The sequence below is a fragment of the Rhea pennata genome, chromosome 1 (genome assembly GCF_028389875.1).
Source record: "Rhea pennata isolate bPtePen1 chromosome 1, bPtePen1.pri, whole genome shotgun sequence".
Taxonomy (NCBI): Eukaryota; Metazoa; Chordata; class Aves; order Rheiformes; family Rheidae; genus Rhea; species Rhea pennata.
Window position 1 is genome coordinate 98,986,095 of NC_084663.1, and position 143,730 is coordinate 99,129,824.

Here is a 143,730-nt window from a genome sequence, read left to right on the forward strand (position 1 = left end):
TTTCTATTTGGGAGCAACAGATAGGATCTTACCATCCTGACTGCTAAAGGAAGTCCAGGACAAGGTAGTGACTTAGTGGATTTTTACGGGAATCTGTGTGTTCACATGCCCAAAGGGCAAAACATGAGGAAAAAAAAAAAAAAAAAAAAAAGAAAGAAAAAAAAAGAAAAGTGCAGAAATGGAGCATCTGACTGATTCTGTACCGAGGATGAGGGCTGGAGCACTTGCAAAGAATGAGTCACCTGAGCATTTCTAACTTGCAGCTGCTACAGCGTGATAGGAAGGGACTGAATTGAAGTTTAAGAAGAGGAGAAAGGACTAATTTGGTGTACAGAGAAAACATAGGGTAGCTGAAGGATGCAGAGATTTGGAGTTCAGAGATCTCCCTGGGATCTATAAGATTTTCCTGCACCTCCACCCTTTTAATTAAGAGAAGTGTTCATCTCAGGATGGAGAACAAAAGAGACAGCTACATTCAGCCTTGACTCAGATTGCTACTGTAATTGGAGAATGGATATGTATTTTTTTTAAGTCAGCTTATTGAAACCAGAGTTAAAATGTCTGAATGAAAAAAAAAAAAAAAAAAGAGAGAGAGAGAGAGAGAGAGATCATTTTAGCCTGGCACTGCTTTTCCTTTTCCATTTTACCTATGCTTAAAAATGTTTTATTTTCTCCCCTAGAAATTTGATCTTCCTCAAAGTAGACTATGTAGCTATAGGAACAAGATTGCATTGCTCTTGGAAAAATCTACGTGCCTTTATGCTTAGATTTCCCTGCTTTTGCGTCTGAGCAGAGCCCCTGACAATTGAAAATATTTAAAGAAGGCAAGCTAAACCCTAATTAATGTGGAAGGCATTTGTACAAAAACACAAGCCTTTTCTCCTCTGTCTTAATTGAAATACCTTAAAAGGCTTGCCCAGGCTGTACAAATAAATACAAGCACTCATTCCAGCTGAACTCTTGTGAACCAGTTCTCAAAGTCCTTGTTTCTATTTTTGTTTTCTTATTTTTCATCCTAATAAAGCTTCGTAAGTAAGTAAAATTCCTGCCTGTATCCAAGCTCAGCAGCTATGTGGTCACATCTCTTCCATATCATTTTTCCTATGGACTTTCAGTTCCTTGTCCTTTACTTGGTTCCAAGTCAAGCACACTGTTAACAGCCAGCACTCTTGACCAGGAAGGCTATACCACATCTCATCTGGGCCTTTACGTGCAATAAGTGAAATGCTACAGTTCTAATAGAGCTGGGATAAGTATCTTAAAAGTCACTTCCCTACAATAGAAGCTTAATTTGAAAGCAGTAAAAGTGCTCGTCTGCTTTGCTACTTTTCAGGACCTGCTTTAGCCATGTAAAGGCAATTAGCTGTAAGCGCTGGTCCCAGCTTGGCGTGAGGAGTGCTTGGCTCTTCATTCACAAACTAATGCTCTCAAGAGCTGCCAAACTGGAAAGATTAGTCTGTCTCATTTTCTGGCAAGCCGGGGCTGCCTGTATCACTTCATTTATATGCTAATTGAGGCCAAGCCTCCAAATAGACTTGGTGCAATATCAGTGTGCCTTGGCTCCATCCGTACAGTTATTCTGCCTTCCAGCAGCCTCGGCGTGTGCTCTGATCCGGAGAAGGGTTTAGTATGTCTTCATAAAGGGAGGCCTGAATGCTGACCCCAGCTTTCTGAAAGCAATGATTAAACTTGAGAAGTGTGGGTGCCTCGTGTGAAGGATTACCGTATCGCTGTGAAGGTGAGCTTATGCCCTTTGTTGGCTCTGTACATTTTGGCTTTGGGATGCTGATGTTTCTGAAGTCAGCTGGTGTAATGAGAGGTTCCAGAGGGCACAGATAATTATGGGGAGACCTGGGGAGACCATGCTGACAAGTCATCTCCTTTTTTCTGCCCATTCACAGTATGATTGAATGGCTAAAACTCACTTCAGTCCAGATTACCTATTTTTAAAGTACAATAAGGATCCGTGCTTTATCAGCCATTCCTTGAGGAGCACTATATTGTTATAGGAAGAGGAGGTACAAATATATGCATTCAGGGCTGCTGTAACTTTCCAGTCAGTGGTTTAAGACTTGATAAGCTCAAAAGGCAAGAATGAACTACTCTGTAATGGGACATTTGCCTCAGGCTGAATTTCTGGAACATGTCACCAAAGGCTACTGAACTTGAGGTGGGAAATGCACATGCTTGTAAGTCAAATTCTTTGAGCCTTTTCAGAGGAAAGTGTTAGCACCTGCTGAAAGCAGAGATGTGACATTGGTTCACAAGTTTATTTTATCTTTGACTCCAGAGAATAGAGGTCTGTGCTCAGTTCTGAAGTTTCTATGTAATGTTATTTCCACATTTTAAATTTTTCTCTTAAAAACGTATCAAAGTGTATATTAAAAATCTTGTTAAAAGAAAACTGAGCACTTGAAAGTTAGAAAAATCCCAGCTGGTAGTTACCTGTACAAATCTCTTGCAGATCTTCATTACATTGCAAGCCATTACCACAGCAGCAGTTTAGGCACAGAAACACTGAGTTGCAACATGCCTAACTTGTAAGTACCCAGGCCTTGGATGCAGCCCTGGTCTATGTGCCCAAAAGGGGGCTTTGTAGCCTACTGGAGAGAGCGAGCACCTAAGGAAGGGCTGTTGACAAGATTGTGTCAAAAATTCCTGTACATCAGGCTGTGTGCATTAAATATTTGGCATGAGGTTTTATGGCCTGGGCTCAGGTACCTATGTTGTCCTTCTGTACACAGAGGACTTGCTGTGCTCTTCTGAGTTGTGGCAGTGTGCACCTCTCATCTGGGAGTTCAGCATGAGCTTCCTCCCCTGCCTGAGGTATCTCAACCTTACAGCTCTTGTGCCAGCTAATTTGCTTATCCAGTGAGCACTCACTCGTCACCTCACCTGTTCATGTGGAGTCATGATTTAGCCAGAAAAGGAAGGAAGAGTCATCAAGCCACAGAGAGAGAAAGCAAGAGGGAGCATGACCGTTTTGCCTAATGATGGGGCAATTTCCTGGGATGGACAAGTTCTGGGATCTGGTACTTCCCAGAAGTACTTACACATTTTTGCAATCTGCTTATCAGTCATCAGATAAAACTTCCCTAGAATTTCTAGAGCCTGCTCATAAGTTCCATTTTCTTTGTTAGCATGAGCAATTTACTTGTGTCTGTTCTGAACAGCGTGTTGCCTCAGGGTTATGACCTGTTGGTTGACAAAAATAGGTGCCAGGTGAGATTTCTGCCAGGCATGACTGCCATGCTGAGGACTATCAACATCCTCATGCAAGGAAGCAGCTCATTTATTCATATTGCGCCATGGTCCCTCACGTGTTCCACAAAGCAGGTCTTGGCAAGGAGCTTTCACGCAAGTCTCTTTTAAATGGAAAAGCTCCAAATGCATGTTTTAAACTTTGAAGAAGCTGATGCATTTCCTGTGCCAAATGGGTCAATGAAAGGACATCTTTGTTCTAGGTCAGACTAGTGTCATTAGGTAAACAAGGATTGTTCATTGGTTTGGGAACTGACCCAATTCTGTAGTGTTAGGAAAGAGGCATTAAAGCCCATTAAAGGGCTGTCCTGAAGGGCAGAGTCGTGTTGAGGCATCGGCCACAGTACAGACACGTGGCCCAGGGAGATGAGCTTCCTGCTGCAGTTGGAGAATCCTGCCGCACTCCACAAAGGGTAGCGTGCCTTGCTGCGTTGCTGCAGAGGAAGAACCTGAGCAAGCCGGGGAGGGCGAGGTTGGCACGAATCAGCTCCCAAAAGATTGATACTCTGAAGCATGGCCACAAGCCTGGAAATACCACATGAACGCTGAAAGCCTAAAGGTTTTCTGCCTGAACTCTGTTGCTATTAGTGCTGTGGTTTTGTTACTGCTGCAGTATGATAGTTGCTTCTCAGAAAATTTAGAGATCTTGAAATTTGTTTAGTCTAATGGGATCTTTTAATCTGTGGACATTTGTTTCATTGTACCAGAAACTGTGCTGTCATAAGATGCACCCTGCTTTAAAATGGTAGTTCTACCTAATTCAGAGCAGAGTTTTTTACCCCAGACTCTCTCAGATGGACTCAGCAGGAGCTTGAATGTGGGTGTCCCACAGCTCCTAGCTCTCTAGAATATGAAAACAGCTTCAACTCACTGCAAAAAAATACCAGCTTTGACCGAAAGGTAAAAATCCCATTTTTTTCAAAACATTCTGGCTATGCTGTGCCTGTCAAATGAGGTTAGCTGACCACACAGGTTAATTTTGAAATGTGTGGAGTTGCAGTTCACAAAGTTACATATCTACCGTAATGAAAAATCCAGCTCTGGCAGCAGAGAGATTGGCAGGCTTAACTGGAAAAGAGAATTGGCTGGAGAGAGAGGGTGATTTAAAGGGCGAGAGGAAGAGTGGAAGAGACTGTTTCTCTGTGGTACTCAGATACTACCTTTGTCAAGGAAAAAGGAACTGGTCCATTTAAATGCAGTGCTTCTTTACTGTTGGAAGATAGAGGAAGATCTGCAGCTCCAGGAGTTTTATGGGAACATGTTTGTGTGTCTGAGAACACTTGAGTTGCTGTCCGTGGTTCGTGTCCTCTTGAGTAGCTCTGAGGGACATACTTGCAATGACTTGTCTGAGCTTGTCTGAGTACTAAAAATGCACATCTAGTGCTGCTGGCAGTTGTGTGAAGTCTTGCTGAAGGTAGTGGGTGTAACAACCACCCTTCATCTGAGTCAACTGCAAAGTGCAATTAAGCTTTATGGACTAGATAGCTGAAACAATAGGAGCCACCACCCCAGAAATGAGGGTACATACAAAGTTGGGCAAGAATCTGTGTTGCGTGGGTGGTGGGTTTGATAATAGGCTGAGTTAATGTGCAGGTGGCTGACTATTGTTCATGCCGGAGAGAATCCGGAAAGACATCAGAGAAGCGCATAGATGAGGCATCAAGAAGGTCCCAGCAAAAAGAAATACTTGCAGCTTGACTCTGAATAAAACCGGAGAGTTTTTCAGGAGTGGGATTCTTGGAACTCAGTGAGCAAGTGAGGTGCTACCTGCTCTGATAGTCCCCCTGATACTGGGAAATGAGTGTTTATGGACTTGCTTTGAAATCAAAAGCACTTGTATGAGAAAAACATAGCACCAGATTCCATCACCTGTCCGTCTGCCAGAGAGAAATGACCCAGAAATATTGGCCAACTGCTCAGCTCTGAACAAGGTAATGATCATGGTTCTCCCCATTATTGTGATGACAAAATCTCTGCTTCTAGCTAGTTAAGCAAGTTATTTTTTTACAGGGAATTCTACTTCAGATTTCTATGCAAAAAATGCAAATGAACATTGTTTTAAAGAGAAAAGTCAGGTCAGAATAAAATACAAATCAAGCGCCCTAGCCTGAGGGGGCTCTACACAGACATGTTTACTTACTCCAGAGTTGAATTTGACATAGTGAGATCTGCACTTAGATTTCAAGGTTTGCCTTTTCTCTTGATTATACAGTTAGCTGGACCATAGCAAACCTTTGCATATCTTCTGATTACTACTGTCCCACTTGCTGTCTCTCTTGAATGAGCTTTACATATTATTTTTATTTATTTACTTTATTATTCACGCTTGCAAACTCATTGTGTAGAAGAGACCAGATTTTTTACATGATATTCACTTGTTGACTAGTTTTACCATGGATTGGTTAGCTGTGACAGAAAGATTGTCAGTTATGTCTTTATCTGAAAAGGAGACTTTGATAGTCTATTTGTAAGCATGATCTTAAGAGATTTCTAATATAATGAGTTTGGGCTGCAACTGAGACAAAGTTCAAGAACTGTTTTTAGTTCCTCCCATAGATAGCTTCTCTCACTTTAAAGTGTCAACAGGCTCCATGTAATGTGCTGTACAGCTGAGTCTGTCTTATTAAACCATTGTCTGATGCTAAGTTGTGTTAGTCCCGTGAATGATCCCTAAACGTTCAGTACACTGATTCTTCTTACACCTCTATCACAGGCAATATAAAGGGGATGGGCTTAAGATAAAACTGAAGCAATATTGTACATAACTCTGTTGTATTCTTCTCTAACTCAGGTCTTTGGTAATATGCAGGCCAGAGTACTGGCTTTTCAGAGCTTTCTGTAATGCATTACCTGGAGTTAAACCTCTAGACTTTTCATAGAATCATAGAATCAGTAAGGTTGGAAGGGACCTCTGGACATCATCTAGTCCAACCTCCCCGCTCAACAGGGTCACCTAGAGCATGTTAGACAGGGTTGCATCCAGGCGGGTCTTGAATATTTTGTATGAAAACATCCTTTTGTATGTAAAAAGACAATTTTTAGTCAACTTTCAAAGTGCGAATATGATGAAGGCAAACATTTATTTCACATAAAATGGTAAGCAGTATAAAATACTGCACATTGTACATGGAATAGATTGCCTGGGTTATCCAATCCAGTCCCCCACAAGCACAGGGGTAATAGCTGGTTAGTCCTCTAAGGTCCACAAATCACCCATCCTGCACATACCACAAGCCACAAAACACTCCCCAATGCTCTATAACAGCTTGAAGACCTTTAGTACAACGTATTCAAAGCCACAAACTGTTGTGTGCCACAGTTGTTCTGTTGCAACCATGGTGATCTACCATCTCTTATAACATACCACATGAGGATAGCAAAGAGCTCTAAGGCATTTTCAATATCCTAAGTACCAAGAACCCTGAGGATCTCTAAAAGAAAACATACCAAGCAATATATCCTGCCTCATTCTTTAGCTAGGCTTTAGCACTCTGCTACAATTAGGTCTGTTCAAGTACAAGGGTTTGATATAACATCCACACCTTGTATGCACATACAAAGAAACATTTCTCTATCATCCTTCAAAAATGATTTTTCTGTCTTTACAGCGTAATTATGTTGCATCTCCTACACTCTGCAGAGCCAGAGAAGAAAAGTAGCACCTCTGTCCTTTCCAAACACTTCAAAACTGTGTCAGCAAGTAGTCTCGGGTGGTGGCTCTGTAGCCTTGGCAAGCTTCCAGCCCAGAGGTTAATAGTTTACAGTTACTGAGGAAAGAAAAAAAGCTTCTAATCTGTGTTTGGGGGGTGAAACAGGTTTTGGGTCCCAGCCATCACAGCAGACACATCTCCTGGGACCTGATCAGATGCAAGTCTTAAATCCTTCCATCTATGATTTTTTTTCTCCTGTGTCCTAATAACTGTCATTTCCATAAATAATTAGGTTTTATTTGCCAGCAAGATTGTCCTTCTGTAATTTCAGAAACTGCTCCTCAGCATTTTTATACTGCTGTGTGTGGATGCTTCTAGCTGAGCTGCTCTGCACTGTTCTCTGTGCATGTGCAGAGATAGGGAGTGTTTTCCCTTGCTTTTCTCCCCTTCTCAGAGCAAAATGTCTAATACAACTACAGAAAAGATTTGTGCTACACAAGACCCTACAGAAAGTGGGATTGTTTTCAAAAATGTTTAATGTTTGATTTCATTTTGAGATTTAGTCTAATTTAGGTTTTCATGTATCTGAAAGATTAGTTATCCTAATCTAATGAATAGAAATAATGTCTCTGCTAGGGACCAGAAAGACTATGATGGAAGCATTCCATAAACCAGTCCATAAAGCTCATTTGGTAAAACTAGTCCCAAATAAAATGGGCAAGGAAAAAAAAAAGTCTTAGGACCGTAGTATTCTGATAACAGGTAGATGAAAACTTTGCCTCGCATAAAGGATAGACTCAGTCTATTGGCATCCAAACAAATCGGCAATGTGACATTTGTTTCTCACTGGAAAGTGCTTTCCCTAGGGCACAGGCAGGAAATCCAAAATAAGAGGAGGTAAACACCAAAAGGACCACTGGGGGAAGAGGAGGAGCAGAGAAAAGGGATCTCTTGTTTTGTAGGCTAGGGAAAGAAAAATGTGCGAGAAGTGCTTATCTTTACATTACATGAAGTGCTGATTGTAGAAGGAATCACTTCTCTACTGTGAAGACCTGCTGTAAATTGCTGCGCCTACTGTTGAATCCTTTATTTACTGTGATCTTTATTTTCTTGAGAAGTACCAAATTGCTTTTTGGAGAGAAAAACTAAATGATTCATCTTATCCAATGAGGGAGACCCTTAAGTTTGCTCACAGCACCTGCGGTTTCTCAAACTACTGAACAGCTTCCATGAGATGCTTGACTACTTTACATTAGAAATTTGCTACACACTCCAGAATGGGAGTAAGATTAATAGCAGCTTGCAAGTATTTGACTCAGGGCTTTTCTTGCTGAATATACCCTAAGTCCTGTTAAGTTGCTTTGCTCCTGGTATGTGCTGCCACGTGCTACAGGTGCTGTGCCACGGGCTGGGGGACACGGCAGGCAGACGGCCGCCTCCGCGCTATGTACCCAGAGCAGTTTGCGTGCCTTAGGCCTCTCTGACTCCGTGCATCGTGGGCAGCTACTCAGCTGATCACTACACAGCAAAAGCAGGATTTAAGAAGCCTGGCTTTGGGGTGGGAGAGATGGGGGTCAGCCCACCGAACCTTGGGATTGCTGCCCGGATGGGAGTTGAGGTTGGGACCTTTGCTGCCGCTCAGCACTCAGGCACTGGGCAGTGACTACCTGCGAGGGTGAGGAGAGTCATTTACCAACGTGTACCAAACCGAGGAAGGATGATCCGGCTTGCAACGAATCGAAATGGAGAGCTCTTCCGCGAGGAGCTTTCGAGTGGCTCTGTGACAGCAAGGCTGTGAAATGTGGGCTCTGGAAAGGACATTCCTCCCATTGCCTTTGCTGACTGGAAATTTTTGTCAGCTGGATCTTTGGGCTTCTTGCCAGCCCAGAAAAGCTAACAAAAGGACATTTCTTGAGTTGTATATGATCAGGAAAGAAGGAGAGGAGGGGAAAAAGTGAGGAACTCCAGTAATTTTAAAAGAGAGATTTTTTTCTCTCTTTTAGTAAAAGTGACCTATTTATATAGATACTCAGCCTCTAGTTATTGTAAGCCCCAGCATAAATCCATGTAAAGTGAGGCAGACCACATAGCCCTAACTTAGTCCAATGCTGTTTGGCATTATGTGCAAAGTTAGGACAATCTGCAGACTGAACCTGCAGTCCTACTGGGGTCGAATGCTAAAAGTAAACAGAAAAGATGCAACGTTCAGACTGAGAAGGAATTACTTGAACTGTGAGGCCCTGGATTTGTCTTTTGTCCATCAAAAGCAAATGTATCATTTGATAAATTATAAATGAAAAGGTTATTTCATATCATTCAATATTTTTTCATGCAGCTTCCTAGGTTGTGTTTGTATTATTAAGGCAATGTTTATCGGGGTAGGTGATTTCTGTGCCTTCAGACAAAGAAATGGACTACTCATATATCCTTATCTTTCAAAACACCCATTTCAGTTTCTCAGGCATTTAGAAACTATCTGCCTGAGCTTAATGATTTCCCAGTGCTCTTGTATTGCCTGGCCGTGACATTTTTGATGAAAGTTGAGCTGTTAGATATCCTTTCCTGAACAAATTCCATTATAGTTACATTTTCACATTCTCTTCCTGCACTGCTACAGGATGCAAGTGGCACCTTTATACGCACTGCTAAATTCTAGCTGGCTTCTCTCTTTTTTTTTTTTTTTTTTTTAAGATAAAAAATAAAAAAGGAAGGAGGGGGACACAACATAAAAAAAGATAAAAAATAAAAAAGGAAGGAGGGGGACACAACATTACTATAGTGAAGTATAACTAACTATTGCTGTCCTTTCTTTGTATAAGTTGTTATCAAATTTCTGAAGTTCTGCCAGCTTGTTTCCATTACAAGGAAAAGCCGATACCAGCTGGAATTTTTGGAGGACAGAGAAAGCAGTGGCAATCATCCTGTTGACTTAAAATATGTGCAGTTTATGAACACAGAATAAAGAAACTGAAAACAGTTTTCTGGTTAGACATCTCTGTCATTTCTGCAGATACTATATGCTTCAAAGCTCCATCTTTTCAAACTTTCTCCTAATGCAATATCCACTGCAACTTTTCTCGTTCGCTCACTTGTTTTCAAGGTGTTTTCTCTTTTTTTTTTTTTTTTTTTTTTTTTTTTTTTTTTTTGTCTCTCTCACCCATCAGTCCTTCAAGTTATAACTATCAAATGTTCCAGCCTTGTGTTTATCTGCCCTGAGAGAAGCCTTCCTGTTTGCATAGCATAGCTTTTACCTAGTGTTTTGGGTGTCAGGTTCTGGATTTTTTTCTGCTATCATTGCCCCTGAGAGTCTTCTAGTCTTCCATGTTGCTTAATCCAAGTCTGTGACTGGTGCAAATGATTAACACTTTGAGTGTAACAGTTGGCTGCAGCTAGTGCAATAAAAAACATCTGTCACATTCACTCCATCGATCTCACGCATCAGCGGGCAGGTAAAGCATTGTAATCAAGATTATTTGCTAAGGTGCAGAATCAGAAGCTGCAGTATAGACGCTTCCGAATACATACAGGTTTATCCCGTATAATTACGCACAAACAAACCATACCTCTGTTTTATCTACAAAACAGGGTTCAATTTAAGCACATGTACTGACTGTATTAATCTTTCTCTGCATCAAAAGAAAAAACAATTTCGACATCTGTAATACGTTGTGATTTAAGCCATATGGTGTGTGAGAAACAGGTGGAGCAAAGGCTGAGCAAAAAGCATGCAAAGAGAACATAAACTTTTTTTTTTTTTTTTTTTTAATGGTCAGGATAAAGAGCAACATTTGTGAGAATCTCCCACCCAGAAATTATTATCAGGAAAAACAGGCAAGCTCTTCCCCAAAAAAGAATTTATCCAGGTAATATAAGGCCTGAATACAAGAAGTTATCAGCAAACAGGCTGTAATCTTTAGAAAGGTACTCCTAAAAGCTATTTGACATACGATTTCTAAGGCTGTATTTCATCCTACTACTTCCTAAAGGACTGTTATGTCCAACTTTATGTCAATCTATTGACAATCTGCTGGTTGTGCTTTGCTTCTACATCTCCATTGCAGAGTTTTATTTCAGTATCTTGATATTGTATGAATCTCAAACCCGCTAAGATTCTTTTCAAAGTGGTTGCTGGAGCACTTCCCAAGTAAATATTTGCAGAAGTGCTTATTAGCAAGACTATTTCTTTGTATATTTTCTGTTTCCATGAACATTCTTATTAGTAATGTTAACAGAAATTTAAGGCAATTTGTAAAATGTGTTGATATTTCTAGCCTCTCTAGTTGAAGAGGATGGTTTAATCAGGATATTTACAATTACTAGTCTTATTTTTATTTTTCCTTTTGCTTGATGTCTGGTTTCTTGTTCTAGCCAAATAGTACGTAGTTGCATGTTCCTATGGCAAATAAAGCTAAAGCAGTCATCCAGCTGTTAAAATTAGTGTTAGATCTGTTTTTTTCTATGGATTTCCACTGCATGGCAGGAAACAAGCTTTCACTGTTTCTCCCCCTCCTCCCCATCTAGCATTATATTAGATTAATACCAGAAGCATGAAGTAACGTTTAACAGAAACTTGTTGCTTTTAGCTCTCAAAAAACTTGGCAGCCTCTCTAGAAATGAAGGGAGGAGGAGGAACCTGAAACTTCCATTTGCAAAAGAAGAGATCTGGGGCATTACGCATAAAGAAACATTTTTCTCCCATTAAACTTTTGAGGTATTACAAGTGACGAAAAGACAAACTATTCTTAAGTTTAATGAGGAGCCACTGTCAACTATTTCTTCTCTTTATGCAGTCATTGACTCACTGGTAATGGCTATTTTTGTGTCCCTTTTTCTTATTGCTACCTAATGCATGTCCTGTTAGCCAAGCGTATAACTAAGTATATTTGTTTTAAGGGGTTCTTAGATAAGTTTGTAGGATGATGTTGGGAGCTCGCAGCCAAAATGAATGGTGTTGCCTTTGAATGCTGGCATGCTGCTGTGGCTGTTTTAAGGTTTCAGTAGTACAAAAAAGAAGTAAAAAAAGGCAATGTGCAAACAAGCGATATGAAAAAGAAGAGATACCACCCTCAGATTCCTCTCTCAGATTTCACAGTGGTCTTTAAACTAGAGTACAAAACTATAATTTATTAAAACAATGTGTTAAAGACTGTCATCTGTTAATTTCCTGTGATACTCCGGGAGCAACAAACATATTTTATTGCTTCCTGTGGGCCTAAGCTTACATTGCTCAGTGTGAATTTCATTGGAAGTGTGTGGGATCGTGGTCACAGCAGTACAGACCTAGACTAGAGAGAAAGTACAGTATATGACTTCTCTGTAAAGAGCCTACCCAGGCTGTACCAAAGGGGAGCAGAAGACTGCTCTGGCTTGGCATCAGAGACAAATCACAAGGTCCCTAGACTAAGGTGTGTATGGGAACTTAAGAATCAATTCAGTGCTTGCTGGGAAAAGGATGGTCTAGAAAGGACAACCATAGGATAAAGATGCCCTTGTAGCTGACCACCGTGTACCAGATGAATTGTAGTGCTAATCTGTGCCTGTAACTGTGAACCAGTGTAACTACTGCATTTGCACCACGTCTTCTGCCAATCATTAACTTACTGGCTTAACAGCTACAGGGAAATATTGCCTGTAGAGCCTAATCCTTGGAGTTTTCAAATGTTTGCTCATAAAACTATCTAAAAACATACTTAATGTACAGAGAAGCTTTAATGCCACTGAAGTGAGTTTAGGTGCAGTATCAGAGTTGAATAGTTAAATCCTAAGCCATCCCCATTCACATAAACAGGCTGAGTCTAGCAAAGGGAAGCAATTAATCAGCTACAAACACAGATAGCTGTACACAAGTTAATAGGGTAGTGCTCCTGTGATTTGAGGCAGAGTAGTGTCTGTCCTGTGTTAGCAAAAATCCTTTTGATTACTAAAATACTCTACTTCAGTAAGAAGTAGCATGATCTTTTATTAGACCAAAAGGATATCGTATAAAAACTGTTACCTATTCCTAAAGACCTTGCCCTGTTTACATTTTTAGGCCATTATGGCTGTAACAACATTACCACTACTTGTATGAGTAATTTGGAGTTGTACAATTTATTGATAGAGACATTTTAAGGTGATTACTCATTATTAAAAAAAAATTTTGCTTAAACTAGTAAAGTTTTGCTCTTTAAAGGAAGTTCTGAAATAAAGCCATACTCTGAGCTAAGCAGTTATCATCAAAAGAAGAGCAGACCTCACTATTGCACTGCAAATTGATAAAGTCTCATGAAAGTGCAACAAAAAGCTGACACAGGACATACCACTTTGATCCTTTAAGTTCAGAATACAACCTAGTTAACTGTGGCTGTGCTAAGGAAGAGAGTGATGAAATTCCTTTCTTGACCCTTCCAGCAATTGACTTGTGCCCTGGAGCATGAAATTTGATTACTCATGTAACTTACTTTCCTTAGGCAGTTTCTTGTTGATAACTCTTGTGTGACAACTTAAGAAAGATTCAGGCCAAATCACAAGGACACTCTGCTGGTTGAACTCCAACTTATCTTATTTTCCTATTCACTTGATACTCTTCTGTATTGTAAGCTGGATTAAAAGATTTTAGATTTTAACTTGAATAACCAATGTAACTTTTGGGCACTTCTTTTTTTTACCAGAATGATGGTACTGATGAATTCAGTCATGCTCTAGGTTGCCTTTTTGTTTAGCAGGGATTCCCAACAAGCCTTAAAAATCAAGTTCTTTCAATAACTAGGATCCAGCCTACCACACTGCCTCAAAAAAGTTTTAGTGAAATTACAACAGAAGAATCTCAGCTTGCTTTGAAGCTCTAGCGGAAGTTCTGGAGGAAACAATTTTTTATCATTTTCTGAGCTATAGACAATTGTGTAGTATTATTCTGCAATGACAAACAACAGCTGTGCTTCTTCACTGAGGCAGCAGTTCAAAATGTTCTGGTTACACGCTGCAAAGCACTGAATCATTATAGCCCCACTTGTTGCCACATACTTGTTTGAAAAGGGTGAAATTTAATAATCTGTTTTTGCCTAGTGGCAAAGTAGGTTCACAGAAGATAGGCTTGGTCTCAGCCATAGCTGCTGAGCTGTTGTGTGTCACAGCTCCTCACCTCATCAGTCATACTAATACAGCTGCTTGTTGGACCTTTTTTCAGTGGGAACAGGAAAGGAAAAGTTTTCACCTGGACTATTTTGTTTATTTTCACAAATAATTGCATTAGTCCACCAAAGAAGGAAGCAAAGCACAGAGTGGGAACCAGAATGAAGAATTAAGGCAGGAAAGGGAAGAAAACAGACCAGGTTTGCCTCCAAAGAATAGACTGTGTGCAAGTAATTACACTCGAAGTATTCAATGGATAGCTTTATCTCAACAGGCTTTATGCCTGACCAGGTGTTGGCCATCCTCCTGCAGCTAGCATAAAGTCACTCCCACAAGTGGGCTGTGGCTCATTTGACAGAAAAGCAGTCATGCCCACCCCTTGTGCAGATGAAATCTACAATGCTAAATGATCGGGTAATGCAGCAACTGAGTGTGGAAGCCTGCTCTGAGAAGAATGACAGCATTTCTTAAGTGGTTTCAGAGATCTCTCCTTCCTTGTTATAGAAGCATGTCACTGATGGGGTACCAAGAAACGTTACTGCCATTTGTCAATGCTCCTGATTAAAATGCACTTTTTGCAGACGTTCCAACATTTGATTTTCACTTGTATGAATTACCATGGAAACTAAACTTTTATTGGGCATGCTTGCATACTCAGGGGTAATGAATTTTAAAAGCCCCCATGAAAATGTTCATATAGGTGCTGGTGTGTTATAATGCTTAAGCTATAATACAGTTGATGTAGAAGTACAACTGCCATGAAAGCACTTAGCGAGGCTGACTGTTGAACCATATCATACCTCTAGCTCACATGAAAGTTTCCATACCTTTCTTCCCAACTTTCCTTAATAGCAGTACTGTTGGGTTTGTTCCAACAAGAGTAGATAGACTGTTTTCAGCTCTTCAGTTTTTGCAGTTTTACTTATTTGCTAATTTTAAGTATTTCCAAATCATAAAACATCCAAATAAGTATTCTTTGTTGTTGTTTTCATTTTTAAATTCCCAGATTCTTGCCTGTTAAACATTCCAACTTACCAAGTTATTTAATGGCCTCAACGATGGTTGTTTTTGAGTACCTCCTGTTATTTTAGAAATAAACCATATTCTTTCTTTGTTCTTTCCTATCAAGACACAGATGATACTGGCTCAAGCAGGTACAATTTTCTCAGCATATATAAATGCGAGCAAAGACGTGCAAAGAGCTCTGCCTGAGCTGAGCTTTGCTAGAACCCCACTAGTGTGTATGAACTAACTGAAGGAACAATTTCACTGGCATATCTTAAATCTTTTCACAGTCATCGTTTATCCATAAGCACAAAGTTACTCCTTTCCATACTGTTAGGCTTTGTTATCTCTGGGGAGATTTTTGCAGCCTGTAACTTACGTTTTTTTCCCCCCACTTAAAAATTAAAGGGAAAAGGAAAAACACATGAGATGAAGGGAAGGCTGGCTGCTTTTGGCTCCGGCAGGGTTAAAAGTCATTCTTACTTCTTCCGGCTGTGAGAGGTCCTTAACTTTACATTCATTACATGTATATGCTTTTATCTTTTATATAGGATGTACTTTTTCCTGTTTGTTCAGCAACCAGAACAGAAGAGCCAGGTTCAACACTACTGCAGATGAGTCACTCAGACATCCATAGAGACATCACAGGAGAGCGGCTTGCTTAGAGTCTGGCTTATGAGAATTATTCATCTCAGAAGCTTTGGTTTTTATATGTAAACTGCGTTAGACATCAGGCCAGCCAAGGCCCTGTGGTTCTTCTTTGTGTTACTCTATAACCTAGACTCCGGAGCCTAACGAGCGATTACAAGTTTGTATCGTGGTAAATAAAAGCTTTAGCCAAATAGGCTATCCTCTGGGAAATGCAAGGCACGAACGAGACCGAACGAACGCAAGGAGCGGGAACGGCAGCCTGCAGAGCGTTTCGGAGGTGCGGAGCGCGGCCTGAGCTCTCCCCGACCCCCCTGGATCCCCACGTGTGTTGCAGCGCCCCGTTCGCACCCGGGCAAACGGAGGCAGAGGGGCAGGACGACGACGGCTCCTGGGGACGCGCCGGACTCGCTCCCCACCGAGCTGTCGTTGTGGGGCTGGGCAGGGTGCTGGCGCTCCGAGGAGGAGGAAGAGGAGGAGGAAGAAGGGCAGCCGCCCCTCTTGCACCCCAGGTAGCACATCCTCACCCCGGGCAAGGAAAAATTGGCCCCGCTCCTTCCCCCCGAAACCGCCCTGTTTTCGCAGCTCCTCTCGGGGGCAGGAAACGGCCTCGTGGCTCGTGCTCGCGTCCCTGCGAGGCCGGCCCAGCATGGCGGCCACGGCGCCCCGGGCACGGCAGGGCGCTCGGCTGCCCCCCGCTTCCCCTGCTTCATTTCCGCCGTTTATTCTCTTTTGTTGGTGGTGGTATTGTTGTTCGTTCCCCTCTGTCTCCCGTTCGTCTTCTTTCCTCCTCTCTCCTATCCCCCCCCCCCGGGTCCCGTTCGGCCGCCCCGCTCCCGCGCTCCCCCCGGCCTGCGGGGAGCGAACCATTCCGCCCGCGGGGGCGGCCGGTGCCCCGCCGGGGAGGGGGGACGGGCGCGCCCCTGCGCGGGGCGGTGCTGGCTCCCGCGCGGGGGGCGGCTCCCGGCTCCCGGCGGCGGGGCTGGGACGGGGCTGGCGGCGGCGGCTGGGCGGGCAGCGGGATGCGCGGCGGCTGGAGGTGGCGGTGAGTGTGGGGCCGGCGGGGCGAGCTCGGCGGCGGCGGCTGGGGGCAGAGTTGCGCCGCGGGGGTGAAAGCGGCGGGGCGGCGGCTCCGTCGCAGGGAGCGAGTTGCGAGCAGCTGTCCCCGGTGTTTGCCTACTTCCAGGGCAGTTTGTCGCCGTCCCCCCCCCCATCTCCGCGGCCGTTTCTGACCGTTGGGGGTGCGCGCGCGGGGGGGGGAGCGACCGTTGGGCGGGGGGGGGGGGGGCGCGGCGTGACAACCACGCCGCCCCTCAGCGCGGAAACCCCGCGCAGAAACTGCCGCTTGCTCGGCGCCCCCTCGGCGCGGGTCTCGCCCGCCGCCCCGTCCGGGCGCTGCTCCGCCGGTGCCGGCTGCGGGCCGAACAAAGCCCGGCGCCGCGCAGCCGGGGCGGGCTGCGATGCTTGAACCCCCCGCCGCAGCCTGCGCTGCGCGCTTGGGGGCAGAGGGAGAGGAGAGGGACAGGAGAAAGGAACTGAGTGCTTTTTTCTTTCTTTCTTTCTATTTTTTTTTCCTTCTCCCCTCTCGGTATCCTACCTGGTAGAGGAAGGAGGAGGTAGAGCCAAGGCGCTTTGTCCGTGCCCCTTTGTTAGACCGTTCGGCTTTTATAGCCTCCTGCAGCTGCTTAAAGTCATTCTGCTGGGGAAAGATGGGGGTTTCTTTCAAGACTCAGCTGCCGATTAATGCTCTCTAGGCATCGCTGGAGTTTAGCAACAGGAACCCAACGTTACATCTGATTGGGCTTGGGTGAATCAAGATTTCTTTCTTCCTTTTTTTTTTTTTTTAGCCTCAGTTTTTAGCGTTGGGAACTCGTCATTCGCCCTTTCTTGTAGCTTTGCCCGTGGTGTGGAGGCTGTGGTGTGCTTAAGTGACTCCTGGAGCTGCAGGCTGGCTGGCAAACGGTGTTTATAGATCCCATCCATCTCAGAAAGCTCCCTGTTCCCCCTCAGCCAAAGGAAGAGCAGGATAGAAACTGGTGGTCCTTACTTTGTCTCTTCCCACCCCAAAACTGTCTGAGAAATTTCCCTGTGTGGAGAAGTGTCAATAGTCTGGCTATGCTTACATAGAAGGATGAAGAGGCAGGGTTTCTGTTCCTGCCATTGAGCTCTTGTGTGATCTTAAACACATTACTTTGTCACCAATTCCTTTTCCCCGTTTGCTTGCCTTGTCTACATGTCATCTTGTCTACATGCCTTGGCTCATCACGTGTCTGAATCCTGCATGTCTGCCTCTCAAGGGCAGTTGTGTGGACATGTTGCCGGTGAGAACGTGGTGAATATTTGATCTTTGTGGAGCACATTGCTTCTTCTTCAGAGGGAGGTTGAATATAGGAGAGAGGCAATTTTGCCAGTTTTCAAATTTGGCAAATTTCTTAAATATTTCTTTTTTTCTAGGTCCTCGTTCTGCCCCAAAGATAAGGTATTACAACAGAAAATGAAGAGACATGGAGATGAAAAAAGGGCATTGTAGTGCAAAATGGAATCACAAACAAGGAAGATGGGCTTGTTTTCCCATAGTGAAAAGAAATAGTATAGGAAAAAGTTGTAACATGGAAGAGCACTTACCTGTGGTGTCAAAGGGAGGGATACATTGAACAAAGAGGGTAAGAGGGTAAGAGTTACTTTTAAGGCAGTCAAATGGTAATTGCTTACTGTTTTAAGAGTCAGTAACACCTCTTAATGATTGTTCTAAGTGCTCCCTTTTCCACACCAGAAATTCCTTCCCCTTTGATCCTGACAAACGCTAAATCGATTCTTTGGGGTATCTATGTTTTCACTGAGAGAAAGGAAATCTTTGGTGGCATCTGCTAGGACAAGAAAGGTAGTCATATTTTTTTTTTCCAAAACAGTTGCTATCCATACTTATCAGATACAGTTAGCAAAGAGTGTCTTGAAAGTATGCAAACATATTACTTGATCATTATTCAGAAGGAACAAAGGCCATCATAAAAAAAATGGAATGTTACTTAGATGAGAAGCAGAGGATGGGTCAGATAAAAATAGCAGATTCACCTTGATGTTTGAGTTGGGTCAAAGAACTAAATGATTTTGGATAGGAAGTGACAAGACCTTGTCTCTCTTTTCCACTTGAAGATCTGGAGGAGAGTTGAAATAATACTGTTAGTGCAGGAAGTACTGCTCTGTTCACTCTAAGTTCAGTATATTCTCTCCATTTTAATTTGTTAGTACAGTTAATTCTGATGTGCAGTAGCTGGCAGTATAGCAGACAGTGCTTTGCTTTCCATTCACTAGACAGCTATAAGATGATGCCCTGTTTCAGGTGTTCAGACCAGCTGCTACTCCTTTAAGTTTTGGTTTAGACTGTTGGGGCATATCAAAGGTGCCATGGAGATCCAGGAGAAGTTCTTCTGTCTGTGAGGTTCTTTAAAGACCTTGATATAGGAATGAATGTGTCCAGGCTTATTTTTTCATACCTGTATCTCTTGCAGATGCACTCAGATATTAATTGAACTGTTTTTATTTATCTGTGTTAATCATTTTAAATGATGTCACTGCAAGTATAACACCTGAATTTCTCACTCGAGGGAACTGAGTGTTTTACTGTATTTATGTAGGCAGGCGTGCAGCATGGTCACAACAGCCGCAGAGAACACGTCTAGCCAAGTCCAAGCCACTTTAGCTGTCACTGTCATGATGGGGTTTGCCAAGCACTTGTGATGAGAAGCATTTTGTTTGGGAGCATGCTCACTGCCACAAAGTGCTGGAAAATGAAGAAATATTAGAGAGCTGGAGGGGATATTTAGAAATATGGAGCAAGTGTCTCAGGAAGGGAGGCAAACTGAGGAGAAAAGGACAAAGGAAATAAGAGACAGAACCTGTCAGAGTGAGTGGGCACTGAAGGAAGCCGATTAATGAAACAAACTGACAGACTCAAAGTGGCAGTGAAGGAAATCAGAGCAAAGCAAAGTGGATCATGGGCAAAGGTTGCCTGAGAGAGAAGGAAACCGTAATAGACAAATAGATAGCAAAAAATGGCAAGGACATTCAAGGAGGGGGGAAAAAGGGGCAGAAGATCTTTACGGCTGCTTTATTAGTCTTTATTTTCTGAGATTTGCTCATCTGCTGCTGGTAGTAAGCTCTCACTGAACATGGTAAGGGCAGCCTAAAGGCAAATTTATGGTGTCAAGTAGTATGTGAAAGGAAGAACCTTTCCATAGGGTCTTTCTGCTCCTGTGCAGTGTATGAAGTCAGATTCATAATTGTTTTTGAATCAACATCGCTTCTGAAATTTTAGCTGAAGATGCAAGAAAGTCTGTATTTCCTGAGCTTCAGGAATGAAAATTATATTGGTTTAGTGTATTGCTGTGCTTTTATAACCACACTAGATATGTTTGTTTCTCTTAGTCTGCACAATTAGATTTAAGCAATCATCAGCCACCAGCAGAGCTTTCTGTTTACCATGTCTGTTTGTATTTTTTTTAATCCTGATTTGCAAATCTTTTAAGCATAGTCAAATTTTTAGTAGTAAAGTAGTTAATGAAATAGTGCTAGGAAAATACCTGGGAGCTCATTGTTACTGAAGTGAGATGAATTAGCCACTGGGTTAGATAACTGACTTTAAGCTCAGCTACTGGAAAGGTACCGAGGTTGAGAAAACTAATACAGCTTTTTGAGGTTGGGTTGTTCTCTATTAACCCTGTTTTGCTGCATGAAAAAAAAATGAGTTCATTGTTTTAATATAAATCTCTTCTAAAACTTTTTTTCCTGTTGATGGATTTTGTTTTGGCAGAAAGAATCAACTTCCATATTAGAAAAGTACTTTTAGCCTCAGCTTAGTTTCATTTGAACTAGTCCAGGTGAAACAATAGTTGATGTGAGTACAAATTTAAGAGGAGGCTAAATACCTGCTAAAATAATGCAGTCTGAATGAGTGTTTTAATCTCTTGTCCTGCCAAATTGAGCAGGAATGGGATTAGAGTTATTGAAATATGTACTTTAACAATTACAACTTCAGCTAAGAATAGCTATTATTGAACAAAAGTTACAGAGCTTCAACATTTCTACTGTAATTTTCTTTTGGATTTACTCAGCAGTCAGTGTCTCTTATGTCAACTTTTTAAGATCTCAAGTTATAATCACTGAGCTACAGTAGTTACACAGTAATGAATATTTTCATTTTTGATGCATATTTAAAATCATTATTATTCATGACCTGATCAAATACATGGTTTCATCCTACTGGAAAGGAACTGGTGGAGAGCATCCATCCTTATGAAGTAGGATAGAATCATATTTGTAAAGTAGGACAGAATAATTAAAAAAAAAATGTATTTAGGTGCAATTTTGGCTATTTACTTGGAATAGCTAGGGTAATTACTCCAGTAAAACAGGTGTGATTTGTTAAGGACAGTAAGTTATTTGTGGTGTGTTTTGCTGTTGCAGTGCCTTTCTTTTTTTTTCTTTTAACTACTGAGCTCTTTCTCCAATATCCAACCAACATGATCTTTTCTTAGAGGAAAAGATAAACTGTTAGAGCAGCTTCCTCTGCCTCTCCCTTTTCCACATCGGAAACCTGCCGGATTACAAGGGAGGGACTTAATCAAATCTGATTCACAGATGTTTGATTTTTAATTTATTTAGTGTTGGTGCAATTGCCAAGCTGTGCGCTTTGGGAATCAGAACTCCCTATATCTGTAACCAGACCTTGTGGTTGTTTGCAGCATAGGGACCAATGTTTTGCAGGATCTGTAACATGAAAGGCTGGGGACTGAGCAGTTTTCAAGGCTGTACTGGCAGGGAATTAGATGTATCTCAGGATCTAGTATATTGTGTTGCAGGGGAGGGAGGAGTAGGAGGACAGGGAGAAGAATGTAAGTGGATCGGTAGATAACAGCCTTGCTGAGTTCCCCAATATGATCCCCATTAAGTGATGTGTCCATTCACTAGTTTATGGGTGTAGAATCTCAACTGAATTATGCAGGTGGCTTTCTGTGGATATATTGCTTTAGTTTGACAGGACGTTTTAAGAGGTTGAGGGAAGACTAATTTAAACATGAATATTTTTGAAGGTAAATTATAGAGCCCCCTGAGTTTTACTTCAGTAAGTTAATTCAAACTTCAATAAATTTGAATTTATCAGCACTTTTTCTTCTGTAAAAATAAGCAAAGTTAAGGAAAAAATACAGTCTTGATTTAATCAGGAGCAAGTGTATTGTCTTAAGATTATGCAGGAAAGAAGTAAATCAGTTTGGTAATGGAGTAGTCCATGTTTGGACTTAGGTGTGGTAAACCCTGGGAAAGTTAAATCTCCAGGCATTGAAGCCATTAGCACTCATTCATCACACGTTGTTCAGGGTGGAAAAATTAAGGAGGCTTGCTTTTCTCATGAACCCTATGTGTTTTATTGGAATAGATGAAAGGGACAGTAATCATTTAAGAACCTTCTTGTTTCTGAACAAATGAAACTCTTAAGGATGTTGTGTGGATTGTAACAGGGATGATTTTCTGTTATCTCTGTCTGCTGTCACTTGGAGTATCATGTGCTTCCCATGAATGGCTGTACTCAGCTCCACGAGCTTCTGAAGACAGAGAACACAGTGTGGCAAGAATTGCTGGGAACGACTTCTTGTAATGTTTTCTAAGAAATTGCAGAAGAAGAAATGATAAAATGCATAAAAACTTTAGAGGAGAGACAGTTCAAATTTAAGAGAGCTGAATTTAAGAACTTTCTTTAAAAAAGACTTTATTTTCAGTTAGAGGAACACCTCAGCTTTTTCTGAGGATTGTGACAGACTTGGTTGGTACTGTAACAGCAAGTTGTATGCCATGAAGGTCTTTTCTGAAGGGAGGTGGATATTAGCTGAGGTAGAAGTAAAGGAATGGGAAAGAGTTGGATATGGTGAGAAAATATCACTGAGATCTGTGAAATAAATGTTGGGCAGAGTTGTACCTGTGGCTTGGTAGAGCTGCAGCTCTATGCTTCTGAACTGCATGAAAGGAATTTTATTATAAAGTAAGCTTGTGTTATAATATCTTTAAACTGGAATCCTTTGTTTGTCTCACAGCCTGTTTGAGTCATGAATCACTGTTTCTTCTTAATTTGGCCTGGGCACTGTACAGATGAAACATGATTGGTAATGCTGTATACATTCACTTCTGATGACTTTATAAATACCAGATGAAATCATTTTGCTTCCTTCCAGACAAGGCAGAGTGCCGTGTATGCTCTTTAATGAAAATCATTCTAGCTGGATGTTGGGTGAGGCGCAATATAATCCTAGTCTCAAACAATATGGTTTCATGTGAGCAGATAAAGCTGTTCATTGTGAGCTGTTTATTTGTTTAATTCATTAATTCATTAGTTGTTTGTTCACAGGAGAGATCTGTAGGAAGAAGATTCTTTTCCAAAAAAAGAAAAATCCGGTTATGTTCACATGATGACTTCTCTGATCTCTAATTCTCTAAGAAGAGAGATGTGTAATGAGTTCTCAAACTTCAGCTGAAACTGTATAATATTTAATCTTTTAAAGATATTCTCCATCTTGTCTACTAGCAAACCCAAGTATTCTTTAAAATGAACAAACGATTGGATTTTCAGTTAGTTAGAAACCCTTCTCCATCAGTTGTTCTCTTTTTAATGTCTGTCATATTGAATATGTGGCAGCCATGGCCTTGTGAGATAGACAAGATGCATAAATATATGAGGAATGAACAGCTGTTTTTTTTCCTTTGTTTTTACTAGCGGTTTCACCAAGTATTTTAAACAAAAAGCATCAAAAGTAGAGATGCAAGATATCTACTTATTTCCTTTCTTCCCAAGCAACCCTTCCTTTTGTCTTTTGATTCAGATTGTCTATATTTTAAGTTTCTGATTGATAATATAATTATACTTTTTGGTATAGAGTAGTATGAAATTTCGTGAGATGCTAGTTCTCTATGTGAAGTTGAACATGTCCTGAGAAGTTACAGCATTTTCAGTTGTCTTCTGGGGAGCACTGAGCTTGAATTGTAGTTTTAATAGCACCTTTCATGCAAGCAATATGCCAAGATGGTAACATAGCAGCAGTTTTAACAGAATTTCTCTATCATTTCTTAATACTTTGTGGGCAGGCAAAAGGCAGAATGCCAGTTCTAAAGGATGGGAGAACCACTTTTAACTCTTATTAGCACTCAATGCAGGAACCAGTTTAATTAAGAGATCTGCATGTTGACTGTGTGTCTCTAACTGCCTCCAGCAAGCAGAGTGCTGAGGTCCAGGGGTAGTCCTCTTAGCTGCATTCCCAGCAGTAAAGGAGCCTCTAATGCTGTAGAGATTTTTGAGTTGGGAGGATTAGTGGTAGCAGGCAGTTAGTAAGAGAAGGCAAAGCAAGCTGGAAGGAATTAGGGAAAGAATCTCCCTGTGGGGCCGAAGGCCCAGCAGGGTGAAAAGAACAGTAAATGTTTAATGGCAATAAAATAATCTGTTGAGCATGAAACTCGGGTTTAAGGGCTATTTGCTATCCAGGCTGTTTCCCACAATTTGTTCTGGAAAACTTCAGGCCTGTGGTGCTGGAGAAGGCAGGTGTGGAGCCCAAGTCGCCCTAAAGAGGTAGGGGGTGTGAGGGGCTCTTAGCTCTGCTTTACCCCTTGAAGGGCAGAGCTGTTGCCAGAGAAGGGTGAAGTTCGTGTTCTTAGAGACGACTGTTGGAGTGAAGCCCACTGCTTACTGTGAAGAGAGGTGCCTGGCAGAGGGGAAACTCTCTCCTTAGAAGGAGTGAGAAATGACCTCTGTAGAGAGGGACGAGAGAGAGAAAAGGCATTATAAAGTGAGATCAGCGTAGATATGATTCATGCAGTAACAGAGGGGAGGGAAAGGACCTGGCTAGCACAGCAGGAGAGTGCTTTCCAAGGGAAGAAAGCAAGGAGATAAGAGAAGAGCCAGAGCTGCTGCAAAGAAGTCTCTCTCCATAGAGATTTAGTGGTCAGCTTGCTGCTTTGGGGGCTGTCCTCCCAGGAGAATAATGCGAAAAAGCATGCCAAGAAAATTTTGTGCAGCAGAGACCTGAAATTTTGAGGTTGAGAATACTGAGGCTAAATGGGTGGCTCATCTCTAGACAGCTTAAGCCATCTGTCTCCACTGATTCTTTTTTTTGCCATGTTTCTATTTGCTTTTGCAGAATTGAAGTGCAGAGAGCCTGCAGATGGTCACCATTAATTTTGTCACTTGATGCATTTTTTAAAAGCTTTTTTGTCAACCTTTTAAAAACAGATGTGTGTGTGTGTGTGAGAAACAAAAAACAAAAAGCCCTAAAAAACTCAACCTTTTCTTTTGATAGAGGAACCCGCTGGAGATCTTCTATTTGGATTTTGATTTAATTTAGTGTTTAGTGACTGAGATTGAATTTTGGTATTTCTTTTAAGCTAAGTCTCTTTTTTCATAGACTTTGAAGAATCACTTTGCCTTTGCAGTCTGTTTTCTTTGGAAATTTAGAAATTGTTTCATGCCAAAATATTTTTTATGCATGCCTGTTGTTAGGTGGGTTTCTTTGTGATTGCAAGATGCTGGCATTAGGTGAGATGAATTTGAACTGTTTGGGCTTCTTCTGCAGAAAAGCCCAGCCTTCTTAATGATTTTTTTTTTTTAAGGAAGCCACAGAGATGCAAATAGAACTCAGGAGCTATGACTGATAACTACCTGCACAGATTTGAGATCTTAGATAATATCAAATTATCAAATCAAGGTATATGGCCTTTTAAACTGATAGAAAAAAATGCAGTCAGGCTTTTTACAGCTTTCACATTAAACTTGGAATGTCCTTTCCAAGTATTTTTTAACATATTTCTTTGTGAATTGTCTCTGGCAATTCTTGAACAAGAAAAGTAAGTTTTGGTCTGTACTGCATATTTTTAAAAATGTTCTCAGAATGTATTTCTTAAAACAATATTTTTTTTCTTCGGTTACTTTATTTGCAGGTCAAGATTTATCTGGTTCACTCAAATTAGCTTTGTCTTAACCATCTTGTAAAGACAAATATGATGCCAAACAGAAGTAACATCTCCTCCTTCCAGAATGTTGGATCAGGTAATCAGTTAATAAAGATGAAGTTTGTTTGTCATTTTACTTAGATGTTTCTGAATGTGGTGTTGTCTTGGTCCTTTAGTTCTGCTGACACTTAGATAAGATCAGTGCTCTGCTGTTATTCCATGTCCAACTCATTTTACCAGCCAAAACTGAGGCCACAGTTGTGGTATCTGGATACACTGAGCACAGTAAAGCTGTCCATCCCCTATCAGTTTAATATTTGGCTGGAGTACATATCGATAACACTTAGCTAAAGAATTCAGGGAAGTAAGAAAAGAAATGAAGAACAAGAACTGGGGGATAAAGAATGGGAAGGGAAGAATTTGCTTCCGTGTAGCAAATGTTTCCAGGCAGCAAATGCTTTGCCAAAGAGATGAGTCTTAAACTGTGCACTGAGGGTTGCTGAGGGAGAGCTGTGACTGACCTTGAGGTGAGATGGCTCCTATACACACCACCTGGAGCTCCCGGCCCAGCCTCTGTAACTGCACATGAAGGCAGCATCAGCAGGAATGTGTAATGAATCCTGCTATATTCGTAAAATTACATCCCACACATTACTTAAAAATAAACAAAGCAAACAAGCTCTGGTTTGTGGGAAGAAGTTAAGGTTCAGTTAAACATGTGCTGTAGTCCAGTTAGGGTTTAACCTTATGATTGTGGACACTGTGGCATTGGAACCAGAAACACAGAGGAATTGGCATAAGGTGTATGTAGAAGAGTTGAGTTTGAGTGGCTACATGAAGGTATTGTGACCTTTTTTTTGCTGTACTTGGTTGGATTTAAAGTGCACTGAACCCTTCGTTGCTGTGGTGAACAGGCCTGAAAGTTTCTATGAGTTAACTTGGTGTTTGGCAAAAGCATTTAGTTTTCACAGGAGTAAATGTATACTGCTAGCGTTGCAAGGGAGTGATAAACAATTATTAAGGTTCTATTAATATGTCTGCTGAACTATTAATATAGGAGTCAGTGGAATGCAAGAACATTTGAACCTCAGCTGTGTTCAAATTATGATATGAGATTAACTTTCATATTTAAGAGAGATTTGGAAAAGGGAAGACAAAAGAAAGTAGAGGTTATGTTCTGTTGCAGAACGGAAGTATACAAGGCGTATAGACTGTGTTTTAATATTTGTGCTGTTGTAGAATAACAGAATTGCAGAATGGTTGAGGGTGGAAGTCACCTCTGGAGATCATTTGGTCCAACCCCTTGCTCAAGTAGGGTCACCTAGAGGATGTTAGCCAAGGTTGCATCCAAGTGGGTTTTGAATATCTCCAGAGAAGGAGACTCCACAACCTCTCTGGGCAGCCTGCGCCAGTGCTCAGTCACTCTCACAGTGAAGAAATTCCTGCTCATATTTAGGCAAATAACTTTCACATCTTGTTGTTCTTCTTTATAACACCACTAATATGATGAGTCCTTGATCTTTCTCAGATGTCTCGACAGTGTTATGATGAACATGGGTCACATTCTTCCTTTTGTTCATTTGAACTTTATCATTGCTATTCATCAAAAGTTGTGAAAGTAATTAAAAATATCAAATAAAGTGTCGTATTATAAGAAAATGTTTTGCTTACAGCAGTGATAGTCTGATAGAGAGTCCTGTAAACTTAGTGCTTCAAATGCAACTTAGGTAGTTGTATCATCATAACAAATAAAATCATGGTCTATATAAAAATACTGAATTCTGTGCAGAAGCAAACCCAAGGCTTGAGTCTGAAGCTACAGTAAATGTTTTCAGCCGTTAGTAGAGCTTGTAATTAGCATACACTTAGCCAAGTCCACTGTGCTCAAAAAGGTGTTTACTTCAGTATTGCTCATTCGTTTTATCCTTTGTCTGTTTAACTCCATTATTTATGACAGTTACCTTTATTCTTAAATTATTTTTTTTCCCTTAAGAATTAAGGAGAATGTGTTATTATACACTTAGACTTAATGTAATTTGCATAAGTTAGAGATCATTTTCACAAGCCTGTGAAACAGATGGGTATTGAATGATACTCTGGACAGTAATGAATTCCAATTTATTTTTTGCCTTGTGTTAACAAGGCAGGTCCCATAACAAAGACCTTCCTCAAAGGATGCATTGCCCCCTTCCACCAGATGTGTTAGCCTGGTGATCCTCAATGAAACTAATTGCCTCAGCTCTGCTCTGAACATGTGGTATGGGGATAAGGCGAAATACAAATTGTGTGTCTAAATTGATATAATTGCCTGAAATGGTATTCGGAAGAGGATTGAAGCATCACATCTGAGAATTTTCAAAGCGCTTTCTGTGTTAAGATGCTAGGTTTTCCTGTAGAGTGGCAGTCTGAGACTAGGTTTCCCATGAGCTGGTTGAAGTCATAGGGGAAATGTGACTGAGCCCAGAAATGATCCTTATTTTCAGAAGTAACACCTTATTTTCAGAAGTAACACTTGGTTTCATTTCTGGAACTGACACTGAAGAGTGTCTGCCTTATTAATTTGAGGAAGCCTAGCGCATCCAAGAAACTGCTCTAAAGGTTAATAATGCCATTTCTATATCAGCTGAGGTCTGAGTGCAAGCCTGCTCAAGGCCTCTTATATGCCACAGCAAATGATGCTGTCACTAGCTGGACTCCTTTCTCTGCTTTCTGGAAAGTGGAACTCAGGACTTTAGGCTGGAATTTGTCATGTAGTTGAATGATAATATTTGCCACAACAAAAGCTTTTTTTAGTGTATGTTCCCTTCCAGAATGTAATTTATAATTCTGAACATGTGTTAGGGACCTGGGAGCTTAAACTGCTGCCAGTATTTTTAATGGTCACGTGAGTTTATTTTGTTTTATTTTATTTTTGAATTAAGGCTAGTATTATACTTCCTTAACACGATCTTTTAACTAAAATGCTGTTTGCAGATGTAGTTATGCAGCTTTATGTTTTAAAAACTTTAGAGCACTGAGCTAAAATCCTTGAAAACTGGACCTCAGTATTATACCTGCCTGCAAATCTTTACATTACAATCCACAAAGTGGAAACATTAATAATAATAATAAAAACTCTTTGTGAGCTTTGAAATTGGGTTCATTAGTCTATTGGAAGGCAGAGCGCATTAGCTGTTCAGGTTGAAAGAAAAGGTGGTCTAGAACAGTATCTTAAGTTCTGTATCCTGAACTTTGAGACATATATTCAGTTCTTCTCTCCCATCAGCTTTACCTCTTGTCTCTGTATCTCAGTTCATCAGCTGTAAAAGACAGTAAAGGACAATACTTATCTCATGGACATCTCAGGAGGCTCAGGATTATAATGGCTGTGTTCTCCAATGGATAGGACACCAAAGGAAGAATCTAGTCTCTTCCCAGCTGTGTTCTTGATTTGTAGTATAAATTTGGTGATGTTCCTTTCCCTCTTTTTCTCAGTCTTTAGCTGCAAAAAATGGGTATTAGAAGGTTGCATATGCTTTCCTTTGTCTAATGATCTGAGATACATTGATAACAAGCACAACAATTACTAGTGTTTTTTAAAGTTAACATGCAGGCATGTGCATGTAAGAGGTTCTTAACTTATTTACTTTTTTTTTCTATTGCTTACAGATTCCAGTAAGATTATGGCAGAGTATAGCCATACACAAAACCAGATGGAATTACAAAATGCTGGTTTGGGAAAGGGTTCTGTGGTGAATTCACTTGAAAATGGTCTGCAGGATATTATGGAAAACCTCAACCCGAAGAAATATTCATCAAGTCTCAAATTTAAAACGAACGGGGACTATGCTGGTTCTTATTTAACCCTTTCACAGCCTATGCCTGCTAAACTCAATCCTTCTTCCAATGTTAAAAATACACACTCAGTTACCAAAATTCAAGGAGGTAAGCTATTCCCTTGCGAGAGCCCGTATCTTTCAGATAAAAGCATCTCTGTAAAGCATTTGAGTTCTGTATCTGGCAGTTCTCCATCCTTCAGCGGGTACGGTTTGGGAAGGACAGAGTTTGATATCCAGGCCAACAGAGAAAATGAAAAATCCCTTGGACATGTGGATAAATTTCTCTACTCAAAGTACAGTCAGAAAAACAAATCTTATGACAATGTCTACTTCCCAGGAATGCTGGACACAAAGAAGATCTCAGGCTCTCTTCTTACAATGTGGAATGGAAGCTCAGGGAGTGAACTGATGCTTTCACCTGTAAGCAATTCAGGGGCAGCCAGCATGCCTTCAAGCCCAAAGCAGGGCAGGCGGATGAATGTTCAGGACAGCCTAGCTCTTCAAGCGAGACCAGTTAAACACAAGGATGTGGTGACAGAGCCTCTGGGTTCACGACCTAGGAAATACTCTGGCGGATCTCTAAGTCATATGGGAATGTACAGTCGTTCCCTACCCAGACTTCATAAATCAACAGAAAGCCAGCTGATGCCATTAAGTTTGCCCCCGAGAAACTCTCTGGGTAATACTAAAAGGAAAAAACTTGGTGAAAAAGATCTACCTCAGAATGCTTTAGATGCTGATAATTACCTGAATTTTTCTTCTTGCAACTCAGGGGTTTTGGCGCATGCAAATTCTGTGTCTGAGAATAATCCCTATGTTAGTTCGGCTCTTAACGTTCCTCCAAGCCCTCGAATTGCTAGAAAAATGCTTTTAGCTTCTTCCTCTTCCTTTCTTTCTGATGATTTTGATAGATTTGGGCTCTCAGGAACAAGTCCCAGTAATTCTTTCTCCCCTGTGGATTTTGACAGAACATTCTCTGTCAGAAGAAACCTATCCACTAGTTCCATAGAATTTGATGAAATGGATTTGGAAAGTTTCAGACAAACACCAAACTCACTGCAAACTTCTGTAAGAGAGCGGAAGAACAGCATTAGTTCCATTTCTGGAAGAGATGACCTCATGGACTATCACAGAAGACAGAGGGAAGAGAGACTTAGGGAGCAAGAGATGGAACGTCTGGTAATTTTTCATTTTCCTTTTAGTTTTTCCTGACGGTTAATGTTTGCAAAATGACCTTTCCAAATCTAGCCATTGGAAAGGTATAGTAAAACACAAGCTGTTGTGTTTAGAAATTCAGATTCTGTCTACTTGAGATGTACTGCTTATTATGGCAGTCTCTGAAACTAATACTTATATAGTAGGCTGCTTTAATGGCTCAGATTGTATTATACAGCCATCTTTAAAAAAATGTTGGGACCCACATAAGCTGCGATCATTCATCCTGTGGGCTCCGCTAAAATGTCTACGTACATAAAACCCACAAATTGCACTGAAGGGATGCAACGCTTCTGTTTAGTTCATGGCTGTTTGTTTGTAGTAACTGGGTTAAAAAAAAATCTGTGTCTTCATTGTAAGCTGTTTGGAGTCATGCTTGTACATGTGCTGTGCTGTGTATTCAAGTATACATTGGTGTGGGTTCATCATAAAATTCTCTACTTGGTTGCAGCTTTTCCTTCTGAATATTTTCAATAGAACATAGACTTCCCTGCTTCTCCCCAAAATGGACAGTAGCAGGAGGGGACATAACTTCTTCCCTTCTGTCAACTAGCAAAAATCTGAAGCAAAACAGCACATACTGCTTCAGCACTGAATTAAACATCATAGTAAAATGAAACTTGTATGTTTTAATAACTTAAGTTATTAAAACAACTTTTGGGGAAAAAAGTCTTCAGAATGTACAGAGAGAGTAGAAACAGTTTCATATCAGAATTTTCCCCTAAGACCTAGTGTTTCTTTGAAAGTTTTTGCAGCGATTGCAGAGTCTAGCTGACCCTGTTTACATGTATTCAGGATTTCAAATTATACAGATTTGATTGCTTACCAAGAACCTGAGGTCATTAAATGAGCAAATTTTTATTAGTGAGCACTCATCTTAGATTTGTGACAGTAACTTTGTATTTGTGAGCTTTAAATCAAATCTGTATTGCTTAGAGGAAAATAAAAATAAGGTGCTCCTAAACCAGTCTAGCTTGTGTATAGTCAAAGTAGAATCTGCAATAGAGTTCACTTCTCATGCATGCCTATTCCTGTAGGCTAGAGTGAAAAAATATACAGAGAAATATGAAGAGAGAGTAGTGGAAGGTCATTTGAGGTCATAAATAAGAGCACAGTGAGATTTGAACATACCATAGTCTGTGTTACATCCTTGACACAACCTCATTTGTGAGAAATTTTTTATGAGGGCAAAGTCCTTTCATCATTGTTCTCTTCAGAGGTATACAGTATAAAATAGACATTATTACTTCACAAGACATTGTAAAAATGTTCAGCCTGGCATGCTTGAAGTCAGACATCTGAAATTCAGGCAGATTTAACAACGTAGTAGGCGTTGCCCCCTCTCCCCACTTCCATTTGATGTTATGAAATGTGCTTTTCCACATTACGTTATGCAGTTGCCACTGGAAGCGTTCACAGACTCCATCTGAAGCTGTGGCTTCTGGTTTCTCAGAAACACCAGTAAGATTTTTAAAGGGTGAGGCGAGTCAGTTGCAAGTAGAAGTGATTAGATAGCTGAGAAAAAGTTGTTATGCTTTGCATGCAAAAGCAAAAAATATTGGCAGAAAGACTTGGAGTTTCCTCCTGCTATCTTCTCCCTATCATTATTTGACTCCATTTTGAAATTTCCTCTCTTCCAGTCCTCTGGAAAGCAAGATCTTACTGTTTTTGTGTGTGTAAAGTGGTTTTCTTATTATCAGAGAATTTTTCAGTCAGTAATGCTGTAAACATGAGAGATAATCAGCCATAAAAAGCAAGACAGTATGATATATTTATATTTCAAGGAATAATTCTTTCGTAGTGAGGGAATGAAGGTATTAGGGGAGTTGTTTCAGCATTCAATAATGCTAAAATTTGTTCTGGCTTTATATGTGGATGTAATGATTAAATTTGTTTCCCACTTCCCAAGACAATACTTTTTTCAAGTCCTGATGCTTTAACAAGAGAATTTGCCTGTTTTTTCCCCTGCATGTTAAACTTTTCGAAAAAGAGATGAAGTTTTGTTTGTTGCATTTAATTTAAACAAGAGGGAATTTCCTCCGGCTTGAATTCATTTTCCCTTTAGGGTTCTGCTAAATAATATTTTTGCCTTGTTTTATCTGATTGAAGAGTTGTCAATCAAGGCAGTGTCTCATCCCAGTGGTCAGAGTAACAGAGAATAACCCACATAATTGAGTTTTGGATCTTTGCAAGGAAGAACTATATCTGTAAAAGATACACTCTTTAATGTCCCTCTAGGGGCCCCCTGTCAGCCCTTTGTACAAGGAGGGCCTGCCCTGTTTTATTTATTTATTTATTCTGCATGGACAGAGCTTACTGATCCATCTGAACAGGGTCTTTTTGTATCCAGTCCAGGTTTCCAAAGAACAGCTTTATCCAACTTCACTGGGACATGGCATGGACAAAGATTAGAGATACCCCAGGTTTGTGCAGGCCTGTTTCCTGGGGGAAGAAAACAAACAAACAAGCAAAGTGCTCTTCAATAGCAAAAATGTGTGTTTTTGAATCCAGGTGTTGAGCAGAAGTCCAGGTTGAGCATGGTTGATCAAGTGTAGTCAAAAATACAAATTTTGACTTGTGTATATCGTGTTTTTGAAGCAAGGTAGGCAGAAGAAAAGTTTAGTCATTCAGAGAACCTTATTGGAAACATGACCACCTTTTTTAGAGGATTAGACCACTCTACAGTCCAGATATAAAGTGGAGCTTAGCTTGCATCAGTACTGCTGCTACAGCTTCTACTGGCAGAGATCAAGTTTAGGGTGTTGTGTTTACCAGCTGCAATTCACTTCTGAATTTTTTAGCAACGACACATTATAGTTTAACTGAACATCTGCCCTTGGTCTCTTACCTTTTTTTTTCTTTTTTTTTTCTTTTTCATAGAAATTATTGTATGGGTTTTACTTGTGATATTCTAGAAATCTGTGAAACCTGTGCTTAGTTTGCTTTTTAAGGAGCGGAGGCGTCTCTGGAAGGTCGCACTGGAAGCTGTTGTTACAGCCTGCTTGTGAAACCCGGTGGTCTGTTGTCATTACCCAAAGGAATAAGCATAGGGAAAAAGAAGTGCAGATACTGAAAATATGAAAATATGTACTGCATTTTTTTGGAAAGATTTAGATTTGTGCGTTGGTTACACCTATGCCAAGCAGAAAAGTTGTGTATGTACTTTGGTATTTCTTTCTCTGGCTTGCTTTTGATTTGCCTTTTATGGCTAGATTTACCAAAAGTAACTGAACACTAGTGTCACTTACATTTCTAACCTGTTCGTCTGTGACCTGAGAAACAGGAAGAATCAGTGTTCCCATTGCTGCCCTCCCTCCAGTTTTACTGTTGGGAGCTGGGGACTTGGGGTTCTGGGAGCAGATGGGCTGGCAGAAGGTTGCTCCTCAAGCCTGCTGAAACAAAAGACTAATCCGTTACAGTCTGTTTCAGCTTTCTTTCTAGCAGAGCTGACTGAACATTACATCTTTGTGTAGGGATGTTTATACAAGTTTTATAGAAGTAGAAGTCAGAGTAAGCTGTTGCTGAAGTTATCCCATGATGCTGATAAACAACAGAAAGCTTCAACACTGTGGTCTAAGTATAGTCACTGAGATTGTTAGTGATTTGAATTCTTCTTCAAAAAAACGTAAAATTGACTTTTTTTTTTTTTTTTCTTCCTGAGATAAAAGTCCAGTTGTAGCAGCCATTCCATTCAGCCTGGAAGGAGATGACACAGAAAACATAGTTGGGCAGATATTAAGACCATAATTTTGTTTGATAGCCACTATTTAAATAGCACCAACCGTGATGGTTTACTGCTGATGTTTAAGTTAAGTTAATACAATATATTTCCTCTAGATGGTGCTAGATATTTAAAAAATTCTTGGGCAGGATTTGCAAGAGACCTTCCATTGGCTGGCTGGCTGTATGGATCTATAAGCATGTTTACAAACAGTTTTACTACATACAAGAATTGTGCTTGGAGAGATTTCAGCTTATAGAAGCAATGAGCTGACAAGCAATAATAAAATTTGAGGAACTTATTTTTTTCAACAGGCAGCTGAGTATTGTTCTGTAAGTAGAAAATAATACAAAACTACCCTGATTCTGGAAAGTATTTAGCATTGATTCATTACAATTTTATATGCTGTGTTCATGTGAGGGAAAAATGAAATGAAAACATTTTGGAATTTTTGAAGTGATGTAACTTTAAAACTGTGATTAGTAGAGCTTTTTGATTTCCCATGCCACTTGGATAATGTCATGTGCGTGTTTTAAAAAATGTTTGGAAATGTCTGTCTTTATAGATCTTTAAATCATAAAGTATTCAAGCTGTATTTAAAACTGTACGTGACTGAGCTCTTACAGGCACTCTAGCCAGATAGATAAAGGCTAGATCAGGATATTTTTTACCACCACTAATATTTGGCAGTCTTTCTACTGTTACAAAATGGCTACTTAACAACAACTTAATTTAGTAAGTGAGCAAGTGTCATATAATAGGTTAAAAAAAACCCTGCAGAATGTAATCAGTGCTAATGACTCAGTAAATTTTCACTTCAGGAACATTACTTTTTTGGGGTTTTGGAAAATATTTCTTTAGCATCCTTAATAATCCCAAGTATGGATTTAGTTAACTCCTGTTCAAAATAAGATGAATAACTAATGGGCAAATAAATGCATGGTTGTATTTCAAAAAAGCGTATACATAATTTTTGCAACAATATGCTTTATCAAAAGGAACAGCATGGGCCAGGTAGAAAGCAATTTCAGTAGAACTTATTTTATTTACAGAACTTAAGCAAGTGTCATAATAAAGTGTTATGCTTTAGACTCTGATCCTTAGCGTAATTTTAAAATGAGCATCTGCAGAAGTCCTGTAGCAGCAAAAGGGCATGAACAAAACACAGTACTTGAGTGAAGAAATGGAGTCTATGCTTCTCGGTGGTGATTCTTCACGAACACACAGCGGTATTTTGGGAACCAGTGCTGCTTCATCAGGAGCCAAATCCACGCCTGCCGAGGAACTGTGATGCAAGAGCTAATTCTGCAGCAGCTCTGCTCCGTTTCTGCCCAGGGACCAGCTCTGGCTCTGGCCTGTCCCACTCGTCTTCCCCGCTTCCGCCCTGCCATTTCATTTGTGTTCCAGCGGGGAAGGCGAAGGTGAGCCGTGGCAGCCTGATGCCTCTACCCAGCTCTGAACAGGGGAAGTCTTTGTCCAGCTTGTCTCCTGACAGGTATCGGTGCTGTAAAAGGCTCCCTGTGCATCAGCAGTGGGAAATACCTGTATTTTTTTTTTCAAACTTTGTGCTGCTAGTGATAACTTCATAGCCAAAAGGCTAAATATAACAAAACAAGGACTGAAAGCTATGTAATACATCGTGAGGCTGAAGTGAGAAACTGGTGCAAAAGAGAGGGAAGAGAAAGGGAAGAACAGCTTGAGGGCTGCTTTCAGACCCGTTTGAAAGTCTAGCTGAGAATGTAAGTTTCTACCGCAGTATCTGACAAACATGAAATCATTAGTGCCTTAAAAAAGCTGGAAGGAAAGAGAAGCTTTTCTCCTGCCTTGTGCCCATGGGCTTACTGGTGTTAGTAAGAGAGAAGGTTTGGGGAGTTTGTCCTGCTGCAGAAGAGCAGCAGCCTCCCCTTCAGAAAAAGGGAGCCATGGCTGCCCTGATTAGCCATAATTCTTGTTAGCTTCAGTCATAAAAAATAAGAGACTGCACATGTATTTTTAATGAAGTCTTGGGTTATACAGCTGCTAATGGCACTTATCTAAAAAGCTTCCTGCTTGTCGCAGTTGATTAATCAAATCCTGCCTTGATTATCTAGATATGACATCACCTCTCACATTTATAAAATTTGTATACGTGACATGTACCAGGTGAACAAAACCAGGAATTGGTGACGTGATTGCTGTGAACAACAGGAGTTATTTATCTCTGCTGCTTTATTTTTCTTTACAGTGTGCCAAAGATGTCTCTTAATGCCATTGTTAATTGTAGCAGAGGAGGGTTGTTATTATGCATTTACCCTATCCTCCTTCAACGCCTAAATTCCCAGCCATTCATAAATGAATGTAGCTTTGTCAGTGCCTGTGAGGGTGAAACTGCTAATGTAGCAAGTGCTCCCCTGTGTTCCCCTTTTCAGACCAGGTAGAAGATCCACTGGAAATCTAAGATGCTCTAGTCTAGTAGAAAAGACATTTTATGGGGAAATATGCTGAAAGGAGGCTTAAAAGGCTTGATTCAGTACCCCTCCTTCCCTTCAGAACCATTTTTAAAGTACGTTGCTTTTTTTGATGTATCTTTCTTCTTTGCTGTGTTCAGGGTCACAATTAGCATGTGTGGTATTTCTTGCAAAATCATTAAATGGATTTTCCATATGCTACTGCTTTTGCATTTTTAAAATGTGAGGGTGCTTTCCTGACTGGCTGCTTGACTCAGAAATTTATGCAGGAACAGTTAAATGCAGGTGTGTTGGAGCTGGAATGAGTTGGCTGAGATGAAATGATGAGAATAGAGTGTATAAAATAGCCACGGAGCTTCCTGTCCATAAGCCTCCTGGTGCATATCAAAATAGAAGTGAGAGATATCGGCATTTCTGTAATGTGTCTGAAAGTTCTTCGGGAATTTTTTGAACACTGGCAGAGGTTTCCCTGTAACTTTTAAGTTTTCCTGAGCATGTGAGACTTTTGGGGGGAAAAAGGAATCTCTCTTACTTGACTGCTCACAAAGGGATAGATTTGCACCAAGAGCTGTTTACCAAAGCCTTTTGGCTAGGATTAGAAGCAGTTGCAATTTAAAACTTTCCTTCTCCTATTATTATAGAAGGAAGAGAGGGTTAGCATGGTAGAAAGTGACACATCTTGTTGCAGGGAAGGATGGTGTTTTATGTTTTAATGCTGTGTTTCCCCTCAATAACCGTTAGGAGGATAGTATTATGGGCCAGGCCTGGTGCTGTCACAACAGCAAGAGCTGCATAATTCCTGGAGATCCTAGCCAGCACTTGCACAGTGCTTTAGGAATTAGGTTGCATAGCCAAAAGACTTAGTAAGAGGGAGGATAGCAGCTTTGGAGGGGTAAAAGACCAGCCTGAGCATCTGGCAGTAGATGCATGGAGGGAACAAGGCTTTGGGGAGTTAGGGTTGTGTTCGTTTGGGGTTGAAGGATATCCGCAGCATCTGCTAAATGAGATATTTCATGGAAAAGATAAGTGAGCAATTGCTACCCCAGAGCTGCCCAGGGCTCCATTAATTTCAGTAGCTTATCTCTGGCGGTGCTATTACAGGAGGCTTCACAGAAAAGTGCAAGAAACCTGCAGAAACCTGCAGTGCAAGAAACCTGGGAATACGCTACTTGAAGGCAAAGTTTCTGACTCGCGCTCTCTTTCAGTTGGGTACTGCTTTGAAATAGTTGGGTTCAGGGCTTTCTGAAGTGGATAAGTGTGTCTCTTTCAGTTAACTGTGAGTGTTCTGGGGCAATATAAATGTGTAATGCATTTGGCCATGTGATCTTCTGGTAACTGTAAAAAGCTGGATTCTTGTAAACCAGCATTAAATTTTCATAAAACTCCAATGGTTTATTTAAGGGAAGGTGAAAACAGTACACTGCCCTAACTCTTGCTTGATTCTTGTTAACACTTGTTGCTGCATCTAGGTTGTTAGGATTGTAAGAAATAGCTGTTTGCAAATCCTATTTGCAAATGTATTGCCAGATAGAACTTGGAAACAGAATGCTGCTATAGTGCTTCGGGGGGAAGGAGGCTGATATTTGTTTGGGGCTTTTTTTCTTTTCTTTCTTTTCTTTTCTTTCTTTCTTTTTTTTTTTTTTTAATGTGATTAGGAATCACTTTGGGCTTTCCTAGAAATAAGAAATGTGATCATTAGTACAGTAATTAAGGCCAAGTATGTAACTTTCACAGTGATGTTTCTTTCCTGCAGAATTTTCAGTAGGCTTATGGTAAGCAATTTTTTATTTACCTTATTTTTCCTTTTTAGCAAAAGAAACATGATATTACATAGAAGCACTATGCCTTAAAAATGAAAAGCTCAAAGCTCTTTTTCAGTTTCATCTGAAGCAGAAGTTACAGAAAGTTATGCATACAATAAAATAAATATAGATTTTAAGTGTATTTTTATGAAATATCATAGAGATCTACAAAACTTCCAGGAATTAAGTGTTTACCGTAACTTGGAACATGTCAGGTCAAAACTGGCACAGCTATTCAGATTCTCAAATTTTAAATGAATCTGTGTGGAATTTGCCATAACTGGTAAATAAAGATTTCCCTCATTTTGGTACATTCAACATCTGTTGTATTTTAGCTGTGATGCTACATTTATGCTCTTAGGGATTTGAACAGGGTATTTCAAAATGTGGATTAATCCCCCTCAAGGGAACCAAAGTTGACAGAAAATCCCCCAAAATTAGAGATGAATGAATTCATGGAAAATCTTTGCAATATTTCACAGCTTAGTGGGAGTACAGTGCATAAACTACAAAGCATATAGTACGAAGTGGAACAATTAGCAGTTTATAGAGTAAGCTCAGTGGACACACGTATGTACAAATCAGGTCTGGTTAAAGCAACATGAATAAACAGTATTAACCTACACTGGAAAGAAATGTCAGGGCATATTAAGGTAAATAAATACTTGTTTCTGTGGAATGTACTTTTAATTTTTAGGTTTTTCATACATGTTATCTTTGGTTCTTCAAGTAATGCTGTAATTATTTATATGAATCAGTTTATTATCTTTAATGGTTAGAGGCATACATGGAATTGCATGACTTTAATCTTTCACTCTAAGAAAAAAGAAAAGCAGCAAATCTAGTTTTGACTTCATCTTTGCTTAAAGTTCGCATGCAAAGTTTAGTGCTATATTCTTCTTTAAACCAGGAGCGTCAGAGGCTAGAGACAATCCTCAGTTTGTGTGCAGAATACTCCAAATCTGACAATGACCCTGCTGCAGCTACGACAGTTGCTGATGTTCAAAAAATTAACAAAGAACTTGAAAAACTTCAGCTATCAGATGAAGATTCAGTGTTTGAAGATTCACAGATGAATCTCGAAACAAGGTTTAGAGGCCACCTGAAATCATCTGCAAGTGATTCAGATTTTTCAGAGTTGAGTAATCACAGTCGCAGTGCTGGTGCTTTCCTTTCCTCTAGAGGGTTGAAAGCTGATGAACACTTCAATGAAACCATGAAGACTCCACCTTTAGCTTCTTCTGGCTTCCTGAAGGATTCCACTGAATCTTCCTACTTAAGTATCACACCAAAGGTAACACTGCATGGAAAGAAATACTACAATGTAGGATTATGTGCTTGAAATTTTCCTCTAGAAGTCAGTTTTCGCAGCAGGAATCACAGTCGGGGTGGCTTAGGTATAAGTCTTAATCTCAGGGTTCATCCAACTTTGTAGCCAGCACCTTAAATGGTGATTATTTTATTTGCTACAAGAGCTGTTTACCTCGGAAGTTTTTCCCAAGGGATGTAATGATCAGGGAGAGTAAAGAAAAAATAGAAAAATAGTATTTTCCATGGGAGAATGATTTAACAATTTAAAGCTACTTAGATAAGTAATGTTTCAGAAATCCTACTTAGAACTATTACTGTGCTGAGATTTACCAGAAAAGGGAAGTTCTGTCACTTTCTCCTTAGCTGAGACTCCTCTTTTCTGTAAAAAGGAGAGAGTGTTTTCTCACTGGTGAACTAGAATAATTGCAAAGAGGGAGAAGAGGAATTGCCTGAGCTGAAATTACTGCCCTGTCCACTTCCCCTAGATTGGACGTAAGCCACTTGTCTAATCAGCTGTTGCCTCTCGCGAAGTGTACTGTGGCAGCTTGCCTCTTGGCACACTAGGGCAATTCCTACATTTGTTGCTTCTTTCCTATTTACTTCATACTGCAGTTTTGCTTCTAAAGGGGCGTGGTTCTTTAAAAAATGAACTAACAACATTCCTAACAATTGAAACATCAGAATTTTGATTTGCGTATTATTTTTCAATTAGTTGCCATCTGGAGGCCTTGAGCTGGGACAGCAACAGCTGGGGGTGAGGGGATGGGGAAAGGGCCTTTCGTTTGTTCTTAAAAAAATGAAAAGCCTAGGTTCTCATGTGCCAGAGAAGCACTATAGCGATACCTGGTGATAGACATTGTGCTAAAAAACTGTAGTCGATAATTAGAATGAAAATCATAGTAAGACCAAGTAAGGCCATAATAGCAGGCTTCTGTTTAACTATTCACGTATTAAAAGTACTTTCTCTGTTTCTCCTTATTACTTACAGAGTATATATGCTATAGAAGCTTCAGTATTTTTACATGCCTAACAGAAATTATATTTAACTTCTGCTTAACTTACATACATGCTTATGTGCAGCAGAAGTGTGTATGTGTAAAAAGAGAGAGAAGTAATAGAAAAATGCCTTATCTTATAAAGGGGTACCTTTCTGCAAATCTGCTGAGTCTTTCAGTGTAAAAAAAGATGTTGAAGAGGCACTTGCCATTATGGCTTTACTTAATCTTTCCAGTGCTTTATGTGTTTGAAAGTTACAGGTCATTTCATTTGCCAGTTACTGTGGTCTTCCGTTCTCTCACATTCATGTCTGTTACTTTCTTCATACAAGTCAGAGATCCTATTTTAAATCCTTGTTGGGAAGTGGAAACTGAAGATGTTGTGTCAGCATTATCTGAACAGGATACTGGACAAAAAGAAGTTTCCTGCTAGGATTACTAATGCTAATCAAGGAATGCCATTCATTCATTGTAAAGGGTGTTCTGCTAAGTCCAGAGAAAAGCAGTAACAAGCAACTGTGTTAATGAAACTTGCCTCATTGTTTTAAAATATCAAGGTCGGGTTTGTACATGTTAAAATGCCTGCTCTCAGAATAGCCATTCAGTAGCTGAGCTGAGCTGCTTTTGAGCAAGGCTGTGTGGTCTAGCGGTGAATGCAGAGCCCTGCACACAGCCTCATTCTAATCCTAACTGGAGGCAATGAGTGAGCGACCTTACAGAAATAATGTGCCCAAGGGGTCGGGGAACATGAAGAATATATTTGAAGCTTGATACTCTTCTTAATATAGCCTTTCCTGGTGTAATAAGATCAAAATATTTGCTTAATAATATTGTTTAATTCTCTTCAGTCATCTAATACATAAATGGAAGTGAAAAGAGCGGTTAAGGGTGCTCCGCCTGCCAGTGCTAACTAGGAAGAGAGGACCAAATTTTGTCCCTATGTTACAAAAGATGCCATCTTAATGGCTAGTTAAAAAATGTCCTGTTCAGCATCCTGGCTTTTGTTATATGCACAGCTGAATACACAAAAAAAGTATCTTCATCTGTCTATTTTATTTCTATAAGGATTTTTTAAACCTAAATAGCATAGCATGTAGAATATTATCAAGCAGTAGATTTTAATAATTCCTGGAGTATGAATAGTATTTACTACTCGGTGAACTATTTACTTCCAGTACCTGCAAGCAAAGTATTGTGTTTATTTCTTTTGTATACTTTCTAAGTATAGAAATAGCAGTGGAGTGGGTATGAAATTTGTAACAGGTTAAAAATTGGCAATACAGTACTTGTCTAAAATGAACAAAATACAAAAGAGAGAAAGGAAACACAGGGTTTAATATCTATCTAATAAATCTCTTGTAATGTGTGATTGCAGGTACCAGAATGCCTAAGTGATGAGCAAAGAGGGCAGGAGCTTGGTCGACTAGAGGAAGAGCGCATAGCAATACTAAATAATTTGGAAGAACTTGAACAGAAGATCAAAGATTTGAATGACCAGATGGATGAGTCCTCAAGAGAAGTATGAATATATTTTGATTTTAAATGTCTTGGTTATTAAATGTATCTCATAGCGTATGTCTGATATGTTCTACAAATATATAAGAAACTTGGGCATGTACATACCCTTCAGATTCTCTACTTTTTCACCAACATTAGGTATACAATAATATTACCTGATAGTCTCCTACTATCAAGGTTATTTTTCCCTAGCAGGGAGATGGCTGCAGCACTCTGGCCTTTCCCAGCTGTAACCATAATACTCCTAAATGGAGTTAGAATAATCTCGCTTGTTGAATAGTCATTCAATTGATCAAAATATCTTATGTCATTTGGGAGTTTTATGGTGGTATCTCATGTGACCATTTAAAGAGAAAGGAAGTGCAGTAACTTCCTTTTTAACCTTGTTGTCCTTACATTGACAAGGTTATGTGGCCCTCTTGACTTCTGGAATCTCACAGTTGCAGGCTAAGCTGGCCAGGCATTTAGGTTGTGCTTACTCCAGTTATCAGCAACAGGAAAGAAACAGCTGTTCCAAAAGGATTTCACATAGAGCTTGTGCACAGATAGTTGGTATAATACCATACAGGAGGAAGCACAGAGGAGAAGAATTAGAAAAGAAAAAGTTTTAAAAAAAGGAATCCTCAAACTGAAGTTGGTTTGGACTTTATTTTGCAGTATTATATGTTGCAATTTTACTTTTTCTCCAATTTATGATCTCTTTTTAACTTACTTTTGTGGGATCAATACTTTTTAAAATGTTTCTCTGTTGTGAATAATCACCAACTCCCTCCCCTTCCCCCAGAAAAAAAAGTGTGTGTCAAGATTTCTTCTTAATCTGGACTGCTTCTGAAAAATGTTTTGTGTTCCTAGTTGGATATGGAATGTGCCCTTTTGGATGGGGAACAGAAATCTGAAACAACAGAGCTTCTGAAAGAGAAGGAAATTTTGGATCATCTAAACAGGAAAATAGCTGAGCTGGAGAGAAATGTTATTGGTGAAAAGACAAAGGTAACCAAGCTGTCTTAGCTAGCTGTGTTCTCTGTTCCTCTTGACCTTCAAAATATGTTTATGTAATTGATGGAGGGGTTATTTTGTGAAGTAGTGTGTGTAAGTAAATATACTTGATAGGTGTAAAAGAAAATAGTTCTCATCAACAGCACACCTTAATGATCTTGTCTCCCAATGTATGTTTGACAGGCAAAATATAGTATGCTTAAGTAAAAAGATCTGACCTAGAGCCAAGATATTTTAGATTAACAAAGAATCTGTTAGGACTTGGACTTGGGTTGTCTGTTGTTTGAAAGGACAGTATTAATTGAACTGTTCCAAGTCAAAGGAATAAAATGAAAGAAGGCTGCAGTTTCAGAAGATGGCTTTCTCTTTTATTGCGCAGAATGATAGATGAGACATCTGTTATGCATAGTTCTGAAGTAATTATGTTGATTTATTTTGTTTGTTGACTGACAATTTTAGTGCTCTAGAATAAATCTCTCTGGGATAAAGTCAAAGGAATTCATTAATTGTCCTTGTGTAGCTGAATATTCAGTTGCTCTCAAATATGCAGCAATGTCTGCAAAATATGCAAGCGCTATGATAAAATTTTAAATACAAAAATGGAAAAGGCCTGTAAGATAAACTTGTCATCTTCAAGCCAGAAAGAGATTGTTTCCTCTAGTGCTCTCTGTTGACTTTTCCAGCCACCAGTTCATTTCTTGTTAGGACGTTCCACAGCCAATAACATCTCAAGGTCAGGAAGTTTTTCCGAGACATTGAGCCAATAATTTTTCCTTTTAAGGTTTCATCCTCTACCACATAATTTTAATCTGTCATTTGTGGCAAAACTCTAATAGCTATTCTACCCCACTTTTTTATACTTTCAAGAAATATTTGAAGCCTTTTGTGTGTTCTGTGTTCTTTGCTTTTGCTTAGACAAGCTGTACTTTTTTTGCTTTTTCACACGTCCTGTGTATTTCAAGCCTTACAGCTTGCTCTGCTTTTCTTTGATCTTTTTGTCCTCAATTTCTATGTACCCTATTATGAGCCTGAACACTATTTTGCAGCTGTACTTGCTCAACCTATATCTGTAAAGGAGAATGGTACTCTTACCTCTTTGCTCTATGAAATGACACCACACATCCAGTTTAAGCTTAAACTTTACTGGGCTTCCCTGCCTGCACCTTTCCTCATTCTCAGCCTTCCTCTCAATGATACTGCAGCTTTCAGTGATGCCTGTGGTCACATTTTCAAGTTTTCTCTGGACAACTCGAGAGATGTTCCTGTTTTTTATATTTTTTCTATTTTAGTCTCAAGGTTCAATGAAACTAATGCAAATTATTCTAAAACCTGTAGGTTGATCACATTTCCTTGCAATCATATGATAGGATGTATAACATTTTCGTACTAGTGTGTAACGATGAGAAAACTAAAATGGCAAGTCTAGTTAAAAACGTTTAGTTGAACTGAAAAGTGGAAAGCAGCCTAAAAAAAGGACTGTTGTTATTTAAAAAGTAGGTTTACTTAAAACATTTTCTTCATTATGAGGCACAGCATTGGTCGAATCAGTTACAATAATTTCATTCCTTTTTCCTGTGTTCTCTATTACAAAGCAGGGAAAAAAAAACAACTAACGAACCAAGCAAACAGCCCAACTTTTGATGGGTGCTTGGGCTGGAGTTAAACCTGTGGCTCAGTTAATTCTGAAAATACCTTTGTAGAAATAAACCAACTCAAAGAGAAACCACAGATTTTGTTCTGGGAGATGTCTGAAAGGATTACATAAATTTGAAAGTTTGAAAAAGAAATGAAAGGCAAAAAATCTGCAGCGAACAGGCAAAAAATATCATAATCTAGCAGCTGAAGTGCTTTGGAGAAAATAGTATCAGACATCAAAACAGATGCTGCTCCTAATGCTAGCAGCTAAAAAGTTCTGGCTCACTGAAAACAACAGATTTTAAATCTTGTTTTGTGCATCTATATGTTTAAGGTCACAACCCTGCAGATCTGATCCAAGATAGACAAAATCTTAACTCTTCACTAATACAGTGCCAAACCTCCACAGAAAAACAATGCATATGTAGAAGTACTAAGTGATACTTTTTGCCGAAGTAAAGTTAAACTTATGGCCACCATAACACCTTAATTGGGGCTCAGTTTTTGACTGGTAGTTGCCATCTTTCTGATTTTTTTTTTTTTTTTTTTGCATTGTTTTCTTACAAAAGCAGGTGTTCTAATATCCACGTAGGGGCCACATTTTTTTCTTGTTCTTTAAATATTTCACCCATAATAATACCCCAAGTGTTGATGTCGGTGATGTATCCTGGCCAAAAATTGTTGGATCCATCCACTCCTACAATGGCTACATTCTTGTTAGGGTAAGAAATGATATCTGAATATGCAGTATGGTGTCTTCTTGAGGTGAAATAGATGGTTGATCTCAGTCACCAAATGATGCCAGGATATTGGTGCAGTACATGATGGTACTTGCCCCTGTGATGCCTTTGGAGTGACTTGAGTCTCTCCTGGAATTTGTCACTGCTCTCAGCACCTGTTTGACAGGAAACCCCTGCCTGATTGTATTTCTTCCGTGTTGATGCACCTGTTCGAAAAACCTGGGGAAAATTCCTGAAAAGAGAGATCACAGACTGTGACATAATTATTGGACCACGTATGTACTCAAAATAGCCTGTAAGTGGAAGACTTTGTGCTGCTTTCTACCTGTGGAGTTTTTTTTGTTTGTTTGTTTATTTTGTTTTAATTTTTAAGCCTTATGCATAGATCATTTAGATGAGGACACCAAGTTTTGCCAACTTTTTTACAGTCTTAAAGCCAGTATTTAAAAAGAAGTTTCTAGCTTTTGTGATGACAAGGCAGTGCTTGTGAAGCATGAGAATTAATTGCAAAGTGTACCTGAAGACAGAAGGCAAAGAGAAATAACTTAGGTCTCTTGCTTTTTCTCCCCTCTGCTTCTCCTATAGATGTACATAATATGTGTGTTTAATAGATGTATGTTTATATTTAAACTTTCTTAAGGCAGTTCTACTATTTCTGGCTATGCCATTTCATGTTTTCTGAGCACTTTTGTTTTGGCCTTACGGACAGTGCTTAGAATATCCTGGCATTAACCCTTCAAAATAAAAAATAACCATTGTCTTTCTAGGCCGAAAAGAGAAACTGCGGCTTGGAGGAAAATAGTACTGAAACAGGGAAAGGATTAGAGCCACCTTATGTCAGGCAGTATACAAGAGGAAGGAAAAGAAGAGTTTTCAGGGAGAGTGTGGTATAACTTGAGGGCCTGTGTTTGGCCTGAACACTTGTGAATTTAATTTTTGGCAGTGCCAGTAAGTGCTTTGCTGGGGTACAGTGTTTTTGCTTGTAAATCAGGAATGGATGTTGTGAGTGTATTTGTACACTGTTCGGTACACTGTGTTCTGATCTTACTCAGGACCTATCAGCCCTATCAAAATACCTGCCAGGGCTGAACGGTAATGAAGAATGAACGAATCAGTGAGGAGGGTTATGCGATAGTTCAGGGACAGTGCTAGTAAGTCAGCAGTAACACAGTTTGACGCATGCAGCTTGAAGCTCTTCGGGAAAGAGCTTTTCTGCAGATTTTGACAAAATTATTTTAAGTGCATCCTGCCTTGGAGAGAACTGAATGAACAAGTGAGCCAGTCAGCCAATCTCCCTTTTCCCCTGCCATCCGGACCCAGCTTCCTGTAATTACCACAGGTCATGTCATATTACTGTACTGTACATAAGCAATAATGTTACTATTGTTTTGAGTGAAATAGCACCTCAGTTCTACTGTGCTATTTACAGTTATGACTTCCTTGCAATTACTTTTAGTCCAGAGTTGACATTTGTCTGTAAGGAAGTTGGAGAAAATTTTACTTACTCAATTCTGTGTTCTCCAGATTTACCGAGTACTTTCTCTTCATATGCCACTTCCTTAGTCTGAATAGTTTTAAAATGTGCAATCTAGTGAAAGTAGAGAGGATACTTAATGACTTGCCATCACTCACATCTCAAAGTTAAAGCATGAGGATGAAAGTACAGCAGGGAAAAGAAATAATGGATTAGTGAACATAATAAACAGGAATAACTCAAAATGAGTAATGAGTTCAGCAGCTGTGTTGTTGCAGCTAAGCATAGTTAAATGGGAATTTTGTTAGCATCAAAACAGTTACCTACAAAAAGATGATGTAGACTGCATTTTAGGAAAGAGAGGCTGTTCTTTGTCTTCTTGAGGACCTTTGCATTGTATCGTGGTAGAAATAGCCTGGAACTCTTGTCTTCTATCACACTGGGCTTTTCTTTCCCTTTTCAAGAGCAAGTTCCCGATAGAAATCACAAGCAGCTGGCATGGCTAATTCATTTTCTTGGAAAACATTTTATTTTGTCTACATGCTTTTGTGGAAATATTTTTCAGTCATTAACAGAATACCCCAGACATGCCAAAACATTTGAAATTCAGCCTCTTTGCCAAATTGGTACTGCAAAGACTTACATGAATTAAGCCAAGAAAAAAACAGCTATTTGATAATCCATATGAAGAGGGAAATCAGCAATCACAGTTAAATATACCGGTGATCTCTCATGAATCATTTCTCTTCTCTGTTCATAATTCTTGTTGTTTTTTATCCTGATGAATCTGACAAATTTATATGTCATAGCCTTTTGAATCTTTCCTGGTCAGATTCCAGTTTAGCAAAGTGTTTAAGAACAGGTATTAAGTCAATGAGTTATCATTTCTATAATACTAGTTACCTCTTTAAGACATGATACATGAGATTAAGTATTCTGAGGAGATACTAAGGATATGCAATAGAGAAGGAACTAATGAGGAAAGAAGATCATTGTGAAGAATTACGGAGAAAAATCTGAATCCCCAAATACATCTTTTAAGAAAACTGAGAGAGAAATAATAGTAAAAAAGGGTTGACCAGTAAAGGAAATCCTCTTATCTTCTAGATCTTGAAGACTGTACAAAATTTTGATTTTCTTGCTTTCAATATTTGTTTTGGTTTGGATGATTATTTCCCCCTCTTCTGCATTCGTGAAGGAGCAGTACTGTAAAATCAGGGGTTTTTTTGTTTGCCTCCCTGTCTGTTCAATAAAGCAGCACATTGCAATGCTCAGAGAATGAGCCTAGAAATTCCAAAAAACTTCAGCTGTCTTAGGAATAAGTTTATTAGTACAACTGTTGTGATTTTTACCTCTAGCAGAGGCATTGCTTAGCCCGATTTAAAATACTTTTTAACATTAGTTTGGCACATGCATGTGAAACAAAACCCTTGAGAAGAAATCATTCCAACCAACTCCATCACTGTATAATCTGTTGTGATATGTTGATGTATTAGTTACTCCTTATGCAGTTAAAAAAAAATCACTGTGAAATGCCTTCTACCATCATGTTATTCTCCTTTTCTTATGCCTGACGTATTACTTGTTCTGTTAATTCCTTCTTTCATAAAAGCAACAAGGGTTCAGTGACATATAACTGAATCATGTAAATATTATGCTTCTCTCCTGAAACAGATCAAGGAATGCAGGAAAAAGTAGTCCTGAAATATAGAGGAAGAACATGTACAGATTATTTACAGTAGGGTGTGTTTCTTTTCAATGGTATTTTTAGTCAAAGTTGTATGCGGTCCTGTTCCTTTCGCAAATACCAGCCATAGCTTTGGAAACACTTTCAGGAGTACTGGAAGCGTTGGTTGGCCTCAGAATTATTTTTTTCCCCAACTACACTGTTGGTCCCTTGAGTAACCACCAAAGTAACATTTCCCAACCTGTTCCCTGTTAGGGAATAAGTTACTTTCTTGAAAATTTGCAGCAAGAGTTAGACCAGTTTCATTAGCTAGGTTTTAAGGCAGATTTTCTTCCTCTTCTGCTTTCTTTTCTCCAAAATATTTTACTAAATGAGCAAACTGTAGTATCATACCTCTTTCAGTTGGACAGAGATTATTTCTGTAGCTTGTTTCTTCTCTGCTTCTAGCTGGCAGTCCTGTTTGCTGTAGACTTTTGAAAAAGGGGATAAATGTTCTTTGGAATGTATAAAAAAGAAAGGGGTGAAAACATAAAGTTGAGGTGGGGAAACTTTGTACCAAAGAATCGTGTATGTTTCTGCTTACTTGTCAGAAGACCTGTGGAAGTTTTGACACTAGGCTAGTCCATGTTTGAAAAGAGCATGCATGTATGAGGCTTGGTGGGTAAAGAGATCTGTGTATTTAAAGGCTGCTATGACAAGTTGCAAGTGAGTTGGACTGAGGAAGATTCTAGAGAATTTCAGACTGGAACATTTGAAGTAGAAGAGCATGCTGGATGGAAAGACATTCAGTATTTTTTTTCTTTATTTATGGCCTGTAGATTTCTTCTTCACTGCTTCTCTTTCTCTCTGACAATAACACATGCTGATTTTTATTTTGTAAAGTTGCAGAGTGAGTCCTACTCACCTAGTCACAGAGTCCATTTCACACTGACTGGTAAAAAGGTTGGGTTTCTTCCTTTTCTTTTTTTTTTTTTTTTTTTTTTTTTAATTTATTTTATTTGATTTTTTTTAGAAGTTTTCTGCCTGTTTTGTGCACGCTTACTCTGACTTACTTCAGTACATGTGGGAAGGTTTCTTCCGAAGGCACATATATGCAGGCTGTGTTCTAAAATTTTACTTTGCCTGCAGTAGCAGAATGTGATGAATGACAAATTGAAAAGCAGCACTTTTTCTCCACAGAAGGGGTGTGGGGACTTGCCGGGGTTTAAATAGCGGTGTTGATCAGACATACAATATCCTTAACCACAGGAGACAACACTGAAACAATTTGTGTCTCTCTGTTGTTTCTTTTGTTCCCACTCTGGTAGAGGCTATGATTGTCCTTAACACTTTCCTTTTATTTCCTCTGTGTCTTCATGATCTATGGGATGTTTTACATGTGCTGCATATATGTTCTTTGTTCTCTCTTTTGCTCTAAAATCAGTTCCGCTAGGTCTGAAGGTTGAATTTCTTTCAACCCATGTTGGTTACTTATGGTCTGTGTTCATATCCACAGGGGCTCTGCTACCATCCTGTGTCTGTACACTGCAGGGACAACATTACACCTCAGTTCTTTCTACTGCGGTGCTTAGTGATCAAAACTGGTCTCAGCTTTCCCTCAGCAGCATCATAAAACAAGTGAATCCTAGTCTTCAGATCTTGCTCTCTACCCCTGCTGATCCCAGGTTCATAATGCAAATTAGGTAGTATGCTAAGATCAGATGCTATACTTCACTGATCTGGTCTTCTCTTGGATGGAAACAGAGTGTTAAGAATTCAATCATACTACAGTTAACGTAACTCTGAAATGAACACCGGGGCTGGAAAGCAATTGTTTGCAGAGAAATGTTTAATATGTATAAGTTCATTTGGTTAAGATGAGGATGAGCAACCTGAACACATGCGTTTTATTCGCAGCTATGCTACTGACTTGTTGAACAAACAGCTTAGAGTGAGCCGCAGGCCTGCATTAATTAGTTGGATCTTGCATGTGGTTTACAAAGTTGTTAGTCTTTTCCCTTCTTAAAGAACTTTCTTTGATCCATTTATAGAAAAGTGTAAAAAAAAAAAAAAAAAAAAAAACCACTAATTATTCAGTTCATTTATTTATCAAATTATTTGTGTGAACTATGTGAACTTAACCAAATGCAAAATTAGAGATGTGGGTGAACTTAATTCCACAGCTGTAAAGCATATAAAGCTACTCAGTGCTGAAAGTGATATTTCCTGTTAGGACTGCACATTTTGAAAGGAGCCAGTTTGGTGGGCTGTGAGCACTTCCTATGCTATAAATAGACCAGATGAGTATCACTTTCAGTCTCAAAGGAATATCTTTCTAATTTCTAGAGGGAAGTAATACTATCTCTGGCATGATTTTCAGTTTTATGCTTGCTGATGATGCCTCTTCACACTTAGTTTTGACTTGCTTTTTAATGAATGAGTGTACTTGTTGCAGTGCATAGACATTTAGAGAGCTATTAATAGCTTCAGAGTAATAATATTGTATGTAAGGTCACAGAAGTCCTTGCTTCTGCAAGTTGTTGCTTTCTTCGCTTTTCGTTCTACCTAGCCGTGTGACAGACTGCTAATTCAATGTTAAATGGGCAGAAAGGTTTGTAATGTGGAAAACTACTGATTTATGTATAACTTTCCTTTTGTGTTGAAAGTCGATTCAGGAAATAAGGGGCTGAGGTTTAGAAATCACATCTCAAGGGTTACCTGCTTCTCTGCCATGGTGCAGTTTGCATGATCCATATTCTTTTTCTGAGCTCTGCTTCTGTTGTTATGACAGAAGCCAGTGCAGGAAGCCCAGGTAATTGAATATGCTGGCTTAGTTGCTCATTTTTACAAGCTTGTTAAAAAAAAAAAAAAAAAAAAAAAAAAAAAAACAACAAACTATATATGTTTGGCATTTTGCCAGTCTGATTACATGGGCAGAGAAGCTGCCTGTGGAAGTAAAAATATCAAACCTGGGAATTTAATTGCATTGGGCTTGAAAGTGAATGTTCTTGTTATTTTTAAATACTGGGAAAATGAAATCCCAGCAGCTGATCCCACTCTGATTTACAGATAAAACTATAAAGAAAGCAGGCAACTAATGTAAGTTTGTTATTGTGCCTCTGCTATGAGTAAGAGTTTGATAACCATGCCAGGAACAATAAAGAGAAGTTTTGTAAGAAAGACCATCATGCAGTTTGAAATGGAAGTTACATATGGTAAAAGAAGTTTCCTCTTCATGGCATGTGCCATAGGGTGCTGCAGTGTCTGACCACATAGCACTTGCTGAACCAAACACTTGATTTTTAAAACTAATTAATAGCTGGGACAGGAAAGAGAACAAATGAGTGGACACTGTTAAAATTTAGATGTTCTTCGAGCATCTGAAAGACAAAGCTAGAATATTTGGGCTGATACTGTGAGGTTTTTGAATATTAAGGACTGTTAGAGACCATCTGAGAAGAGATGCATAACTATAGAATGAAATGTAGAAAAGGGGAACTGTATCAGTGTGACTCTAAAAGGTGGCAAAGAGACCTGGACTATTTGATCACTTCAGCTTTTATGGTGTATCAGATGTATTGTGTTCTCCAGTTATGAATTATTCTGTTGAAAAAGATGTATCTGGTGTGTTGGCCAGTGCAGATGCAAGTAAATGGCCTTGGCAGAATTCTGCGTACTCTGATCTGTTGGTTTCCAAATTGTGGTCCAGACAAATAGTAGTCCACAAGGTAGTGTTAAGTGATCAGCAGCTAGTTTTCAGAACAGTGCTACAGAGTAAAATACGCAGTATTTTATTACAAAGGTTTAAAGGTTAAAGGCTTTTGAGGGTGATAAGTGCTCTGTTGAGTACTACTGCGCTCAAGAAGTCAAGTGGGTCCAGTGGGTCAAGAAGACCCACTGGACTAGTTGCAAGAGATTGTAGGGAAGTAGAGCAGATCCCAGAGAACAAGATACAATTCTCTCATCCTGAAGCAAGTGAAATCATTTGCTAAATCATTTGCTGTTTTTGCTGCAAGATGGTTTCCTGGCCCAAAGTTATTTCTTCATAAAGCTCTATCTCACTCTATCTTTTCACTGATTGCTAGTTGTACTCATCTGTGCAGAAGCGCCTAGGCATGTAATTCATTCACACATCGAAGTTCCAGAAGTTCCTGCCAGACTATTGTCATTTGCCCTCCTTTTTCCTTTCTGAAAGCTACTCTTTTCTCTTTCTTTCATCAGTTACCTGACTAACATGGCTACCATTTCCTCTTTTTTTTTTTGTTTGGTAAGACAGTGTTTAGCCAGTAGGCTTGAAAGGCATCATCTAGGCACAGGTGCAAAACACAGTCATAGGGGAGAGAATTAACTGCCCCGCTAAAGTGATAAATGTTTTGTTTTGATCATTTTACATCCCATCATTGCGTTTCAACTAACAACAGGTTTCTGTCTTTGACCTACATGCTGCAACTATTCTTTAAGGTTTTGTCACACACTGTCATAATCACTAACAACTGCTTGGGTTTGAAGGTAATTCTGTTTATTTTCTGGTTCATGCTTCAGGAAAAATTAAAACTTGATGCTGAGAGGGAAAAACTAGAGAGGCTTCAGGAGCTTTACTCCGAGCAGAAGACGCAGCTTGATAATTGCCCTGAGTCCATGAGGGAACAATTACAGCAGCAGCTGAAGAGGGTCAGTAGCAAGTTTCAAGATTGCACTAACTTTTTTTTTTTTTTTTTTTTGGTTAATTTTAGAGTTAAGTGTAACGTGTTTTGTTTCACTTGTCCAACAAATTGACTGAACATACTTGCATTATATAATTTTTAATAGTCATGAGGTTACCTTTTTGTGGGACATTTGTAATAAATATTTTGCGTGGTCACAAATGAGTAGAATGCAAATGGGTGGACTATAAATAGTTTTGTGCTGAATGCTTTTAAAAGCTTTGGGCTACTTGCATGTAATCAGCACCTCAGGCCTAGTGGCTGGTATGAAACCTGTTGGAATCATGATGTTTAGATGGACATTAGAGCATTGCTTTTTAACTGTATGAGCAAAGAATGACTATTGACTTAGTGAGATCACTTAGTGAGATCTATTATTTTAGCACTTCGCTCCCATTTTTCTTCTTTTACTGTTACGTAATCCTCTTTTGCAATGGTGTAAGTTGCGTTCTCTCTGAAACCATGCATAACTTACTATTTTTAATACATAATTTATCTGTTAGCCTGAATTGTGTCTTGAAAATTTCATTTTGAAGATTATTTTACCTATTAAAATAGCTTTATTTTTCCTACATTCTCAACAGATGTACATTAAGTATTTTTTTCAGCCCTTGTATAGTCTAATTGCACCTTGAATTTATTATGTGTTATCTGTAACCTAAAAACCTACAATATTTTATGTTGTAGGTTAAAGTACTGTTATTTTCTGAGGAAGGATTGTGAAGTGGTTGTGGTATTCATTAGTAGTTAAGTAGGTTTTACAGCACATGTAGCCAACTGTAACATAAAATCGTTTTCAAAGTGTCTGTACTGCAAGCTCAAGAGGACATATGAAAGTTGGAACTTGAATTCTTTTCTGGCTTGAGCATTTACATCAGTAATAATGTCTGTAACAGTAGTGACCAAAAAAAGACTTTTTTGTTTTGCAGGAAATATTCTTTTAGAATATTCTTTTAGAATATTTCCTGACTTTTCCCCTCCTAATAATTAGATTTTATTCGCAGAATTCTATCTTGTTTTTCAAGGATTAAAAAAGTTTAAAAGTCTAGCTTTGGAAATAACAATGTTAAGTACTTCTGTAGCAGTTGAAGTGTTTGCTGGCTTTGAGACATATGAAGGTTTTTGTAAGTTACCTAACAAATATGAAATATTATGTAATACCTTATAAGTATTAACAAGAAAAAGAAGCCTTTCCTGTGCTTTCATGTATTTGAAAGTATTAGTTTGTGAGAAGTTGCAGTCCTATTGCTGTGGGATGGTTAAATGTACTTTTCTCCTTTCAAGTTGGCTTAGTAACAGTTTTAGATTGAAAATTGAAGCTGAATATGAACTATAGGGGTGCGTTATATGTGCAGCTGCTTCTATTGCATATTAGTCCAGCCTATTTGTAGTGAAAGTTTGCTGTGAAGGAAGTAGTAGAAGTTGTCACTAAGACAGTGTACAGTATCTCTCAGATGGGTATCAGGTGTGAGAACAGTTATGACTTTACTCCAAGTATCCTACCCCTATAGAGAAAATCTCTTTTCTTCCTCAGAAATAAGTCCAATACAGAATTAAGTATCTGAGTTTTGAGCAGGTTATATTGTATTACTTTACTGTCACCACAGTAAGCCCTGTCTGAAGATGCAGAACTCTCATACTGTTTTGACTCCGGGACTTGTGAGCTGACAGATGTTCACAGCAGCTTTGTGATACGGGAGCCCAGCAAGCTGGCAGCAAATGTCACACAAACAGCTGATTGCACTAGGGGGCTGGAGTTGTCTGGTTTGGAGTTGGAAGTAGATGGTTGGAAAATTAGGTACACATCATTGACTTAGAGCTGCTTCCTAGTGTTTGCAATTAATGCACGTCCTGTGTTAGGCGGGCAGACCACTTCATCAGTGACTGCTGAAGTGATGAAACCTGAGGGCTTGAGGAGGGCGCTCAGGGAAAGGGTTAATCTCTCTGATGGCTTATTAAAACTTTATTAGCATGCTCTGCTTACTTAGCTCTCAGTATGAAAGTGCCAAAGCTTCTGCTGTTCCTTTGTTCTCCTGTGTCTGGGTTTATTGAAATATGTAATAAATGAATAATGAAAATAGATGACTGGATTTCTGCACAATTATGAAAAGAAACTGCCTACTGTTAGGAAATGCCTTACTGTTCAGATAAAATTGTTCTAGTTCTTATGGATGTTGTTTGCCTGGAGAACTCCCATCATATCCTAAAGTAAGGGGTAGATTCTCTCTTGCTGACTTTTGTCCACTACCATTGCAGAAATAATGGAGATAACGGACAAATTTGTGATTTGGAAGTCCAATATGGAAGCATTGTATGTACTATTTGTCAATAGAGTATGGTATTTTCATGTTGATCGTTTTAGTAAAAGGTGGGTACTTGCTATGTGACTTAGGAAGCTATTAACTACAGCCAAAGCAATTACTTCTCTTCTAAGTAGGATCCCGGAGAAGGTTATGGAAGAGCTCTGCAACAGGATCTCAGAACCAGATTGTTTGCCCTTGCCACTCTGCTGTGATCCCACAGATGGCCCAGGGTCTAAGTCTGCACTGAGTCTAGCTGGCTGATAATCTTGCTGCAAGGCAATTAGAGCAACTGTTAAAACTAAACCACTGCCACTTACAGATTGGAGAGTTTTTAATTTCAAAATAGACTTGATCTTGAACTTGATACGTTTTTTTCAGATAGACATAGTAGTGCAGAATGTGGTAAAATACCTGTTCCACAGTGTATCTCACAAAGAATATAATGTTTCATGAGGTGAACTAGCTATCAGTGGTCTTTTGGACAAATGTATTCACAAAGGAATTAGAAACAGCCTTCTCTGAAGTCTGTCTCTTCTTCTGCCTCAGTAGCAATTGATTTGATATGAAATAGCCTGAATTTACTGACTTTCATGGCATGGGCAAAGCCGTTCTATTTATTTTCAATGCTGAAAATTACTGGCTGGTTTGAATAGAACGTTTTTGTGTTGTAGGTAACAGCTTCTCATGTCATTTTTAGCCAGTATGTCTTGTCTTTGCTTTTGATCTTTGTATTATTTATTTGGAAGTGAGAAACATATCTTTGGAGAACAGTGACAAAATATTGATATTTTGTATAGTAACTTGGAGTCTTTAGCTGCTATATCCCAAGTCTTCCCCTGGTACTTTGGCAGCTTGCTTTGAATGCTTTGTAGCTATATGCACATCATCAGTCACCAATCTTTACCTGAGGTTGAAATAAGAAAAAGGTTAAGTTTGCATTTCTCTTCAGCAGTCTGGAACTTACAAATAGATGTTTGTGTTACGAATATACAGATACTGCAGGAGAAAGATCAGCTTTCAGTTCTCACACTGAAAAGCAGTGAAATTATATCTGGTTGTCCATAAGTGGAAGGCAGATGTTCTTATTTCTTGAGACCTTTCTGCAACATTCCACCTCTTTTCGTGACAAAATCTGCTGTTGGTCCGTGGGAATGCATGAAATTGGTTTGATTTTTCAAAAGTAATGTGTCTACTAACTAGCATCGAAGTATGCATGACTAGAGTCTTTAACTGTGTACTCGCCTGGGGAACAATTGTGTCTGCTGCAATTCAGGGTCCACATGTAGCCACATGTAGTTGAACAACTAGTGTGGTTGGACATTGCTGCTCAAGTGATGGAATTGTGCAAATGGCATGTAACTCCACATATCTTCCCTCCTACATGGCTGTATCTCTGTTACTAAAAAGGCACAGTACTTGGGCTAGGCTTGAAGAAATTATAACCACAATTCAGCCTTCTTCTTTAAAGAGTGTATTCCTGTAGTTAGTTCAGTGTTACTGGAATAATACTTTCTGTCCTTTTTGGTTGCTCAGCAGATGCTATCCCAATTTGGCATGTGACAACCTCACCAAATTGATTCATACTTTGGTTGTGTCGCAGCTAGGCTACAGCAGAGTGATCTGTCTAGCCAGGATGCGCTCAGTGCTTCAGAGGCTCCAGCTTGCTCCAAATACTATAATAAACAACTTGTTTGCAATACAGGGGATTAATCTTTCTCGGGAAGGAGGACATTAGGAGTGATGGGAAAGAAACATGAAAATAGTGATTAGCACTATTTGCTCTCTTGTTACAACTTATATGAGTTGGTCATAAGAACATTGAGCTTCTGTCTGTTTGAACAAGCTGTGTGAGACATGCCGCTTTAGAATGCAAATTTTGTGTTTTGTTTATCAGTATCTCTTCACTGGTTACAGTTAAACATTACTTTGTTTTTGCTTCAGGATGCTGATCTGTTGGACATAGAAAGCAAACATTTTGAAGATTTGGAATTCCAGCAGCTTGAACATGAGAGCAGGTTAGATGAAGAGAAAGAAAATCTAACACAACAGCTCCTGCGTGAAGTAGCTGAATATCAGCGTAGCATTGTCAGTAGAAAGGTAAAAGCATGAAAACTTGTTTCGTCTTTTTTTTTTCTTTTTTTCCTGAAGGGGATCTAGAACCTGGATCTAATGGATCTAGAACCTGCCCATCTGTAAGAAATAATACAAAACTTTTTCTCTTTGGAAAAGTTTTTGCAGCTGAACAAAGATGATGGCTCAGTAACATCCCCCACCTATCAAATCATGCAATTCTCCAGAAAGGAAATAGAACAATAAAAAGTAATACCCTGTTTGCATACTTGCATATGCAAATAAAAAGCCCTCATATTTGCAACAGAAAGTACCAAAGCATTGTGTTTGTCTTCATTAAGCAAGGAGATTCTCATACTGTGGACATAACTACTGTTATTTGATGCTGTCATGATGATTTTGTTAAAAGTAAAGATAGAACACCAGATTAAGAAAAATCTCTTTATTTTTAAAATCAGTTGTAAAGGTCTTATTTCAACCTTTTACATAACAGTTTTGATCGGAGATCAGAAGTGGCATCTCTAAACCAATTCCATTCAATATGTTAGTCACTGCATTATCAAAGATCGTGTGCAATTGTCCTTTTCTTTTGTCTCTTAGAGAAATTATGTCCTTACTATCTAAATTATGTTTAATCATCTCCTTCAAAGCAGTGGACTGTCTTGTAAAAACTTATTTTCCTATTGTTTAGGCTCTCATGAATGCAGTTATTGCTGGAGGTTGTCCTGTGATTTCAAAGTTAAATATGTAAAATGTGATTGTTCTATTTTTATGTTAGGAAAAGATTTCTGCTCTCAAAAAGCAGGCCACTCATATTGTCCAACAAGCACAAAGAGAACAAGATCATTTTATAAAAGAGAAAAATAACTTAATAATGATGCTGCAAAGGGTAAGTATTTCTTGTCTTTCAACTATTTTAAATGTGTAATAAAAGAGTGTATAATAAAAGAACTTAGAACATGAGAAAAGCATTGTCGTATAGAAACTGGCAAGTCAGTATTACCTTGATGGGCATCTTTTACTTTCAATGTCTTGGGGAAAGAAAAGGAAAACATATTTTGTAATTTAATTAAATTTAATTAATTAGCAGATTTCCTAAGTGAAAACTATAATAGCATTTGATGATAGAATCATAGAATCAGTAAGGTCGCAATGGACCTCTGGAGATCATCTAGTCCAACCTCCCTGCTCAGCAGGGTCACCTAGAGCATGTTAGACAGGATAGAGGCGTTCCCAGTTAGGAGCATTCAACCTGAGGCATCCACCAAGATGCTGAAGATAGAAGCCTGACCTCTGTTCCATTACTGGAACTGCCAGAGGGCCACTAAGGACATGAAAGCTAAAAGCTTGCCTTTCTCTGCTAGCTAAACAGGGAGCCTCAGCCCCGTGTTGGATCCTCACGCTAATCTTACGCATCCAATATCAAACAAAATCTGTGCATGAAAAGATAACAAACAAAACCTGACCTTTGCTGTTAGGATTTTATAATATGATACTGTAATGCTTGCAGTGACTCCAGTAAAGGATTTCTGAAAGTGCACATAGAACGCTCAATTTTTTGATTTGTAATAGGCTATACTAAGCCACAAAATTAGCTATTTAGATCAGTGAACATCTATTAAAAAAAAAAAAGCTGTCTTGAACTCTTCATGTTCTTTTTTTTTTTTTGTTCTGTTTTAATCGTGAGAGGAATTATGTTTAGTTCATTAAGAAACGTGAATGTTTTCAGAATGCTAAAAGCTTTCAGCATTTTTGAGGAGCTTTTTGCTTGGCTTTTTTTGTTTTTCACCTTTAACAGTTTAATAGGGCTTGCTTTTCAGACCATTCTGATCCTTCCCCAGTAAAACCTAGCCCTTTTCTTCTTCTCAGAAACCCTCAGACTGAGGACCGTCAAATTCACAGACTCCCAGAAGTGGTTGAGTATGTTGTGATAGTGTACACTGGATAGGTGGTCTGGAATTTTTTGAAATTGATGGGAATCAAGCTGAGAGAAAAGGTGTCCATGATTCCTTCTAGGCTTGGGGATCATGAAGCCTTTTGTAGCTGCCAGGTATTTGGGTGCCTTGTAGCATCTGACTCTGTAAGGTGACACTCAGGCCAACACTGGTCCCTCTGTCTTTCTCCTCACAATCAAGTATGATTTCCATGCAAGTGAAACCTCTGTACAGGGACCTATGGGGATGATCCAGCTAGGTCACCAGTCTGAACTGGTGGAAGATGAGGATCTTGAGTGCCAAGGGCACACTCCTGCAGGCCAGTTTACACATAGCCTGAGACTTCCAGATGCTACTTCTTAAAGATCTTTTCTGAGTTTAGATCTACTCTTCTGAATCTTTGCAAAGCATCTTGTGGGAGGCTACTAGAGGTTCAGTCCTGCTGTGTAAGTGAATGAAGTTGGAGTTCTGCTGTATAATTTCTAGCTTTCTATCTTAGAGTGTTTCTTTATTCTCTTAGAAAAAATGGTTAGCATTTATTTTTACTACATTGCTATTGGTTTTTAACATACACTCTATGTCTGTTATTATCAGGAAAAAGAGAATCTCTGTAACCTGGAAAAGAAATATTCTGCACTTTCTGGAGGAAAGGGATTTCCTGTCAGTCCCAATAGTCTAAAAGAGGTAAATAGGTTTCATTGCTTTTTACTTCACTATGTCATAGGCTTAACTTTTAGTAACATCTTACATGAAAACACTTTAGTGGCTAGTCACACACTTTTTTGGAGATGATGAAATTACTTTGTAAGATACACAAATGCAGAGTAGGGCAGAAATAGTTTCTCTGACATTTTCCCAGATGCGGCTGGCCCTAGGTAAATTACAATTTTATAATGAGGGGATCTCATTGATAATGAGGGAAATCTAATTTTCTCAAAATGGACAAGTAAACGTCATTGAAATAAACACAAGGTTCAAGAATAACTCTGTATTGAATATATTTCAGTCATATTTTTGTACTATGTATGGTATCATTGGCCTCTCCTCTTTTTTCTTTTTTCAAGGCTCTACAGAAATGTATTAAAAATGTACATTTTGATCTTTTCATAAAGCACTGAGTAAAAGTTCTCAAGCTCTTGTAGTCAGAAGATTGCTATTGAGCTATTTATTTAACTATTGTGAATAGTGAGAATACAGATGCCAAATATTTTTGCTGGAAAAATTGAGTTAGTTGAGTTTTTACATGATGAGCCTCAGAGCTTACCTGTAAATATCATCTTAGTTTGGAGATTACCAGTTTAAGCTCTCAAACTCAAATCTGTGAAGAAGGTCAGCATAAAGTAAGCCACAGACTGTTATAAAGATTCAGTCAGCACATATAACATTAAGTCTACATATTTATCCTCTTCCACTGAATCAATGAAGTTTTTAAGTTTACAATGAAGTTATAAATAATAAATGGAGAAACAGGAAAAACTAGCATTTAAAATACTCTGACAGGTATCTGTGTCGCAAACACGTGTCCTCTTCGTGCCTGGGAAATGTGATCTTGCTTATTTGTCCTCAAAGTTCCTGTGAACCAGGAGGGCCTTCAAAAGATGGCAGTGGGGCTGGACACTCTTCCTGACTGCAAACCATGTTGCTTGTGCTTAGGTATATCCAAACTTTCAGAGTCCAGGTGTGCTCTGATGTGCACATCTGACCTCCCATCAGGAGATCTGGCTTTGCTTACACTTTTATGGGATGAATCTGTTTATTTTCTTGCTAGAGAAGGGTGCTATCTCTGATTTTTTCTCTGTATCCACGTAATGGTTTGTTTAATCTCAGATGTTTCAAAATGCAACTACATTAAGTGAGCCTGACAGCCCTTTTATTGAAATGGTTTGTTCAGCAGTGTCATTCTATGCATTGCAGTGAAATTACTTAGGATTTACTTTAAGGTAAATGAGAGAAGAATCAGCATACATTACTTACTTTATACTCTGCGTCTCCTTAGGCTCCCTCCTATAGAAGAAACTGCTTTCTTTGTCAGCTGTTACGTTTTGTTTCACTTCAGTTTAGTTTTTGTCTGACTGTTCTTTTGTTCAGGAACCTTTAAAAATCTGCTCCCAGGTGGCGCACAGGCTTAAACAGACTCCCTGAACTGAGAAGTTATTTTTGCCATGCAGTTGTTCATGTATCAATTGGGAATTTAATCTGTGCTTTCACTTTTCCCTACCTCTCCCAAGAAAGCATGTGTTTCTAACTCTTTTCCATCCACCGTGAAGTTTACTCCCTGTTTGCATAGCTGCAGACATGAAGAGGGCCTCATAGAGTAAAGAAGCAGGATGCTTACTCCAGACCTTAAATAAATTAGGAAAATCTGTGCTGTTTTGAAAAGTTCAGGTTTGACAAAACTTGACTTGGATCTTGACTTTTTTTATAAACATACTGGGAATCAGATTGGGATTATAAGAGTCTGAATTGAATGCTTTTCATATACTGTTAAAAATGTTTTTATTACCTGTGAAAATGAATGCAATATTACACAGCAACTGGTTCTTTCAATCCCATTTAAGTGAATTTTATGTTTATTAACAATGGATTTTATTTTACTCTGCTATGGCCTATGTTTTGAGGGGAAAAGTCTAGTAGCTTACCTATTCTCCTCCTCATTTAATATTTCATCAAACTGTATTTGAGTTAAGATTTGCCTCTTATTTCTAGAGTGCTGTGTTCAGGATGAGACTACAGTTTCCAAAATCGTGTAGGTGGCTTGAAATAACTGATAAACACATTGAAAATATGCTAAGAATTAAAGGGCTGTTTTCCTTCTTTTTTCTTCTTTTTTTTTAACATGCCTCCTTTGATCATTGCTAAATTTCTGTATTTTTTAAAAGAAGAAATACTAGAGCAATCTCTTATGGCTTCTCTGATCATTTAGGTGCCAAAAGTATACACACTAATGTGTCAGCATTCTGGTGCAGTCATGAAAACATAACCCTTTTGGAGACCTTCCCAATTTAAAAGCAGCTTACTATATTGATTTGAAAACAGGCATATTACTATCACATTTTTGTGACATCATTTCAAAAAGGATCTATTCTTCTTTTGAGTAGTCTTTTTGTCTATGGATAAAGTGTTGAGGCCTGAATTTTTTAGTCTGGTCTCCTATAGACCGTGGATTATAAGCCATATTTTATTTTTAAATAAGATTTATTTGGTTAACACTAGAACACGTATAATCATTATATTCTCCCATTATATCACAACTCTGCCTGCCTGAACCTGCTTCTTGGGCAGAAGTGTGCTCTCATGTCCATTCCTTTTCCCAGTCTGTCACCTCCTGTATGTTTGTTTAAAAAAAAGGTGGGGGGGGGGGGGGGCAAATTGAAATAGCTATTCATGGGGCTGACACTAACAGCATCTTACATGAGCTTCCCAATAACATCTAAAATTTGGAAGCAACTTTCACACAATACAGATGGAAGATGTTGTGTCAGGGTAATATGTAGAGTAACAGTGGCATATCTTTGTGTAAATTCTTCTCAATTCTGTTAGTTATTTGGCCTACTTAAACTGAGCATAATTAGGCACGAAATACATTGAGGTAGATTATTTAAATAAAAACAGAAGTTTAAGAAATAAAAAGGTGGGTGAAATAAGATTTATTTTTCCTTTCCCTCCCATCTGTTTTACTGACAAAAAGCTATATAACTTCTAAATTGTATTTATATTTTAATAAAATCTGTTGGTCACTTAATGTACATTTGCCTTTTGATGACACAAATGTATTTAGAATTAAATGATGAACAATTTTCAGAATCCAAATATGCAAAATTAGAAAAGTGTGATAATTTTATTATGTTTATGTTGAACTGTTTAGATAATAATGAATATTTGGCTGTATCACTCTAAACTAACTTTCATCATACTGGATACATTAATCCTCTTGCACGTCTTTTGGCTTTTGCTTCTTTTAACTTCTGAATTCCTCCTTTTAGGGTTATATCAGTGTAAATGAAATTAGTGAGCTGTATGGCAGTTCCACGAATATATCCCCTTCCACTCAGCCCCCCAAAGATGCTGAAGCAGTTGCCACTGAGCCCTCCACGGCTGTGCTGACGAGCCAGCCACAAAATAAAGAGGTTTGTTTGAGAGACATTTCCCTTTGTTTGCATTGTTTTTTCGTCACTGCCTTTTCTGCCTTTTTTTTTTTTTTTCCCCTCCTTCCCCCTCCTTTTGGTCATTCAACATGTAGTAAATTGACCTTAAGGCAAACTGTCATCTCCCAGTTAATGAGTCAGGTAATGGTTTAAGAGTAAAGCTGAAGGAATGCTCCAGCTGTAAAGTGTCTTTGATGTTGGAGATGGGACTCTAAGGCCAAAAAACCTAAATGAATATGACTCGAGCAGCAATAAGTGACATCTCTGCCTATCAAACACTGAAACGTAATGCACGCTTGGAGAAGCGTCTGTGGACGCATTTAATGATCATTTGTTCGATGGCTCTTAGGTGTTCATTTTGTATGTTTTATACTTTTTTTCTGTGGGGTGATAGAAGATGTATATCTTGAATATTTGGGGGAGATCAGTAGCTTCTAATTATCTTAGTTGCTCCATGGAATCTGTCCAGTCTGTGTCTTCTAGCTTTTTCTTTCTTTTTCTCATTCTTTGTGACAATTTTGTCTTTGTAACAACCAAAAGATATTTTTAATAAACCTATTTTTAAAGGAATAGAATACCTTTATGAATGTAAATGCACAGACCTTTGTGTTGTGATAGGGCAGCACCTAGTTTAGGATTTGGCATATCTGTGCTGTTTCTGATAGTTATGTGTGCTTGAAGAGTTCCAGTAGAACAAATCACCTTTCCTGTTAAGTGCTCCAATAAACGTAGCACTAAGACTGCAGCTTGTATATGCCATACCTTTTGAGCAATTCCAAAAGGAAAACTCTGTGTGTAATTTCTCTTTTTTCTATAAAGCTAAGATCACCTCTCTGTTCTGGATTTGTGTTTCCTCACTCTCTTTCTCCTCGCTCTATTGCTCAACTTCCATCAGTCCATTGGCCTGAGGTCATGGCTGCTCATGTAGATCCTATTCCTTTATCTGATACACCACCTCCTCTGCCAGCTAAGAAACATCGCAGGCAACCACAGGTAACCCTTCAAAAGCTGATGACTTGGGATGGGCTTTTTGTTATCATGGACATGAAGTTAATTTACATGTGAATTTTTCAGGGTGGTATGATAGAGTTGATAAGCTGATCGTGCTTGCAGAGTGCTATACTTAAACACACTGCTCATTTAAATATATATAAAATATATTACAGAGTGTTATTGAATGAATATACTCCTTACCATATATGAATAATCCAGAGGCAAATGCTAATACTTAAGAGCCATTGTAACTGTCGGAAAACTTAAAGCAATAAAGTACCAGTGCCTATGTTTGAAGTCCTAAATTAATTTTTTCCCCTTTACATTTGGACAATGCCTCTCAAAAGCTGTATTTGTTTTAAGCCACCAGTTCTTCAGAATAACATGTAAAGAAGCATGTTTTTCTCTGTAATTGGATTCCAGTTATGAGCTAGACTTGAGAGACTTTTTAAAAAACTAGGTACAATGACATGTATGCAAAATATGTGCATGTATTTAATAAATATCCATTATCAGTGTGTTTTATAATGTGAGATTTGTAGAAATTCTGGATAACACAGTGATGCAGAAATTCTTTAAATAACATTCTTCCCAGTTAAGCCTTCAGTATATTCCATACAGAGCATAAATGAGCAAGTAGGTCAGTTCGTTTTGCCAAAACTGTTTAACAAATTGCATTTTAAGCATTTCAGAAATCTGGAAGAGCGAAAGAAGCAGCACAAGGAATGCATGTACATGAGTGATACTTTACCTCGCAAGAAAACGACTCCATCTGTGTCACCGCACTTCAATAGTGCTACTCTTGGACGAAGTGTTACATCTAAAGTAAGTATTTACATGCAATTAATAGCTTTTCCATTTCTATATGAAAACCTATGTTACACTGGGGAACTGTAAGCATTATGTGGTCCTCCAAATTCATATATGCAATTGAGTTTGAAAGAAATTCAGATTTATTAACATACAGAAACATATGTAAGGCCTTCCATACTTCCAGCCTTTATTCTGACCTATAGAAATGCCGTGCTTTAACATTAATCATAAATGCATGATTTATTATATCTGAAGGATTATGTTTCCAGATCAATTTAAATTGAGTCTAGACACTCAGCAAACTGTTTTCCTTTCCTCCTGTGGTCTCCAGATGGTAAAGAAAGATTGTGAATAAACTGAAAATTGTCTTTATTTGTGATAAGGTAAATTAACAAACAACTGTATGGTAGAGAAATCGCTTTGAAAACATTTTGGTCAAATGGAGACTGTGGATAACCAAAATATCCATGGCTGATTGATGTGATACGACATTGATATTCATGACAAAGCAAGTTATTTTACCATTAGTTGCTGGTGCAGAAATGTCTAAAAGTGTAGTTTTAACCATATATTTACAAAACCTGCTGCAGGGGCATTTACCACTAGGACAGAGCAACAGCTGTGGCAGTGTACTTCCTCACTGCTTGGCAATGATGACCAAAGAGTCGGAATCAAGAAGGATGCATAAAGGTAAGACCTTCTTATTTGATGCATTTCTATTAAAAGTCGGTGCTCGTTTTTTTGAAAAATAAATCCAAAACTCATGTATCTACAATCAACAGGACTACAAAATTATAAGTTTTCTCTCTTGGTTCTACGTTGTACAAGTTGCACAGTCCATTTGCAGGTAACAGCAAAGTTTAGACTGACACGGGCGTATGTGTAGATTTGAAGTATGTGATCATCAAATATACTCCAGCAGAATAGAAAAATACTTAGAAAAATACACATTGTGTAAACTGAGTAATTCCTGTGTGGATTTTGAGGCATTATGTTAAAGATAATGTGTTGCTTGCTTTCTTCATTTTTCTTTTTTGAATTACACTTCTCATGTCATGAGTCATGATCTTAAAAACTGTTTTCACAGGCATGTCTTTTTGCCTGGAAAAAATAATTCCCCAGTTTATGATTCAATACCATGACTTATCTTTGAGAATGTATGATTGCGTTATTGTGATCCCACATGAATATGGGCCTACAAAATAGGAAAGAAGTAGTGGTTCATTATGGATGTGTAGCTGCATTTTTGTAAGAGGGATGTGACAATTCTGAATCCAAAAGAAAATTACATCTTTGAAACCTGATCTGTTAAGCTATGAGATTCTGTCTTGTTTGTCAGCTTGAATTGATGTATTTAATTTCTGCTTTAAGGAAATTCATTACTCTTCAGTTCCAAAGCGTCAATTTCTTTTCTTTCTGACACCTGAATCATTGTTATAAAAATTAATGCTATGAGACTTTATGTAGAATTGTAGTGACTAAGCCTGAGCCAGGATGGGACTTGTCAGAGCTAACAGATGTTAAAAGAACATGTTTGAAGTCAGTCATATGTACCAAGATGACTCAATACATGGATAGAACAGATCTGCTGCAAAAGAATCACGATTTACTACATTTTACTTTATAGAGCTGATCCAGTTGCATTTTGTTCTTTTTGAGCTTTAGTCGCGCAGCAAGCCTTCCACAAGCCTACTGTGTTGTGGCCAGTTTTTATCTTGAAGTACTTCATACGCAATACGGAAAGAGTGATTGCAAAGGGCATTAGAGTGTGTGACCAGAAACACAACTGCAAAGTGTTACTGACTCTGATACAGGTGAAGATAGTTAATAGCTTTTAAAATAAATTGACTTTCTTTTTGGTCAGCATACAACTAAGAAAATACTAAGAGTATAGGCAGGTTACTTGTCTTAAGAGCAAAGAAGAAAGGCAGGCCCTAAACTAAACCTGAGTGATAGATTGACAAAGAAGAGATGCGTTAGTTAAGGTACTTGGCACGTTAGTTGCTATATGCTGTGAGGCATAATGTGTGCTCTACTGCCTGCTATACTCGAAGATGATTATTGCTTTGAAAGAACCAACTGTTTAAATGGAAATACTAAATTATGGAGAGGGGCTTAGGGGAGTTTGATTAATTCATAGCAGGAAGGTGGAAATTCTAGATGGCTTGTTTTGAAGCATCAGCTTTGTGAAAGGGAAATACTGCTGCTGGCAGGTGCTTTCCTTGAACTCTCACAGGATTTACAAAGTAAGGAGTACAGTCAAGACATGCAGGATGTAGCAATATAGGGATTCTTTATGCTTTGATGGCCTCTTTTAGTAATTAATGAAGGGTTTAGTACCCTCTTGCTCAACAGAGAGCTCCCTAAATTTATTTCTGTTGGAGGAACTAAGACAAATCCCGTGTAATTGGACATATTTTTTCTCTGTTTTGACAATCAACTAGCACCTGCATACCAACTTCATTTGGAGCTCTACAATAAATATATTTATTATATAATAAATACACTGTATTTCTTAAAAAAACATTATTGGGGAAGATCAGATTAGCCGTTTTAGACTAAGTGAGTATTTTGGATGAGTAAGACTTTCTACTGAATCAGCAGAACTCTGCATCTTTTGTAGAAATTGCTTCTCTTCCCTGCCCCTCTCCCCCAAATAGCTAATGAGCAAATTAAAAGTGATCTCGATATGTCAGGTGTACTGCACCACTGCTTGCTTTGCTTGCCTTTCTTTCCCCACTTGACAGGTTTTCACTGCGTCAGTTTTCTGTATTCAAGGTGACGTACTGCAAACGACAGGTCTTGGGTTACTGCTTCCTTAGGCATGCACTGTTGCACTGAATGCACCGCAGCCAGGCGTGGTCAGCGCAATGGAGCGTCATCGTCTAACATGACAAATGACATTTTATCCGTTCCATTTGGAGCACTGGCCACAATGCAGTGTCACATGAACTGTGATACAAAGAGGATGATACACTTTGCTCCACAGAGAGGCTCCTAAAGTGGTATTAGCAGCTTACCAAATTCCTAAGGGCTTAAAAGCATTGAGCAAATACCTAGGCCAGATGCTCCCTTATGTTTGTATAAATCTAAAGAAAGTTTATTCAACAGTGCCTGGAGAAGGTGGCAGCTCAGCTAGTTTAAAGATGTTATCTGAGAATTACAAAATCACCGGTGTTATGAGTTTTCTCTAATGGCTTTCTCCATTTTTTTTTTTATTTCGGTCCAAGAAGGTAAATGTAAAAGTCTGAAAAGAAAAATTCAGAGTTAAAAATGAAGTTGGGGAAAAGTAGAACTGCTTCAGTTTGAACATACTGAACATGTTCCTGCACAATGTTAAAGCTATTAAAGTATAAGTAATGTCTATGAGTAAATTTTAGGCCACAGCCAGTGGAGATTCAGGAGGAAGCATTTTCATAAATTTCCTCATACCAAACAGTCTTTATTATAGGATTACTATAAGTGTGTTTAGTCAGTCATGTGAGTTAGAAAAACGTTCCTTGAAAGAAACAAGCTGTCAGTCTCACTAAAAATTGCCTGTGGGAAGAGCAGCTTATCAATTGTTTAAGAGCACACATCTTTGGTGTAAATCATTTATGGAAAAACTGGTTTCTTAGCTGTCATTCATGAGGTATTTCTGAAGGACTATATAGAGATTATATATATTCAGCTCTTTGTAAGCAAAGTGTGTGCAAAAAAATTAAATGAAGAAACTACTCTTTGGTGTAATCTAGAGACCAGACTCTGCACAGGTGGAATCTTGGGCCCATGGAGTTGCCATGGGACGCTGGGGACCAGAAGCCCAGGCAGGCGCAGGTAGGAGCGAGGGCTCCTTGGGCAGTCTAGTCCCGTACACTGTGGGCTGCTCTCCCAGAGCAAAGGGGAGATGGTTGCTTGAGAGTTAAAACGTGAGACAAGACATGACACTGGGAAGAACACCATTTGGACAGAGATGTTACATAACAGCAAGAAGATTATTTGTAGTATTTCTAAGCAGAACTTTAGAAGTTCACTGAAAAACAATATACTGAGGGAGACGTACATATTTAAGACAAATTTATAAGCTTTTCTATATGGTTTGTTTTTGTTTTTTGCTCTTATAAAACTCAGGAAAGGCCAGAAAAGGTATGAAAACGTCCCTTTACCTGGCTGTGTCCAGCATTGCTACGTTTTGGCAAAAGTACTGATTGTGTCAGCACTGTCAAGTAGTTTCCCAAATCTGTGAAAAATTTAAAATAATTGTTTAAACGGTGATAGCATTTCACAAATCCATTTTTTCACACTGTAAAATAACCTGTCACAACAAAACTTCTGATTAATGCTAATATCTGCAGAGCTACTGTTTTGTGAAGGACTTATCTTTTGCTTCTTTGCTCATAGCCAAACACGTACAGCGGAAAACTTGGAAATAAATCTTTGTAGATCTGTGGGTTACATTGCCAAGGCAGACTTGGGCTTTCTCCTTTGGCATGTTTCAATACAAAAAAATGTATTTTGACATTTTAATATCTATGTTTATAAAAAGAGGAAAAAATGGAAAGAAAAGAAAATATTGTACCAAAATCTTATATATATATATATAAAGAACTGCTTTTAACATACTTGACAGTGCTACCTTTAACAACGGCTTTCACTTACAGTTCTGACCTCATTGCTATTTTGTGGTGTCATATTTGTTCTTTGTGATTCTGCAACAACTGTAGGATTTCTTTTTTTTTTTTTAATGATACGGCTTTATGGATATTTGTAATATTTTGCTGAACTCAACTTTATTATTTTACTAAGAGAATACAAACCAGTGCAACAAAAAACATTATTTTAGCTATTGCCAGCTTGCAATTATATTGTTGGCTTTTGGGAAACTTTTAGTGAAGTTTAAGATCCTACTAGGAGCTTGATATTTCTAAGTGCATGTTCTACGTGCAGAACTTCTTTAACCAACAGATTGTACTTGTGTGATGTGTAAGCCAGTCTGTAATGGAAGTAGGTTGGCTGTGAGGTTTTTTTGAGTCACTATACAGCTGATTCTGATATTTGAACTGTGTGTTGCTTAAGGCCTGAGGAGCACATGAGACTATCACATTATATAATGTTTATGTGAATGCATGTCATTCTGTGACCTAACTGTTTTACTGCATAGAAAGAGACATGTCTTGAAATATATAGTTACATTTGCATGATTATATAAATTTAACTGACAATTTTTTGACTTAAATAATGGATTCTTTATCATCATGGAAAGTTGTACATGTCATGAAAGTGTTCATATTTGTAAAACTAGTATGTTTCTCTGTATTTTGCAGAAGAAAAATCTAAAAGGTACAAGATATGAAATTAAGATTTCTCTGTAGTCTGTATTTTTGCAAAGGGCTTAATAGACAAAGATTCATTTGAATGCAGTTTCTTTCACTAATTTATTTTTTTCTCTTTTTCCATAATGAATAATGAAAACCATTTTTACAGGAGCAATTAGTCATTCCAAAGGTTCGAGTATGAAAGGTAATTGCATATCTGCAATAAAAGCAGCATTTGCCATAATAATGGGGAAAAAAAAATTGCACATGCAAATCAGTAACATCTGTGTTGTGTGATGCTATTATCTACAAATGCTGAAGTGTATTTGTGTCCCTTTTGTTTCTTCTGCTAATCAGTGCAGTTGAACTTTTGTTGAAATTTAATGTTCTCTCAAATGGCAAGTACAATTCCATTAGTTTCTTGGAAACCAGCTTCAATTGTCTGTGAAAAGCCTTTGTGTTGTACAGAGAGAAGCGGAATGAAGGGAAGAGGAAACAATTTATCTGCCTTGGAGATGTGTGTAGGGCATGATTTCCACAATAATATGCTTTAATGTTTCAGCCTGAGTCATGCTCTTCAGAAACCTTTTGGAGAGGATTATAGCCTTTCCAAGGTAGAGCTGCAGTTGTTGGCTCCCTAAAACAGAACTCTTCTGACTCAAATGTCAGAGGAAATACCACACAGTAATGTTATATATGCAGATAGAGAACGAGACCAAGGCAGGAAAATACTCCCAATTCAAACAAGGTTTTCTAATATCGTAACGATGTCTAATAAAAATTTGTATGTGGATTTTACAGACATTTTTCTTATGTTTTTTGTTTGCTTAAAAATCTGGAGTGTCAATGGTGTGTTTCCTCTATGAATGGGAGATTTTAATTTTGTCTAACAGTCATCCTTAACACCCAGCTATTCCACCAGCTCACTTTTTTGGTTAGGATTGCGCACAGAGTACTTGTCAGTATCAAAGCTGTGAGAAAATGTAATTTCTTGCATCAATTCAAGGAAAAGACGATCAGTGAAGCTATGTTTGTCATCAAGTACATTAAACAAACCTTAAAAGAGCATTGTGAAATCTCTTCAGCAGTTAAAATGATAATTGTCATTTAGCGCAAGAACCTCTGTAAGTCTGTGTAAATGCTACTGTTTTATTTACAAAGAGTAGTGGAGACATTATATTAAAAATACTTCTTCAGAATTATTTTCAAAGGAGATATAGTCAAACCAAATTCCCTATATTCAAGGATGGCTTTTAAAATACTTAATTCCAAATTAGCCTGTAGTTGAATACTTAACCTGACTTCTTGTCTGAAATAAATATACTGGTCTGTCAAGTACACTTAAAAATTAGACTTTCTACTCATGTGACTCTTTTGTTGAATGGCTTGGTTTTGTAGAAAATTAAAAAGCAGAAAATTTAAACACTACATAAACCTTACTTTTTGTTACAGTCACTGAGCTACAGAGATCTGTTTCAATCATATTGGGTGAACTATAGTTTTAAAGCTCTAGGAAAGTACCTGTGCAATGGTAACTACAGTAATGTGAAAAGTAGCCTATTTATTTCACCTGAAACGAAAAGTCAACCTGCAGCTACCCAAAGGCAAAATTCCCCCAAAAGACAAAAGAAATACTGCACATTCACTACATCCAACCAACCAAGTACTGTACACATTTGAATATCAGGACAATTTTTTATTTAAACAGTGATGATTGTTCTAGATCTCTGAATTACTTTGGAATTTGGCCTAATTTATGCATATTAAATTTTCTCAATTCACATACAAGGATATATATTGAAAAGCCAGCCATACTAGTCTGCATATATTACAGATGCTGTACCCACCAGTGATAAAATGAGTATTTATAGGTTTTATTTCAGTTATGATTCTTTTATGAAATTAACTGTAACATTGTAGTAGCTAGGTCACAATGCAGTTAGATCTGAGCTGGTATTCCAAATGCTTGCGCTGCTAACACTTTATGTTCAGGTCACAGGATTTCCTGTGTAAAATAAGTGTTTCCTCTGTACTCTGCAGGGTATAACCATCAACGTATATGTGAAGAACACAGGCAGAAATCTCCTGAATTCTACAGCAGAACTGCATCTGAATCAAATGTATATTTGAATAGTTTCCATTACCCAGATCGTAGTTACAAGGACCATGCCTTTGATACATTAAGCTTAGATAGTTCTGACAGTATGGAGACAAGCATATCAGCATGCTCACCAGATAACATTTCCAGGTAAATAATTTTCATTTTTGACCTTATAATGGTCATAGGTTTATAATATTAAAAAGGAAAAAAAAAAAGTAGATGTTGATGCTACAGTAATGTGAATACTGCTAACAGGTTAAGAAAATAAAGATATTAGATGGGCATAATATTTACATTTGTGTAGCATTTCATCAAGTTTAACTGTCATCTTATCTGTTTATTTGAAGATGGAAAATATAGAGAGGCTAAGTGACCAGTTAAAGGCTATACAGAAATTTGTGTCAGCTCTGAACAGAAATTAAGAAGTCATTGATGCTCTTTTCAGATGTAAATAATGGCTGAACTTCCTTCTCTGTGCACTACAGATTTCTGGTGATAGGAAATTTCTCAAAGCCATCTGCCAGTGATGAAGTACACTTGTTCTGCATGTCCAGCATGCTAACTTAATTACTTATGCTGAAACATTTTGGAGTCCTCTAGATTTTTTTGGCATTTCCTCTCCCTTTTGTGGCTCAGTAAAAACAAAGAGATAATAATGAAAAGACTTAAAACCCTAGGCTGTGCTTCTCCAACCCTAGGAGATTGTCAGCTCAGACACTAGTTAAAAAAAAAATCTTCCATTTATGTAAAAAGAAAAGTCCAGCCAAGTCTCAAAATTGTGAGCAGACAAGTTTTCTTTCTAACAATCTGGGTTTAATGATAGTGCTTTCATTTCTGCTCATGGTCCTACCCCAGTAATTTCACAAGTGCAGGTAGGGGCTGTGAATTAAATACAACATTGTCAAAGGATTCAAAATCTCATGTGAACATCGGGATAGCTTTCTGGCTAACGTGTTTTATTCAGCATCTGTTTCCTGTAAAAGGGTGTCGGCCCACTCATTTCCTCTTGTAGTCCTTAACACTGCAATACTAGGAGTCTTGGAAAATACCAGTGAAATTGATTTTGCTGGTTGTTTTTATGTAGAAGCATTAGGACTCTGGCTCTGAAGAGTTCCCTTTAAAATAGATATATAGTTGGCTAGTTTCCAATAGCCTAACACAGGCTGGGAATTATAGTCTTACCTTGGTAGTTATCTAACGTGGCAGTGGTAAAAAATCTCACTGTGCTGACCATTTTGGAGGAAGAGCACATGTTGCTTGAACTACCCAAGAGCCATCTTATAAATGGAATCTTCCATCTAGGATTTCAGAGCCCTGTCTGCTGTTGCATTTCACTGGCATTGTTTGTCCATTTGTCTCCTGCAGGTTCCAGCCACCATGATTTAAAAAACCAAAAACAAACAAACAAAAAAAACTCAGAACAAATATATTGGTTTCTCAGAAGGCAGTTAGTTGAGGGAAGAAAAAAGAGCTTTGACTGAATCTGTTAATAATTCTTGGAAGATAGTCAACTTAATTTCCTTCTTTAACAAAGATTTCCTTAATTGAAATGAATTCATATTGTTTTAGATGGTGTTTGAGAATCCTTTCTAGCCATATCAGTCTTCAGATGAAAAAAACCTATGTTGTTTTGTTCTGACACATTTAAACTATATAAGGCATATTTTACCTTTTTTGCTGGAAATACAGAAAGTGTCTGTGCTCAAAGTACAGGAGAAATAAAACTGTTCTTGCAGTGCAGTTTGTTAGCTCACCGAAATATATGATCCTGTGATCGGTTGATTGACTAGCAACTTCATTTTTCCTGGTTGATTTTTCAGAGATTATGATTTTCTGCTATGCATTAATTTCTGTGAGGAGGACAAGCAAATTGGGAGTGAAAGGATTTAATTAAGCTGATAAGTTACCGAAGTTGAGTATGAGGTATTGACCAGTTTTGTGTGGGAGAACTTACTATAGTTAAACCATTTTGCATGTTTTACTTTATTTTAACTTACGGGCTCACTGGTTTTACTAAAGTTATTTGACTCAGGTTTTGTAGGCCTCTCAACAAGATGTACTAAGGCCCAATTTAGGTTTAGGCATCTAAGTCAGTGGCCTGATTTTGTGGGTTTTGTTCAGAGACAATAAGCTTCAACAGCTTTGATAGATTTCAGCTGGATTTGTCTGATCTGCAGGCTTGGGTTAAATCAGGTATGTTATTTCGCATTGTACTATATTCTCATGAAACGTCTCCCCAATATCAGACAGAGAAATGTGTTCTGGAGATTATCACACAGGAAGAGCATTCTCTTAGCAGTCTGCTGTTGACAAAATCCTAGTCTTACCAGAAATAGCCGGCAGAAGCACGCTCAGAAAGCTGAAGATGTTGGTCTTGTAGTTTTCTTTCTTGCCTATGACACATAGTGGGACTACTTCCACTCTACCTTAGTCCCTTCACAGTGATCTATCTGCTATTAAGAAGCATGAATAAACCTGCCATTTGACACCTACTTTCACTAGAGAGGTCAGTTAGTTTTCAATATAATCTCAGGTCAAGTTTCTCTCTGCCCTGAACATTTGACCTTATTCAATTTCTAACACTGTTGTGCTTTAGTCTAATGACACTGGTAATGGTAACATACCTAATATTTAACTGTTCTTAATGAATACTATAAGATGAAAAATAAAATGGAGACCATGATGTTGAACATATTCACATATGAATATACCACAGTTGAAATGTCTGTTAAATTGAGATGAAAGAAATAAATTGTATTAGAGGAAAGATGCATAGTATTGCTTGTTGGCTACCTACAAGACACCAGATACTGCCCTTTGCAAGAGAAAGTAAGCGTTTTGGCAGAGCTTTTAGAGAACTAGCGTATTAGCAGAGAATCTTAAATAATACTTCCTCTCCCAAATACTGCCTTGTTATGAAATTAGGGATGAAATGGAAACACCTTCTTAGAATGTGTAAAGAGTGACTTTCATATTATGGAATGCATATCTACTGAGGCACATGGATACGTACTCAACCGATTAAATTTCCAACAGATCATATGAAACAGAAAACTGACTCTTTCATGATGGGCTTCTCTGGATTATTAATTACAAGAGTGTTGCCTCAAGAGGCACAAATAATCCTTAAAGACTATGATGCCTGTACTAGAATCAAAACATCACTGTGACTCAAAGAGCATGAAGGATGTTCTATGGTACTTTCAGGCATTTTTAATTTCACTTAAAGGAAAATTAGTCATTACATTAAGTTGGAACATTGTTCCAAAGCAGGCATAGTAAATCAGTGACATGAGAAATAGGACAGAAATACGGAAAGTCTGTGTACAAAACCTGTGTGGTGATCTAGTGGCCTACTGTGACTAGAGATGCTCTATAAACTGATTTACTAGCTGTATGTGTTAGGATCCTCTTCATCTCCCACCATGTAAGAGAGATACTTATCACAGCAGAGCTTTTGAGTCCCAGATACACAAGTGATGCCACCTTCAAAAAGAAACTGGAAGTGAAAATGTCATCCAAATATCGTTCTATTGCAAGAATGAGCAAAAAAAAAAAAAAAACTGACAGGCAAAGTGACAGCTGTGTTGCAGTAGGCCAGGATCTAGCGCTCTTTGTGATTACCCTTGTTACTTTGGCTTGTTGGGTACTTTAACTGGTAGATCCTTTCTGACACTGCTCTGCCATTGAGTGTCTTTTATGGATGTCTCCTAACACTCCTGATTTTTATCTAGCATTTCCTGATGATGATTTCAGAGACACAAAACAGATTCAACCCATAGCCAGAAAGACTTGAAAAGCATATTTAGATGATCACTAATGCCAGCTCTAAGAATCGGTGGTGTGTTCTGTTAGGACATGGTAACGGCCTCCATCCATATTTTGTTATCTGAGAGAAGATGACAAATCACAGGGGACACATTTTTAGACATCCGAGTCTGCATTTCTCACAACTCGGTATGGACAACATGTCAACTGAGAGAGTATTGTGTACTTTATACATTATTTGTAATTAGTGCCTACTGCACTGAATTGGATCTTAAAAATACAGATTCAATTCTTAACTAACGTTGTATTGTAAAATATGGCTTTCATACCAGCTATTGTTTTAAATAACTGATTTGTGTGTGTGTGTGCAGTGCAAGCACTTCAAATGTTGCAAGAATAGAAGAGATGGAGAGACTTCTGAAACAAGCGCATGCTGAAAAGACCAGGCTGCTTGAGACCAGGGTAAACAACTAATTTTGTGATTAAAACTAAGAGCTGGCATGTTGGGTAGATAATACCCTCCTAAATGAATCATTAGGCCCTATATCATTAATGCCTAACAGGGCCTTAAAAAACAGGGCCTCTCTCTGCTCAGTTTTTCTGCGGCTTAGTCTCATACTGCATCTTTGAGCCCATATGCAATAGCTGCTCTCTCAATGAGTGAGTTCAGGGCCACTTAATATTAGAAGCTAATCAGTATTGCTCCTACACCTGCTAGGAGAGTTGCTTATGAACAACTTGCATTTCTAGAGCAGAAATATTTGCGATTCTGATTCCAATCTCAGTCTACTTTGCAGGGTATACACTTCTGCCTACCTGAAAGGCAAGAAGGGATTTAGTCCTAGCTAGGACTGAAATATATTATCGGTTATAATTTCACATATAACTGGAGTTCTGCATGTGTTGTGGTATTTAGGAACGGGAGATGGAAGCTAAAAAACGAGCTCTGGAAGAAGAGAAACGTCGCAGAGAGCAATTGGAGAAAAGATTGGAAGAAGAAACTAGCCAGAGGCAAAAATTAATTGAAAAAGAAGTTAAGATACGTGAGAAACAAAGAGCTCAGGTGAGATATGTTGACATGAAATGGTTTTAGTGCAAGGCTTAACTCTTGATACAGAAACATGAATTGTATTGTAGATGTGGAATTTATTTCTGCCACTGGTAAGCTAAGCTACTTCCAGCTGAATAGAATGACTTAGTACTTGTAAGATGTAATTGTGCTGCTTAAAGTTCGTTTGGGCTTTTGGAGCCTCAGATAGATTTCTCTGTATTCATTTAAATCTAAATAATAACATAGGTATCTATTTACCATCTTGTATCTAAAGCATAAATTTAATCTTACAAGGTTTGTTACTGAGTAGCACAGTATTTTAATCTGAACAATAGAAATTTGTGAGAGTTAATTTTATAAACCGTTGTGAGCTTTTTGTTTTTATTTGTTTGTTTTTCCCATTTTAATACATAAAATATTTTGGAATGTGAATTGTCATTTCCAAAATAGTTGACTGGAGAAAAAAAATGTTTTTCCACCTCCACATCTACTTTAAGGAGAGAATAGCGTTTTTTCCACCATTATGAGGACTACACAAAAGAAGAAACATGATTTAGTAAAATCAGTATTACCTGTTACATCTTCTGTGCTTCTTTTTGGGTTCAGTGGTATCTTGAGCTCTCTTCAGGTTTAGTGTCTTACCTATTTGTTTATTCCACCATAATTAATGAGGTTTCGTACATGGTACAGCAAATGAATTAGGCAGCCATTTTTTTATTAATATAACATAGCAAACTAATGTGTCCATCTTAATATTTGTATATGGGTGCGGAAGTTTCCAAATCCTATTTGAATATCTTTCTGCTTTTATCTGTGTTATCTTAGCTAAATCTTTCTGTTTTATGTGTTACTATCATATTTCTTCTCAACATTCCTACATAACTGGCCTTTTTAATTGATAAAAAATCAGAGTAATAGGACAGTCACATAGGAATTTTAAGCTATTTCTCATTTAGTATATTCAACCCTGTGTTCTTGTAATTACCAAATTTTAAATTTTATGTACACTTCATTTAAATGTTGTCTTTTTTTCTTCTTTAAGAACTTCTAATGACAACCCAGGCTTGGTGTAAACAATGATGTCATGCTTATATCTTCATTCATAACTGGAATGCATATGCATTGTAATAACAGTGCTAATTGGCAGAGACACTAATAGCTGAACTAGTAGGAAGAAAAAACTGTTCTTTCAGAATGAACTGTGCTTTTTCATTATTTATTTTACTTCCTTTGTGCAGTGAGATCCAGTTTCAAGGTTATAATGTTTTTTTTCTTTCCAGCACTTCCTGACATTTAGAAATGTAAACTAGGGGAAGGAACTCCATCTTTGCACATGCCAAAGCTAGTTCCAGCTTGTATAGTAAAGGACTGCATAATTTTAGAAGGGTGCTAAAAGTTCTTACAGGCAACACAGCTCCCATTGCGTAAGGAGACGCTTGAGAATGCAATGAGAGAAAGTCCCTTAGATTTGTGACTCACAGTGGTATTTAAAGGCTAACTTTAGGCATGGAGCAGGGGCGGACTGGATTCTCCAGGTTACTGACGTCTCTGGAGTCAATGTAGGAGCGGGGAGAGAGAGCGAAAGAGGGACTGATTTCTTTGACAGGGGATTCAGAGCACCTAAATGAGGTTTCAGTTCTGAATCACCCTGTGACATAGCCTCTGTCTGCCTTGACTGTGGTAGGAGCCTCCAGAGACTTTGTCTCTTGGGTTTATAATGAGTTTTCTTTGTCAGACTTCTCAGGCACAGAGAACGAGCACATGGCTTCAACTGGCAAAGGTCCTAAATCACTCTTTGAATTGTTCTCTCAACTTATCCTATCCAAGTGGGATGCAGAGTCCTGAACACGATCAAGAGTGAAGCACTGTTTCCTGTCTGCTTTGCTGTCTCTTGCAAAGGGAATGTACTTCAGTTCTCTATATTGTTTTGCCGATTATGAACCACATTTAATTAGTTCAGAAGAAAGTAATTATATTTTGTTTAGAGCAATCTTTGTGAAACGAGCTAAGGAGTACAGTTCACTCTCATTCTTCCTAATACTACTTTTTCCTAAGAAGAGCATGTTTTTGTTGTTTCTATTATACTTTGTATTGAAGTACCTGTAATACTGAAATGTTAATAACCTAGATATTTACCCATTTTGCTGCACAGAGAGTAAGTATCTTGTCCAGAGATGTAAAGAGTTTGTGTAACACAACTCGATTTCTCTAAAGCAGCCACAGGCCTTTCACATTTAATTCACATTTTAATTCTAAAACAACCCATCTGTGCTCTGGTCCCTCTTCTACCAGTTTATCTAACTGATGATTTTGAGATATTCCCATGCTCTAATCTCACTTTTATACAAGTATCAAACATTTTGTAAAGATACGTGTTTTAAGGATTTTTCTTTTAAAGAAATCTTGGCCTGCAGCAGAAAGAAAGAGCATAAGAGAAAAGTTGACTTTTGTTTAAGAAAAACTACTTTCTTTTCTTTCTTGTAGGCCCGTCCCTTGACTCGCTACTTGCCCATTAGAAAAGAAGACTTTGATCTGCGAAGTCACATTGAAACAGCTGGTCACAACATAGAGACCTGTTACCATGTCTCCCTCACAGAGAAGACCTGCCGAGGCTTTCTGATTAAGATGGGAGGGAAAATTAAAACATGGAAGAAACGATGGTTTGTTTTTGACAGAAACAAGAGAACTTTTACTTATTATGCAGGTAGGTTGCTTTTTAGGATCACTTATTAGGCTATGTATGTCCCTCTGTTTCCCTGTCAACCTCAGTCATGTTACGAATATGGATGGAATCCCAAGTAAAACCTGAAGTTGCATTTTGTTGGTGCATTTTATGCATACACTCACAGAAGATGTAGTCCCTTCCTGGTAGTGTTTAATCCTAGTAACACATAGGAAACAAACAAGCATTACTGACAAAGGGAGACAGTGGACAGACAAGAGAAAAAAAGTAAGGTCATCATCACATTCTTAGTACATATAATAGTGGTTCCACCTAACTTATTTTTAATTATTACCTACTTCCCCCAATGACATAATGACTTCTTTTTGCATCATAAATAATATAATCTGCGATACTTACTAAAAACAATTAAACGAAATGCTTCTGCAGTTGCCTGACTTTATGTGCTGAAAAGTTTTTCAGGAAGTTTAATACACAGTAGACTTTAGGAGTTCACCAGATTTTTGAGAGTCTAAAGAATTTTAAAATGAACAACATGAAATGCTCTAAAACAGATTTCTGTAGATTAAATTGTCTTAATACATTATCTGGAGCTATTACAGTAATTTGTTATATTAAATCAAAACCAGAATTCTGGAACTTAAGAGCTTTGGGACTTAAGTTCTTAAATCTAACAATTTGCTATGCAATCTACACTGAATTTGACTTTGAAGTTTTGGAGGAAGACATAAAATTACTTTGTGTTCTGAATTTTTATTGTTGGGGAGGTCAATCAAGGGCCTATGTGGAATGGTAGTAGCTAAGAAGCAGAAGAAAACATCTGGTATTAAAAAGCAAACAAACAAACAAACAGTTCCATTTCCTTTTAGGACATTACTTCTTTTCAGCAAGTAATGAGGAACTAAAAATTGATGGTAATTATGCATTGCTCAGTCTGTCTTTTTTTAAAATACATCATCTGAATTCATTACATATCCACTAAATATTTTTGGTAGTTTACAATAATATTGTGAAGAATATGACAAACAGAAACAGTTCTTTTTTTTATTTTGTTCTTAACAGCTGGTTTATTGGTTAGCAAGGCCTGTAACATACAACAGTGTTCCCATCTGGTACTGATCTTTTCCATTTTTTAAGTAGTTATGCTAATAATTTCCAGTTTCAGTTTTGAGTGCAGTACAGTTGCCATAATGCAATTTCAATTACCAAAGAAAACTTTTTATAACGTCTCAAGGACTGCAGCCAACAAAGAAAATTTCATGAGAATTCTGTACCAGCTAAGCAAAAATGCAGCTGTTTGTGTAAGTGGGGATCTGCTTAGATCTTCAAATATGTTTTAGACCTCAAATACAAATATTGATGCTGTAAATTCAGAATAAATGAACATTACATGAACATATAGGTGTATTGTTTTAGTTCGGTGAGTGTACTGAACAAAGAATTTATCCCGAAGCCTGAAAATTTAGTGTAATGACTAAAACGTCGGTATTTTCTGACCTGAAGCAACATGAGACTCCACAAAGTCCACTATGATAGGAGTTTGTGCGTACCTGAAATGTTGCTGTAAACAAAACTCAGGGTGGGCTTGCAAGGAGAGTGGATCACTGCTTGCTTGTACTATATAGACATATATTCTATAGTGTTGTATATAGTTTAGTAAAGCATGTGCTATAATGTAGTAATCTTATATCTCAGAACTTCTTCTGGTTCCCTTGGGGTTGGCAGGGAGATTCCCAACAGTGTACTTCTGAGCTTCTGGGATTTTTTTTTTTTTAGCTATTATCTGAAGCTTGGAAATTGCTTGCAACTACTCATAGGATGTAAGCTGATTTCATGAGTGTTCAAAATGACTGTAGAGTCTGTCATGGGACTGTTTAAGATGTTCTGCTTGACTGCTCAGTGTTAATGGAAAAACTGGGGACCAGAAAGCATTATATCCCCCAAACACTGGCAAAAAATACTGGAAGGAAGTTTGTGCTTTTGTGTCACGTGCGGCTTTGATTTTCTTAATACCATCTGGGATTATTTAACAAGTTCTCTTCCACTGCAGGAAAATGTGCTGAAGATGCTCAGTCTGGGTGCTGAAAATGGTCAGTCTGTCCTGGTCATATCATAATTGCGATTCTTAAGATGTTAAGTTCACAGCCTGTATCCTCCTTGCTTCTCCATTCACTAGCCAATGCTGGGAGGGAGGCAAGCAGGCTGCAGGCTGGTGGCCTGTAGGCCACAGACTGATCTCTGCTGTGTGTTAAGGCACCGTATGTATATAATGCCAGACTTTAAATAATTTTTATCTCTTTCTCCTCTCTGGATAAAATGTGCAATAATGCTTTATCTTATCTGAATACTTTTTCCCAGTTGGGTCTGCCAGATGACAGAAATCAGTGCCAAAGGGGAGGCTATATGAAGGCTGCACAGAAAATAAACGCTCTTAATCTGTTTATTTTTTAAATCTCATAATAAAAGCTACAGATGATGCAAAACCTGTCTTGGATTCTTAGAATGGGACTTAATATATTGCCTCCCTTGAAGGTAGATATCTAAATAGTTTAGAATTTACACCCTAGCAGTGGCTGTTTTTCTCCATTGACCTTAAAGGGAGACTAAACAACTAGCTCAGCCATATCTCCATTGTAGATATCAAAACTTAAGTGAGAAGACTCCAACCCTTTATTTCAGTTTTGTACATTATCCATTCAGGCATTCTTACCTCTGCTATGAAGCAAATGGAAGGCCCTTTTTTGTAAGAGTGGCAACCTCTTATTACCTCTAATTAATTTGGCTTTTACCATAGGTGTCACAGAGTAAGAGTGTACAGACGATTACAGTGCTGCTGCAGCTGCTGCACAGAAGCTTGCCTGCAACCTGTTAGCCTCACAGGTTAAACATTAAATAAATATTAATAAATATATAATAAATATTAGCCTGAGACTATAGATTGTAAATAGGAAGAAGCACTTCTAAACAAATAAAAGCACTAATGCTGTTCTAATGTAAAGCTTTTACTATCAGATTTTATCTCAGATTTGCTTTTCATAGCAGTTTTTCTTTGAAGGAAAACCATGGATCTTGCCCTGCTAGCTTTGTTTTAACAGTTCAGCAGTATGTGAAGTCTTGGCTGGTTTATGAGATGACTGGCCATCCAGTAGTCTAAACAGTACAGACAGTTGGCGGGAATTCTTGCCCTAGCTGAGATTATGTGGATTTCTCTCTTCTACTTAGCTACCAATGGAATTGGAAGAACTTAATATCTCAGAGATATCTGTGCCTCTGTTAGCTAAAACTGGACAAAAGGTTCAGATGCTTTAGTGAAGGCACGGACTTACAGATAGATAGGAAAATTGCAAAAGCCTTATTTCCTTGGAAACCAAGCTGAAAAGAAGACAAATTAAATAGAAGTAGGAAATATATCTCTTTTTAACTCAACTGTTGTACTGATAACAGAGGTTGAAAATTACTGGGGCATTTCACAAGCAGAAGTACTAGTCAGTCATTTATATCAGCTGACAGATGTGGAAATGAAAATTACCCTTGTGTTTCTTGAAGTACTGTGTTTATCTCAGTTTTCAAAAGCCATTTTCTCTTTTCCGTTTTAGACAAACACGAAACGAAATTAAAAGGTGTAATATATTTTCAAGCTATTGAAGAAGTCTATTATGATCATCTAAAGAATGCATATAAGGTAATCTTTGTTACTGTTGTTTTAACTGAGTATTATATGGCAGTACCTAAAGTGCAGTAGCTTTTGTAAATACAAAGGGAGAGTTGACAGTATAAAAACTCTTGCACATAAACAAAGTGGAGTAAAAGGAAGATGAAGCCAGATCACTAATAATCATTACTTTTTTATCAGTGAAAATAGAGATAGGAGAGAGAGAGTCTGTGTGCCAAGTGTTCGTTCCACATAGGATTTGCTGGAGGAATTCTTTAGCCCTGCTGTTGGCTAGACCACTGAATTCAGTGGCTTTGGCAAATCAAGAGATGGCAGTATGCCCCGACCATAGGGAGGGAGTTAATTGGTACCTGCAGCTGATGGCATCCCCTTGCCTTACATGTACAATTAGAAGGGCTGTGAACTCTCTGAACTTGTATTTTGCACCTGGACTTGTTTCAGGTGAAGTGCTTTTGACCTCTGAATGGGGTGCCTAAGGAATTACTTGTTGTTTGGACATGAAACAACTATTGGGAGCCTTGTACTGCTGTATAATAATTAAGAGTAGAAGTATATCATTTAAAAAAAAAAGTATTTGTGCTGGGTGCAAGCACTTTAAACACATCTCTGCTTCCAAGACTGCACTGTAGGATGTAGTGCTCAGCATTTTGCATTGCATTGTTTTCCTTAACTCTGTCCTAAATCTCCCTGTAAATAAATTTTACTTATAGTGCCAATAAATTGGTTTCATTTCATTCCTTTGATATCCTTCTTTCTTCTTTTTGTTTTAGAGTCCCAATCCACTACTTACTTTCAGTGTTAAGACACATGACCGGATATACTATATGGTTGCTCCTACACCAGAAGCCATGAGAATATGGATGGATGTTATTGTTACAGGCGCAGAAGGCTACACCCACTTCATGTTATAATAAAATGGGGCAATAGGGCACATTGCAATAACTTAACATATGAAGTTAGCCATATGTAGTAAAATCTGAAAAAACACATACATTGCTGGCGAATGCTCAGAAATATCCTCCTTATGATGTGCACCCAAAACCGCAGAATGAAAGGGTTTTATAAATGCATTGAAAAGGAGGACCTGTTGATTGTTTTAGTTGATCTGTACAGGAGCAGAAGAGTTAAAGCTGTTGAATCATAGTGCTCTGAAATGGAAAATTAGGCAATTTAAGTGACAGCATTTTGATTCAGTGATAGTTCTGTACAAATTCTCCTATACAGAGAATGTCTTCATAAGCATACTAAACAGTTTACAAATGTGTGTGTTCTCATCAGTATGCAAAAATTCTAGTAATGGAACAAAAAGGTATAACAGCATATATTTTAATATGCAGCATTTGACATTTATAGATGATGAGCTGACTTTTTAAAACTCTTTTAATCAAGTATTTTATAAAAAATAAAAATAAAAAGCAACCCTAAGGTACACACACTTGCCTTAGCAGTTGAATATTACAACAGAGCCAAAGAGTTATAAAATCCCTGTATCATAATGTTTCTTTTTTCCCACACTTAGTTATACTTTAGCTTTCTATAATGGTGCCAAATAGTGCCAAAACTCTTCCTGACTTTTAACATAATTACATTGTTACAATATTCTATATGGTCAGATAACCCAGTTGCACCAACTGGATATTTAAAGTCCACATCTGTGGAGTCAACAACAAGAGGATAGCTTTATAAATGGTTGATTTTTTTCCCCTACAAGGTGATATTAAAAAATATATATATATATTATTTTAGAAGGAAACTTTTCATAAGGAAGTGTTTTCTTAATCTGCCTTGTTGAATAGATTGAGCTGATCTTGCATCAATTTTCTTTTGATGTAGTCGGGTCCTAGTATGGTTCTAATCTTACTCTGTGCCAAGTGAACACACTACTCAAATGTCTCAGATATTGATCCCTGTGAAGCCAGTGTCAAAACATCTACCTATCTGAATTCATTAAGCCAGGATTTCAGTCCAGAACATTTTTTTACATGCATGTCTGCACAGAGTAATGCTGTCAAATGGAATACAAATAAAGAGGCAAGTTCTCAGCGTTTACACTAAGCAGTGTATAAATTTTTAAAAAAATAGAAGTTTTAAGTAACTGAATCTGAGGAAGAGTGGTCACCGATTTAAAACCACTTTCACGTTCTTGACTAATACTGCAAAAACGTATTTAATGGAACAATTTCAAGAAAGTCTCATATATTATGACTTTAAAAAGGGTCCCCATTCCAGTAATCATGTATGTGCTATGTGGTCTGTGTAACTGAAGACAGTGCGTTAGACATTTTTCTGTAATGAAAATGGCTTTTGATGGAGCAAATTAAAAACTGAAAGCAGAATAAAAATAGGCTGACAGAATATTTTACTGTACTTTTAAAACCCTGTATCTGTAATGAACGGGTATGTATTCTTTTTTTGTGGTATACACAGGTGACATGGTTGGTCTAGCATGATGTACACCACTTCTGACTTGAATCATGAAAGAAGGGACAGTTATCATCTGTGCAGATCACCATAAGAAGCTTGTAATCTAATGATTTAAAGCACTATCAGAAATTAATTGCTTTGGTTTATATAATTAATATTGTTTCCTGATGTATCTTGATTTTACTTATAAGTATGGTTATAAAGGTTTTCTAATCACGATTTTTGTATCCTGCATGATGCAATGAAGGCATTTCAATAAATGTTTTTAAAAATGCATTTGTTTTAAATATTCACCTGATTCTTCATTTTGAGATTTTTCAGCTTTTAAATAATTTTGGATAAATATTTAAATAATTTAAATAATTTGGAAATACAAAGCAATTTTGTATTTCTCAGTAATAATGAATCTAAGCAATCCAAATTTTTCCCTATAAAACAGGTACAAAAAATAATCTTTCAGAAATGGCAGTCCAGTTAGGAGTGTAGTCTGTTCATTGTATGTATCTTTCTCATTTGTACAGTCCACCTAGTTTGAAAATTGTAAATAAACAGCTCTGGAAACTGAAAAAGAAATTTTAACTACAAAAGAGAAATTGCTGAATTTCAAAATTTTCAGTTTGCCTTCTGTTTTGATTGTGACTGATGGCAGGAGATGTTAGGGCTCTCATCATAGGAGTTTTTGCAGTTTCGACCCTTTCAGTATGTTTTCTGTTGTCGTTACACATACAGAGTAGCGTGTTTTGTGTTCGTGGACATCAAGACGAAGTAACGTAAGCAGTTTTTCCCTGTACTGGACCGGCAGGCTCCATTTTTCATGGTGAGTCTGTGAGGACCAGGGGAGCCAGGTGCACCCTTACTGTTAAGCATCTCCGGGCTGGAGACTTTCCAAGCGCACAGGCTGCACCTAGAAACCTCAGCTGCTGCCCTCCTTGGCCGGCCCTTAGCTCCGTAGGCACCGACTTGTTGTACCGTTATTTTCCGTCTTTTCGGAGGACTATAAAAAGTATTGGGTGCATTCCCGAAGTAAAACCGTGTTTGGACAACCTTGGCTTTATTTACCTGGACCAGTATTGCTCCGGAGTGGAATAACGGTTAACTAAACACTAGTTACGTCCGATGGCCAGCAGATGGAGAAATTGCTAAGCCCCAGTGCTGCCAGAAGGGTGCCCGAGGGACGGACGGTGGGTCTTGAAAGAGCCTTTCCGGCCGAGCCTGTAGGAGCCGGTAACTACGTACAACACAGTAGCTGATATCCGCACGGCTAGAGGCCACCTCAAGTACTCGGCTTTTTTAGACTGCCTCTTACCAGCCGCTTACAGAGAGGCCCCTACCGAGGAGCACCCCCGCGGAACGCACCCCGCGCAGGGCTCACTTCACCTCCCCGCTCCCGACACCCCCTAACGGCCGCGGGGAGCCGCTAACGGCCGCGGGGCAGCGGGGCAGCGCCGCCTGCCCCCGAGCCAGCGCACGCGCGCCCCTTCCCGGCAGGCCGCAGGCGGGAGGGGGCGCGTGCGCATGGCGCGGCGGGCGGCGCGTGCGCACTGAGGCGCCTCCTCGCCCGCCGCCGTGCGGGGCGGGCGCTGGCGGCCATGGCGGCGGCGGCGGCGCGCGCGGTGCGGGGGCTGGTGCGGGGCGGCGCTGCCGCGGCGGGCTGCCTGGGGCGGGGTGGCCGCCCTGTGCCGGGGCTCCCGGGTAAGGGAAGGGCCGCGGAGCGCCTCTGCCGGTCTTCCTGCGCTGCTCTGCGGGCGCCGGCCGGCCGGGGGGGAGGGGGCGGGGCGCCCGACCGTTAAAGTCCGTTGGCGGGCGCGTGACGGGTGCGCGTGCGTTGTGGCCCGCTTTGCAGCCTGAGCGGGGAGGAGGCTCGGGGGGGCGCAGGGGTCGCGGGAAGCTTCCCCGCGGCGCGGCGGCTGCTCCCTCCTCCGCTCCTGCTGCCGCTTCCTCAGGAGCTGCCAAGAGGAGGAGGTGGCCCAGGCCTCGCGCTTGGGTGGGTGTGAAATGTGCCGGAGGGTGAGGCCTCGCCAGGCCCTGTTGGCCTCCGCTGTTGAGCGGGGTGTACACCTGCCCAAGCACAAGGCCGCGCTCTCGCTCTTCCAGATCCAGTGTTTCTCTGTTTTCTTGAGATTTGTCCAGTTCCTTAAACCTGACAGAAAACTGTTTGCTTTCCTTGCTGAGAGACTGAACCTCATATGAGGTTGCTGAAAGTAGAAATGAATAAAAGTGTTTGCTGCTGCTAAAGGCGCATGTTGTGTGCCTGCATAAAAAGTGCTTGCAGTGATTTTTCTTTTCCTGGAAGGTTAGAGGAAAATGGTTATAGGATGATAATATCTGATTGTTTAGTGTGCTCTCAGGTACTCTGAGAGAGGGCTAAGCAGCAGTTCCCATTGGTGTCCTCGTGGGTTTCTTAACTCTGTAGTATCCGCGATTGCATAAAACAAAAGGGTGGTCAGTGTAGAGGCCATTATTTAGAAGAGCAACATTTGTCTGCTACTGCTCTTTGCAGTGGGTAGGTTACAGTGCTTGAGCATCCCAAATTACTCAGCGGATGTCCTGGGCTTTTGGTAAAGGTTTCCACCTGTGTAGCATCATTTATGATTGCTGTTGGTCATAACACAAAATTGCACAGTGCCTCCATAGTATCAGACAAAGCTCCTGGGTTTCCCTGCAGTTAGCTGTTGCCAACAGTAATTTGTGGTAATCTGCACCCTTCAGAAGTGCTTCCCTGGTCTTTCTGGGGTCTCAGTGAGATCTGGAGAAGAAGTTACTGGGTGGATGTTCAGTTATTAATGTTCTTGACCACTCTAAAGAGAATCCTGATTCGTGTGGATTGTACTTCAGGTTGGCTGGCTGGGCTGGTGGCTTTAGGTTTTTGCATTATTTATGTTAGGATTGCTGGTGGTGCACTAACAGTGACGCTTGTCAAATGTACAAGGCTGGTTTGTGGGGTATCTTAGATAGCAGTTGTCTTGCAGCTGCAGTTTAAATCTTGCTCAGTGACAGAGTTTGAGGGCACCCTCCAGAGTGCTGCAGGGTGGAAACCAACCCCTGCAGAGGTGGCCATGAGAGTTTATGGGAGAGAAAAATATTCCTAATTCTTTCTGTCAAGTTCAGCACTTTCTGGCGTATCTAATCTCTTGCTGGCAGCTGAAGAAGTGGCTGACTTACTGGCACAGACAGGCAAACAAAAAGCTGTAGTGTAGATATGTCTGAACAAATACACCTTTACTGTGATATTTATTCCCCTTCAAAATAACTGCAGCATAGTAGGATAAGGTAGTAGTAGGATAAAAAACTGTCCCAACTTTTCAGGAAAGATTTATTATTATTTTTTCAATCTGTAGTTCCAATTTTTAACTTAAATTTTAACTGTTAGTGTTTTGTAATATCCAGCATCTTTCCTGCATGCACCTTTACTCATGCATGTACAAATTAATACAAAAAGCTTGACTGTAATCTCTCTGAAAACAGAATCCAATGCTGCAGAGCAGTTAAATGGTGTGAATACTGCCAAGGCCTGGTTTTGCACAGTTTATCTACCAGTTGTGTAACCAGGGAGCCGTCATCTTTCATTTGGGGTAGTGTGGGCTTTGTACCCCACTACTGATTTGCAGTATTCGTGTCCTCTTTTATTCTAAAAATTAAGAGTATCAGAGTTTTATCAGAAGTCTAGACCAAGCTTTCAGTTTAGCAAGTTATTTTGCAAAGTGGGATAATAAAGTGGATTAGTTCTTGCTGTCACCTCTGTACAGATCACTTACCTTCACCCACAATAGACAGCTAAACTTAGATTAAATATGGTAATGCTGGTTGAGATTCATTGCAGTATTAATGATAATGAGTACTTTCTTCTTTGTTTGAAACCGGCTCAAATTTTTGATGATTATTAATATGAATAACAGTCCAACCTAATGTTCACTTTCAAAGTATGTCTGGTTTGCTGTCTTGAACAAAACAAAGTATGTCGTAAGTTCTCAGTACACCAGCAGGAAGACTTTCTTCTAATAATGTGTAGCAGATCACGTTGCCAGAAGTTGAACTAAACAATCTTACATTTTTTAAATATTTGCAAATACTTAGATTTTTGAAGTGGTATTTTATTCTGGGTAGATGTAGAACAGCACGAACAATAAAATAGTTTATCTGCCCTGGCAAGAATATACCGAATCGTGTGGTGGGATATCTGTGCCTCTTTAGAAGATGATTAAGAACGTCACAGATCTGCAGAGGTCAACTCTGTTTCTTCTTATGGGACGTGTTCAGTTGTATTCTGTATTTACAGAAAATGTAGAGGTGTTTTGTTTTTGTTTTTTATTTTCTGTGCTTCATATCTGGGAAAAAAAGACTCGTGTTAAAAATGGCACATGCTAAATAACTTGACACAGAGCCTATCACCTTACTTATTTTCAGTATTATTGACAATAATACTTAGCTTAAGCAGAAATAGCTGTTGATGACATGCCCCCAAAAGGCTAGATATTATTTATTTATTGGCTATTTTTTTTTAGTTTTGGTTAATGGTCTATGCCAATGTTGGTTTATGTTCATCATGTTAGAAAAGGTAAAATTGCAAGCTTCTTTCCCAGTTCCCACTTTCTTTTATAACTTTTCCCCTTGTATCTGTCTCCTGCACAGACCTTGTGGATGTGGAGTTTTGACCCACTTGCGGTTTTGACCTTCAGTTGTAACTTTCCTCAGAAGTTTGCCATCTTATGTAATTGCAAACTTCCTTTCATGCATAGTACTTCAGTCCCAAAGTTGTATTTATTGATATTCACTCCTGAAAAAACAAAAGGAAAAATAAAGTTAAAATAAACAGATGGAAAAGTATCATTTCATGTGAAAATAAGTAAACATTCAAGATAATATAAAAGCTGAGGGAAAAGGAGGTATAGCAGACCTTGGCATTCAGCTTCTGTCAACCCCTTTGCTAATTGCTGGGTCAGCTGCTTATGCGGTTGGCGCTAAATGATCTGAGAATGAATCTCAGTCGGTCCTGCCTTCCAGGTTGATCAATAGTAGTTATAACCACTGAAGAATGTAGTGGAGACTATTTTTTTTTCACTTGAGCCTAATTATATTATTTTCAAATAATATGCCGATATTTCCTGAAACACAGTTTTATAAAATATTAGTATTTCTGCCAAAGTTATCATGATGGTTGTACTAAATAGCTCTTTCTATCAGTTTGCAGGCCGAAATCATCGGTTAGCTTCCTTACTCGACCAGATCGACCAAATCTAGCTTACCATAGACTAAAAGGCAGGAATCCAGGGATTATTTTCCTTCCAGGCCTTAATTCAAATATGAACGGTCAGAAAGCAATTGCCCTTGAGGATTTCTGCAACTCTCTAGGTCATGCCTTCATCAGGTACATTCAGAGTGGTGTTCTCAAGAAAATGAAACAATTGTATCATCATTTGGAAGAGGGGGGAATGGTTTTAGCAGAAAAAAAATCCATAAGTACTGAGATTAATTTTCCTTAATCTCTTAGTAGTAAATGTAGACTTTGGCATTTGGTTTGGAACATGGACTCTGTTTTTTAAAAAGATTAAAGGTATCTCCGTTGCAGTGATAATGTGCATTTGAAACCTAGGCTTTGTCTTTTGAGAGACTGAGGTAAATCATGTAAATATGTATTCTGAAAGTAATTCAGAAAACTGTGATAAATTTCTGTAGTCTAGTCAGTGCTGTGTGCTATGTTCAGGCTGCAAGCACAAAAAGAAGAAAGGAAAAAGCTTACAAATTCTGGGTGTAGGGACAGGAATTCTAATTTTTGTGAATTATCACTGTTAGCATTCTTTTTAACTGCAAGATCTGATTAAACTATCCAGTGACTTGTATGATTTTAGAGGATCTTGTATGTAATTGGTGAGATTCTCCTTTGATAGGCTGGTGGAATGCTGAGTTTTATAAATATTTCTAATTGGTAATATTTGAAAGGGTCTTTTACATATTAAAAATATCTTTAAAAATGCAGCTTGACACATTTTTGCTAAAAGGGAAATTCTATGTGTCTGGGAGTTATCCTAGTAAATTTGGTTATTTGTATGTCACAGTATAAGAATAGTGCATCACCTCATTGTATATGTTGCATTTAAATCTCCTTTCATGTGATTTTTTTGATGCTAAAGATAAGCAGGACCAAGTAAGAAAATAAGCAATGTGATACATTGTCATCTGTTTAATTTTGATTAAATAGTACCGTTTCATTAGATTCTGTGTAGCTGCAGACAGTACTACAAATCTCATTTTTATGGTTACTTTTGCAGATTTGACTATACAGGATGTGGAAGTTCAAATGGTAATATCGAGGAGTGCACGATAGGGAAATGGAGAAAGGATGTTCTATCTATATTGGATGAACTTACAGATGGACCACAGGTTATATTTTATTTCTATGTATAGTACATTTTCCTCCCTCAAGATAGAGCATTATGTACTTGAAAATGTGCTACAGAAGCTCTGGTAAACAATAGTTTCTATTTACAGTCTCTTTCTCGTAACAACTTGCACTCTCAAGATGATTAATTTGAAATCAGTCAGATTCGTAGGACGTCTTTCACACGCATGTGGATTGCAGAACCATCTGGAGGTCACTTAGTCAGGCCCCTAACTAGGTCAAGGACTGTCACCGCAGTGGGTCAGGTCAGTCTAGGCTTTGTCCTGAGGAGTCTCGGAAATTCTGAGGATGAAGTTTCCACCTGACCTCTCTGGGCAGCCTGTTCTAGTGCTGCACTGCCCTCCTAGTGAAAAAGCTTTTCCATGTCTAAATGGTAGTGTCCAGGTGCTGATGAATTAACTAATTAAAAAGACTTTAACGGTAGCATTAAAAGTTAAGATACTGTGTATATGGTAAAATACCTAACAAAATTGTCAGCGGAAGCAGCATTAGGTTTCTTCTTTAATTTTAGAAGTGAAATGTAGATGCTCATTCAACTACTGTGTGGAACTTGAGAACTGCTGCCACCTGGAAATACCTCAGTATTTTGTTAAAACCTTTTTGTACTACAAATTGCTTTCGTTGGTCCCTGTCATTGCACTGAGCCTTTGTGATGTGCGTTTATTTTAAGAAAGAAGCATAAAATATGCATGTGGTACTGAATTGTTTCACCTCTCATTTTGTTTACAGTGTTTCAGTGCCAGTCAGCAATAACCAGCCATGCCAAACAAAAAAATAAAATACCAGATCTTGTGGTGCTTACTCAGGCAAAATTTCCACTGGAGATGACAGCAGTTCTGCCTGGGTAAGGACAGCAGGATTGTGCCCGAGGTTTAAATAGTTAAACAGATGAAAGCTGATGTTTTGTGAAAGAAAAACATAAAATATTAGATGCTTCCTGTACAATAACGTCTTGTTTCCTCTCTTTTAAGATTCTGGTGGGCTCCAGTTTAGGGGGATGGCTGATGCTTCATGCTGCAGTGGCGCGCCCAGATAAAGTAGCTGCTCTAGTTGGAGTAGCTGTAGCAGCAGATCATCTTGTAACAACTTTTAACAGGCTTCCCATTGAGGTAAATGCTCATGGTTGGCTTTTGTGCAAGCTAAACTCTATCAAACATTTAATATAGTGTGTTGTTCAAATGCTGTACTTAGCCTGCACATCTTCTGGTAATTTTTCTGTGGGTATGTTGGAGGTAAACTGAAAGCTTACATTAATTTGAAAATCTGAAAAATACTGTGCTTCTGCTGTGAAGCTAATGTGAATACTGCCTAGAATGTGTTTATGTGGCATATAGGACATGGAGTTACAAATGGCTGTTTTTCAGCAATCCATTAGACGCCAGTGTTAAAGATTTTATACTTGCATTCAAATTGGATTGAATCTATTCAGCTTATTGGGTATAAGGTGAATAGGATTGTGCTTTCAAGGGTGAAGAAGTAGCTGTTAAAGTAGTTGAGATGATACTGGGTGAGATAAATCTGACACAGGCCCTGCATAGAAAGGGAATTCTTCAGATCAGTGTGTTTGTAAAGAATCTGTGAGATGTAGATGGCACAAAGTCTTTCTTCACGTTGCCTGCTTAATGGCACTCGGTCTTCAGGAAAGTAAATTGGTTGTAATAACGTTACAAAGAAATATGTCAGCAAATAACTCATACTGTAGAATAATTAAAATATTTTTTTTGATGATATTCTAGTATCATTACCTAAAGCTTTATTCATACATGAGTTTAAGCTTTACTGATCATGAGTAGGCTTACTTTTGACATCTGTTTATGGCTTATTAATTAAATAGATTGAAAAAATTAGTGTCTTACATCGTGTCTTGTAAAGAACTATTTCTTATCCTTTATGCTGATTTTTTTTTCCAAAAGAGGGAAAATTGTGAAGAACAACAACGATGCTTTTTAAAAGATACTTATTATGGGTTGGTTCAGGTTAAATGAGACAGAAGTCACAGGTAGTTAGGAATAATGTACAAAAAAACTAAACATTTTCGGTAGATATTACTCTTCTTGTGTGTAGCAGTCAAGTTAGTATTATGCTGACGTAAGCTTAATCTATTTATTACGACGTATTTTGTGCTTTATTTATCAGAGGAAATGGAAGATAGATAGAAAATACTGACTTGACTTGATCAAAAATTATTTTCCTTAAACCCTACGGATATGCAGATCTGTCTTCAGAGTCAGGAAATATAGTATTTAAACATTACTATTATGGCAAAGCCAGAAAAAACTCCTCACTGGAAAATTACCGTTTCCTTGGAGCCTCCTTGTTTGAGGTTCAGTGAATTGATCGAAGCCAGAAAGACCTACTGTTTATTGTGGTTGTATATCTTTTTCTTTCGGACAGATTCTGTCTGAGAATCTTAATTTAGATGGGGATTATTAACTAGATGAATTGCAGGAGAGAGGCGCAGTGTAGCTTTTGTGGCAGGGTAGGGATTTTGTCTTCTCAGATGCTGGAAGGCAGGCAGGAATATACCTTCTCTGCTAATAGGACTGGGCAAAATGAAATGTAAAAAGTCTGAGGAGATTTAGTGCATTTAGAGCAGAAATGAAAAAACTGGGGCACTCTAAAGAATTCATAACATCTTGCTTGTGTATTATTTGCTTTTTTTTATATATAGGCACAAAAAGAAATAGAAGAAAAAGGCGAATGGAAGTTGCCAACAAAGCATAGCGAGGAAGGCTATTACTCTCTGACATATGACTTCATTAGAGAAGCAGAAAACCACTGTGTGTTGAATAGTCCTATTCCTGTAACGTGTCCCATAAGACTTATTCATGGCATGAAGGATGATGACGTCCCTTGGCAGATCTCTATGCAAGTTGCAGATCGTGTTCTGAGCAAAGATGTGGATGTTATCCTCCGCAAAGCTGGCCAGCATCGTATGAGTGACAAGGAAGATACAAAGCTTCTTGTGAATACTGTTGATGATTTAATTGACAAGCTGACAACACTAGCATAAGCTGTATGGTAGCATAGATGCTTGAAGTCTGCACCTGACTGCCTTTCGTGAGTAGTGGAAACCCTGTTCTTAGAAAGGTGATGCCAGGGTTGTGACTATCACAGTAAGAACCAGAGCTTTAACTGCTGTTCCTTAGCTCTGTTTTGTAAATACACGTGTTTTTATTAATGCTGCATTTGCACAGATAGTTATAATGTGAAGAGAGTGCTGCTGTTTGCTTTAAAATCTCTCCTTCACCACTTACACCTTTTTTTTTTTTTTTTCACAAGCTTCCTACACTGTTTTGTAATGAAATGCTTACCTTTCTTATTTCGTGCCAGTGGTTCATTTTGTTACTACTTGGCCTGTACAATACAACTTAATTTTGTCATTTCTTTGACACCTTTACTGTATTGGACTTTATGCTCTAACATTATTGTTTTATTTCTGAAACCTTTCTGTGCAAGTCAAATTACAATCTAAGTGTTCAGCGAAGTTACTGTCATTAGAAATAGAGTAAATAAACATGAAGCATAATAAATAGATTTCAAATAAAATGATGGTAGTGTCCTTAAATAGTGTTAAAATTGTAAAAGAAAAAAAAAAGGCTTGTGAAGCCCTGATGGTGTGCTTGGAGTGCTGGTTAAGGAATCAGTTATTTTGGATTTGTTTAGAGTAAATCAAGACGAAGTTTTACAGAGATGAATAACCATAGGCCTGTTACGGGACTACCCACATGCCACGTGTAGGAATCCCAATGCTACTGTCTTAAGAGCCTGAGCATTCAGTGTCTTGAAGTGCATAGAATCCCATAAGTAGGATTTATGTCCCCTTTTCCAGGCTACCTTTGTATAACATTTCATTTGTGAGACTACTTATTAAGGGAATAATACGTAATCTTGGCGTAAAGCAAACTGAAGTTGCATCAATATTGTGACCCATTTACTTCTGTGATAATTGCTTAAAAGTGAGGATTATAAGACCGTACATCCTCATTGCCTCTCTTCTATGTATAGATTATCAGGAACAGCGTCTTCTGGAGTTAACTTGCGGTCTGCAGTTGTAAACGTGAACAACTTTTAACTGAAACGTAGAGGTAACTATTAGATAGTCCTTGTAATATAAGTTACTTAGAATTTAATAGTATATGCATTTAATTACAAATGTGACTATTACCTGTCCTTTGTCCAGAAGTAAGATGTCATTCACACATTTGGAACAGAGATCAGAGCTTAGATGAGAGGTTGGAATCAGTTCCGTTTGCCTTGATATGAAACCTCAGTAAGAAACATTTAGTAGTTTCTATTTTAAATAGTAGGTGGCATCCCTATTGATACCCAGAAGACTAAGGCTTCTCGGGGCAAGGTATTTCTATAGGATTTGTCTTTTTCAGTGTTAGCATTCTCAGTAGAAGCTCATCGTACAGAGCCTTACTGAGGAACTCATTTAATAAATAATAATAATAATAAAAAAAATCTAAATTTCAGATGATTTGTTTGGAGTAGGATTTTAGTTAGGCTTCAACACAGGAGGGAGGGGGTGGCTTTGATGTGAAACTTTATGATCCTGGTAGGAGGATATAAGAGATGGCTCTAGCTCAAAAGAGACCTATAGTAAGGTTATAGTATAGGTGTGACCCTTCTTATTTAAGGGGACTACGTCCATAATTCAATTCATTTAGCTCAGGAATATCTGTCTTAGGAATTGCATCATTCCATGGAATGTTTTCCAAGTATTTCTGTCCTCTGTATACTCTGTGTCTACTTCTGAAGGGAGTAGACATTTCTACCAGCATGAGTATGCAATTCATTACTTTCTTAAGCTTTGAAGACTTGTAAATACATAACATTGAGGAAAAATGAATAAGATGGTTTATGAAAATTGCTCACGCACTTCTATTCTTGAAGGTTGAGTTGTGTTCACCTATATGTATTTCTAACAGTTACCTTCTTTATATGCATTCATACGACTGTTACATCTAATACAACCTGAAAAATAGATTTGTGAGAGTTCTAAAGGGACAGTCAAATCAAAATTAAGTTACTTTAAAACTTTTTGCTGTTCACTTACCTATGGAAACTTCTTTTTTTGATTCACTTGTCATAGCTATTAGATTACTTTGTCTCTTAAAGGAAGAAATAGATAAAGCAGATTGCAGTAGTCCAGAATTACTTCAATTTAATTAAGGCACAATGTGTTTTCTTTCACATTTATTAAAGAAGTTATTTCAGTAGCTGTAAAGTTCTGAGTGCTTTTTTTTGTTTGTTTTTTGTTTTTTGTTTTTTTTTTTCCTGAATGGACCTTGTCCCTATATACAACCAGTTGAATGTATGTATGCTGTTTGGTTTAGCAGTTTGGCAAAGTCTTTATATCTCTGCATAGAGATTCCCTTGGAAGAATCACACTGTATTCCTTCCAAGGTTCACCTTGACCTTTATCAAGCAATTTATATCTCATGGGTAAAGTCTTTTTGTTGCAGTGCCTTAGAGCAAGATAAGTGAAAACAAAGATGTAAGAGGAGGAGTTGTTTTCGGTTTTGTTTTGGTTTTTAATTCTGTTTTGATATCATCTGGGTAGTCCATCAAGAGGTAGACCTCATGTAGGTAGACCTTTTCCTCTGAATTTGCCGCAGTAATTCCATCGGTATTGCTCTTGCGGGCGTAGCATTTTCTGCATGTTCGTGCTGGAATGTACCAGCGTGTTGGTTACTGCAGCTGGACATGTGCCGATGCCTGAAAGAAGGGCTGTGTGATAACCAGTGTCCTCCGCTGCATTCTCTGCTCCTGTGTCGGTGGTGCCACAGCTGTACTGCTAGCTGCAGCAGCAGAAACTGAAGAAAAACAGCTAATGGCGCAGCTTTCCCGCTGTAGCATCTCTGAAACCAGAGATATTTACCAACCACTCATAACTAGCTCTTGGTTTATCAGGGAGTCTTGACAGTCTCTAATGTCATATTCACATGTTAAGGTGTCATTTGTATTATACTTGGTAGCATGTTTTGCCTTGGGAGGTAGTGCCTGTAGCATCTCTGTCATCTTTGCTGGTAGATGCCTAGATAGTGAATTACTTTTAATGTTAGTCATGGTTTAAAAAACTATTTCTCTTTTGTAGAAATTCCACATTAAACTAATGTGTTACATCTCTAGAAGGAAAGCTTTGCATGGTGCAGATTTTTGGAATCCTTTCTAATGGAGTCTTAGGTTCCTTTTTTTATTTTTTTTTCCCCCCTGTGGACGGCTGATTTGCTGCCAAGTACAAAGTATATTTTACGAAAGTGTAACATACATCTCTTCAACAGTATGCTGGATTTGCACAAAATGACCTGAGTCTTCTCCACTTCCAAATGTGCCGACTCGTATGTTGTGGTGTTTGGAGGGTTTTTTTTTCTTTAAATTTCTTAGTCTACACTTAGTTATTTTCAGTAATTCTCTTTACTTAACCTAGTATTACTGTCTTTCACTTCTTACAGGACTGAAATGTTGTACGGATGTGTCAGGGCAGGGAGTGTTGTCACAGCACAAGGAAGCTCTGGGCGCTGACAGAGGAATTCAGCTGCTAGTGTAGTTACTTTTTGATCAAACAATACTAGTTGAATAAGCACTTAGAGATTATTTTATTTATTTATAATAATTAAATTACATAACATGAATTCCTGCCAAGGAGCTTTACCAGCTCGCCTCAACTGTCCATAGTCCTTATCCAGTGATGCTTTTGTTTCAGATCTGCTGCAAAATATTTGAAACTACTTGAAACCTAACTTGTGAAGCAAACTTTAAATCTGCGTACTAAAAAACCCACCAAAATGGTGAGAAATGCTTTCTAGGTTTCAGGAACTACTCTGCAGGGGACCAGTGTGTATTGAAAGGATCCGTAAAACTTACTAACCTTCTTTACTGGTTACTTTTCCACTGATTTTTTCCTGGTAAGCAAATGCTCTTCTTCTGTGTCACAGTTTTCTATAAATTTTTATCTTTTCATATATTCCACTTGTTTTGACTTTTCTGTTGTTTGGCTTAGTATTACATGCAGCAGCCTTTTTTGAGTTAACTGGTTTCATGTGCTTTCTGTTCAAGCCAGTTTATTTTCTCTTACTTTAACATTAAATATAAACAAAACACTGTTCACAAAAAGACTCCTCGTTGGATAGGCCTCAGAGGAGCTGCCTCCTGCTGTTTCATTTTTATGTTAATTTTTGATTAAGTGCTTTCTCTTGGACACGTTGTTTATTCATTGGGGCTGAGATTGATGGTACCATACTTTTTATATCAAGTGAAAAGATGTCTAGAGAGAAACTCCCAACCCGCTCTGATGTTTGGAGCACTAGAGTCATACTGCAATACCCAGTTCCCTCAGTGAACCAGTGCCTTGGTCAAAGTGACAGCATTGGTTCTGGGCTTGTGACTCCTCTTCATCTCCTTCCCCCTAAAAAATAAGAAAGGAAAATAATGGCCTGAGGAATAATGAGACATGAACCTCCTTGATTAAGTGTTACTCAATTGTGCTATTACAAATAGGCAGGTTTATATCGCACTGCAGAATCATTTAAAAAAAAATTTAAAAGATTGCAAAAAAAAAATTATGATGAAAATACTCAAAAATAAAGGCTTCCCTGGAAAAAGGATTTTGCATTTGAACTCTCTCTTAAGATGAGCAATCCCTGCCTTGAGCTGCAGTACAACTTCAGTCAGGTTTGGAGAAACGTAGAATTTCAATAACGCTTTGTGAAAATCAACAGCTGTGTGAAGAACACATATCCAAACGCCCTGTTTTCCCCTCTGCCGTTGTACTCAAGCCCTGCACAAAGAGGAAAGGCAAAACAAACTCGGATCTTATATTTAATAGCAGGCAGCTTGCTGCATACATACTTCTAAGGCCACTGTGCATATTGCTTTTTCTCTGCCAGGTGTTTTCAGTGGGATGGGATTACTGTAAGAGTTGGGAAGTTTGGGAAGAAGGGCTAGAGATGAAGGACAAAAGTACACAGATCACAGATTTACTGCTTGCAGGTCAGTTTGTGTGGTTCAAATTGATTTTGTTGCTATAGGACCTCATCTTGTTTTGATACATACTTGACTAGAAGAATGATAAAAGTTTCAGCCTAGGACACATTACACACGGTTAAATTACAGGACCTATTACAGTGTAGTTGAAGGCTTGACCTCATATTTCTGTTTCCAGTCTTGCATAGGTATGCGATATGGTCCAACACTTCAAGCTCGCTAAAGAGAAATGGGCACCCTCCATATAACGCAGTAACTGTAGCTTCTGATCTGGTTATGGGTGAGGAATAGACATGTTCTCAGCCCACCACAGGGTCTGGTCTTGTGTTTGGCAAATGACTTAGCTAGCTCTGCATTTATATTTGGAACAAAAATCAAATGACAGCTGCTAAAACTTCCAGTCATTTGGTTCTGAAACTAAAATACGGATTTGAAGTGCTCTTAGATTGGTATATAGAAGGTTGTGTTCTTTCTGCACCTTCTGACCTGCACCAAGTTATCTGTTCACCTCCCACGCAGCAATGTGAGAAGGTCACTGCTGCCTGTCAGGGTGGAAGCAGGCGCCTGGGGCTCTGGCAAAGGCATGCTGAACAGCAGCTCGCTTGAAGGCTGGAGCGGCATAAATGGTCTGCCCAGGCTTTGGGCCTGGAAAAGCAATCCCTGAAGGACAGAGGCTGCCTGGAATGAGGTCTGGGCCAAAGGAGTGCTGTCCTTTGCTGAATATGAATCATAAGATACTTGCTTAAGTTAGCTAGTGTTTCCTGTCCTTGACATGCTCTACTTTTTGTATTTTACATCTGCATTTTAAATTAATGGGGAAGTCAGGACTCTTAAAATCACTGCTGACATTGTCTTCTGCTTCTGATGCCTCTGTAGCCTAATTTGCACTGTTAAAAAGATGACAATGTTTTAACAGCTTTTTCCCCCCACCTCTAATCTGACTACTTCTCTTGCATACAGCACCCCCAGATATCTTATGACAAAGCAGGGCCATGAATAAAACCAAGAGTCTGCATAGCACTTCTCTGGCCTTGAAGCTCTCCGAGAAGGCCCTCCGCTTGCTCTGAGCTCTTACGGATCCTTGGCACCCTACCTGCAATTCCAGAAGGTGCTACATCAGCCCGTCGGAGCACATGCAGCGAGCATCTTTGAACAGTCCTTATGAAAAGTTTCCTTGTGAAGGGAAGTGCTGTAGGTGCTTTGGAAACTATCCTGAAAGATTTTTTTACCTACTTGGGAAAGGTCCATTATTGCACAGCCTAGACTTAGATAGCTTCATCGGAAGGGAGCTGACCCAGCGTGCTTCAAAAGAGAGCACATTGAAAGTCCAGATTCTTTCTGTGGGGTGAATTGTTGAGCAGTAAATCTGAAAAAAGCTGAGGGTTGCTTTGTGGAAGGAGTTTTACTTTTCCCTCTTTATTCTAGTTAGAAACCATTGAAAACTATCAAATTACCCTGGATGTAAACATAGGTAGTGAGCAAATTAATGTTGGTTTTGTTGTTGTTGACAGCATTTGTTTATGTATTTACAAAGATTTTTAAGCCTATAAGTGATATTGTGATTATTTATGTTACTTGAGGCGTAGCATGAGCCATAGGATGTAGACGGATTAAATCTTGCTTCAGGACCCCAAGTTTCATCTCTGTTTTACATTTTTCTTTATAAGTATTATATTTTTATTTGTAAATTCCAATCTTGGGTTCCCAAGAAAGTTAAAATAGGACAGAAACCCTCAGAAGCAGTTGCAATGTTGTAACGGCTAAGGACCTTCGCTGCCGAAAACCTGCGCCTCGCTCTACGTCACCTCTCTGGCCATTACTGTTGCACCTCCTGCCTCTGCACAGCCGAGCTCTTTGGTCGCAGTGTTTTGCACAGAGCTGGTGCCCACCAGCTTATCTCCTGTTTCTCTCTGCGTTTTTTGGGGTTTTTTTCTTTTCTCTTTTTAAAGCTGATGGTTCGTATGACAGAACGCTGCTGCAAAGCACTTTTCTGCATGTGCTGTCGCTTTGGCTACGCTGAGATGTGGGTTTTGCCTGCTTCCAGATAGATGGCCTTCCGGGAGATTTTTTTTTTTTTTTTTAATCTTTGCTGTTTACTAATCACAAGTTGCATAAGTTGGAATCTTACTAGGGATTCTAGAGGATACTAGATACTAGAGGAGTTTGGGAATTTTTTGGTGATTACTGATAACACGCTGAATAGTTCAGTGCTGAGAACATATCCTTGTACAAGCAGAATGAAAATATACCTGCTCCTTGGTGATTTCTCAATTACAGTCACAATAAGAGACCTCCTAGTTAGCCAGCTTTCGTCTGTTTAATGTCTCATGTTGTTTGGTTCCCTAATTAACATGTCATGTGGTAGCCAAGTCTAATGTATTACAGAGCTTTTAGTAAATTGCATTAATACTATTGCTTTTGAAATCAAAATTATTCTATTGTTTTTCCTGGGGCTGAAGTCACAATAGCAGCCTTACAATTTGATTACTCCTACTTTGAAAATATTGGTACAAGACTGGCATTTTTCCAAACCTCTGCAACTTTCCCAGGTTTCAAAGCCACATTAAAAATCGGTATCGATGGACAAGATGGCTTTCACTGTGCGGAGCGATCCAATGAGAACAGGTTGCGTAGCCAGCGTCAGGCGGGAAGGGGGAGACTTCTGCTGCGCTGCTTGCGGGAGTTAAATTACTCGCCCCTGCCCCCAAGTCAGCGAGTGAGCTGGAGGCTGACACGAAGGTGCAGCACAGCTCTCGTGAAATCCCCCTGCAAGGGAGCACTGAGCAACCTGACGTGACCGGAAACGGCCAGGCGACCCCGAGAGCTCCCCTTTAAAGGGAAGAATGCAAAAAGATGTGGCAGTACAAAACAGAGTTCCCTCTTCTCTGTGGCACCTTGCAGAGAGGAAGGCCTTGCCCTTAGCCGCTGCCTGCCCGGGCAGGCCAAACCCCGGGGCCGCTTTTTACTGCTGCCACTGGGGTTCGTGCGTCCTCCCGTCCCGTCCCGGGCTGGGCCGGGCCCTTTGCTCCCGCGCGCCGAGGCTGGTCCGTCTGCTGTGCCTCTAATGGCGCGTTCTGCCGGGCGGAAAGCGCTCGAGCGATGGCCTCGCCGCCCAGCACGCCGAGTTATGTAATCCAATGTTTCACTGGGTTTTAAAACTGCCAGGGCGCAGGCCAGAAAGCACTAAACGAAACGCCTGTGGAAGAGAACGATGAATTAGGTCATCTATTAAATTTTTCATCTCTTGAGTCTGCTCAAGCCCAGGAGCATCCCAAGCAGCATAAATCTGAGAATTCATGGCCTTAAATAAGAAAGTAATGGATGAAGAGGCCATTATGAGATAGATATACAAGGAGTTGCACTTTATTTATTCATTTACTTATTTTTTTAGGCAGCAGAAAGAGTTTCACTGGCAGAGAGCTGACTGTGAATCCCCTTGGTTTAGAAACCTTATTGTGTAGCAAACTAAATACTATACATTTACCAAAAGGTAACTATTTTATAGCAGGTTTGATTTACAGCATGACTGGAAGACATTTGAAGTCTGGTGCTGCTCAGAGAGGAGTAAAAATATTTTGTTTAATAAAGGATAAATATGTACAAAGGAGACTGAAGTAAAAGTCTCTTGGCTTACCGTGCTTTCCTTCACTTCCCTCCCATCACTGCAATGCTACAATCAAAATTTAAACTACTGTACGTGGGCATAGCTCCCTTGATTTCAGTGCGAGTGTGCTGACTCACACCAGCAGAAAATGTGATCTTTATGCTTTACAGTATGTTTGCTAGTTTTTGCCGGTTCTCGCTTATTTTCAATGGCTTATTTCCTCAGGATACTATTTGACAGCCTAATATATACTGACGACGGGGTGATTGCCTTAATATTCTACCTACCTGCTTTCTCCTCCTTGACTTTGCATCCTGTTATCCCCCCGTCAGGACTCCCTGTGAGCGCTTGAGCAGCGGGCAGGAGCAGTTACTTTCCACGCTCTGACCATGCTAGCATCATGCTGCGGAAGACAGAGAACAAGGTTTCGCTTCTACTTTGCAGAAGTAATTTGTATGTATTTTATTTGCTTTTATTACCTTTGTTTAGTGGAGCAGGATCCAGTGAAGTCCCTCTCTTTGTATTTCTAGCTGCAGGGCACTGGGGTGCTTGGGGCAGTTTGGGTCAGTGTAGACTGGGGGAAGTAAAACAGAGGCTGCGGGGTGGCCAAGCGCAAGGCGGAGGAAACGTGCAGGAAAAGAGCCTGCAGATGGGCGAGATAAACAGGACCCCCCCACGGACTGTGACTGAGTAGGCAGGCCTCTTTGATGGCTCTTAGCAACGCCCCTGCTCTGACCCTCCTCATATGCGAGGAAAATCAAATCAATACACTGTTCTTCAACCACGATGCTGCAGCAGCAGCAGCAGCAGCAGCAGGGCGTTGTGGCAGCCTTCGTCTCCTCTTAAATTCGTCGACGCTTTCCAATTTGCTGATCTCTGGATACCCATCACTGCTGAGGAAGACCCTGATTGCATCTCTAAAAGGATTCCTTGAGCTCCCATGTGTAACCTTCCTCCTATTAGAAAGTATTAGGTAGGCAATTTTAAAGTGCTTTTGGATTTGCAGGCAGCCTTAACATTGATCTGAAAACTCTATTGTATTCTCTGTAATCAGAGCAGAAGCCTCTTCTTAAAACCTACCCTGTTTAAAATCTTCTTTTTCTACTTACTCTGTTTCTGTGGGTTGGGGGGGAGGAGGTTTTTTTATTTTTTTCTTCTTTTTAAAGAATTTTTTAGCTGGTGTGCATCTTTGGAAAAGGATATTCCCTCTTTGATCCCTCCCTTGTTCTGCAGAACAGCTCTAACCGTTGCCATGCCGTTACTTTCAGCATTGGTGAACATCTGTTCAACTGTGTAGCACGTATAGCAGGCTGTTCACTCTTTTATTATTTAATTTTCTCCTGTGTACTTCAGAGCTGCCGACTGGAACCCACTAAGTTCTGTTCTGGTTGCAGAGATGGCTAACAGAGGACCAAGCTATGGCTTAAGCCGAGAAGTTCAGGAAAAGATTGAGCAGAAATATGACCCGGAATTAGAGTCTAGGCTTGTGAACTGGATTATTATTCAGTGTGGAGAACAGATAGAGCATCCTCCGCCCGGAAGGCAGCATTTTCAGACCTGGTTGATGGATGGAACGGTAAGCGTTTTTCCCAATTCTGTACCTGCCTGTGTTTACATATACACGGGGAATTTGTATATATTATCATCTGTGTCCTTGTTTTCTGTTTTCATCCAACTAAATTGGTCAGAGCCAGTATAGAAATACATATCTTAGCAGCTGACTGATTTCCTTTGGAGGAAAGAGGAAATCTTAACCTCGGAAAATAATTATTCTACTGGTGCACTGGGATTAGTACAGTACTTATGATTCTTATGAGTCATGTAGTCTATATATGAGTATGACTCATTCCTTCAGCACCATTTCTCATGCAGTTAGATCTGTTTTAAAATCGGTGTATGCTTTTTTGTATAAGAAATCAACATTGGTAGAGAAAGGTGAATAGATGCAGAAAATTTGTTACAGTAGATTGTCATAACTCTTTTCTTCTTGGAAAGAATTCTGTAGCTAAAACATTGTATTTCATTGGTTTATTGAACAACAGACAAATGCTGCTGTTTGCAGAGGACTCTTAAGAATAGGCTAATCATTGAATCTCTGCCAAAGTGACTTTAACAATATTTCAATTGACATTGCTTATTTTTTTGGCCTACGCATGTGGGTTTCTTTTCTGTCAGTTGTTATATAACCTTTAGCAGTGATTGCTTTGTTGTTTCCAGCAGATTAGGATTTATTTGGTCAGCCTATTGCCATCAGTTAATGAAAGCTTTAATGCATTTCTAATATACTTTGATTATTATCAATTGAGGTTTTCTCCTCTTTGTTTTTAATTGAAGAAATTATGTCCCTGACAAAAACTGACCAGGTCAAACCACTTTGCAGCATCATTTCATGTGCAGAAATTGCCTTCTAGTTTGGTGACTGCTTAATAATTCTGTTTCTGTGTTTGTCTCTCAGCTGTTATGCAAGTTAATAAACAGTTTACATCCAAAGGGAAATGAGCCCATTGCAAAGATCTCTGAATCAAAAATGGCTTTCAAGCAGATGGAACAAATTTCTCAGTTCTTAAAAGCTGCTGAAATCTACGGAGTAAGAACAACAGATATTTTCCAGACAGTGGATTTATGGGAAGGTAAAAATAATAAACTTGACATGAGCTTGCAGTCTTCATTTTACTTGCTTTGATGTGTTGTAATGGTGCATTTTGTCTAAGACAGGTTCTCTAATGTAATTATCTTTTGTTTCTGTTTGCCTTACCTCATTACCATGTTCTTCCAGTGGCGCATTATCTCCTCTGAGGGACAGACGTTACCCTGAGGGCATAATGGCTAATGCATTATCCAAAAGCCATCATTCTGACAGAAATCCACAGACCTAATAAAACAAATGTTCCCCATGCTAATTATTTGCAAGTAAACAGCCTCTAACAGCAAATATAGAGAACCTTCTTTTTCTGATGACGGGCTTTTATTGTAGTTTTCAAATTATAAGCAAGGCTCAAATTAAAGCTATAAAACTCATTCCCAAGAGCACATACAGCTCTTTGGAGCTTGTGAGGGCTCACTCATGGCTAGCTAGAAGCAAAGCTCGCTACTGGAATATAGGGGACTGTGCAGAGATGTTAGCAGAGCATCCCTTACTAACTATACTGTCTTTTTAGAAAGGTCACTATGGAAGCAGCAGAAAAACTCGGAACGCCCCTGTGGTTTTGCAGTTGTGGAGGTGAAGGTTATCTCCATCCCATGTGGGCAGTGGAAACTGTTTTCTGGTTCCTGAAGAGCTGATTCATGTTCATATGGCTGCTTTTAGCCACTTCTGTGTTGATGCATCGCTCCCGGTGCTCAAACTAAATATACTCTATATCCTGGGTCTCTCTGGACAAGGAGGCGTGTAATGCTTCACGTGCATTCAAAGCAGAGACAGCTTCAGGGTAGTGAAGGGCAGGTGTTGAGAGGTGTGAAATGGCCAAAAATCCACAAAGGGAATGAAACAGTGGGAGGAGGGAAATAATCCCTGGGGAAAACTGCTCAGGGTAGTAGGAATAGGAACATGCAGTGTCAGGACACAGGCTGTCAAGACATGTGGAAGGGATCACTCCTCTGAAGGATGGCTCAGTAAATGAAGGCTTTGCAGATGGGCTAGGGAAGGATGTACCGACAGCCTGAGCTACTAGGATCGGCAGCGTTCTCAGGGTACCAGGCCTGCCTGACAGATTTTACCTTTGGGCACAAGGGCAGGATTGTTTCTTACAGTTCAGTCTTCAGTGTTTCATCCAATCTTTACATATCTTAAATGAAGGGTTTTTCATTTCCCTGGAATAACACCCTCCCTCCCTGCCCCAGCCAAGCAGGCTGCTGAAAGGAAAGCTCCATCTATCTTACAAGGGATGGAATTAGCTCATTTCAGATGCTGTTCTTGGCAGTCTTTTGCATCTCGTAATAGCTTCACACCATGCAAGTGAAAATACAGTACATTGATTCTTATGATGAAAAGGACTTGCTTTGAAGAGAACAAGCTCATAATGATGGTGACTGTCCCCTCATTTTTCTTTCTTTCTTTCATCACCTTTGCTCAAGAGATGTAAGGAAAAAAAGCCAGTAGCTCCAGATGACAGGAAGCCAAAACACAATCCCCCAGCTGAGAAGGGAGCCATTGGGAGCCATACAAGGCTTGTCTCTACTGTTATTTTAGGACCTCCCAAAATTATTCCATATCTCCTTACTTCCCCATTCTGTCTTCTTATTTCCTTGGCTCATTTTGGTGCTGAGATGAAATGCTTTATCACTCCAGGAATGAGCCTGTACAGGCTTTTTGCATCTAACTGTAGCTCTGACTTCTGGCATCTCTGCTGTTTCAGGGCTGAATCATCTGAACCCAGGTGCATTAGCTGTACAAAAAGGACAGTATTTTCTTTGCTATTTCATAATTATGATACTCCTGTTTTTCAGAAAGAATTCTCAGGCCATAACCTGTTTGGAAAGAGAGGAGTTGTCAACATATATTTATAGGGAAAGAGAAGTACGTGCAACTGAAAACCAGCTTCTCTCTGGCACTGATTGTTTTCTGGGAGCTTTTGATTTGAGATTCTTAGTAATAATTAACAAAAAGTATTTCAGGAGGCAATCTGGTATTGGCTTTTCAAATTCACTTATTCATCCGGTGCATTTTTCTTCATCCGTGTCTTCTTGGTCCAGAAGAAGCATCACTTCTCCTCTGGTCCTTTCTCATTTGAATGTACTGGGCTGAGAAACTTTCCCTAATCCATGCCCCATGTATTATGTTCACAGTTTTTTACCAGCTTCTCCCTAGTGAGGGAGATTTCCAGAGAACTAAGAGGCAGAGGTAACTCTAGATAGGTGTCCAGCTTTTACAAACAGCATTTCAGAAACACTGTGCAGATCAATCTCTCTCTTTGGGTCTGAATGTGCCCCTTTCTGGACTTGGCAATGAAGGCCTTTCAGCTAGATTTCCCCCAAAGAAAAGAGATCCCTTCCAACAGATTATCATATGAACCAAACAGAGGACCCTTCCTTCCTGTGCAGGCAGGGCCAAGGTCCTCCTTCAGGCTGTATTAGTCAAAGCACACTGCAAAGGACATTGAAGCTGCAGAAGAAATGACAGAAGGAGATACAGCGAATATGCTCCTGTTAGCATGGGTCCCCGCAGCCCGATTCAAGGAGGTAGTGGCTTGGAGGGCAGACAGGAGACCCACAGGGCTTTCTTGTGAATGGTCAAGTGCTCGAGCCAGCGGGGAGGTGCTAACTGCAGTTTTCTGAAATGCCAGAGTCAAGTTTGGCTTTAGAGAATGCCTATGCCTTCTTTCAAATGGCTGGAGTGTTAGGTAACTTTTTCAGCTGAGATTTAAACCTCCCAGCTCTTTTTATGCCCATCCCCAAGCATGATATGAAATTTCTTGTAACATCTGTGGCCTCTTCATACCCTCTTCTTCTCTGCCTCTCTTAGCTGCCTGTGTCCTTTACTGAAAAAGGGTAAATGTTGCAAGACGAAGAGATTTAGGGTGTTCCCTCATCCACAGCATCCTTCACTTGCAGCAAGGAGGCCCTGCTTTGCAGTGCCTTGGCTGCTGCTTTGTTTTGTCACGTGGCCTTCGCTCCTACTCTGTTTTTCCCTGCAGCGTCTCCCACTCGCCACTGACAATTAAAGCAGAGCTGAGTGCAGAGGGTGGGGGAGGCTGCCAGATGGCTTAGTGAGGCTCATCACGATATTTTGCTACCCGTCTTTTGTTTCTTTTCTTTTTTCTTTTTTTTTTTTTGCACCTGCCATTATTGTTCAGCTCATTCACTTTTAAATACATCTTTGTATCCCTCCTCATCCTTGTCATTCACCGCACTCCTCGTTCTATGGGAGGCATCCCAAGGACATTATATGTGGCATCTGTTACAGCATATGGTACATCTGCTGCTTTGGGGATTTCTGAGTGTTTTTGCCTCACGCTCTTCCATGTGTGTTTGTGTACATGCATGTGAGAGATGTTGGGCTCTTCAGCTGCCCTCTCTTAAGCAAGGACCACATCTCATGTGGTGTTTGTGTTAACAAAGACAGTAAAACAAGGATTTGGGATGATTAACTGTTTTATGAGCAAATGGTCCCCTGCAGATAAGACTAACGTAAACTTTAAGAGGCTATATGACAGCCACAGTTGGAAACTGCTAGACATTTTCAGCTATAGGGTGTCTTCCTCACCTCAATCAATGCTTTATGCTTTTAGGTTTGAATGAAACAAAGCCCTGAACTTAATCTATGTATAATTAGGGAGATGCATAGCATAAACGCATAATGTGTGAAGGCTGCTTTCCAGTACACAGCAGCCAGTCTACAATGATTTTCCTTAGTATTGGTCCATTGGAGGTATTTCTGAAGTCTATCATCATCATGTCTCTAGTATCGCATGTTTTTATGGATTTTTTTATTTCTCCTTTTGAAGAAATTGAACTTGAATCCTCTAGAAAGCTTTTCTCTCTCCTTTGATTATGGAAAGAACCTAAACAACTAGTGGAGATGAGATATGTAACTTTTACTCGGCTGAAGATGAGATGAGCTCTGTGTTCTTGAAAAGAGGAATGGAGTGGGATAAGATAAGGAAGGGGAAAGTGGAAGAATAATGAAAGAATGAACTGTATAACAGGATCTGAAAGTATGAAACTGCAGAGCATGGATTTTTGGTAGTCTGAGAAAGGAAGCCATGAAGAAGGATTTGGAGACTGATTTGGTGGGTAATTTGTGAAGGATTGATGCAAATTGCCTGTGCAGGACTTCTACAGGACTTCTGTGAGCTCTGTTGGCACATGGACCATCTGCAATTGCCAAAGGTTTATGGTGGGATTGGTCTCACCCTTTTACCAGAGAACAAAGTGAGATGCAGCACAGTCTTCTACTGCCCTGCCATCAGCCACGTTTTCTGCACTCAGCAGCATTCAGTATCTTCCCATTGTGTGTGTCAAAGTGATCTCTTCTTGTGGCAAAATTCTGCCGACAGAATTATCGAGCATGACTTAAAATAGCATGGAGGAAAGACATTAAAATAGTAATAGGTCTGGAAACCTGAAAATGCCTGAATTGTAAGTCTTGCTTTAACACAGTCCCTTTGATAGGTTTCAATAAGCTCTTCTGTGTCAGTATCTCCATTTCAGCATCTGCAAAATAGTATCTATAATATTATTACTGCACCTTCTTAGGTGAGTTCAGAGAAATAATTAACACATTGGATGAAAAAAATTTATCAACATGCCAAGATACTTGTTGTGCAAGGCCTTCTTGTATTAATTTCACTCTCTGGCTTTCTAGGGAAGGACATGGCAGCAGTGCAGAGGACCTTAATGGCTCTAGGCAGTTTGGCAGTGACTAAGGATGATGGCTGCTACAAGGGGGATCCATCCTGGTTTCACAGGTAAAATCTAAAAACGGTTTCCCGGAGCATCTTCCACAGGAAGCTGGTAATGTTGTCTGCCTTTAGGCTTTAGGAGTGACTTTAAGGAAATATAATGGGAAAGGAAGAGAAGAACCTTTCCAAAATAGTCTTGAAATAGAGAGGTTTTCTCTCTGGAGTCTGGAGGAAGAAGCAAATACCCAACCAAGCAGCAGCATTTTATACCCTTCACAGGTTCCCAGCTTGTTAGCATCACTGCTGGGCTCATTTCTTACCATATCTTTCTGGCCTAAAATTACACAAATGCTGTTGGGGAGAAGCCCCTATGGGAGCTGTGTAGCACAGCCATGCTGCCACCTCTACCCTGTAGCCCCCTCATTCCACCATACACATCCCTCCTGCTGACCTGGAGGTGGGAAGGAGCCACTAGAAACAGTATGATGTGTGTACCTCATCCAGCTCTGGGCTCCCCTGAAGCCCTCCCTTGTGAACATGGCTTTTAGAAGGGGGAGTGAGGTGGAGACCATCCTAGACAGCCAGCTTTTGGCGGTGCACACTGGGAGAAAGCAGCATCCTGCCGCCAGTAGCCTTTGTACTTATTTCTCTGTACAAGGGGTCTACACTGATCCCTGAAGAAGAGACATAATTTTCCTATCCACCAACATTACCCCAACTCTTATTCCTTAAAAGGACAATGACAATACTTAGGAAATTCAGCCCCTAGTTTTGGTGACGTCCATCTATTGAGCAGCTCCAGCTAATCTTCCGTATCCATTTACGAGGAAAAGGAAATGAAAGCAGTGCAGCTGCTTGAGCTACACAGACAGGTGTGCTAAGAGTGTGTCTGGTAGCAAAGGCGTACTTTTGCCTCACATCAGATAATAGACAGAAAGACGTGAAGACCAGATTGCCATATATGTCAGCAGGTAAACCCTCATGTAGAGCCCTGAATTTCCTTCAGTTATTAGCTCATCGTTAGCCTTCTGTGGGATGAAGTTGGCAGGTCTGCTGAGCGCACATCTATGTACCTAACAAAGAGAAGGCATGAAGCCTTTCTCTTTTTTAATCTAAACAAAAATGATTTCCTTCCCTAGTCATCCTTTTTTTCTTGTGGAGTAGCATTTATCTGTGAGGAATTCTCTCTCGTAGCAAAAATATTTATTTGCTCTAAAATTTGGTTCAGCTAGGGAAGCTGAGATGAAGGGATGATAAGAAAAGCAACTCCTTCCACAGTGAGCATGCCTGCCCCACTTGCGTATTACTGAAATGAGTTTCCACTATCCAAGAGTACTTCTTACGCTGCAATGTCTGAGGCATGTTAGCAAAGCGAGTGCTTGCTGCTTGTTTTTTTGCTTCCTTTAATTTGTCTGATGTCTACGTGAGCAAACTTCACTTTGTTTATGTTAAAGCTTGAGCTGGCTTAAATGAGGCTAAAGGAGACCTGAGTTTTAAGATGCTCAAACTCCTGTACAGTCTTTATATAAAATTAGTTTAAATTAACTTAATATAATCCACAAAGAGATTTGTATTTATTGACTATAATCAGTTTTAAAAATCAAACCCAGTTACAAGCTTTAATATAAACCAGACATGAAATCACTATGAGCCAGATAGGCTTACTTGTTTTATATAACTAAAACAAATTCCTACAGGGAAAAATTAATTTTCATCTGTGGATGGGAACAGTATTCATCAGCGTAACTGTAGATATGATCACTTCCATCCTTCCCTGTCTGTCCTGCTTGTGCTACAGAGCTATTGCAGCCTCTAAAGCCCCAGTTTATAGACTGCTGTCTTAAGGAAAACTGATCTTATTTCCTTAAGGATCTTAAGGCAGATCAGGAGCTGTTTGCTGAGTGACTTTGCTGTCCCTACAGGCCAATCATGTCCCCTCATTGCCACCCAGCATTGATCATGAGTCAGGGCCTTCAAACTGATTCTTAATCTTATTAAGATAAATTGAAAGACGTCAAGATTAAACAGAGTAAGAGTATTCATGCAGAGCTCTATCATGATTAAGAAACACCCACGCTTGAACTAAGCTGTTTAACTTTCCACTGGCAGTGTCTGACATACCCAGTTCCATCAGGCTTGATTTTCCCCTTCTCATATGTTCCAGCGAAGTTTGTGGATCCACGGCTGTGTATTATCTTGCAGTTTGACAGTTATCAACACTAGTGCAAAGATGGCAAAAAAACTATATCAGATCTGAATGGTGGTATTTTCCACTCAGTTTGCAGTAAAGCTGATGTCAGGTGGTGGCAGAAGAGGCCAAACAGAACTTGAAACCTGCTGAACCTCGAGGGGAGCAAACTTGCCCTCTCCTTTTTTTCCTGCAGTCTCAGAAAAGGCCACTTCCAGCAACCTAAAAACAAATCATAAGTATGTGCTGTTATCTGTTAAAATCATCATATGCTGAATGCAGTGCTTATAATGGTAAAATTAACTCAATATGATCCAAACTGTCTATATACTCAACTGTTATTAGTATATCCAGACTTCCCTTTGGGCTCTTTTTTTTAAAAAAAAAAAAAAAAAAAAATCTTCTTTGCAGTTCTCATTTCTTCCTGTTCTTAATTACATTTCAACTTTCTGTAGTGAACAAATTACTCAATAACATGGCTGAAAATACTAGGAGGAAAAAGGGGAAAGAAATAGAATGAGTTCCTGGGATTTTAATTAAAACAAAGGCAGATACAGTGAACCTGAAATTCAATTAGGTAATAGGAGTAGTTCTAAAAACATCCTCTCCTGGAGATTCTGGCAGCTGTTTTCTGGCCATGTAGGGATTCTGGAAAAGAAATTAAGCAGCAGTGAGACGCTCCATGGCATGCTTTTTGGGAAGAGGTCTGAGATCTGACCCTGTGATGGGCTTCTATAAATCCTCTTATGAATCTATACATTAATACTGGAGGTCCATCCTAGAAAATGACAGGTTGGTGATGGTTTTCAATGGATGTTTCTCACCTTTCTGCTGGGCTGGGCTTCTAGCCAGGTGAGGGTTCTCCTGCAGCATCCTGAGCACCCTGCGCCTAGTCCAGCAGGGGAAAGTTTACGTGCTTTTCTGGACTCAAGCCAGGGCACTCAGCACAGTGTAGGATCAGACCCTCACAGAGGATTATACTGATGGTTTTCAATCACAGCAGCTGCCTAATCTAGGATTCTGATCTAATGGTGGAGTGGGGAGAAGCAGGGGAATTGTAATGTGATGCATATTGCGGAGTAACCTGATCCCAGGACAAATAGATACTGTGGAGAGAAAGGTCCTACCTGGGTGGAAGTAGAGTCTGGTGGATTGAAAGCCTCCCTCAGTTTGGGTCTCTGTTGATTTTTATAGTCTAATTGGCAGCAGCAGACTGACCCTTCTCCTTTTTAAATGACTTGTTTCCTCCAACTTATATGTATGTAAGATTAATCTAAGATGAATAGACAGTTTCTCACAAGGCAGCAGAGTACAAACTTTTGTGCCACTTCCTAACAACCACTTTTGCCCTTAGTGCTATTTTCAATGAAAAAAAATGGTTCTTTTAAGTTCCAATAAAGGTTCATTGATCTAAGGGCTTATGAGACCACAGATACCAAACAAACGTGGTCAGTATGTTTTGACAGAAGATACAGGATTGTCATATGGTTAAGACACAGGTGCAAAGGCCAAAATCTAATGCTTAGAGGAGAGATCTGGGAACTGCGACAGAGGCAATTTTACTGTACTGGGGGTAACCATCGTCCATTCTGTGAAAATGAGCAACTCGCTTCTCCATCCCATTGTATCCTCAGGGTACATTCAGCGCTTATTTGCATCACTGAACCAGATTATGCCAATGCTCTAGATGGATACCAAATTGTATTACAGCACAGGTAAATGTCTCATTGATCAGACCCCATGGAGCTGTATGGCTCAACAATATACAACATTATATGAATATTTTACCTATCACAGTTGCTCAGGAAGTCCTGGGAGAATCTTGAGTATATAGTAAAGAAAAAGCCTGAAGTATTGTGGGTTTGAGCAGGACATTGCTTCTAACTGCAGGAAAGCAATTAACCTAGCCAATATTGTCTGCCCCAAGGGATGGTGAAAATGAAATATTGCATTGCAGAGGGAACATTTATTAACATGAGCCAATTTTGAATTGCTTTTCATGGTCATCTGGGCATATGCAGAATGATGGTGTGTGTTGCTTTTTTTGTGTGCATCTGGACAGGAAAGCACAGCAGAATCGGCGAGGATTTTCAGAAGAGCAGCTTCGTCAAGGACAGAATGTAATAGGCCTTCAGATGGGCAGCAACAAAGGCGCATCACAGTCAGGCATGACAGGCTATGGGATGCCAAGGCAAATTATCTAAAAGCATCTGCCTGTAGAGAAAACACTCCTTCTGCAGCATGGTCTGATTAAGAGAAAAAAAAAATGCAGCTCATTAGTTCCTTTTCTGCCTGTTTTTTTAATAGTTAGTGTGCTCTAAGATTTGGCATATTTTTGTTTTGGTTTGTTTTGGTTTGGTTTTGCAGCCGCAACTGTTCATCTAGGAACACGGGTTTTTGTGGTGGTGTGTGTCAGTTCACAGCACGTGTGCACTGCTGCCTCCTCTTTCACTTCTGAACTATGCAAAGACAATTATTCTGTATTAATTTATTTGCAAACTGTTATCTTCCATATTTGTCTCACACCACTCATATCTCAACCAGTAACCTCGTTCTTCAATTCAGTGATGATATTGTTTGACCTAAGAATAAAGATAATTAAAACTGCCTCTTAGACTCATTCTTTAAAGGAGATAAATGCAATTAAAACCAACCGACACATGGTACGGTCCTGAGGAGTTAAATGTTTTAATTGATCCATCTTCCTCATCTTTAACCCAGAGCTTACTTTGAGTGGCTTCTTGCTATCATGTTTACAGTCTGTGTTATGTACTTAATTTAACATTTGTCAAAGGCACACCCAAATTTTCCTAAAAAGAGAAAAGATCTATTATCCTGAGTCTGATTTGTGTGGTTTCACCCAATTTTGCTCAGATTTGATGACACTTTGCAAAAGATTAATTTTTCTGAATGCAATGCAAACCTTATGTCTTCATCATTAAAGCAGAATCCATGAAACAGAAGTGAGAACGGGTTTTGCCTTGTGATAGTTGATACCATGTCAGGCAAATTGCTGCAAATCAAGGTGTTCTAAATGCAAAGAAAGAAATAAATGTGCCAGAATGTTTCTGACTTTAAACACCCCTACAGTTCAAGTCTGAAGAATTTGTTATGCTTATCAGTGTGTGTTTTTGTAAATTTGGTTAGGAGTTCATTTCAGAACAGGTCTCTGGAGAATCAGCAGCGGTATTACCTGATGGCCAAGTCATCTGGCCACAGAAGCTTGCAAGAGCAGTTCCACCAAGTTAGTGCAGCTTGCATTGCTATGTGGCATATATGCTCAGGGGAATCACATCACTTTCCCTGTAGGCTTTTCCTCCTATTAACTATTTGTCAGCTTCACTGGCAAAGCCCAATCACTTCTTTCCTAAAGGCAAGTAGAAATGTGTGATTACCAAACTTTGTGTATTTTTCAGTTCTTAGGCTTCCAAGAAAACCTAAAAATGTAGTATCTGGGAAGGCAGCAGGTGAAAGGTAGCCTGCTCTGATAGCTAGCTGTTTGCTCACATACATAAGTTGAGGTGACTTCAGTCCTAGGTCTGAACCCTGCAATGCAAAATGGCAGCCAGTTGTCCACTAAGTAGCCCTGGGAGACTGTGACTCACAGATTGGTGAGGCTTCAGAAGTTACTACCACTGTTTAAACTGAAGGGATGATTCCCCTAAGTCTGGGTAAGAACCTTCCTCCTTGGAGAAACATGGGAATAATGCCAATCCGCTTCATTCAATCCTGGCTGAAGCATAGTGGAGTGCAGGGAGTGGGAAGTGATATAATGGTGATATGATGTGGTTGGGGCTGAGCTGATTTATAGCAGCTGCTGCTGAAAGGATCAGCCCCACTTGTACCTCCTCTTGCATCTACCAGGTTATCTTGGCCCTTCCGTTGCACTCTTGTCAAACACTTTTTTTAAAGTTGTTCCACCTTACTATCTGCTTAGGGTTATTTTTTATTACTTTGTGAGGTGAACTAGCTCAGCACGGGATCACATGAGCACTTGAGATGGTACATGGAGGAAAAAGCATCTAGGGGGAGGAACTCAATTTTCAGCTGTAGTGGGAGGTTAGCTCAATGCAAAGTATAACATGTAACTTCCTCCTGCACGTTACATTAGGGACGCCTTGAAGAGAATAGCCAGGAGATTGCGATCCTTCTTGCTAAGAGCACATATACTGCTTGAGAACCACCCCCCCACACACACACATCAAAATGCACTAGACAGATAAGAGCAAGACAAATGTTGGAAATTTCATCTTGGAGAACATGAACATGAAAAGCAGCCATCATCCTTTAATAGAAAGTAGAAAGTCACAGTCGCAGCAGTCAAAGCAGCTCATGTTAGTAACTGGATGAGAGGAAGAACTCTCTTGTAGTTAAGAGGTCTGAGAGACAGCTTGTTCCTCTGCTGCACACCGTCAAAGCAGGTGCCAGTCTGCTCTTGGTGACCTGGGTCTCTTGCCTCCATCCAGCTGAAGAATTGTTGTTCACTATGTCCTTCTAGTTGAAAACACCATTTTTGTGTGCCACATGGTTACTGCATTCATGGGGTATGTCACTGTTTTTTGCTGCATCCTTGATTGCCACAGCAGAGCGTCACCTGGCCCTCTTCCCTGTCAGATTTCCTTCCCTGAGCTTGCAGCCAACAAAGGAGACCAGGGAAAATTCAGCAGCAAGACTGAAGCTGGGGATTTTCACCGAGTGGTTGAAGTAGCTAGCACAACCACTTTGTAGCCAGAAGAAAGGCCTACTGGGCAGAGCAGTGTCTATCCAGCCAGGTGCTCTGGCTCTAGCAGTGGCAGAACCAGAGGCAACGTAGGGAGATCACATGAACCCGGCCACCTTCTGTAGGCCCTTTCCTTCATTCTCCAAACAACTTCTGGGATTGCTGTAACCCGGCACATCTCAGGAAAAGAATGGCCATGGCCCAAGTAAATGTTCTTTCGTTAAAGCTACATTCCCTAATTAAATGTGCTTTCATCAGGTTTTGGCATTCTAGCAGTCTCACTGAAGTTATTGCAGAAAATATTGCACAGTAAATACATAGCAAGTTTAACAAGCCGTATTAGCAACAGCTAAGCGCAGTAAGAAGGAAAATCTGTAACCTTTGGCTGCACCTTCAGGACCTGTTTGTGCGGGAATAACAACACCAAAAAAGACAGATATCCAGAATCTTACCTTTGGTAACAGCTCCCCTACTAAGCCCGCAACACAGCCTTTTATTACCTTAAACCATCAAGTTAATAAAGCTCTTTATTTCTGGCAGGTAGGTGCTCCAAAGTATACTTTAATCAGTGGGTTAACCTTATCCTTCACTATTCCTGTAGTACAAGCTTAGAAATATTAACTTTGCAAACACCTTCAAACATACTCCAGTTTATTGATGTCCCTCTATTATAACATCCTTACTACCAAATCTACATACATCTTAAGCTAAGAAGTAAATTAATATACTACAAGGCTAATCTAGTAACCAACTTTTATCAGAAAGGATTATAGCTTTTCTTACATTAAAGACAAGCTATTGTAAGCCTACTTCTACTACCTCAAATACATTTATGTGGGTCTCCCAAAAGCCTGATTAATTTCTATTATAACCTTCTGCATTGTTGCTGCTAAAATCCTTAATATACTTTCTAAATATGCTCAAATTGGCAACAGTAGGGATGCACTCAGCAGACATAAAGAGCTGCATACATCCTAGCGGTTAGAATTATCCTTATATTCAGCAATCAATAAACTACAGGTAATGGAAAGCACTGAGACTGCATGACATGGAGAGCAAAGAAAATATGAAGTAAACATGAACTTCATTTCATGAAGGGAGGAAGAGAAGTACAAGAGCTTTGAACATATATTGGAGGGTATCGCGTAAACAAGTGGGGTTTTTTTTTATTTATTTTTGAGTGGGAGATCATGATTATCTCCCCTGTTAGGTATTGGGGTCTCTGATGCTCAGGGGATGGTTTCCCCCACAAGTGAAGAATTACTCCTCACTTCAGGCTGCAGCCTCCTTATAGTTCAAAAGCCACCATGAGTTGAGGTATGTCCCCTCACACATTGCTGGCTGTAACTTGGATTGGAAAACTATTCGAGCTTAAAAAAAAAATGTATTTTTGTGAGAAAGTATTTTAAATATCACACTGCCTCCACGTCAAGCAGCTGCACCAGGGAAAGCACCATACTAGGTGGACCAGAAACACCTTAAACGTTGCCTCCCCAGTGCTTCAGTTTTTCCTACTTGTAGAACTCACATAAATGAAATTTATCTGCCTTCATGAAGGTTTTTAGGACCATGACCCACCTCATTACAGAAAATTGTTCAGTAATTTCTTTTTAACAGTAAGGTAGCATCTAATGGCCTTCTGAAAGTGTCACATATAGGTGTGTGAGTGATGAAGAGGGTAAGTAAAAGTTGCATATGTGAGTGTGGAAATGAAGCTTAACCCATTTATTATGATAGTGGAAAGAAAATGCAACAAATAGAAAGTCAATATAAAGTTCAATCTGCTCAATTAAAGCTAGAACTTGAGGACTATTAAGCTAACTGAACATGATGTATTTTAAATAAAAATGATGAGGGTGAACTGCAGGAAGACACTTTGGTCTTCAGTAAATTCCCCTGTAGTGTCGCTTTGCAACATACCTCAACTGCCACACACATATATACCTTAGCAAGGGCGTTGGGAAAATCTGCTGCCAGCTGTAACAGGAGCCAGCAGGCTCTTCCTTTCCACGTTTGACCTGGCCTCGTGGGATGTTCTCACTGCAGGCACAGCCAGATCAGATAAAGACAACTTGTTTTTCTAACTGCTTGGGCCAAAACAGCCCCACCAGGAAGGAAGGACGGGGGTTCAGTATATCAGTGTATTATTTCCAAGCATGCAGCTGATATTGCAGTTGGCTCTGGCTGCATTGTCCGAGTTTGCTGACTCAGTTTCTCTTTTATGTAGAGCCCACAGAGGGGCTAATAATACTCACTTATCAGCAATGGTTTTGAACAGCTTAGACATTAATAGGATCAGTGACACAGAAACATAAATGCTGATACTTAATGACTACATAAACTACTAAGGCAAATAGTCTGTGGCACCTTTACTTTTATGATGCTCTCCAAATACACCAGAAGAGGAACCAACAGTTTTGTCTGCACACATGTTCTGGGCACAAAGTACCGTTAACAGGAAATCTATTTTTTCCCTCTCTATAAAGCTTTCTAGTCTCCAGAAAAGGCAAGCTTTATAGGCACGAAGGCGGCAGAAGCAACTCTTGGGAAAACACGCACAAGCAGCCACCTCTTTCTCCCCTCCTCTTCCAACTATATTTAACTATTTAAATTTCCCTGAGATTATTCCTCCCACCTAGTTCTCCAGAATAAAAGCACCACAGTTCTGTGACTAAACTTGAGCAATAGGAGCCCACAAGGTAAAGTTAAGAAAAAAACTAAGGTGTTAACTATTACAGTAGGGGGAAATCACAGGCTTGGGAGGAAAGTAACTTTTCTGCTCTCATCTTCCAGTGTTCGTGTGCAGCATAGTGCATGAAGCTGTGACATTCAAGTAAAGAGATAATGTCATTTATCAGAAGCAGAAATAAATTTGTCTGTAGTCCTACTGGATTTATAAAAGTTATTAGAGGTGACCTTTCTCCCTAATGAAATTTCTGTCAAATGGCTCACTTTGGTAGAAATGTTACTCCCTTATTCGGCAGGAGTGATTTCTATGCTCTGGTGAGTCACTGCTCTTCAGACCTCATGGCAAGGCTGAGGCTTAGGTCTACACCTATTGGTGTTCAGAAATGCTGGAGCAGGTTGCTGCTCTGCTCCGAGGAGCTGCGGGGCCAAGCTCGCCTGGAGAAGTGAGAGGCAGCTTTGGAGGGAAGGGGCAGGTGCTGCCGGGCACATGGCTTTTGTGGGCTAAAGCAGCACTGCCTGCCTGAGACAGACCGCCAAGCACTGGGCACAGCAAAACCAAATTTTAGAAAAGGGTTTGCAGTTATCACCTTGTCAATAAAGATGTGCGGTGGAAGAAAGCTTCTGTGTTTGTGCAATCAGCTAGATGTATTGCTTCTCTCTTTTCTTGCTAAGGCCTTCAAAATAGAAGGAAAAAATACACAGGGATTACTTTGAGGAGCAGGTTTCAATCAGTGTCATGATGAGTCAACATTTCATACTAAGCTTTTTGTATTTAGCTCCCACACATAATACATACGTAAAGATAATTTTGCCACTTCCAGTTCCTTCCTACATGCAAACCAGTAGACATTGTTTTGACCATATCCTTTAAGACTTGCAGCAGTGCCCCTTTCTGCGTGAGAAGCCTTAACATCCCCAGCATCATCAAGCACCTGACCATCTCTCTGGGTTTGGCTGCTGGTAAAAAGGGGACAAAAGCACTTCCCAAACTTTCCTGAAAATTGCAATATAAGTACAGGGCTGGCTTTAAAGTGCTTGGATACCATGGCAACATTGGCTCTCTAAGTGAATAGAGCACCTTTCAATGCAAGGGGAAAAATCAATACTTAAAGTATTGGTTCAGAAGGCTTAGGTGGGGTATCAAAGGAAATTGTGTAAACACAAGGAGTGATAGCTGTCTCCTGATATCCCCTGAAGAAGCCCTTTGCCCCAATTTTCCATGACCCTTCAGAAAAAAATCGAATTGAACAACATTGTGCCATGTGTGGTGATGATATTAAATCCAGGCAGAATCACTTAGATTCCCCCTACCTTACAGGGGAATTGGGGAGGATCAGGTACAGCTGGGTCCCCAGACAAGCTGCAGCTGAGGAAAGCTTTGCTGCTGAAATGCTGGAGTTTGAGCTACACCCAGGTGGATTTATTTGCTAGATTGCATGAAGGTACTCCAGTGAAAGATTTAGGCCTTGCCTTAGGAAGGATAAGGTGAGGTAAATAATATTTAAGTTAATGTGTATAGCCTGAAGTTACACAGAGCTCAGAGCTTTCACTCTGAGACAGGGTCTCTGGAGTGGCTCCGCACTGGCAGGAGCTGCTGGGAGAGCAGCAAAGCAGCTATTAATGCTTCCTGGTTTCTTGGCTGTTGTCAAGCTTATTTTGTTGCTGGATGTTGATGGAGTAGTTGTTAACTGGGAGCAGTGTGGCTGCTGCTGCAAGTTAGCTGTGTAGGAGTGAGAAGGTGTGAGCTGCCTGTCTCCTGAGTGTGCCTAGTCCTTGCAGGAACTGCTGCGAGGCAGAAAACAGCCAGCTCACTCAGGAAGGTCTTGCAGCTAAGATGTACCAACTGCTACCATGAAGATCAATATAATGGCTTTTAAGGAATGGATTTGCAGTTTTGAAGTCCCAGAAATTATGTTTCAGGCTGCTATGCATTTAATTTAGTTTTTTAAATGTTTATATCAAAGACCTTTATTTTCTTTTTATTTTCCTATTTTCTTTCAGGATTTCTGGCTGTAACTAACAAGCATTTCCACCTAGGGGTTAAAAAGAGACCTGCTGCAATCATAGCATATACTTTGAAAGAGTGCTAGTTAGCCGTGGAGGTCTTGCTTAAAAAAAAAAAAAAAAAAAAAAAAAATTCTTTTTCTTTTCTGGCTGTGAAATGTTTAATTATGTTAATTTTTCCTGCAGAAGTATTCCTGTAGTGTGAGCTGGCTTGTGAGGTGCCAAACAGTGAATGGAACAGATATGATTTTGTGTGTGTGTGTGTGTCAATAAGTCAGGTTATTGCTGTATCTCTTCTGTGAATGAAGAGAAATGTTACGTGAAAGTGATTGTTGTGATAGGCTTCTATGTTATCTGGATGTGAAACTCCTGTTACCTGCTGAATTGAAGTAAGCATAAAACAGTAGTGCATTTATAGAATTTCTCCTTTTTTTCTATTATTCTTTTATATTTTTTAACTTGGTATAGGATGAGGTTCAAAAATTAATATTTACAACCAGATTCAGCAGACTCTGTATTATGTAAAAGTGAACTGATGAATGACTAAAATGGAAAACTGAAGGTGTGCAGAACATTAATAAACATCTAACTGTTTTGTGTTGTTTGCTCTTTAAATGTGACTTCTGAAACAAAAGGCAACCCATAGTACTGCAGTGTTACTGAAGGAGACGGCATGTGTGAACCTCACTCTGGCAGAATATGTTCTGTATTTTAAAACGTCTGCCTCTGTGTAATATGATGAGTCCCTCAAGAGCTAACTTCTGCAGTTGCTCTGTGAATTACACTCCCACTGGAGACAAGGGCATGCAGGCAAACTGGATTATTAGATGGAGATAAATGGGCCCAGGGAGCACTTAATTGAAAGAGTGATGATGCTCATGTCCTTCAACTAAGTACAAAAGCTGTCTCTTATAAAAGCTGGAGGTATGGAGGAAGGAGATTTTAGTTCAGAGCACGGTCTGTTTTCTGCAAGAAGTTGTGTGCTAGCTATTACAAAATGAATCACAAGCTAAAAGGAATCTTCAATTTTGAAAGCAGTAAATTTCAGAAAATAATAACTGCTTGATAGTTTGTCTGAAATAAAAGGAGTGATTTAGTTTTCCTTTTAGGGAAAAAATCTTAAAACTATATGATAGTTTAGTCCATGCTCTAGGCATAACACGCATGATTAAGGCCAGTTGAAAACAGTCAGATACTTTAAATTTCAAAGCATTTCCTTGCAGTGCTACTTTTTAGAATAAGGGAATCTGAAAGCAGAGGATGAAAACAGCTGCATTTCTTAGTTCACCTGCAATGTCAAGGTGAGATGCTCCAAACTAAACCCCGTGTGGACAGCAGAGTCTGCAGGGAACTGAACTGGTTATGACAGGCAATGGTTGCAGTGCGTTATAGCAGGCAGAGAAAACAGATGCTTTTTTTTCCCCCTTTTTTTCAGTTCCCAGGGTTTTTTTGTTGTTGTTGTTGTTGTTCTTTGTTTAAGGTCAAAAAAAGGGAAGAGGGTGCCACCTAATAGAGAAGAAAAAAAAATGTTAGCATTTCATACCTGCTACTTATACAAAGAAGCTGATAAAATAGCATTAGGCTCATCTTGTTAATCTAGTCAATTATGTTTTATCTTTGCCTGTTTTATAGATGCAGTGAGGTTTTATGTTAAAATGCAAATCAGAAAGTAAATGAATTAAAGAGCAGATGATTAAAAGTTGTCTTTCCAATAAGCAGACTTGAAATAGCCTGTGAAATGAAGGGAAGGATGTGGCAGAAGAAGAAACATGTTTACAAAAAACCTTCCCCCAAACCTAGAGGGGAGGGATTGCTCAGAACAAGAACCAGGTGCCCTATTAGAAAAGGAATGATCTCCTTCTCTCATGAGGAGGAGGAGAGGAATGACCTCTACAGATAGAAGCATAAAATGATCAAACTTTGTCATTAATATCATTCTTCCTCTGTGACTTCTGATAAGAGGGCCTTGAGTTCTAGTTGCCCCTTGGTCAACAAACGTATGTTTTCAGTTAATATTGCTAATTTATGCCTATACTTAGCCAGTGAAGGTGAAAGTTCCCTCATCTTGACTGGGAATGAGGGAAGGCAGATCTTTATTCGTGTTAGAGGGAAGCTGTTCGTAGCAGAGACCGGTAACATAGATTACTTAGAGAACTGGCATTTGTTTGTTTACTTGGCTGTCTAAAAATAAGATTGAATGCACATTAGAGCAAATGTGCTCTTTCCGGACCTTCACCTCTGGACAGGCAAAGCTGCATCTCTGGGAGAAGCTGTTTCTGTTTCCGGTAGGTGCTACCGATCTGAAGAAACGAAGGATAGTTTTCCTGTTCAAGTCTTTCTATTTTGAGATTTACCAATGGACAAGTGTCCATCAATCAAAATGAAGCCTAGGACTCCAAAAGGACAGGAAATCTTTCTGAAACTATATTTTGCTCTTTGGAGTGAAGAAAACTAGCTCCAAAAATAACTCTCTACAGAACATTACTTACGAGCTGAGGCGCTTGTACCTATATTGTGTCCTTTGAGATAAAGGCTGTGGCTAAGGCTGCTTGCTCAGTGCTGCAATGAATCATACTTCCTCCCTTGGGGTTCACGACAAATGCAAGGTGCCTTCTGAGACTTAATGTGGTGATTGGCCATCCTCTAAAAGGGAATTTGGTCCATTGAATTTTGAATAGGAGACTAGCAGTGTAATCAGTTCAGCGTAAGTGTGTGAGTACAGTGCAGCCCTTACATCTGCCTCCCACTAGTGGTTCTGGGGAAGAAACACTAACAGCCCTGCTTGTTGCTTGCAAGACTAAGGGCCAAGATATTGTGAGGCTGCACAAGGTCCTAAGCTATACAATGAGGGGTGCAGGCTGTCTATGTGAATAGGCATGTTTTGTCTTGGGTTGCTATATGGCCATGACAGTAAAAACAGGGTGAGTAAAAGGAAAGTGGTTCTGCTAGGATCTCTGATGAGGCAAAAGGTAGGAAGATGCCTGGTAGACATGGATATTGAGAGCCTCCTGCGTCTGAAGGTCAACATCAGAGAAGCTTAGCTTCAGTCTGTTGCAAGGTAGGGAGAAGAGTTTTGGTATATTCTGATAACACTGAATGCCAAGTATGTAGTATCATGATGTAATGTAGCATGTAGAGGCAGATAGGGGAGAAACAAATATATGTTACACGGATCACAGCAACGATTTTTGTATTTAGACTTCCTTTTTTATTTCCATCAATCTAGATCCTCTTATATTCCGCCTGTTACCGCACTGCCCTCAACCCAAGAGCTCAAGCAGATGCTCAGGCTGATGAGGTTTCAGAATCCCTGCTGAAGATTACTGCTCCTACAGCTGAGATAGTTGCCTACGAGTACTCAGAAATGTTAAGATCATGGAACTGCCATGATCTAGTTAGCACATTGGAGGCATCTCTGAAAAACATTTGAACTAGCAACCATGCAATTCAGTGAACAGGAATCATTGCAATTCTTCATCAGTTGTATTCATGGTTAACAACTACCACTAGTGGGTCATCTTGACTGGTATGTGTGTGTATTTTTAAGATTTTATTTTCTTTGTAAGTCATCTAGTTGTGCTAGCAGCCTCTGAAGTCAGGAGGGTTGTTTGTTTGAGTGAAAATCGTGCTATTATCATAGCTCTTTAATTCAAATACTAACTACTTTTTTAACCTTTTCCTTGTTAAATTAACTAGACTAGCCCCCAGTGTTCTTCACTGTTATGTACATTTTCCACTCACTGAATTAACCTCCGTATGCCTTTTGGGAATTCCATTGCTTATCAAACTCTGTGGACAAGAGATGAGGCCCCTGTGTGACTTCTAGGGAGTGGTATGTGGAGTTGCTTCACTATGCTTGACTGAGGAAAACAAATGAGGTTCCAAGTTCACCAAACCAAATGAAACAGCTTCTTGAAAACTTGGAAGTGCAAATAATGTAATTGTTTTATAATGTTTCATGTACTTGCTTTAAAAACAAAACAATAAGTTAAGTTTGTTCTGTCCTTCAAAGGATTAAAGCTGTATATGCTTGCTGTAGTCTGTTACTCTATGGATGGTAACATAACAGGGCACCAAGACCTGAAACAGTGGGGAGAAAATTTGCTGTGGTTCTGCACAGCAAATAACCTCATCGGGACAGTCTGCACTGAGTTTAAAGCTCCTGAGGCTTTTGCTCTGGTTTAGCCTTTTGTAATGCCACCACATAAATGCCCTGAAAACCCTTCCAAAGCCTTTTAGGTGGAAATGATGAAGCCAGAAAAGCTCCATTTTTTTCCAGGCTTTTTCATTCTGTCCTTCTACTTAGAAAATAATCAGATAAATAAAAATGAGGTTAACAGTCAAGACTGAAAGCAAGAGGCATGGGTAGACTTTTGGAAGACAGAAGGAGATAAAGAATTAAGCTTCTAGAGTTTTTTTTGTTTGTTTGTTTGTTTTGTTTTCTCTTCTCCAGGGCATGAAAGGCATTTTCTGTTTAATTACAAGGAAAATGCAGCTATGGAAAGGCATGATAGGTAAATTAGGCTGATATTTTACAGGGAAACTTCCACTTTAACTGTGGCAAATGCCTAGGCTAGGCTGACATGATGGCTGTGGAGGCCTTGGCATAGTGTTCACTGGGGAGATGCTGAAGCCCTGAGCATGCAACCAGTATGTCTTCAGTTCACTTGTATTAAACAGTAGCTTTTCAGCTGTACATCTGCTATGGCACCTCACTACTCTGAAAATATGGGAAGAGTGGTGTTTTTTGTTTGCCTTCCACACAGCAAATAAGGATTATCATTATCAGTAAGGATTTTATGATATTGAATGGGGTATCTGTTAATCATAGTAGCTTCTTTGGGTGTTAGTCTTGCAGGCCAGTGGTTTTGACATTATTTGTATATTGAAGCCTTAAGGAACTTGAATAACTATTCATTGTTCACTTTCAACAGGTGATGGATCAGGGCATGAATTAGGATGTGATTTGCAAGGAAGAATGTACACGTGTTCACCAGTGAGTGAGATGTGCTTTGACTTGGCTTGTCAAACCCCACTTAGGACTGACCTATACAAATTCACAGAAATGAGCGCTCTAATAGGTGGGAATTTGCATATCTGCACACCTCATCACCTGAAAAACTACAAATACGTTTGGTAGACTAAATGTTGCCATGACTTGACTGCCATGATTTGACTTCTGTGGGGAGTACTAGCTCTGTTTTTAGCTTCAGGGCTAGCTTTTGTTGTTGTTGAAACTTTTTTTTAAGTCAGGCTTTTTAGCACTGTGATTTTCTTACCAAACTGTGTGTGTTTTAGTACGGATGATTTGTGTATGCTGTGCCAGTGCCACTTGCCTTGCTCCCTGCTGTATACAGCTGTCCAATTTCATACGTGTAAGAGAGAAATCGAGAGTAAAATTAAGCACGTGACCCCAACAGAGGACAAGCAGCGCAAAACCATTAACTGATATAATAGCTGGGCTTGTCTGTCTTTAAAATGCCACAGACTGATAAATGGATGTTGTGCCAAAAGATGTGCTCATTTAGCCTTTTTGCTTTAATTTTAGTTGATGAAATAACTAAGCTATGTTCTCGGACTGCACAGGCTAGGCAAAATAGCTCTATTAGTGCTCAGGGAAGCTGCTATACAAGGCAGTCAGCTGCTTCATTTCAGGTCATACACTCTGTCAACAACCGTTATGTCTCACATCTGAATCTTTGAAGAGAGTTCAATAGCCTTTAATGTCTAAGATGATTTTTGTCTGCTGAAAACTATTTTGTTACATGAAAGACCTCTAGTGCATAGTCAAGCATTGTCAAGGATGATAAATTAAGAGCTCAAGGAGAAGTAAAATAAGTATGAGCACTGATTTGAAGCTGCAGTTCTAGATGACAAAGCAAGCAGCGTAGTATTCATTCAGTGGAGGAAGAGAGAGGTTTGAAACTGAAACAAAAGCTAGCAGTTCATTACTAATGAGTTACTATGGCAGCCAATCAATTGCTACCCACTTCCATGGTTTGATAAAAGCATCATATCAACTTACAATTCCAACTTTCAAAATATTAACAAAATGGTTGTTCTGTACCAGATCTGTCTGCAATGATGGAAGAGATGTATTCCAAATATTAATGACTAATCTGCATGTATTACAGATCTTTGCAGAATATTAATACCATAATGTTTATTCCTGGGGCATGTTTATCAATTCCCATTTTACAGATGGAGAAGTCGATGTCTATAGGTATTTGACCTTCTCCAGGTGCAAACTGAAGCTGAATTACAATTATCCCTGGCTTATTAAAAAGGGTAGCCAAAACTTTTTCTTCCCCAGTTGGAAGTGATCTTGACTGTAATTTGAGGAAATTATTCAAAGAACAACATGTGCAATTGTACAGAGTTAGTCTCTGTGTCAGTTCTGAAGACTGACTGGCTGATGTAGCTCTATGAGCTCTTCTCAAATGTTGTAAGTCATCAGTTAAACCCTTGTTTAGTCTTCAGAGTTGTAGCAAGACCTTTGTTTTTACAGAGAACTCTGTGGGTTTTGATTAAAGAAAAGTACCTATAAACAATATGCAAGAAAATTCTTAGTTATCGAAAACAGGTTTTAGTAGAATTTACCTTATTTTGTATAGACTCTTCTTCCGTCCATGCCTCTGTGCAGCTTGTTAGACATTGCTACTTAGCAAAGAGATCCTGAAATACAAGAAAACTGTCACTTCTAATGTTCAGCTTGAGAAAAATGACATGCTGATGTTTGTAGTTCTCTAGAGCACCATGATATGTTAGCGGGCTGATGCTGGTGAGTTGATTCTGGGCTCCTGTTAATTAAAGGAGTAAAGAAGCCTGTACCTCTGAACAAATCATAAAGACAATTTTGGTCAGTAGGAAAAAAATGATTTCTGTCAGGGAAAATTTTGTAGATGACAAGTTTAAGATAATTGCTGGTCTTCTATCTGTAGCCAATGGTGAAAGAGATTCATCTCCTATATACAGAGTGCTTCTTTCTCCATTGACTATTGACTGAGTCTAGAAAATGAGTTTGGATTTGTATGCCTAAATTCTAGACAGCTTGAGACAGGTAAGATGACTCCTACTCATTCTGGCAGAGCAGTAGGCTTATGCAGTGCAAGACAAGCACTTTATCTTCAAGAGCTGAATTGCTGGTATCCCAGCTTCTCCTATGGAATCCATATAAAACTTCTCAGCTGTGGCTTGAGGTTGTCATGCAGATCTGCTGCCGAGCACTGCTGCAGTCTTCTCCTTCAGCAGTGACTTAGTGGGCTGGGGCCCACCAACCAAATTAAGGGAGCTGCCCCTAGTTGTGTGAAGTCTTGGGGAGAGGAATCTAAAAGCCAGGCTGCCAAACAAATGTGTGTGAGGAAGTCACAGCCACAGTCTCAGCTATTCCCTGAGAGAGAACGATGTGAGTAAAACAACATTCTTTGCAAACTGAGAAGGTGATGATTTGTGACAGTTGATTTTGGAGAAGTAGTAAAGCATGGGGAGTGGAATTGGTCTGGAAACCATAATAAGGGCAAAATAATAGGATACTTCTGAAACTAATCAATTCATTATGTTTAATGTATGTATTATATTGAATCAAGTCAGAATAAGATAACAAAAGGGTTTTGATATGTGTTTTGATACGTGTTATTTGCAGGAGATAAAAGTGAAGCTGCTTAATAGCAGTTCATGCGTACAAAGTAATGGCTCCAAATCAAAAATCCTTTCAGGGTGTTCCACATGAAAGCATGTTTCTCCACAAAGTTCACAGAGTAATTGGCTCATCTGAAACCATTCAAGCTGCTGATCACTGTGTCCATAGGTGAAACCAAGAATTAGCCTATGGTTTGGGTTGGGATTTTTTTTTTTTTTTTTTTTTTTTTAGCCTTCAGACTTTGTTATACAGAAAATGTGCAGTTAATGAGATATACAGGGGTCCACATACATATTTTCTTGTATTTTATTGAAAGGAAGTAACAAAGCTCACTTTCAAAAAAATTTTACTTTTAATGTGTTATTTCTTATTTCAGCTTGCCAGCTTTATTATTCACTTCACTTGGAAAGCGAATGCACTGGTCTTGAATAACCTCAAACCCTAATTTTGATTTTTTTTTTTTTGATTTTCTTTTTTTTTTAAGCAGATGAAGCAAGTACAAGATACTATAATATTCAATTAGACATGCTTAGGGATGAATTCTACCTTCTGCTTCACCTATTTCATATGTACTTAAAATGTCCCTGATGTACATCAATGTAGAATGTGATCAACATAACATTACATATCTGAATTAAGGAATAAACTTCTACCTCAAATTTTCTGTGTAATCTAGAGAGCATGGTATACAGGTTTATTACCAGATATAAAACCTTTTTAGCACTATGGCTTTTGACTTTTGTTGCTACTTTAACAAATACCATGGTTGTTACTATCTTCTTGGGCAGAAATACGTGAGGTAAAATTGCTTAAAAGAAATGAAGTTTGGATATTCCCCCCCCCCCCCCCCCCGAGCATTGAAGACTCACTGAATAAACAAAAAAATGACAAAGGGAAAGTACATTTTATGCACAATGCTGTATTAATTGGTTGGACAAACTTTTGAAATACTGTTTGTACAGTAGTAATTGCCTGTGCTCAGTTTTGAGGAAGACTTTTGGGAATTACATAAATACTTTAACACTCCCCCAGTAGTCCTGGTAAAATTATTTAATTAAAAGTAAATCTTAGCAAGGGGGAGTGAGAAGCAATTATATGTAGTAATATGGAATAAGTTGATGGATTTTCCTATGTTATGGAGCTTAATAATGGCAAGAGCTTAAGGTGTCACTTTATATGGGTAAAATACATCACAGTTCTAGCAGAAATAACAGCAAATGACCAATATTTGGCTTATGCCCTGAAGCACAAGACTGACACACAGACAAGAAATTTCTTACTTTACAAGTATATTATGCAACTGTAGCATTTCTTGCGCTCTGTTTGAAGTCATCTATTGCTGGTTATACCTGCAGAGCGTAGGTCTTAGCTGAAGTTTGTCTGTTATAAGGTCTGACCATATCCCTCCTGTCCTGTACTTCTCCACTACTATGGCACTAAATTTTCTATGACTATTCACATAGGCTTAATATCTCTCAAGGTAAATTCAGAGACTGTGTGTGTGTGCACGCACGCACTTTTTTTTTTCTTCTCAAAAAGATAGTATCTCCGCAGTGTGTTTCTGAACTTGACCTAAGGAAGGCATTGAGATTGTTAATTGCTTAAAAGTAAAGGCAACTCTATAGTTAGCGTCCATCGGGGGAAGTACAGTTTTACATCCACTCTAAATATTTAATTACCAAAGAAGATAGGATGGGACTGTTATGACACAGCTGACTTCCTGCATCTGATTACAAAAAGGAGCATTTGTTGAGTTCCACTGTCTCAGTTTGAAGCATGCTCTATTTCAATAATATAATGTGTGTTGTGGAGCAGTTTCCTTCTAGGTTACAGTAAAATAACTAAATTGGGATGTTTAAAAGATACTTTAAATAGTTCTGGAAAAGAGTTGGAATGCTTCCTTGTATGCAATAATTATCCATTACTTACAGCACCTTTACCTAATTTGCTTACTTTTTTTTTTAGTTGTATAATTTTGCTCATGTATTTATTTTTTTACTCGCTACTTTTCTTGTTTGTGTTGATCAATCTTATTAAATTTCTCTGGTAAATAGTGGTTTTTTTTTTTAGCCCTGTGATTTGGTGCGTTAACAAGCTGGAGTCAATTCCAGCTTAAAAAGACCATGAAAAGCCTTTTTCATGCAGTCTGACTTTGAAACCTGAAGTTACTTGATAACATCCTTCTAATATTCACAAACGAGTAACAGGGCAGATGAAATTACAATTGGAAACTCATCAAAGTAAATTGATGCCTCTCTCAGTCCTGAACATCATTGCTGTTAACTGTCTTTGGAAAGAAGTGGTGGTAGTGCCTAGAAAAAGGTGCAGGGCTCTTTCTTATTTGGCATGAACAATAAAACAAATTGTGCTAGAATGGATGAAAAAAATGACCGCTCAGCAGCTAAACCTGAAGATGAACTGAATGTAAGTAGTTGAATTAAGCATTCTTGATTTCGTACACTTCTTAACACTGTGAGATCAGTTATTATCTACTAAGTCAAATACTAAGCTTGACATCCTAGCTAGCTTTGTTATGACTTTGTCAGTTCTATAACTAAATCTGGAACTGTCAGTGTGTTTTTGTATATCTTCAGATTGCTGGTAACATGTATTTATGGACAACTGAAATAATGGGAATGTCAGTGTGGTGATACGAATTTTTTTTTTGGTGTCATGACACTGCTTTTTCTGATTGCAAATCAGTTTCTAGGTAAGAAAGGCAACATTAAGTAAGTAAAGTGCTCTGTTTTGCTTTGTCCTGAGGAGATGCAGAAGGGGGGTGCTGCATGAGGAATAACATGACAAAAAGCAATTGAATAATGTAGTGTATCTTGATACTCAGAATGCAAGCTGGAAACCAATTCTAGACTACAGAAACTAAGCTGTAGCAAAGGAAACCTGAATTAAGAATTGTCATCCATACTGAGGGAACAACTTAATGTTGTTATTGTTTTCCTTGCTATAAAACTTTTTGGGTAAACTCATTTAATTTAAGGATATATTGAAAATCTAGAGCATAACAATCAGTGTTTTTTTATGAATTCTGCATAAGAGAGGCTTGCCACACAAGCCTCAATGCATGAATTGCACTTAAAAATTCTCATTACAGCAGATACAATGAAGATGTTGATTGATGTGAGTGCATATTGCATTCCAGCAATATCAGTCCTGACAAGCTTTTATAGATCCGTGATTAGATTCTGTGTCTAAGTAAGAAAACCTCTGATTAGGTGTACACGTACAAACAGGAATGGCACAGACAAATCTAAGCAGAATTCTTGGGGGGAATCTTGATAAAAGTGGCAACAGTTCCCAGTGAGTCCATAAAGTGGCTCAAATTTCGTATGTCAGAACCAAGCATTATGCGCTGTCTCATGCTGTTCGGTGAACACCTGAGAGTATCAGGGAACTTTACATGATAGATCAGAGCTTTAAATATGCAAATAGAAAATTTGGTTTTCATTCTTACATAGAATCTTACTCAATAAGTTATTTTAAAAATATAGCAGACTACGAAATTCAATTTCTTCTTGAGAACATGCAAAACAATTGCTGTTAATTACCACTTCTGCAAATAAATGTGAAGTAAAAGCCTAGGGTCTTCCAGCTGAGTATCTGTATCAAGGTAAAGTACTCTGTACTAAGCCAGTCATTACTTTAGTATTAAACATTTTATTTTGATCATCTTTGAACATCCTTAGCTCAGAAGTCAAAGCCATTGCATTTGACTACTGGCCTGGCGAGGGATGTTTTTGATAGCTGTAGATGTTCTATCCGTGAAGCATTTTAAGGGCAATTATAGCAGAGAATCATAGAGAACTTTCAGTTGTAAAAATCCCTGAAGGTGATCTACCATCCCTCTGCTCAAGGCAGGACTAACGTTGAAGCCAGAGTAGATTGCTCACATCTTGTTCTATTAAATTTCAAATATCTCCAGTGATGGAGGTTTCCTGATGTCTCTGGGCCCCTGCTCTGCTGTTTGGACAACCTCATGAGGGTTATCCATCATGACACTTTTCTCTTACTTCCAAATGGAATTTCCTTTGCTGTAACACATGGTTTCTGTGACTCTCTCTTCACTATGCATCACTGAGACAAGTCCTGCTCTGTCTTCTCTATAACTCCTTTAGATAGTGGAAATCTACAATTCATTTACAACACATATGCTTACTTTGCCTTCTCTTCTCCAACTAAACAGCCTAGTGCCCTCCACCTTTCTGCATACATCACGTGTTCTAGCCCTGATGATCTTAGTGGCCTTCCCTTGGAATTGTTCCAGTTTATCAACATCTCTGTTGTACTGATGGTCCCCAAACTGGACATACTACTTCAGATATGGTTCCACTAGTGCTAGGAAAAAGGAAACAATCTTCTGTTGTAGATGACACAGTCTTTTGGAGGCTGCTTTTGCCAAGTTACACTTGGCCTGGGAGTTGAGCTTCAAAGGCACGTGCTGCCTGCAGCCACCAAACTGAACTTGGAATCTCACATTGCTAATTCAGTGTACAGTTCTTAACTGGATACCTTTTGATATTTGCAGTCTTTCATTTTTCTCCTTCAGTGAAATATAGTTAGTAGGGATGAAAAATGAGTCTCATGCTTGCACCTTTTAGTTTATTATGGGCCACACACTCTTGTGATGTGCTTTCCATGAGGCTCCAAAGAATGAAACGATGGCAGGTAGCCTGGCAGCTTGTTGCAGTCTTTCTCTGTGCTGCCTATACCTTGTAGCTCTACAAATGATAATGAGGGCCTATGGAGCATGGAGAACTGTCAGATCTGCCCAAGTCAAGGCCTGTGCTATTGTCTCTGCACCTGTTCTGGTCAGTTAGTGAACTATTTTGGTGTATTTCTGGGTCGGCAGTGAAGGGGGTGGAAGATGATATGAGGGCAGTCCCTCAGCAGAATGAGACTTACTGCACCTTTAGTAAGCAATTCAGTGACTCAGTAGGCATGGCCAGAGATTCTTGATTTACACCACTAAGAGCTGATGTACTTCTGAGCAACATCCTGGCCCCACACTGTCATAAAACAGGCTGTGAGAGTGGAGAGATCCACTCTAAAAATGCTCTTAAGATGTGTAGAACTACTCCAAGGATGAAGGTCAAAACCAATAAAAAGTTTGGTTTTTTTTTTTTCCGTTATCCTTACAGCAATGAAATTGTTTCATCTTTGTACGAAGTCTTAAGCCAGATTGCTCTGCCCCAAAGCCTGTTTTATGCTTCAACAGAGGTATTTTCCACTGAAGATTTCCTGCTGCTGTTGCTAACTGGTATTTGTCAATATCTCCAGCTGTGGAGATCCTGCTACCTCCCTAAACAGCCTCTTGCAGAGCTTCTCTCTTGCTAGCATCATGCTGTTTGTTGGAATATCTTTCCTGAATCTTCCTCATAGATGTGGCAACATTATCACATTTGAATTATAGTTGTGATATAAGAATGAAATTTATCTTGTCTGCAGTTGTAATTGTAGTGTAGCTAAGTATTAGGGCTATGCACGTGTTCATATTCAGTGCACTTGATTATTAATCTTCTGGAAATCCCTATAGCCTACACGTGAGTGATGGCAATAAACTGACTTGAGAAAAGGTGACTCAACTTCTAGCTGGCCTCACAACAAAGCATTTGACTAACTGTGACAGGAGCTCTCTAGGTCGGAATTTCATAAAGTCTTGATGATTCCTCCTGCCAGCTCTTGCTGTGCATACAGCTATTGATACGCATTGCTTGTATGCTTAAATACTTGTATGTTTGTTAACATCTTGAGTTTCTGTTGCAGGAGTGGCCAAACTGTACATAGATACAATACTTGTAGGAAGTAAAAACTGTTCTTGTAGATAATAGTCCCATAGGACAGTCTTTTGGACCTGCTAAAGATAGGAAGTATTTTTGTGTGTAGCTTTAGGTAATCTGGGCTTCCGCTAAGCGGATACATAACCAGGCTGGATAACTCTGTTCAGGGTCCCCTCGCAGTAAGAACTGTGCTGTGTCCTCCCATTTCCTGGAAAGCACTTCTCAAAAGGAATTGGACACATAGGAGGAGGTGGCTCATACTTACCACTCCTCATCTTGAAAGGAGGCTGAGATGTCTTTGGAGGGATGAATGGGTTGAAGCCATTGGTACTGGGATAGGTTTTGGTCTGAGAAGAAAATGGGCTTAAATTCGGAGGGTTTGGGTGTTTTCTGTTTTGTTTGTTTGGAATGGCAATGACTTTTTTTTCCCCCCCTCTAGAATGGCAATGACATTTTGACCTTAGACTAGGAGTAGCAAGGGTAGCGTGCATATGCCTGTCTCCTGGGACCTAGCAGAGAAAGAAAAGGCTGTAGTATCGGAAAAAGTATTAACTATTTGAGTAATGTGTTAGCTCACTTCCCACTTGAAACAAAGGGTGGAATGTATGGATGAATATATGCCTGCACTCAGCTTGCACATGCATAGCAGCTATTTGGGTCATGAGACTTCTTGCTAAGTTATATTATCAAGCTAATGGTGAAAAGCTGCTCTTCAGCATACTTGTCTGTGGCTGAGACGCATACACAGACAATGCAAGGTAATTCAAGATTGTCTGCCCTTTTGACTAAAGAGGGCTAATATACCTCATGCTAATAAAAGATGCACGTGCACATCAGCACCCATTCAGATGGCTAATAGGGAGTAGCAGTTGCATGGTGAGACATTGTCTTAGGGTACATTGTGTTCTTCTGTCCCTATGCAATAAACCCTAGGCAATAGGGACTGCATCTGTGTTATGTCTGCTTTGTTTCTGGAAGAACAAGATCCTGCTTCCTGACTGGAGTTTCACGCAACTATTATTAATGGAGCTGTGGTTTGTGTGGTAACAAATCAATGTGTGTGGGAATCTATTTGAGTTGTTGGTCAGCCAGGTGCTGTTTGAAATTGCTGTTTGTATGTCCCCTATCGCTTGATGTTTTTCACCTTGTTTTAGGTATCCAACATCTCGGTCCAAATGGTAACGGGAGAAGATAGATTAGCAAAGAGGATTCTGGCAAGGAAAAAACACGGCAAATTGAAACTGAACAGAGAAGAAAAGTCAATGTGGAATTTTCAAAACAAAATCATTCTCTTTACCCTTGTTCTGTTCATCTTAGGCGTTATAACCTGGACTTTACTGTGGCTCTTTATTGGTGAGTTACTGAAAGATCGAGCCAATCACCATCCCCAACAGTACTCTCAGATATTTTTAGGATCTTACTTATCTTGAAGGTTTTTTCTAAAATAAACAAGCATCTTATTTAAATGAGACCTGGAAGACTTTTGACTGTCTTTGTTAGGACTTGTTTCAGAAGGTTGGATTAACAAGCAATTACGAAAGCAGGCAGAGCTGCTTGCTATAGGAAATGTCTTTTTTTTTTCTTTTAATGGGTTATGCAAAGTATTCTTTACATGTACTAGATAATTGTGCAGGCTTGACAGCTCCTATGAACTTGATTCCTTAGAAATTCTGAAATCCTTAGAAATTCTGAAATCCACTGTATTTCTTGGCTGAATAAAGGCCATGCAAGCCCTCTACCTCTCACACAGAATAAAGAAGATAAAAGGTTTCAGGAAGCAAAATGCAGAAGGCAAAAGGGTTTTGCCAAGATCTGTGAAAACTCTGGACAGAATTACCATCTCTGTAGAATGTCTTCTTCCTACTTCATGTGCCTAACTGGGCAGGAAAAGCTATGTCTCCTCTTCAGGTCCCTGAGGCTAATATTGTATAAGACTCCTTAGGGCTACTCTGGAATCTGGATATTGATACTGCCTTCATTTTGTTGCTTTGTTTTTACAGGGGTATCTTTCCTTGTGTGTAGAGTTGCAGGTGCTCAATTAGTCTTCATAGTGTGGTACTTGTCTAGAACAGTTTGGCCGTGAAAATATAGTGTTCGTTTGGTAGAGCCTTTTCTACTGTAAGGCTGAATAAGTCATTTTGGTTTGGTATTAGATCAGTAAAAGCACTTTGTTTACAAATATATATATATATATATATTGGAGGCTAACTGTGGTTCTTGTTTCTTGCAGTTCAGGCAGAAAACAAAGATGCATTGTATTTTGTTGGACTGTTTCGTGTTGCCAACATAGAATTTCTTCCAGAATACAGGCAGAAGGAGTCGAAAGAATTTCTCTCTGTGGCACAGAATGTGCAGCAAGTGGTAAGATGCATGGGCGACCTGGCTAGCAAAATGTTCAGACCTGTGAACAGAACATGCAGCTTTTGGGTGGCATTGAGGAGAAGCCTTGTGTTGTGCCTTGTTGTGGTGTTAGATGTCTTTGCTTCTCTAGAAGACTGTGCACAAAGGGTGGGTACCTGGAGGCAGGAAGGGACTAGCTACTTTCAACTGGTTAATTACAAACTAAATCTAGGAAAGGTCTGTTTGATACGTAAAAGAAATATATATATCCCTTCCTTTTACCTCTCCCCAATTCAGGGTCTGTGAATAGAACCCTACAAAAGCCCTTCAAAACTTAATTGCCACTTTTGAGACTTTAAACTGATGAAATTTCTTGAATTCAAATTGGTATTTGCTGCCAGTCTTGTGCCTTATAGCATCTATTATTACTCCAGAATTACTCTAGAGTTCTCGAACACATTTACATTTGTATCTGATGCCAAATCTAAAGGCCTTTATTCTTTCCAAACACCAGTCAGTCATAGTAGAAATAGTACTCTCTTGCAGGCTGCTAAGATTGCTTAACACAGAGAAGAGAGATAAGGGAATCTTGGTCAAAAAGAAATTTGACTTTAAAGGCATTTGGTGTGGGGAAAAAATCATTAATGTCAGGAAATGAAGCATTGTCCACATGATGGTTATAGCAATAGCGACAAAACTGTCCAACAAAAATAAATACAAAAATAAATGGATCAGATGCATTCAAGTGATTTTTGAATAATTGCAAAGTTTTTGTCATCTTATAGTTTGAATTCACTGCTTGTGTTTTCCAGCTCCATCTTTGATAAGAGGAATGAATATTCCCCCAGCCCAAAAGACTTGAAAGCAGGCAGTTTAGTCTTCCTTCCATGTTAAGCACTGCAGTGTTTTTAGGAAGGGGTGTAGCAGTGCGTGAAGCATCCTCCTCTACCCCATAATAGCATCCCAACTCCACTGTTTTGGCGGAGAGCAGCTCTAATCAGCTGTAATGTCTAAGCCTGTGTCTTGCTCTTGCCTCAGAGCATCTTGTGGTTGTGGCATGAAATGGAGAGAGAGAGAGAGAGAGAGAGGACTGCCAACAAATATGAATTGCCAGTACTGCCAATGTCACCACCTCCTACCCAAATATAACTCAGAAATGTTTTTTCTGGCTATAATCTTTGCCTGAACTCACCAATAGATTTTTGTATTGCTGAGCCTGTGCTTCTTGATGACTTGACTACTGGCCAAAAATCATTAGTGTGATATCTGTTTGCTTGCTTGTTTTCCCACCATTTTGTTCATGGCTTAGATCCCCAGAGTGATAGTGGAAGAAACTCTCGAGATTGCCTCCTTTTTCCTTTGATAATAATAGTAACATGTAAAACCTCCTTGCAGCCTAATATGGAGAAAGACTGAGATCTGCCCATTTTATTTAGGCCTTCAAAATAATTGTTTGGACTGCCTGTGTTGAACACCAAAAATTTGGGATTAACGTTAATGTGATTCTTACTGTGATTTTTATGACCTTTGCTTCAAAAGAATCTGTTACAGTCACTTTGGCATTGATTTTAACTATTAAGCAGCAGGATGGGGTCTGAACAGCTTGTGGTACATGCCACCTTGTGGCTTTAGCAGTGTGCCTTTTTGTGTGTGAGGAATGAAGGTTATCATCAAGCTTTGGAACTGTTGGAATCAGAAGCATGCTTTCTTCAAATGCATGAAAGGCAGAATTTTCTTTCCTCACATACTTTACACTGTGTTAGTACGAAATATGTTAACATTGAGCTTCTAGCGAAGAAAATGGGCACAAATTGAATTAAAATACAATAAATTTCATTTAAATATATGAAAAAACTGTGAGGATGGTCAAATGCTGGAACAGGTTGCCCAGAGAGACTGAAGTCTGCATCCTTGGAGATATTCAAAACCCAACTGAACACAGTCCTGAGCAACCTGCTCTACTTGACCTTGCTCTGAGCAAGGGGATTGGACTAGATATCTCCAGAGGTCCCTTCCCACCACAATTACTCTGTTGTTCTGTAAAAATACTCTGAATATCTTTAACTGCATCATTACTGCAGCTGGAGAACACATACAGCATTATAAGAGTGTTCTCATTTCCTGAAGAATGGCCATAAAGTTTCAGCATGAGGAAAGAAGCTCTGTGTGTGTGAGATTTCCTGGAAAAAGAATACGCATGCTTTTCAAACTCACTTATTTATTACAAACGTTGCTGTACATTTCAGTTGGTTTTGTGTGAAAAACCTGATGCTTCTTGGGAATACTGGACTCTCTATGGATGCTTTGAAGAGCTGATCTGTCCATTTTTGCTGCTTTGATTGGATTGTTTACCATATGTTTGGAAACCTCTACAATTGCATAATCCTTATAAAAAAGAGGATGTTTCTGAGACAGCTTAGGCATGTAAGCTCTCTAGATCTAGTTGTTTTGGAGGAATGCTAAATTTTCATCAGCTTAATACTTTTTCTTTCAGATGAACTTGGTTTACACAACCTCCTCTTTCTCCAAATTTTATAAGCAATCCACTGTTTCGGAAGTCAGGTAAAACTGTGGTTAATGTGTTAGTATTTTTGCTGGATATTATCTAACGCAATGAGCTACAAGAGAAGACTATTTTTCGTTGTTGTGATTTAATCTCTTTACTATGCACTTGTGATAGCAAAATCCATTTATTACTCATACCAATTCATTTCACATGAATAAGGGTAAACTTAAGTCATATAAGCAATTCTGCATCTATTAGGAATATGGTTTAAGGTAAAATGAAATAATGCCCATAAAGGGTTTGGTGATAGTTTGGCTGCTAGATCATCAATACGAAGAAGTTTGGCCTCTGTTAAAGCACAGAGTTGTGCATATTTTATAAATAATATTCATTGATATAAAACTATTTTGTACTGAGAAAGCCCTTTGCATAGTAGAAGGGAAAACCTCTATACTTCTATAAAGAACTTTAGTATGAGGTATACAATTAATGCCAGATAATTAAATATGATTGATACTGTTGAATCCTCTTGAACCAATACAGTTTTGGAATATGAGCTTCCAGGGTACATTGAATTTAAAGATCTTCCTCCATGCCAAGAGAGCAGATAGAGATTAGGATGATGATAGAGAGCCTCTAATGTGCTATCTAAATAGCATAGGCAGCTGTTTTGGCATACTACACCGTACAGGGAGAGGTGCACAGAGATATGGAGTACTCAATTTCTGGAGATGATTGTTCTTTCATTTCTTTTATGCTCTTTAGGAGAAAATCTAGTTCAAACAGACATGATGATTTCCATAGACCTCAAAAGTCAGGAGCCCTCAGGAACTCAGGAACTCTTCTAGTGAAGATTCCTAATTGGAGATTTAGGGGATTTTTTTTAGGAAAGAAAATATGTTCAGTGTGGGAAAACAACATGGCAAGATGCAAAATGAGCCATAGCCTTCTAAATTTCTACTTTAGAAGCTTGTGTTAAGCGTCCTGTCTTGATAAAACCTTCACCATGACGGCAAACTATTGGACCTCTTTATTTCAGTAACAACAACAATGGAGGCCTTCTTATTCATTTCTGGATCGTATTTGTAGTACCACAGGCGAAAGGTCAAGTGCTCTGTGAGGACTGTGTGGCTGCCATCTTAAAGGACTCCATTCAGACAAGTATCATCAACCGGACCTCAGTGGGAAGTCTTCAGGGCCTTGCAGTTGACATGGACTCCATTGTACTAAGTGGTTAGTATTAGGACTTGCCCATATCCTTCAGGAAATATTTTGTTACAATCGGACACTTTTATCTTGGAGTGACAGTTTCTATAAGCATACCAAAATCTCTATTGAGTATTTCTAATATTAAAGTGGTAATAAAAAAAAAAGAAAACTGTAGGTCAAGTTAAGGTACGAAGTGTCATGATTGAAAAGACTCCTTTACTTTAAGTGGTTATGTCCAAATTTAGAAGTTAAGCCTGACCATTTGCAGCCAGCTCAGATTTGGGTAAAGCTGACTTGATAAGTATCAAAAGATTAAGGGTTAAGGCTTCCACAGAGATCAAATTTCAGCCTCTCTATTAA

General features: G+C 39.2%; 4 protein-coding genes across 14 annotated transcripts in view; all 4 read left to right on the forward strand.

The window, feature by feature from the left end:
• Nucleotides 1-16,089: 16,089 nt before the first annotated feature.
• On the forward strand, nt 16,090-87,227 carry PHLDB2 (pleckstrin homology like domain family B member 2). Of its 9 annotated transcripts, none has more exons than XM_062596866.1 (19): nt 16,090-16,186; nt 25,647-25,755; nt 29,307-30,655; nt 39,572-39,955; nt 42,343-42,486; nt 43,338-43,475; nt 53,539-53,667; nt 57,944-58,099; nt 58,851-58,961; nt 60,601-60,690; nt 63,990-64,133; nt 65,829-65,969; nt 66,548-66,647; nt 73,292-73,499; nt 77,492-77,582; nt 78,037-78,183; nt 80,656-80,875; nt 84,451-84,536; nt 85,298-87,227. In XM_062596866.1, the coding sequence occupies exons 2-19, from the start codon at nt 25,707-25,709 to the stop codon at nt 85,436-85,438; spliced, it is 3,828 nt and encodes a 1,275-aa protein (XP_062452850.1). In that variant the 5' UTR covers nt 16,090-16,186; nt 25,647-25,706; the 3' UTR covers nt 85,439-87,227. The 9 variants fall into 9 exon arrangements, with proteins under 9 accessions (XP_062452850.1, XP_062452823.1, XP_062452874.1 ...); XM_062596839.1 differs by lacking the exon at nt 16,090-16,186 and adding an exon at nt 16,655-16,719; XM_062596856.1 differs by lacking the exon at nt 16,090-16,186 and adding an exon at nt 18,211-18,345.
• Nucleotides 87,228-88,574: 1,347 nt separating this feature from the next.
• ABHD10 (abhydrolase domain containing 10, depalmitoylase) lies at nt 88,575-96,897 on the forward strand. Its single transcript, XM_062572533.1, has 5 exons — nt 88,575-88,643; nt 92,133-92,316; nt 93,218-93,329; nt 94,320-94,457; nt 96,020-96,897. Exons 2-5 carry the CDS (start codon nt 92,252-92,254, stop codon nt 96,359-96,361), a joined length of 657 nt encoding a protein of 218 aa, XP_062428517.1. The 5' UTR covers nt 88,575-88,643; nt 92,133-92,251; the 3' UTR covers nt 96,362-96,897.
• An 8,304-nt stretch (nt 96,898-105,201) lies between these two features.
• TAGLN3 (transgelin 3) lies at nt 105,202-117,081 on the forward strand. 3 transcript variants are annotated; one of them, XM_062572546.1, is made up of 5 exons: nt 105,202-105,397; nt 106,298-106,520; nt 107,400-107,574; nt 112,248-112,350; nt 116,535-117,081. In XM_062572546.1, exons 1-5 carry the CDS (start codon nt 105,345-105,347, stop codon nt 116,674-116,676), a joined length of 696 nt encoding a protein of 231 aa, XP_062428530.1. In that variant the 5' UTR covers nt 105,202-105,344; the 3' UTR covers nt 116,677-117,081. The 3 variants fall into 3 exon arrangements, with proteins under 3 accessions (XP_062428530.1, XP_062428550.1, XP_062428540.1); XM_062572566.1 differs by having other exon boundaries at nt 105,306-105,397; nt 106,339-106,520; XM_062572556.1 differs by lacking the exon at nt 105,202-105,397 and adding an exon at nt 105,448-105,917 and having other exon boundaries at nt 106,339-106,520.
• A 16,770-nt stretch (nt 117,082-133,851) lies between these two features.
• TMPRSS7 (transmembrane serine protease 7) overlaps nt 133,852-143,730 on the forward strand; it is a 32,450-nt gene continuing 22,571 nt past the window's right edge. The window contains exons 1-5 of the mRNA XM_062572594.1: nt 133,852-133,947; nt 138,470-138,668; nt 139,546-139,676; nt 142,150-142,217; nt 143,201-143,394. Coding sequence (XP_062428578.1) covers nt 133,870-133,947; nt 138,470-138,668; nt 139,546-139,676; nt 142,150-142,217; nt 143,201-143,394 — 670 coding nt within the window. The 5' untranslated portion in view covers nt 133,852-133,869. The remainder of the gene's footprint in view (nt 133,948-138,469; nt 138,669-139,545; nt 139,677-142,149; nt 142,218-143,200; nt 143,395-143,730) is intronic.

Bases quoted from the DNA above. Each gene is read 5' to 3' on its own strand.
- PHLDB2 (XM_062596866.1), top strand. From the start codon at position 25,707: ATGATGCCAAACAGAAGTAACATCTCCTCCTTCCAGAATGTTGGATCA. The intron at 58,962-60,600 runs GTAAGTATTTCT...TGTTATTATCAG, and splicing joins TAATAATGATGCTGCAAAGG to GAAAAAGAGAATCTCTGTAA. The intron at 66,648-73,291 runs GTAAGACCTTCT...TGTACTCTGCAG, and splicing joins ATCAAGAAGGATGCATAAAG to GGTATAACCATCAACGTATA.
- ABHD10 (XM_062572533.1), top strand. From the start codon at position 92,252: ATGAACGGTCAGAAAGCAATTGCCCTTGAGGATTTCTGCAACTCTCTA. The intron at 92,317-93,217 runs GTACATTCAGAG...TTACTTTTGCAG, and splicing joins CTAGGTCATGCCTTCATCAG to ATTTGACTATACAGGATGTG. The intron at 93,330-94,319 runs GTTATATTTTAT...CTCTCTTTTAAG, and splicing joins AACTTACAGATGGACCACAG to ATTCTGGTGGGCTCCAGTTT.
- TAGLN3 (XM_062572546.1), top strand. From the start codon at position 105,345: ATGCTGCGGAAGACAGAGAACAAGGTTTCGCTTCTACTTTGCAGAAGT. The intron at 105,398-106,297 runs GTATGTATTTTA...TGTGTACTTCAG, and splicing joins CTACTTTGCAGAAGTAATTT to AGCTGCCGACTGGAACCCAC. The intron at 107,575-112,247 runs GTAAAAATAATA...CTGGCTTTCTAG, and splicing joins GACAGTGGATTTATGGGAAG to GGAAGGACATGGCAGCAGTG.